General features: G+C 41.7%; 2 protein-coding genes across 3 annotated transcripts; one reads left to right on the forward strand and one right to left on the reverse strand.

Moving 5' to 3' along the window:
• The first annotated feature begins 855 nt into the window (after window positions 1-855).
• Window positions 856-13190, forward strand: si:ch211-11n16.2 (zinc finger FYVE domain-containing protein 1). Its single transcript, XM_047392413.1, has 12 exons — window positions 856-1240; window positions 1846-2127; window positions 5342-5564; window positions 5650-5867; window positions 6025-6131; window positions 7504-7612; window positions 7701-7798; window positions 7897-8014; window positions 8206-8376; window positions 10612-10804; window positions 10912-11010; window positions 11773-13190. Exons 1-12 carry the CDS (start codon window positions 1124-1126, stop codon window positions 12003-12005), a joined length of 1968 nt encoding a protein of 655 aa, XP_047248369.1. The 5' UTR covers window positions 856-1123; the 3' UTR covers window positions 12006-13190.
• A 10820-nt stretch (window positions 13191-24010) lies between these two features.
• On the reverse strand, window positions 24011-120429 carry numbl (NUMB like endocytic adaptor protein). 2 transcript variants are annotated; one of them, XM_047392474.1, is made up of 9 exons: window positions 119968-120429; window positions 48235-48385; window positions 43937-44011; window positions 42702-42776; window positions 35745-35885; window positions 32219-32426; window positions 31827-32096; window positions 28273-28455; window positions 24011-28193 (listed from the first exon to the last, which is right to left on the reverse strand). In XM_047392474.1, exons 2-9 carry the CDS (start codon window positions 48358-48360, stop codon window positions 27043-27045), a joined length of 2229 nt encoding a protein of 742 aa, XP_047248430.1. In that variant the 5' UTR covers window positions 48361-48385; window positions 119968-120429; the 3' UTR covers window positions 24011-27042. The 2 variants fall into 2 exon arrangements, with proteins under 2 accessions (XP_047248430.1, XP_047248429.1); XM_047392473.1 differs by lacking the exon at window positions 119968-120429 and adding an exon at window positions 71297-71607.
• Between the last annotated feature and the right edge of the window lie 2377 nt (window positions 120430-122806).

The raw sequence follows: 122806 nt of genomic DNA on the forward strand, positions 1-122806 counted from the left end.
TATCTATGAAGTCTGGCAAGAAGCATCCTAAATTATTAACTAATCAGTGATGATGGTTTGAGTCTAGGTCTGTAATTAATTCTTTCAGACTTGTGTCTGCACAGGATTAGCCCCAAGCAAAACCTTCTCCTAAACTTTTCATGACTCCGTACATATTCCTCCTCACATGAGACCTCTTTAACTTGTTTTCTGGCCGGATGATGAATGTGGACAATTTAATTTAATGTAACTTGCAAACCAATATTTTAATAATAATGGGTAATAATCAGGAAGGAAGGAAGGGAAAGTCATACAGAGCCCAGTGAAGTCTAACATATAGAGTTGATGTCAGATTTCCTCTCTTTCTATGTCATGTTAGAAGCAGTGGCGCCACTCTGAAGCCATTCAGTGACATGTGATATTTATAGATCAGTGCTAACAAATATTTAATGAACATTAGCAACCAGCTCTAACATGACAGCACATGCTCTACTAAAATAGTCTCTGATGGTTAAATGGAAACTTTGATTTTGCTTAGGTGGCTGTAATTGTGTGTTGGGGGGGAACGTTTATAGAATATACATGTTTGAGAATGTTATAGCAAATATATAGATATAAACTGCATTTTGTCTGCATTGCTAAGTGATCTATCTTTAAAAATATATGTCAGTTAGGAGTAAACATGTGGGCCACCTTTTCTAATTTCATGCGTTGCTATTGCTTGGTTTCTGTAGTTTTGTGAATGGCAAAGTTGGGTGTTATACTGTATTTGACCACACGGTGGTGCTCATGCAGCGTGCACAGATGCATCATCCGTCCACTCCCAGTGTGGCAAGTTGTTTTAGCATAAAACCAAACAGCACTCCTCAGAGCTCAATTCCATCCATCTATCTATTTTCTATACCCTCTCATGCCTGCACGATCGTGGAGATAAATTGTGTTCTGAGAAGCTGAAACTGTAATTCTCACTTAGAAGAACAGCGTGATGGAAGTATGCTTTCAACGTCCTACCCATTATATGATAGTTTCACTTGTCATACCTTACGGTGCTTGCGCCCCTGGGACTCTTGTGATTGACAGAGTCATGCTGAACTTTCGTTTTGCTTTCTGGCGTGTCCAATATGTTTTGAATATTTAAAGGACGATGTCAGAAATACTGATGAAGGAAATGGAGAGTCTATCGATCGGCCCAGCGAAGCCGGAGCAGCTGAGGGACGGGGCCCAGAGCTTCCTGCTGGTGGACGAACAAGAAAACCTGCAGGTAAAGTTAGCCGAGCTAATGCTAACTGTTAGCTGTTTGGCTAAAGAGGAGCTAACACTCCCGCTAATGTCGGCCCGTACCCCAAGTTACTGCACATAGAAATATGTTTTTATAGGTTTTAGAACACTCAACAATTCTTGTTAGATTTGGAAAGTTAGCTTGTTCTACCTTTTCGCTCTCTACAGCCATTTACTCAAACATGCAGCTACGTGAAGTCGGCTGTTTATCATGTGTAAGCCTTAGATAATGCTGTAGAATGAGATCTAAACAGCAGATGAAGGAGAGGCATGTTGACCTATCATTAGGGAAAGTACCTGGTGAATCATCTTGTGTTGTTGTTACAGATGATCAAAGTGCATCAGATAAGGACTTTTACTTATCTAAACACGTTCAAACTCAGCAGCACTTTGCTGATAAATATAGCTGCTCAGTCTCCATTACTGGACAAACTGGTTCCTTATTATGTTTTGTCTTAATGATCCAGTCTTGCTCACCCACACACAGTCTTATTAAGTAATCACGGGAGCCAGGGATCTCAAGCTGCAAATGAAATGATCAACGGTGCAGACACAGATTTCTGCTTAATCCCATCTCTCCTCCTCCAGGTACAAAATGAAGCTGAGTTTGTGGAGAGGCTCAGCTGCGTGGATGTCGCCGGAGTCAAGGTCCTCTCCATCTTTGGCAACACTGGCGATGGCAAGTCCCACACTCTCAACCACATCCTGTTTGGGGGCGAGAGTGTGTTCTACACCTCCAAGTCCCCCAGCTCCTGCACGGTGGGGGTGTGGGCCGCTTACAATCCCACTCTGAGCCTGATCGCTCTGGATACAGAGGGTCTGTTGGGAGCAGCAGCCAATCAAAACCAGAGAATGCGTCTCCTTCTGAAGGTAATTTAAGAGGTTACTAGTTGGGCTTGAGGGTTTAAATCAATAAACTGTTTCTGCCAAAGGTAATACACAAACATACAAACATCCTTGTTGCTTTGATGACAAAGCAAAACAAAAAAAAACCTGTGAGGCGAGGAGAGCATTGATGAGAGAAGCAGCTAAGAGACCCATAGTAACTCTGAAGAAGATACCGAGATTTTTCACTCCACAAATCTGACCTTTAAAAAAAATGGTGAGAAGAAATCCATAAGAAGTTTGCCCCTAACCATGTAGGGGGCGCTGCAGATATATGGAACTTGGTGCTCTGGTCAGCTGAGAACAGCTATATGTGGAGGAGAACTAACACTGCACATCATCTCCATGGTCAAACATGGTGGTGGCAGCATCATGTTGTGGGGATCCTTTTTTTTTTTGCAGGAGTAGTGAAGCTGCAGAGTTAGGGATTGTACCGAATTTGGTACTTTTATACGTACCTATTCACGTAAAATCAAACGGTTCCATGTTTTGGTAGCTAAACGCATCATTGTGACACTGAGGGAGTGGAAAAGTGGGCGATGTTTCCATGCCGGGCGGACATGAACACAGCATTGCACGTACAGGAGCATCATGACATCAGTAGCTGCTGGTACCGTCAACAAAGCATGGTCGATAGAAAGCGCTCGAAAGTATGGCTCCGCCTTTCAATATGCGATGCAGTATTTGTGATATGAAGTGTAAGACCATCAGCCTCACCGCTACAACTCCTGCATTCAGCACGCCAGCATCCGTTAGTGACTCGTCCTCTGCAGCCAGCAAATTTATTACCACATAAACACTCACAAAAGTACCAAAAACTGGTACCGTTGCGTACTGATACCGATTCCCGGGTACCGGGCATCGTTACCGTATCGATTCAAATGTGAAAGGCACCCATCCTTAGTCATAGTTAATGGAAATGCAGGGTGATCCCATATTTCGAGCCTCTAGAGTGAGGCCACTCCCTTGGAGCATAAGTAGTTGGTGGTAAGACCTCAGAATGGCATGAAGGATCACCTTTCAATAAAACAACATCATTCTGGAGAAGAAACTCACGTGGGCTTTCATTTATTCTCACAAAAGCTTACTGGGATAAGAAGACCAGTGGGTTTTTACTTTACCTATTGAAGGCGTGGACTTGACACGCAACTCAAGAAAAACCCACGGAGGTTTTTCAAGGAGACAAAATTTTCCTCTTTGTTTTTGTTCCAGTCGGCTGCTGACGGTCCGTCATATTTTTCTCCTTTTGCCAAAGGGGGAAGGCTGGCCGTCTTTGTGTTTGTTACGGACGCGTAACAAACTCCCCCGTCTCCCCCTGCTCCAGAGAAGTGGACACCAAGTCATCCCGTTTTGTTTTATTTCTATTAGAAATATCTTTGGTAGGATAGAGTAGGATTTTAGAGCGATTTAGAATTGCCACTTATAGTCCAATGTGTTCTACGTTGTATTTGCATGCAATGTCTTATTGAAACTTTGATTGCTGTTGGACTCCAAAAGGCGCCGCGCTTTGAAGCTGTGTGTGTCTCACTGTGTTTGAACACTTGAGCGCAGACTCAGGTGAACTTAAAGTTGGACTGTTAGAACCTCATGGCGGAAAACTCACGGTTCCATTGTCTTCACTCTTCGTGTTTTTCCACTGGTTGCCGCCTAAAAGTTTTATGACCCTTTGTGTTTCACTGAGCTCCAGCTTTGGGGGTTTTATGACTGCAGGCTGGTGGAGGCCAAGGGGCTGCCTATGTGATCGTACTGCTGTCTACTGGTTACATGTTCCACATTTCAAGTAAACCCAAAGCTTTACTTCTTTACCATTTTTGCCCATAAACTGCTGGTTTGACTTTCATACACACTCCATGTTGTTTTATCTAGTTTAGTTATTTTACCCCTTTTGTGTAGAATTTTTGCATACTTGATTAGGTGAAGATTATTGAATCAGAATAGCGAGGTGTATCAGGGCTGTTGATTTAATAAATATTCACGTAGATAAAGAGAAGCGTTTGTGTTTATTTTGAGCAAGAGTGATTTATCTAAGGTCAAAGTTCCCCCACCTACGGTGAAGCGGTTGATTAAACAGTGACATCTAGTGTGGTTTTGGTTAATAATTATCAGTTATTAATGATAATTAACTAATTGTAATTATTAAGGGCTATGAGCCCATAATCACAACACCAGAGGACATCTCTGATTTCTATTCGTAAGCAATGATTTTTGGTTAAGAAATTATTTTATTGAATCATCATTTTTAATTATAATTTTTGATAAATATTAATTAATCAATAATCATAATCCTTACACTTTGATATATTCTAGTCTCCTCTGACGTAATGTTGTCTGTAGGTTATATTTTTACAAAATCAACAGATTTATTTAGTCTATGTTGTTAAAGAAACTTCAGGTTCCAGGAAACGGTTTAGTGTTACATCCATATATTTATCTTTGTCTTTCCATATTTATCTGTTTCTCTCCATCTGTCTAGCTGTATTAATCTATGTCTTCATCTTTATCTATTGGTGCTGGATAACTATTAAAACTCTTATTCAGGATTAATATCACTGCTATGTGCAAAAATCAGCCATGAAAGTTGTGTTTTGTACTTTTAAAGTACTTCAATATGAACACAAGTGTAATAACATCTGGTTTGCAAACAGTTCAAACAAGATAAGATGCTCATTAATGGCAATATCCTAAAGTAAATACATGTTTATTGTGGTGTAATAGTTAATTGGATGTTTAAATAAGTGAATAAGGAACCATAGCAAATGAATATGAACAATTTACAGTCTCTGACATTCAGTTTGACTTGGTTTGTTCACTTCCTCCTGATGCACGTGTGTTTAACATGGAAGCGACAGAGCGGGAAACGCCACAACCTTACATCAAGACTTCAATAGGCGTGCTCCTCCGCCATAACTTGGAAACGATATAGTTCCTCTCCTGCCGCGGTAAATTGATAACACGTGAACACGTCCAGACGTTTGATAATTTACTACTAGAGGGGGCGGGAGGTCCTGTTGCCGGAGGGAACGCCCAGCTTGGACAACGGTAGCAGAAACGCTGTAGTTTGTTCTTTTTATTGATATTCCTTATTTGTCTTTTCTGATTCCTGAATTGCAATAAAGACGTGTCTTCCTGTTTCTTCAGTGACTGCCAAGCAAGCTGTTCCGTTACTAGGTGAACACACATGTTCTCTTGTGTTTGCCAGGTTTTGGCCGTGTCTGATATCGTAGTCTATCGCACACGGGCAGAGCGCCTCCATAACGACATGTTCCAGTTCCTGAGCAGTGCGTCGAGGGCCTACCTGAAGCACTTCACCCGAGAGCTGAAGGCCCTGTCCAGTCGGTGTGGCCTGGACGTCCCCCTGTCCTCTCTCGGGCCTTCGGTCATCGTCTTTCAGGAGACTACACACACACAGCTGCTGGGCCACGGTAAGAGGCTACTTAGCGAGTTGCTTTTGTAACTTTTGGTTCCAGTTCACTTTTTAAAGATCATCATCTTTCTTTCCTGATGTAGATTCGAAGGGGCCCGGTTATGCCGACACTCTCCTTCAGAAGCGCTTCCATGACCTGAGTTTGGGGACAGAGGCCTTCAGCTCGGTCCAGTACGTTGGCACCCAGACCATCACTCCCCCCACGGATTACAGCAAGCTGCTGGAGGCCGTCAGGCAGCAAGTGAATAACACTCACACACGCTCCGCCCGGCAGCCGGGGATCGTGTTTCATGCTCTGGAAGTGAGTGGTTTTAGCGAACTTTAACAGATAAATCAGAAAGTTTGCAGGTTTGAATTATTCCTCTGGGTAGTTTCTCCTCAATTTCTGTTTAAGCTTTCATCATATTTTTATTTCCACTTTTTCTACCTCTGAGATTTTTCCCCTTTATGTTTCCCAGGCTCTGAGTGAGCGTTTCTGTGGGGAGCTATCTGATAATAAGATGATGCTGTACTCCTTCTTCCCTGACGAGTACTTCACCTGCTCCTCTGTGTGCCTCAGCTGCAAGTAAGATGGTCTACAGCCGTAAACTTCACTGCTTTCTAGAGTTCACTGAAGTTCAAGGATAAACATTTCATTGGTTTTCAGTTATTTTATTATAAACCGGAGCAGATTTAGGCAAAGTTTCAGTAGTTTCTCAATGGGATTAGAATTTGGGGACTTTCCAGTCCTCAAATGTTTGGGTCCCTGAGACACTCGGTTCTTATTTTCACCTTTTGAATTTTTTCTCCATCATGCTGGAAAAAGTATCGTTTATCCCCAAATTCCTCCTGGACCTTTCGGCACAGGCGCCGTTGATGGGTGTTTAGATCCTGTTCTTTATCAATGTCAGTGTTTTTTTTTTATTTGGCAAAATTATGTGAGTCCACTCTCTTGAACGCGAGGAGACCTCTCACATGACCCCAAAACAGTCTCAAGAGGGCTACATTGAGGAAATGAATCTTCCTCCAGTCCTGTGCAGTCCAATCCTGGTCCTTTCTGCAGAGTGTCGGTTTGTCCATTAGCAGCAACGAGGTGGTTGGATGTCGACCCCAGGCCAGCATCCATAGGTCTCCGCCTCACCCAACAACCCATAACTGAGCAAGCTCTTCACTGGTGGCCATTCCTTATCTTAATCCTTATTAGGAGGTATTCCTGGCACTAACTGGAGGTTCTTGAGCTAGTTGAGCCTTTCGTCACAATCTTAGAACCTCTCTCCTGACATTTCTGGATGATTTGAGAAACCATTTTTTTGGGTGTACTCCTGCTAGAAGCAACATCATTGCTGATGAAGCTCTTTTGATTCAAAGCAATAATGACCACACGTTTCCTTGATGGTAACCATTAAGGACAATAGAAGAACGATTTCAGGCACCAGTCCATTTTGAAGCCACTGTTCTGCTCCGTTCCTGTGAGCTGACGATGGCAGCATTAAATGATGGCAGCAGGTCATTTTGTGGCGGGGCTAAAACACAATGCAACTAAGTTTTGTCAAATTGTATTAATGTTGCCATTCATTGCATTTAGTCTGGCTCCTCTCTGTAGCAACAAAGAATCAAAGCAAAGTGTCACTATGAAAACTTAAACTTAAACCTTTTGGCGACAAGACGTTTTCAGACGTGGAGAGTGAGTGTAAAGAAAGCGTGAAATCCCTTATTTTATTAGTTGTAGTTCTGACTCCAATAAATTAGAAATTGGATAAAGGTCAGCTGTAGGTATTGTCCACATGAAAGTTTTATTTATAAAAATCTCATAAATCCTGACAATTGTTCTTATGATTTTCCTTTTGGCTTCCCCTTGTAAAGCCTCATTAAACCATAATGTTGAGCCAAGTGGACAAAATAAAACATTTAAACAGAAATGCCCTTCTAATTTACTCTAAAGTTTTATCTATCTATAGCATCCGTTGTAAAAACGGCATGAATCATCTAAGAGACCGGGTCCCCCACATGGCAGATGGACTCTGCCAGTTTGCACATCAGTACAACAACAAGGTCCTCATCTGTAAAGTAAGTCCACAGCGATCGTCTGTTCTTCCAGTCTCTAGGAGGCCTAGTTTGTTTACCTGCTTTCTGTTTAACTTTATTATATCTCCAGCGGTGCTATGAAGGCGGCAGAGAGGTGATTGTTGTGCCCAAAACCTCAGCTTCCTCTGACAACCCGTGGTTTGGGCTGGCCAAGTACGCCTGGTCAGGGTAAGCAGATACACACACAGAGTCACACTACTTTCTCTGCTTTTCAGACAGTTAGTTTCTGATTATTTCTTCCTGTTTGCCTTCGTCTCTTAATTTAGATATGTGTTGGAGTGCGCTAGCTGTGGCGTAATCTACAGGAGCAGGCAGCACTGGATGGGCAACCAGGACCCTGAGAGTGGGGTGGCACGGTCCGAGGTCAAACACGTCTGGGAGGATGTGAGATAATGATCTTATCTGACAAATATTAAGGCATCCATAATTAAAACAATAGTAGAATTTCTCCAGTTTATGTTCACCATATTTTAATCTGTAATCAACAAAAAGGTGCCATAGAGCAGATTTAACAATCCAGACATATTTTGACATGGTGCTCTTCCTCAATGTCGGATTCCTGCGTCTTCTTTTAGTCCGACACCTTTCTGACCAACCACCGGAACGCAGCTCAGAGGGTCCTGGACGGGATGAACTATGTGATCCAGTCAGTGTCTGAGTATGGGACCGGCCCCACCAAAGCGGTCACAGCCTGGCTCACTGACCAGGTGGCTCCTCCATACTGGAGACCTAACGCAGAGATCACTGTGAGTATGAAGAACTAAAGCAGAGATAAAAGAGAAACACGGTTCTGGTCACATTTGTTGGCGCCCCTGGTAGAGATGTGTAACAAGCCTTAAAGTACATTTATTGTTTTTTGCTGTGGCATAAATTAAAATGTTTATTCAATGTAGAAAAATTGCACGTTGAGATCGTCTCTGCTACTAGATCCTTTCTTATGCTCTGCTTTCCTCAGCTCAGCCTGCAGAGTTTTATTTTCATTCGTCTGGTATAAAGAGTTCATGATTCCATGCACTCTAACAAGGTTCCCAGAGCATTTGGAAGAGAAACGAGCCCACAGCAACACGGGTCCTGTACCATACTTAGTTGGGATGATGCTGTGTCATGCTTGGTCTCATCAGACAAAACCATATGGTGCCAGTAAAGTCCCAGTGGAGTTTGATGGTTGGAAAGATAAGTCATTTTCTGGCATCATTCAGCCGGTTCACATGTAGATATCATGTAGCGCTCGTTATGGAGACTTGGTGACCACTCTTTGCTGCAGTTTTCTAACAGTGAAATTGGATTTTTAACCTTGCTTATTAACCTGCTCCCCAGGCAAGGGGATGACATAAATATTAGGGATGTTATGGTACACGTTTTTCTAAAGAACATATTTAGTACAGGCCAGTCAGTTCTGTACGCACGTGTACCGAACGAATACAGCCTGTTTTATACCTGATCACATGCAGAATGTTTATGTGGAGCTAAGTGCGCAATGCAACGTTTTGTAGCGCAGCTTTAAAAAGTGACACCAAGACAAAACAGAGCGGATTCCCAGCCATCGCTAACTCTGCTGTTTGAGAATGTTAAGGCTTCTCAGTGGAGAAAGGAATCAAAACTTTATGTCAGAGTACACATCTTTCAGCAGCAATAAGGTATGTCGCTCGCTCTGGACTGAACTGAATTCTTCTCCTGAAACAACGTCAGACTAAATGGAAACATCACAGAAACTGGAGAAAAATCAGCTGATGTCAAAATGGCCGTCTGTATAGCAGCCAATCACTTTAATCTCTGTACATGTATAAAATGCAAATCTTTGATCAGAGGAGATTTTGCCAACAGCTGCCATGCTGCATTCAGGTACAACTGTTACACTATTGAAATATCAAAACAACTCCATAGTGATTTAAACATGCTTTATTTTCAAACATGGGCTCAGTCTTGTTTAAGTTTCAGAACATAATGAAATCAAATTTTAGAAATTAAAAAAACTTTTTATTAGGGATGCACCGATATAAAAATTCAGGCCGATACCAATATCCCATATTAATATCACTGTTATGGCCCATAACCAATATTTACTGATATTATATATCATATACATCTTAATAGCCTTTCAACACCGTGAAAAAACGACGACACAGTTAAACATCCTACAGTCCTCACTGCATCACCATCGCTGTCACATGACCAAACAAATACCACATAGCCAACCCCTCCCCTTCCTCTCCAGAAACACACACAGCAACAAAATGGTAATAAATATCGGTTACTTATATAACACCGGCTGATACCGATATCTAACACCATGGCCAATATATCGTCCATCCCTAATTTCTATTACCACTGAATGTAGTAAAAAAATAACCATACCTTTTTATTTCTTTTTTCCTGATTGAAGCGTACCGAAAACATACCAAACCATGACCTTAAAACCCGAACATGTAATGAACCGTGATTTCCTGTGTACCGTTACACACAATAAATGTGGTTCTTTGTGCAGCCTTGTGATCAGGGGCTAAAATAAATCTGTATTATGTCATATGTCTTCACCAAGGAAACAGAAAGTCTAATTAGAAGGTTCCAGAATCTCTGATTACTATAAGAATGTCATTTATAAATTAAAAAAGTGCCTCGGTCATATTTATTTTAAGGAGATTGTTAGGAGGACCAACAAATGTGCCACCAGGAGTTTTGTTGAAAACAATTATTCTTTAATTATCCTTTCCTAATATTTATGTCATTCCTTAACATTCTTCCTGGAATGCATCCACAAACGTTGTTAGGATGTTTCTATGTTTTTCACTGTAAAGTTATGTTGCTGCAACAGATTCATTTCTTTTAAGGGTGTTTGCACATCTTTATTAGAGGTTGCCAACAAATGTGCTCAGCAATGTACGTCCTAAATGATGTGACCTGCAGCAAGTGTTGCTTTAATGGGTTATTTCACACTGATAATATCAATGCATGTCCGTCTATATCTTGCTCCTTTTCTTCAGGCCTGTTATGGGTGTCAGAAGGAGTTTGAGGAGGCAGAGAGGAAGCATCACTGTCGATCATGCGGCGAGGGTTTCTGTCACCCGTGCTCCAGCCACAGGATGCCGGTGCCTGAGAGGGGCTGGGGCAGCAGTCCTGTCCGAGTGTGTAAGACCTGCTACAGGCAGGGAGGACCTCCTGACACCAACAGCCAGGGTAAGAACCATGCAGCCTATCAGTGAGTCTTATACTGGAACTACAACTAGGTTACCTGATGATGACACCGTTTGTGATCCTTGGAATGTACTTTTGCTTTTCATTAGTGTGTAAAGTGGAGCCTCGTGGTCTGATAGCTCGCAGGGTGACGGAGGTGGCCCAGTCTACAGTGGATATGGTCACCACAGCTTTGGACTATCCGCGTTGTGAGTCCTGCTACCTCTTTCTCAATGCATAGTGTCTTAGGTGATATTAGAAGGGACTTGTACAACACTGGACAGGTCAGTAAATCTCATATCTTCATTTTATTTTGTGTGTGGGATTTAATGGGCAATCTGGTCTCTGTTAGCCCTGTTTTAGAAAGTTTTATATGATGCAGATGCACAATGTCTGGAGAACCAAAGATACACAATTAACAAAATAAGATTGGCAAAACTTTAACCTTTTATTTGTTAACCTGAAAGAATGTATCTCCAAATCACATGGGGGGCACAGACCAGGAATTCTGGGATATATGAATATTCACTTACAACCTGAGAGCTGCGGAAGCAGCCACTGTTGTTCCTCGGGATCTAGGTCGGTGACAATAGTCTGTTCCAGTAGAACAAAATGACCGTCAAGTGAATCAAGCCCAGTAACTTCTGCAGTGCTGAGGTATTCAAATACCGTGAATATTTTTCACATTTGTGATGAAAAAGTTCAATTTTGTCTTTGGTCTTTATCTAATTTACAAGTATCTACTATTTTGTGTTTGCGTCACATGAAATCCCACTGAAGTACATTGAAATTTGTGTTTTGTTGCTTGACAAAACATGAAAAAGTCCATAGACTGAACACGATCTCCATCTGCTGTTAAGTGGGACTAATCATGTCACAATTTGTCCAGGTCAGATACATTTTTGAATGAACAGAAATAATTCCAGCTGAAATCCATGAACGTTGAATTTGTTTTGCTATTCTCTCCTCAGCTTTTGTTAAGGACGTGGCTCGGCCAGACTACTGGGTCCCGGACCACAACATCACCCAGTGCCATCAGTGCTCGAAGACCTTCACTCCAGCCATGTCTAAGCACCACTGCAGGGCCTGTGGGCAGGGGGTATGCGGCCCATGCTCCACTCACATAAAACCAGTGCCCTCCCGTGGCTGGGACCACCCGGTCAGGGTGTGCGACGGCTGCTTCGCCCGCACCGACACTCTGTAACCGCCACCAGTCAGAAAAACGTTTCAGTTTTCCTCAGGTAGTCCCACTCAGCACCATAAATCCCAACACCGCCGCTCCAAGAAACAAAGAGGGATCGACCCAACAGCACCAAGAGACTAAACTGGAACCATCTTTCCTTTCATGGGCAGTAAAGGGGAACCATAGAGGCTTGGTATGAACACTGTGAGGGGTGTAAACTGTCAGCCCTGACATATCTACTTTGCTATATCTGCGTTTATTGTACAAACTGATTCTGGATCAGTTATGAGACGTAATTCCAGCCACAGATCACTTCTACTGCAGCCCCAACCATCAGTCAAACAGCTCCGAGGTGAACTGGATCAGAAACAAACTGGACGTTTTCCTTTTAACAGACTGTTTTTAAGATGTAAGACATTCATCTCCTCGGTTCTCATTAAGTCACAGCAGAACTTAAACTCTTAACATCTCTTTAGATTGTTGTTTTCACCCTTCCTGCAGCAGGCTGCTCAACCTTATCTGGAATTAAAAACTAGCTCAAATAACGTGAGAACAAGTCAAAGGGATGTTTAATTGTTTGATGGACATTTTTAAATTCCCTAAATCCACAGAAAGCGTTGTCTTGGTCTCTCGTTTGATTTATTTGCACAGACTAGGAGAGCAGAGATTGTGTGTTTTCTTTTATTATAAATGAAAATCTTTGAGTTAGAGAAATAGAGCTTGGGGTGTTGTGATTTAAAATGAATGATCTGCTACAGCATGTGCCTTCATGGGTATATTACTACTCAATTAAACATCATTTGTGCTTAGTTATGGAATTTCTTTTCACTTATAGCCTTGATCATCAAACACATTTACAGCTCTATTGGCTATATTGTGGAAGGTGATGAGAGTGAAATCAATATTTTAGCATATTTAGACATTCCAGTGGGTAAAAACACCCTGAGTACTAGGGTAGATTTACTTCTCCTCAGAAAGATGATGCAGCTGCACTAAACCAGTGAAGCAATCTCATGTAATCACATGTATAAATATAACATTGACATTACAAGTTTGATTGAAAACCTACAGCTTTTTGTGTCACATGTTCATGCTTTAGTTTTCTCTAGCGTGTAAAAATACAGTTTTTATTCAATTCTGGCAATTGAAACTCTTGACTTTGATTTTAAATAAAATGGCATCAACCAAATAAAGACAAGAAAAACATTTTCTCCTTAATTCGATTTACTTTATTTGTTTAGTGCCGATTCACTACACACGTCCTCTTTGGGGACTTGACAAGTGGATCCAGTTTAAATGCAGAAATATACAGTTAATTCAGTCCAATTACAGACTCCAAGTCAATGACATACATTCCAGTTCAATCCCATTACAATGTTGTCAATTTGGGTTTTTTATTCCAATTGATAAAAAAGTTTTCTTTCTAAAGGAAAAATTTGCTTCGAATCCATGATTTGCAGCAATTTCTCCCTCTGAATGATCATGTGGCCGGACATTTGGGAGATCAACTTTGCAGCAGTTTCTAATACTGAGCACGCATGTTGCAACAGTGGACCGGGAAACTCCTCTTTAACAGGAAAAATCCTCCAGCAGAACCTTCCTGCAGAATTTGCCGCAACCTACTGGGGGTTGGGTTTGAGAAAACACACAAAACTCCCCAAAAAACAAAACAAAGGTACTGATCCAAAAGTACTTTCTATGTTAAAGAAAAGTACACGTGACAAAAGCAATAGTTCCTTCAGTGGCTTCATTTATGAGAGAAACCCTGCTAAACACGTAAGCTCTGGGCCAGAAGTGAAATCAATGGATGCTATACCCGAGTACATCTAAATAGTCCCAGCAATAGCTCCTTCATTTGTGTTTTCTAGGGGAGAGACAGGATTAAACACAGACAGACTTGGTCAATGGTCATCTATAGAAAATTCAGTTCAAAAATACTGTCATGATCCCAGAGGGAAGTCAGATGTTATGCTTATGTCCAGATTAGTTGAATATAAAGTATGGCTCCCTGACACTGAATCACAGCTTGGCAGACTAATGCATTTCAAACCAGCTGATGCATAGATTATGTTTATATAACAACCATCTGACTATTTGATCAAGCGTCCTCTTCTGGTGATATTGTGTAACTGTATGTTCAAACGATCTATGGTCGTTATTGAGTCAGCTCAGTTAGTGACTCGTTTGGTTTGGTTTTGGCAGTAGGTTTGATTCACTTTGGATTAACAGTTGAAGAGCTGTCTTTACAAAATACACCACAAGGAAAGCTTTATCCCATTTGTGATTTAAAAAGTTTGATCGTTTTACATTGTTTGACCTGCATCTCTTCCTTTAATGCATCCAAGGTCTTGCAAAAGTAGTGTCGTTGAACCTTTCTCACATTTTTGTCACAGTATGGCCACAAACTTTAGCATATTTTATTGGCATTTTATATGATAGACTGAACACACATAGTGCATAGTTGCCTGGTTTTCAAAGCTTTTCAAAGATCACATTTGGAACTGTGGCATACATTTGTATTCAGCCCCCTTTAGTCTGATACCACTGAATACATCCAGTGCAACCACTGCCTTTTAGAGGTTTTAAGCAGCATTTGGGCATAAAACAAGATTAAAAAACAATCTACATTTCTTTTTTAATGTATGAGACAACTGTAAACCTACCAAGACACGGCTGTCAACCTAAACTGACAGGCCATGCATGGAGAGAGGTGCCTGTGGCTCTAAATGCATGATGTCAGAAATTTCAAAGGGTAGGAAAACGTATGGGAGAGTATGTTCTTTAAATACTCTGTGTGGGTTTGACTTTTACAATCAGAAACATCAGACTGGAGAAACTGCTGGCACTGATTGCTGCCATCGATTCAGTCAAACCACAATGTCTTCAACCCTCTGACCTTACAACATCATCTTTCAAAGTGTTTTTATGATGTTAGCGCTCTTACGTAGATGTTTGGGTGGGCTTGAAGCGGCTCCATTAAACTGATGCAGGAGGAAGACCTATTCTGAATCTGGGTTGTTGCTTCCATCATCAGTTTCTGTCATCAGTAACAATGAATATTTTTGGATCACCATTGTAAAAACAACATTAGACTTTTAGACTCTTTAGTAAAGGTTCAGTTTTGTCTCACCAGTGTTGTATGAGTTACTTCAGACAATCACTTGACAATTTATTTAGTAAAATCAGATTTTCAGGGCAAATTATGTTCACTAAAATATTGAATGTTTTGTGATCTCTCTGAATCAAATCTTTTTTTGATTCACCTCCTCAGCACATATCTGTAAAAACACACACAAAACTAGTTGTATAGTGACCTCTGATCCCGTCCAAATCAGTAGAAAATCTACCCAGGAGTTTGTGATGTTCTGCTGTTTCCCTCCAAACCACTGTGGAAAAATCCATCATGACACAGACCGTCAGCAATGACAAAACCACAGAACCTCCCTGGGTTTCTGCTGTCCTGGCGTCAGATCCTGCTGCCACTGCTCGGTTTATCATTATGTTACCCTTCACCACCAATGGCACTTGAGACCAAAAAGAGACATATAGATTTTATTGTTCCAATAAAGAACAGAAACTTTAAATGTATATATACAAATGACCAATTTAGATTTCAGAAAGCATCATCAAATTGAGATATTTTAAACTATAAATATATTTAATATCACTTTTACATAAATATAAAAGTGGTATTAAATAAACTTGTCTACGTTGTGGTTCCATTGATGCAGAAAATATTTCATTAACAAGTTTTATCTTTGGATTTCTACTACTACAATAACATATTGAAGTACATATAACTGAAACCGTATATTTACATACATTGTATTAAAATACTTTTTTTTTTTTAGCTCCGACATTAAATCAGAATTAGATACAAATTTATATACATATTTTACATCAATTGTTTGGTAGAATAGACTTTTAAACTTCACTCTGATGTTTTGGGTATTCTTCCACAAATGTCTACCAACAATTTGCTGAAATTGTGCCCCATTCCTCTTAACAGAACTGGTGTAACTGAGCAGAGTTTTGTGATGGCCACTCCGAAACATTGACATTATTGTCATCTAGCCACTTTATAACTAATCTGGTGGTATGAGAGTCATTGTCCATTGAAGACCTATTTGTGGTGAAACTAAAAGTTATTGGCTGATGTTTGAGATGTCGCTTCAATATTTCCACACAAAGTTCTTACCTCATGATGGGATCCAAATGTAATCATGGTCATTATGACTAAACTTACAACTTTTACTTTTAGCAAACCACCAGACATGTCTCCAAAAATTTAGTTTTTCCCGTGTTCATTTGCAAAATGTAAGCTATAATTTATGTTGCTTTGTGAGTAATGGCATCTTCCTTACTGAGTTTCCTATTTGGTCTATGTAGGACTTGTTTTAAGTTGGAAAATGACACTCCTATACCAGCTTTGTGCAGCGTCTTCTCACTTCTGTTTTTGGGTTGATTCACATATTTCTCATCCAAACACATCCATCTCTAGGACACAGAACCCGTCTCCTTCTGCACGGTTTGATGCCCGGACAAGCCAATGCATAGAATTGTTTGAACAGATGAATGTGGCCCCTTCAGGCATCTGGAGATCGTACCCAAGGATGAACCAGATGTGTGGAGGTCCACAGTTTTCTTCCATAGATCTTGGCTGATTTTTTTCATTTTTCTGTGATGTCACACAGGGAGGTTTTGCATAGAAATGCATCTACAGATATCCTTCAATTTAACTCAAATGCTTAGGATTGACCTATCAGAAGCTTCTAAAGTCCTGACTTCACCTCAAATTGTTTAAACTCTGAAGAAAGCGATAAAACAATCAAATTAATCACACAAAATGTGATGAAGCTAAATTAGCTCGGTTTGCAGTACCTTATCTCTACCCAAGAGGGCGCTCAATGAACAACAATGGTGCAACAACACCAGGAGTAAATTTTACATGAGACCACCTGCTCCTGACTGTTCAGTGTCTCAGCAGAAGGTTTACTATCAAGCTGTCCTAGCTGGAGGCCAGAAAATAGCTGTTTCTCTGCAGCCTAGTTATAGCCTTTATGCTTTCAGCAGACTGAACACCTGTTATATATATAAAAGCACATAACCTGGAGTGAAGTGGGCCAGATGTTTGTGTTATCGTCAACAGCTTTGGACAGCACAGGAAGCAGGGAGGGATGCTTTATACAATAATAATAATAATACATAATGCACAGCCCCGTTATAATATCAGGTTTTTAAGAATTAAAAAGAGACCATGATAAATCCTTGCTAAACATTTTTGTCCTGTGTTACTGTGACATGTAACCTGTCTCCAGTTCAAGTAAAAGACAAATCTGTTGTGGGAATCATGAAAAAAAAAAAAAAAAAAAAAACACAAAAGTGTAAATGCCTTAACAAAACCCCAGTTGCATCAGAAGAAAAGTTACCCCACAGCATACTGCTGCCACCACCATGTTTCACAGTGGAAATTTTATTAATGTGCAGCTCTGGTTTCATCAGACCATAACATGTTCTCCCACAAGGTCTTGGGAGATTGCAGCCGGATCTAAATGTTTTTTCCTGGAGGAAAGGGTGTCTAGACATATGGGAAATGCAGTAGATTTCTTTCACCCCAGAACTTGTTGGAAATCCTTGCAGCTCCTTTCATGTTCCTGTTGCCCTCTTGGTTGAGTTCCTTAGTTTCTAGCTTGCGTTGTCATCCATTGTGGAAAATGTCCAGTTTTTTGTCCCTGTCATAAGTTTTCACCAGTTATTGATCATATGTCTATGAACAATCAAATCATTATCATCAATTTGTCACTTCTTTGCAGACTAAAGGACGTGGAGGAGCAAATGTCAGGAAACCCCTTCTTAGACTGATGAATCTTTTTTCACCTTAAACAGAGTCCCTGCAAGGAATGTTGTGTGTGAACTAAAGAGGACTGAATGTTGAAATTTAATCTAAACGTGTTTCAACAAAGTATTAGTTTGATGAATACAATTATACAAGCAGGATATTGCAGCTTTTTATTTGAGATATTTTCCCTTCTAACAGACTGGTTTGATTTTCGGTTAAATTGGACCGAATAAATGTCACATCAGAAGTGGAAAAAGTTTTGAAATGATTTATCTTGGTTTCATTTTTAGGTTTGGGATTTTAACATTGTTGTAAAATGGGAAAAAAAAAAAAAAAAAAGAATGACTAACTCACATAGAAAATGTTACAAACAATGACTAAACACAACCTTTATTTTTAGGAACACTGATCTCCCTCTGGCTTGAAAGGTGCATGACAGCAGCCAGGAAACCCCCTTTGGGTTGTGTAGAATAGTAAATAGGTGATTTGCATCAGTCCTGGGAGGATTTCAGCAGGGCGAACAATAGGTGGCACACTCTGCCTCTTAGAGGCAGCTCAGCTGGATCCAGCCTCCTGTGAATTTCTTTGTAGGATCAGGCAGTTATTTTTAGGAATGTACTTAAATGTTTCCGTTTTATTCTTGTGTTTATATAGAAAGAGCATTGTCGGTGAATTTGAAACGTTAAGGCTGTGTGTGTGTGTGTGTGTGTGTGTGTGAGTGTGTATTCATTTTCAGCCCCCAATACTCTTGATACCCATCTAAATACCTTCAGAAATCACCAAACTATTAGTGTACTTTATGTACCCACTTTACCCTGAACTGAATTCACAGTGAAACATGGTGGTGCCTGAATCATGCTGTGGTGTTGGTTTTCTTCTGCAGGGATGTGGAAGAGGATCTACAGAAGAGTTGATGGAAAGATGGATGTAGCTAAATAGAAAAGCTCCAATAGAATAGTTTGGATCAGGGGTCGGTAACTCCAACCCTCAAATACCAAGTGTCCTGCAATTTATATTTATCTCTGTGATCCAACACACTTGGAATGAAATAAATGATTCACTATTAGGCGTCTGCAGAAGTTCATGACATGCTGAGGAGGTAATTCAGCGATTTGATTCAGATGTGCTGGAGCAAGAATACTTCTCAACGTTGCACGCCAATGGCTCTTGAGGGTGGCGTTGGAGACACCCTGAATTAGATTTAAAACATATGCATAAGAATGGCCTAGTCAAAGTCCATATTCAATTCAGAATCCTAGGTAATACTTGGGAATTAATGCTCTCCAACTGATCTAACTGAGCTTGGGCTTTTTTGCTCAAGGAATGGAAAGCATAAAGTCCCAATAAAATATACTGACAGCTGTGGTTTTAACACAACAAATGTGACGAGTACAAGGAGTACTGAATACTATTGCAAGGAGCCGTACATTAGAGCATGTTGTGCTGTAGCAGAACGCTGTGCACCAAACACTAGACAAGTTACTGCATCAATAGCTCGCACACGCAATTAATCAGTGTAATTACTTCCCTCAAGCTTGAAGGACTGCAAGGTCACATAGCTATGGTTTTATATGTTACTATTAGCCATGTGCCCACTGGAGTGGGGGTGTGTGTGTTTAGTAATACTGAAGAATTACCTGCAGATGTCACTACAAATGTATTTATATGCAGTGTGATTTATACAACATGAGTGTGTGTCTTTGAGGGATAACAGCAAATGAGTGTGTGTCTATCTGCACATAGCATGGTTGTGTTATCCTCTGCTTATCGGAAAATCTAACAACAGTCCATTAAGCAAAACCTCATTAAAGACTCTGTTCTTGTGCTGTTACCCTCACACAGGCAGATGCACCCGGCCACTGAAAGCAGTGAGGAGAGCTCTAAGTGGATGTGAGACAGAGTGACCTGCAGTCAGACCATTCCATTTAAAACGCAGCCATGCTGCACCAATTCACACACACTTTGTGTTCTGATCATTTTAAAAACAATCTGCTGTGAGTATTTACGCATGCCAATGCAATGTGGGCAACAAAAAGAACCTCCACTACCTCCCAACACACACTCACACTAATACAGTGTTTTCCCTGAAAATCCACAGGGATGATATTGTATTTTCAGCTGCTATAGCTGTCCTATACTGTGTGACTGTGAAGCTTTTCTTGTTGATACAAGCACTTTTTCCTAGGACATAAATCTATTACTGTGTCACCATGACAACCAGGCCTTTTCTTTTCCTTTAAAGGGCTCATACAGGGCATTGCATTAGCATTCACACCCATTGAACGTTTCCTTTTTGTCAGATTGCAACCACAAACTTGAATGTATTTTATTGGGATATATTGGTGGGCGCAGTTGGTAGCACTGCTGCCTTGAAGCAAGAAGGTCCTGGGTCTGGTTTCTACCAGCATCTTTGGTCATCTAAAGAAGAATTTTTTATGTCCATCCATCTCTGCAAAAAAAGCTCAGTCATACTGGATCAAGGACATTTGTGGACATCAACTCCAGCCTTTGATTCTCAATCTGGACTTTGACTGGACCATTCTAACACATCAATTTGCTTTGATCAAAACCATAAATTTAAGCTATGGCTTTAATATTTAAGACAGTCGTCCTGCTGGAATGTGAAACTCTGCCCCAGACTCAAGTCTTTTGCCATCCATGCCTGTCCCCATCTCCTCTGACAAGCATCCAGGTTCCTGCTAAAGAGAAGCACCCCACAGCATGATTCTAGTACCTCCAGTTGTTCAGGGTGACGTACAGTTATGGTTTTTCACCAAACAGAGATTTTTTATGCATGCTGAAATGTTAAATTTTGGTCTCACCTGACCAGAGCATCATCTTCCACATGTTTTCTGTGTCTGTAGATGGCTTGTGCCAAACCAGAAAAGTGGGGTTAAAATACATGAAAGCATGCTAAACAATAAATGCTTCTAAATAATTGCTGGATCTTTTGTTTAATAAAAGCTCCACATGAAAATGTTAACACGAAGATGAATGACTTCATCTTTACCACATTAATCATCATTCTGGTGTATTGCTGGTAATATTTGCCATAAAAACAGCCTGAGGCACAGATCTCTTCCAGTAAAACCTGTCAAACAAGTAACGTCAAGCTCATTTACAGATCTTTATTCCAAACAGAAGCATGATTCACTGTAAATGATTTTACTGAAAGCATTGTTGAATGAGTAGGAGGGTTAAAAAAATCCAGAACTCTGCAGCTTTTTCCTCCTTTACTCTTTGGCAGTTCACACTGATCAAACCCCTCTCTTTCACTGACCAGAGATCAGAGACCAGCGGCCCGCTGAGAGTTCCTGCAGTAGAAAAAGAAGAAAAGGGCGCTTGTCTGGTTTCAGTAGTGATCCAAGACGCTGCAGCAGCACCACTTAGCCGACGTCGACTAGAGGAGAGCCCAGATAAGACAACGGTGCATTCAGGGGTTAGTAGGGCTGGTTCAGACTGAACACATACCGGAAGGAGGTTATTGAGTTGTCGCTGACAGCTTCAACCTGTCATCACCCACAGTTTTCTTATAAACAACAGATGATTAATTGAGCTATGTTGTATGTATAAATATTTTTCTGATAATGCTTCTATAGCCACGCCATTTTTAGTACCATTTTCAGATATGCTCTGTAAAATTATATTTTAACTCTGGGATATTTTCAGTTTATTTCAATGGCATATCTTGCTTCTTTTTTGTCTACTTACAGCTCACCCCCTTCTTTTTAAAAATAACTGTGTGCTGTTGTCTGTTGTAATTTGGCTAGTTGCCCACAAGGGCTTGCCCAGGGTGCCGTTCATGCAAGAGCCACCACTGGATTCAAGTGAACACGTCTCATTTCATCATTACTTACTATTATTGCTTGTAAACAACATCGGTTCTAGTTTAATTCCAGCTTCCTTCCCTGGGCAAGGCACTTCACCCTACGTTGCCTACGGATCTACATATCGCTGTACAAATATGTGTGTTTGTGAATGCAAAGGCATACTGCAGGTCCCATTCAGACACAAATTCTTGCCTTACACCAACCACCCCCTATCTTCAGATCCCCTGCCTGCACTAAGGATCTCAGAGGAAGATGTAAATAGGATTCATCGCCTGAAAACAAGGAAGGCCTCAGGACCTGATAATGTCTCCTCATCATGCCTGAGAACCTGAACCGACCAACTCTGCACTGAGATCTTCAACAAGTCACTGGGGCTGTGTGAGGTTCCCTCCTGCTTCCAAAGCTCCACCATCATCCCAGTACCCAAGAAAATCATCATCCTAGGATTAAATGACTACAGGCCTGTTGCCTGGCGTCTGTGGTCATGAAATCTTTTGAGCGACTTGTGTCTGGACCCCCTGCAGTTTGCCTACCCGGCAAACAGGTCGGCAGATGACGCAGTCAACTTGGGACTACACTCCATTCTGCAACACCAAAGTCCTGGCCTCCACCTGTCAGTGGATCACCAGCTTCCTGAAAAACCGGCAGCAGCAGGTGAGGCTGGGGAGCATCTTCTCATGCACAAGAACCATCAGCACCGGTGCCCCCCAGGGGTGTGTTCTCTCCCCACTCCTCTTCTCCCTCTACACAAATGACTGCACCTCACCGGACCCGTGAAACTCCTGAAGTTTGCAGATGACACCACTGTTATTGGACTGAGACTGAGACAGGAGGTGGATCAGCTGATACACTGGTGTGGTCAGAACCACCTGGAACTTAACCCACTCAATACCGTGGGGATGATGGTGGACCTTTGGAGAACGTCACCTCGACATACCTCCCTCACCATCCTCAACAATACTGTGTCTGCTTTGGACCACTTCCGGTTCCTAGAAACCACCATTTCATGGTCCTCACACATAGACACTGTTCAAAAGAAGGCCCAGCAGAGACTCTACTTCCTGAGGCAACTCAAGAAGTTCAACCTTCCACAGTAGCTGCTGGTCATCTTCTACACTGCCATCATACAGTCTGTCCTGTCTTCATCCATCTCAGTGTGGTTTGGCTCATCCACAAAACAGGACAGGTCCAGACTGCAACGAATAATCAGGACTGCAGAGAGAATAATCAGAGCTGATCTTCCCTCCATCCAGGACTTATACAGGTCTAGGGTCATGAAAAAGACACCTAAAATCTCTGCACACCCCACACAACCTCTACACAAACTGTTTAGGGTTTTACCTTCAGGTGGCGCTACAGAACGCTTTCTGCTAAAACCACCCGCCACAGGACTGTTTCTTCCCCCAGGTTGTTTCTCTGATGAATACTTGATAGTCAAAGCTTCAGAACAGCACCATGTATACTCGGACTGATCTCACATTATATTCTATTGTAAAGTCAATTATGTATATATGTACATTAAAAATATATTCTTTATTATTGAGAGCAAAGTGTACCGGAGTAAAATTCCTTGTTTGTCTGTACATACTTGGCAATAAAGCTGATTCTGACGTGGTTCTAGTGTAAAGAGGTTTGAGCGGTCAGTACAACTAGAAAAGTGTTACATAAATGCAGTCCACTTACTGTGTAACATTATCCTACCCGTCATTTTAAAGGATAAACACAGAACTTTTTTAAATTTGTCAATCACAGCAATGCAACACTTTGTATAAATGATTTTCAGCTTCTTCATCCTTAAAATACGCCATAATAAAGTACGATCATCACTAATTTCTCACAAGCTGTTTAGTTTCAGTTGTTTTCAGAAAGATTATAGGCCAGTGCAGTAATGTGACAAACATCTGTCTGTTTTAATGTAAGGCTGAAATATTGCAGAACTGTTTGCTTACAGGACGGCGTGAACCCTTCTTCGTTTTTACTGCTGAACTTCTCAGCCCGTTGCTCTTCTTTTAACTAAGTCTAAATTATTCTAAATACCTGCTAATAACCTGCCATTTCCTGCCCAACCTCTTTCACTGGTATTATAAGTAGCTCCTTCTTCCCTTTGACTTAACTTTTCCAAACTTAGGGTTCGGGTCCCGTTATGGGTCATGAAAGACTATGTGGGGGGCTTGAGACTATCCCTAGAATTTAAAGTTGACTGTTTGTAGCATATTCAGCAATAACTGTGACAAGAGTAAAAAAAAAACACATAAACCAGGAACAAAAAGAGAACAAAAGCAGGACTGGGAATAGCATAAAATAAAAAATAAAAAGACAAATAAATAATGTGTGGGTCATCAAAGCATAAGCAGGAGTAATATTATATTACTTTATTTATCTTTTGTACAATGTAATTATAATACAAATATGTTGGTTTAAATACAAAAACTTCTGTAAATAAAGATTAAAAATAAACTCCACTGTTCGCTTTGTTACCATCACTAAGCTAAGGTTTTACAATCAAGTTGATGAGGTCATTTAGTTTGCTTTGACGCAGAACACAATTAGCCTACATTTATAATTTGGAGGGCGTGTGAACGAGAGTCAAGGGCAAAAATGTTCTCCGAATGGACTAAACGCATCTACTTTATTGACCAATCAATTAATCAATCAATCAATCAATCAATCAGACTCTTATAGTAAAGAAAGGAAGGTAGATAAAGCAGTTTGGAAGAAATATTGATTTAAACTGAAAAGCTTGAAGTCTGGGTGGGGATAAAGTGGTACAAATTAGGCCTGCTGACAATAGATTTGGGCAATGGGAAATGTCCAGCCACCAGCTGCAGAAAAAGAAACATTAAGTTCATTAAAACAACAAGCAGGTGATGTTAAAAGTGGCGGTCCATAACTATGGAGCGTCTCTGATCAAATCATAGTTTATAGAACAGAGACACCAGCTGCAGAAAGCCCTTTGATTATAAACATTTCTGCTTTTTTAATATTGGACCTTGTCAGAAACACTCAAAGCCTTACTGACATGGCCGAAGTTCTGACTGCATCACGAGTTGCACAAAGTTTGAAAAAAACTAAATCATGGTTAGGACACTGCAGTCAGATAGTAGACATTTTCTTTAACACTGATCAGAGATGTTGTTTTAAAGTGTTTAAAGCTGCAAAGTGTATTTGCTTCAGTCATCTGAAACAAAAAGACACCAGACCCACGGCTTGTGATGTGGACCTAATGAACCAGGGATGCCCAACTCCGGTCCTCCAGAGCTACTATCCTGTAACTATTGGATTCATCCCTGATCCCCAGGCCTCAGCAGAGCTGAAGGCCATGCTGATGAGGGAATTCAGCCATTTGATTCAGGTGTGTTGAAGCAGTGATGCATAAAAAGTTGCAGGACAGAAGCTCTTAAGGACTAGACCTGGGCATCCCTGCTCTAAACCAAATCTGTCTCTCACTTTTACATCCCATTCATCTTGTTTTATCTACGTTTCTTCCAATAGACTTCCTTCTCATTATTCCTCCGTTCTCCATCCCTCCCTCAATCTCTCACATACAGCTCGTCCTCCTAAAACCAACATGTGCGTCTGCCTTCAACTTCCACCTGTGTCTATGTGTCAACTGAAACCGTGGTTTACATTCACTCAGCAGGGTTATTTCATTCCTCATGTATGAGTCCCACGGTTTTGACTCCACACTTCACCCTGAAATCTGTTCAAAAACGCCTTGCAAAAGTATTTATACCCTTTTCAACTTTTCCACATTGTGTTTCATTACAGCCACAAACATCATTGTGTTTTATTGGAATTTTATGTGATATGCCTAAGCAAAGTTGTGCATATTTGTGAAGTGGAAGGGGCTGAGGTTAAACGTCCAGCAGCACAACCCTGAATATATAGCCAGAGCTACAATGGAATGGTTCAGATCAAAGCAAGTTTGTGTGTTATGGGTCATGGGATCTGGTTGGGGGGGTTGGTTTGGAAATACATATCAAACCACTCTTTTCAGAGTTTTGGTTGTAAACTATTTGAAATTCCCTCTTCAGTCGTGAACAACTTTGTTTTGGTCTAACACACAAATAACCTTGATGCTTGTGGTTGTATCATGACAAAATATGAAAAGGTTCATGGGGTATGAATACTTTTGCAAGGCAATGTAAGTGTAGCTCTACCATGGTACTTACAGAGGTGAATACGCGATCATTATTGTACAACATGAGAGTATACCCTGTGTCAGGGGACATATGAGGATTTGTGAAATCTGGAATGTAGTGAATTGTTTCTACATAGTTGCACAGTGTTGAGGAGGAGGGTCATTTTTTTTCCACTGAGTTATTAAAGTTCCTTGGGTTTGTTTGGTGAAGACAGACTGTTTGTGTGCTATACTGTATGTGCTGGTTATCCTGAAGTGGTGTTTCATGCCTTTGTTGTTAGGCGATTATAAAAGTAACAAGCTACACATCCGAGTGACGCCATACTGACTCATCAGGCCTCAGCAGCAGTGAGGTGGAAGAAACATGCGGCTATATACACCGGTCTGACTTGTCCCAGAACACAGCTGTAGTGGAAGTTGCGGCTATTTGGTTCCTGTTATACAATTAGGATTCCCACAGTCCTTTTGTTTCTCTGCTGATAACTCTGCTGTTAAATATCATGTGGGGATAAAAAAAAAAAAAACATGCTTCTGAAACTCTGCTTCAACGTAAGGATTTGTAAGGTACATATAACATGTTGAAGTCAAAAGACAATAAATAAAATAATTTTGGCCATAAATCTCTACTATTGGTAAGTCGGTCATTTGGACTCGTCCTTTCAGGCATCCAGATTTTCACATCGGCGGGATCCTTGGATCGCTTCCACCCTTCTCCACAATGTTGCCAGATACCATAAAATCTCCACAATAAAAGACACAAAAAATGAATAGTTAAACATCCAAAAATATATTTTTAGGTTGGAATGCATCCAAGGGGAGTCCTCTTTTTAAAAAAAGAAACCACTTAGCAGTGTCCTCCCTGTAGTGCTTTCAGAAGGAGGAACATGCAGTATATCCAGGGACTTGCAGCAGGGAAAGTAAAACCAGAGTGGAGAAGTGATAGCAGGAAGCAGAAGGTGGTAACGGGCAGACTAAATGAATTACGTTTGTGAAGTTTAGAGAGCTGGAAACCTGATTCTGTCAGACTGCTGCCCAGCAAACTGCTGAGTTCTTATAAATCTCACATGGAATCATAAAGAAAGAAATTAAGATCATTGTAGCACTGACCCCAAGGCTGGCGCAGGCTGGATGCTAGGCCATCTGAAAGAACCTGCCTCCCATTTAAGCAAAAACCGTGGAAAAGGTTCCTAATTTCCTCTGGCTTTAACACCAGAGCAAGATCAACAGCTTTAAGAGCCAGAATCTGACTCAGAGCTCAATCTCAAAGGTCTTTTGCAGACTGTTGGAAAATGGGTTAGCTGTGGCAGCCGGTGACTTGTTCCCTGTCGGTTGTGTCGCTGCTTTTGTCTCCAGTGCAGCCCACTTGGCCTCAAATCGGTCATCATCTTGGGAGCTGCTAGACCCCGGTGCAGTTAACTGGCTGCCCTCTGGAGGCCAGCTGCCACCGCTGCCACCATTTCCACCACTGCTCAAGGTCCCATTCTGGAGGTTCACTGCAGCTGCGCTGCTGTGGACTGGGAGGCCATTAATGGCTGATGACAGAGGTGGAGTGGAGGAAAATGTAGCTGTGGTAAAGCCTGAGGTGTGCACTGCTGCACCGGCTGGCCCTGGATAGGAGTGGTGATGCCCAACTGTTCCCAATGGCCCCGCTTTGGACCCTCCTGCAGCCAAGCCCGTGGTCGGACCTGTGCCCGATGAGCCTGTGGCTGTGCAAAAGGCATTGGCCACCATTTGCGATGGTGTGATGCCCACCACCGGCACGCTGGCGTTAGGGTAGGTCATACTACTGGCCAGACCAGGCATGTAGGTCTGCATGGGAATGAAGGCAGGCTGGACTGGCTGGCTGGCAAACATCCCAACTGGGGCTGGAGTGGCATCAAAAGCAAGGGGAAATGGTTGCATTGCACTTGGAAGGGAGCCGGGGGGCCCGGCCAGAGAGCTCTGCATCATGGGGGCTCCAGACATGCTCGGGCCCGACATAGTTGGGATGGACATGGATGGGAGAGACATCGGGGGGCCTGACACTGGAGGCCCTGGTATTAGAGGAACAGATGATATTGACATAGGTGGGAGAGGCATTTGGGCTTGACAGGGAAGAGCAGAGGAACCAGAGATAAGAGGTTTGGATAGAGTGCTGAAGGGCATCGGGAGAGTAGATACTGGGGCAGAAGACAAGGTCGCCTGTGTGGAGATATGATGACTGGCTACGGAAGGGGGCCCAAGGATAGTGGGTATGATGGGGCCAGGGGGAGGTGTCTGTTGGGCTTTGACAGCCTTAGATACCTCCTCCAGCCATCTCTCAGCCTCTGAGGGGGTGCGTTTGTGGCCGCTCTGTAGTGCTGCAGAAACTGGAGGTGGAGAGTGGAGAGAAGGTTCTGGCTGCACCCAGGACAAGGTGGCTGGAAACAAAAATAAAAACAGCTTTAGAAAGTGGTAACACTCCATCTATATCTATCAGTCTGTGTCATTCCTTTTTACCCTGGACATGTGCAGGTGGTGGTGGAGGCAAAACAGGGGGCACAGTGCAGGTCTGAGGGCAATTTGCAGACATGGATGGGTTGGAGAAGAGCTCGTCTGATGGCTTGACGAAGGATGTGTTGATCTGGCAACACAGTGCATTTATACTACTGTCACCCTCACATGGTAACCCCATGTCCATCTCTGGTACCAGCAGGAAAGGAATACATAGAAGGAAGAAGACAGAGAGCACAGAAGGAAAAACAACCCGTAGATGGGTCAAGAAGAAGATTGAGAAGTGAGACAAACAGGAGGAGAAAATGAAAATGTAATCAGTTGAATAGCTGATCAACTTTACATTGGAATGAAATAAACTATGTTCAAGATTCAATAATGGTTGCTTACCGATGCAAACGATGTCAAAAGAACAAGGTTTTCGAGGTCAAAAGAAACAGGTTTATCATAAACCTTGAAGTATTATGTATATTTCACAGTTTGCTTGTAACTGATCTTTTACAGACAAAAGTTACAAGGTATTTATACCCTCTGAACTTTTTCCCATTTTGTCACATCACAACCAAAAACCTTAATGCATTTTATTGTGATTTAAAGTAGTGCATAATTGTCAAGTGGAAGGAAAAGAAAATATGGTTTTCGAAATCTTCGCCAATAAGACTTGATTCAGTGCTTTTTAGAGTCTCCATTGGATGTGACTACAGCTACAAGTCTTACATCTCTACCAGCGTTCCACATCTAGAGACTACAATTTTTGCACATTCTTTTTTAAAAATAAAATAGCTCAAGGCACGTGTAAACATCAGTTTGTAAATCTGGACAAAGATTCCTATTTGGATTTGGCTTGGCCTTTCAGTTGTCCATTCTAACACATTTTTGCTGTGAATTTGCTTTGATCTGAATGAATCTATTGTAGCTCTGCATAGTTTTCACCCCAGTTTCAAATCTTGTGCAGTCTTTAACCGGTTTTAATCCAGAATGACCCTATATTTAGCTCCATCCATAAACTCTGACCAGCTTCCCTATTCCTGATGAAGACAAAGCATTTACACAGCATAATACTTTCACGGTGAGGATGTTATTTTTCCAACACATATAGGCCCGAAACCTCCCTTTTGATCTCATCTAAGGAGAGCATCTTCTTTCAAGGCTGATGGGAAATTGCAAACAGGACTTCTTGCAATTGTCAGTTTTCCTGGCATTTTTCTATAAAGGACAGATTTGTGGAGAGCCTGACAAGTATTTGCCCTATCAACAGATTCCCCTACCTGAACTGTGGATCTCTGAAGCTTCTCCAGAGTCACCATGAGCCTCTTTTTTAGGCTTTTTCTGTTATTAATCTTCACCCTGCCCAGCCTGGTGGACAGCCATGTCTTAGGTAGGACTGCCTTTGTGTCACACTCTTTCCACTTTTAGATGATGGATGGAACAATGCTCTGTAAGATGTTTTAAAAGCTTGGCAAATAGTTGCATGGGTTTTTTGCAGAAAAAAGAGCACATTACTAATGCAGACAGCACTTTTAGATTTTTACTTGTAAAAACACTGGAAAACATTTTCCTTCCACTTTATAGTTGTGCACTACTTTGTGTGTGGTTGCAATGTGACAAAATGTAAACATTTTAAGAGGTATGAATAGTTTTGCATGCTTATATTCTGTGTCTTTGTCCTTACCAATGGGATGTTAAACTGTGTTTAAACCAAGCATAAAATCTGTGACCTAGTCTGCATCCTGCACAGTTCAGATTCTATTTAAAACTTCACACATATCAGCGGTGAATAAATGTGGAGCTTGTTTGTTTGTTATACCCATGGCAATAGTAGGTTTGTGAGTTGGTAGATGTTTTTCTAAATTGGCTAACTGGGTTAGCTGATTGACCATAAAGACCAATACGTGCTTTGTTTCGAACATCACTAGGGAGCAAAAAACCAATTTAATTGGCTTTTACCATTTAAGTGAGTACATAAGTGCATGAGAGCACTTTGAAGGTAATGTAAGATTGAAATTGCATTAGATCTACCCCCACTGTATGCATATACACCCAGCAACCCAACCCAAAAATTTAACTGTAGACCTGCAGAAAGACCCAAAGAAAATATAAATATATTATCCAGGATTTCTGTGTGTGTGTGTGTGTGTTAACATGATTACTCTAACCTATTCAGATAAGGGTTAACAAAGATACTGTGGAGACAAATGGAAACTGTAATAATGCTCCTACTAACAATCGTGACTAAGCAGGGATTCAGGGTCTTCCTGCGTATTTAGTGTTTGTGTTACAAGCCAGGAGCAATGCTTCATCATTTTAGTGGAGGGGTAAAAATACAAAATCTATAAAAAAAACTTTTTGGGTTAAGTGAGATCTAAATAAAAATAAATTGTGAGCCATCTTGTTATTGAATGAGACAAATTTCATTCAGTATAATGCTACCATAAAAGCATTTTTAGCGCCTGTCTTTCAAGCTATTTTCTTTGTAGACTGCTCCTTTTTATTCTGCAGGCCACATGTTATTGATAACAAAGGTCAGAAGAAGAGCTTACAAGTTGTCCTGCTAGAGCATTATTACCTCATTTTTTCTGAAACGGGGTAAGATTTTGATCTTCTGATTCCAACCAGCAGATAAAAAGCAGATAAATATAAAAACCAATAACAAAAAGCTTGAAACTTAAAGCTCCTATTTCTCAAGTACTGTAAAAGTAGCACGATACTAGGTTAAAGCAGTTTTCAAACACACAAATAAAACCGCACCCACCCCATAACAGAGATATATGGAGAAAATAATCCTTTATAATAACAAAAAGGTTATTTATGTGCAAAATAATTTGAACCCTCAAATGTAGTCAAACTGGATAATCAACACAAATGGTAAAGAAATTGGGTTCTTTGCCATAAAAAGCAGTAAATCATCAGCATAAAGTGAAACCTTATGTTTGATGTGACCTTTGTGGGGCTTGATAACAATATACAATTGCAACAGACTAACATGGCAACCATGTTGTGTTCCTAATTTATGATAGAAAGATTTTCATTTTAATTATTGGTAAGATGAATACTTAATCTGTGGAATAAACTTTTTGATCAGATTTCAATCAAAATCAAATCTTTCCATTGCAGCAAATAGATACATTCCAAATAGTCAAAGCTCCACAAATATCCACATCGATATTTTGCTGGTGGTTACGTCTAAATAAAAAATTAATGGTTTCAGGTACACAATGGTAGGAAGACTAAAATCTAATTAACATATTTGCAAAATACTATCATGAAATGTATCTGTTTTGCAACCCACTCTACATAAAAAATGTCTGGATATTAAAGTTACTGAGCTGAAATAATATTTCTTGTTTAATTAAATACTGTTTAGTTTTGAGGAATAATATAATAAAGACACACGCCCAAATACTGAACTATTGTGAATAGTTAGAAGCTTAGCCTAAAGCAAATCAGTTTTCAAGTTATGGATCTTCTGTTACCAGCCAAGGTCACTGAGGTTAGAGTGTCAGCAGGTGTCTAGAATGGTCAAAATTTGTGAACCAATCTACAAAAATGTCTCAACTCACCAGCGTTCTTGGGTTCAAAGTCTGTCTTGCGTTGTAGAGTAGAAGGCAGGTCGTTTAGGCGGAGCGACAGCTGTCTCTTAAAAGGAGAGTTCTTCTGGCTGAGAGCTGGAAATCCCCTAAATGAGCCTTGGCGCACCAGCTGTTCAATGGGCGCGTGGCGGCGAGGGATAGCATGGGCTCCACCCGGTTCTGGATGCTCTATTGGGGATGCCGTCCCCTCGGGTGGAGAGGCGGAGCCAGGAGGAAGAGTAGGGATGACAGAGGGCTGATCTGAAGAAAACAATGACCAAAACAATGATGTATGATACCCAAAAATGCATTCCTGGAATATTTAAAGGCTTTTTTCCTTTGAATTTAATGGTCAGTTGGGAGCCTTCGGAAAACTCTCCTACCTTTCTTTTTATCCTGCAGCTTCTCATCTCGCTCACTGCTGCTGCCCTGCTGGCTGGAAGATGAATTGATGCGGAAGGAGCCCTCACGCACAAATGAAGTGCGACTGGCATCAAAAGAAGCCGTCACGCCACACTCCTTCTCTCTGCGCTGCTTTCTCTCCAGACAGGCAGCAAAGGCACAGCCGACTGCATGGCTCAGTCTCTCACCCTGGTATGAAAAAGTTTTTTTTTTTAAATACATTTTTTAAACACACCAGGCAGGAAGGAATTCCTCTATAGTCATGAGCAATAATTCACACTGTTTCTTGCATGACTTTATCAGTCTCTCAAAGTGTTTTGGAGGAATTCTGGTCCACTCTTGTTCACAGCATTGTTTCAATTCTTTGAGTTTTTTACACAATTTCTCTTGCAAAGCTCTTTTAATGTTGGAACCCAACTTATAATCATGTTGAAATCCGAAAGTTGACTCGCTTCTTGCAACAACTTGATTTGTCTCTTTTAAAGCCACTCTGTCCTAGATGTGCTGCTGTGTTTGGAATCATTGCTCTGTTTCATGACTAAATTATAGCCAAGCCAAGGTTGACAGACAGGGGATCCTCATGTTTCTCACTGTGATACTTTGGTATACAGTAGAGTTCACTCAGGTCCTGTAGCTGCAAAATCAGCAACCTTCCACCACCATGCATGGCAGCTCCTATGAAGTTTTTGTGCGTATATGCTTTGATTTGCTGGTGGTGGTGCTGTGCATTATGACTAAAGAATTCTACTTACGTCTCCCAAGTCCAATGGACATTGTTCTGGTTTTGTGGTTCATTCAAATTAAACTTTGCAACCCAAAGCCATTTATTCTGTCCTTTTAAACAGAGGCCGCTTTCCCTTGGCAACTCTTTACAAATAGGTCACAGATGTTTATTTTTATTTTATTGTAATAAAATTAATTATATTGCATGTTCAGAATCTGAGGTTTATTTTAGTGTTTAGACACAATATGAGCCGAGAAAGATTTATTTCGCCAACTCTCTCAATTAAAAAATATATAATTAAAAAAAAGGTTAAAATGCAAAAAAAGATATTAGAAAGTGTGCAGAAAAAATCTGAAATTTGAAAATGGGAAATTTAAAACCAAACCTGTTTGTGAATATTTAGTGTATGAAGGCCTGCTCCACCACTTACATAACTCATGTGTCACAAATCTCATCACAATTTGCTGAAATCTATTTTTAAAAGGTAGCTAATACCTAAAGCTCTCAGATAAGGGGTGTAATTTAAAAAAGTAAAACAATTAGAGGAAGGGAAAAAGTATTGGAAAAGGTTAACAGTATCAAAGTGTTGCTGTCTTGCTTCCCTAGCTTGACAGTTTCAGGCATCAGAAAATACATAGCTGTTATTTGTTTGGGGATTAGTTTAGATATAAAGGACTGGATCACATTCCCATATGTGTTTTTAATTGAGGTAATTAGGTTTAGGCTGTAAATCTGTCATATTGTAATCATGAATAAACGCCACTTCAAAAAAACCAATTCCTTTACATTTTCTCCACAAAAATGAAGGGCATCTCTCTGTCTCTGCAGCTTTGCAGTACAGAAAAAAGCAGTGACAGAGACAGGGACAGTTTAGTTGAAGATGAACGGATAGAGATATAAAAGCAATATGTGATGGAAACTGAGACAGAGAGAGATAACCGAGATAACCACAAGCCTCTGGTTAATCCCCTTTTTTAATCCTGCAGGTGTGTGCTTTGTCCTTCTCTGAACAGATTATTAATCCAGCAAAGAATTTAAAGCTCGTAAAAAAAAAAAAAACACAAAGAAACACTGATTCTCAATAGTAATTTCAATTACCTTAGCATTGTCTTTGTGCAGTTTAAAAACAATTGTACTTTGAGATCTTTGTGCTACAGAGTGATCAGGGGCTTTTTATAGCAACATTTATACATGGAAGCCCAAGTCCAGTCCTCAGGAGCTACTATCCTGCAACCTTTAGATGCATCCCTTCTCCAACACAGCAGAATCAGCATGTCATTTAGCAATGCAGAGGCCTGGTACCGAGCCATTCAGCCATTTGAGTCAGGTGTGTTGGAGAAGGGATGCATCTAAAAGTAGTGGTAGTGGTAGCAGTAGCTCTCAGGGTCTGACGTTGGGACATCCCTAATTTAAAACATCCATGTATTACAATCAATCCAATTTGCACTTTAAAGAACTAACTCCAGAAATGTTGATGCTAAGCAGGGGAAGCAGTAAGATGTAGCAGTATTAAAACAACCTATTTCTGCTCAATGTGAAGTCTGTAGCTGCTGTCAGCACGTGGCTTTGTCTGGAAAAGTTTAAGCTTCTGCTTTGAGCCAGAGAAACAAAAACAAAGGCGAGTGCTTTTAATCTGACAAACAACATAGAAACATTTTGTAAGCAATAGTGCTAAAGACACTAAAGATGGCATATGCTTCATAGCTAACAGTCGGTGTTAAAATAAAGGTCTTTTAATTAGACTAGACTGCATTTGATCATCTCTGGTTTCAAATGTCAAAGACTAAGACGGGTCAAACAAGAACAGGATGATTCTACACTGAATAGAGATTCTCTAAAGCAAAGTTCTGGTTTTATAAAGACTTGTTTCTATTGGTGAAAACAAAAAAGTTGAATTTTCTAATTTTTACTTATTAGTACCCCCTTAAAGTTAATTTCAACTATGCAACCTGGAACAGTTGAAGAATTTCCTCTGTGAATTCCAAAATAGTACCAGATGGTGAGTGTTAACTCCTCCCCCTGCAGCAGTGTCCTGTGATTTTCAGCAATAAAACTATAACTGATGATTCTGTCAAAGCAATGACATATGCAGAGTCACTACAAAAACCATGGAAAGGTGTAGCTGTAACAAATTTTAAAGGGATTTCACTGATGCAGACTTCTGTGTTCTCTCACTTTTCGAGAAAGATGAGAGGAGAGTGTTCCAGAGTTCCAGAGTCTTTTAGCCATTATCTTGTGATCATTTCACAGTGTTTACAGAGTGAAACTGAATTATAATCCCTTCAAAGTTAGAGGTAGCCTGTAACATTCACAGATAGAGAGACGTGTCTCTCAGGCTTCTTAATATGTTGAAAAACATGTTAAAAACAAACTATTTGGAATATGGTCTCCCTCCACCAAACTACATCCAAAGGTTCCTGGTAAATAAAAAAGTCCTACCTTCCTACCAGAGCCTTTTTCTTGGGTGAATCTTTCCCGTAGCATTTTTTTTTTACCCTGAACAGGATTATTCTACACTGATTACAGCTTTTTAAAGCATAGCTTTTGTTTATTGAGAACCTTTATTTGTAAAACCAAAGGTGAACAAAAACTATTGCTACAAATCTCGTCTCATCTCGAACATTGCTGTATCGTCTCGTCGTGTGAGCTGGGTGTATTGTTACAACCCGAGTTCTACCATTGATTTTAATTTACACTTTAGAAATTACTGTAGTTTAAAATATTGATGCTACAGACCGGAAACATTTTCTGAAGAGTATATCTGAGGTTTGCTGCAGCCTCACCGAGTCTTTCAGAGCCATGAAGCAGTGGCACATCCACCTTCTGGTGGTTCCATCTCTGCAGATGTAGGAGAAGGCCTTGTCATAGTTCCGGTCAGGAGCACAGAAGGAAACCTTCTCAATGGTCTGGTCCACAATGAGGTCCTGACAGAGAAAATCAGACAAAGACAGGAGAGAGGCAGCAGGGATAAGACAGGACGTTCGACAGTAGAATCCAGTCAGGAGACACTGTTTCATTTATTTATTTAAGGCCTAAATAAAGAGAAACAGAACATCCTGGGCCAAACTTGACCATAGACTGCTCCCAATTACTTGACACACTGCTTTAGGTCCTCGTTTAACTCCATGAAGCCCCCTCCTCTCATTTCAGCATATTTACAAACCCGCTGATAACAGAAAAGACGGCTAACAACCAACCAGTGACACTGACCCTCTTTGAATCTCTGAATCGTCTCCACTGCTTGCCCTTCTCTCAGTGAAAGGGTTATTCAGCCGCTCTCAGTGTCTACAGTCACTATAGATGAAGCTAAGAGAGGGAGGGGGGCCCCCCCACCTTTCTATGTGTATATTAAGGGGCCCCTGGCTCAGCGCTTTGATTCGCACTCAAACACAGAAAGAGAGACAAGAGGTGAAGGGGAGAAGAAAGGGAGCAGGGTTCACACATTCATCCACACACTTGCTTCCTCTCTTTCAGAGCCGGCGAAAAAAACAAGACGGGTAGAGGACAAGGAGAGAAAAAAGGAAAGAGGGCTGGAAAGGAGAAGAAAAAGGAGGGATGTGGAGAGAAAGAAGTGAAAGAATAAGGCTCCATTCAATATTGGCCAATTAGAGAATCAAAGGAGATGTTGGTACCAAGGTGAAAGGCTGGGCAAAGACCAGTGTTTGTGTGTGTGTGTGTGTTCTTGTACTTGTTGCTGAGTGAGAACCATTTTTCGTATTTTTATTGCAAAGTGAGGACATTTTGACAAAGTGAGGACATTTTCCTGGTCCTCACTTTTTCAAATTCCGTTCTTGGGACAAGGGTTAGGTGTAGGACTAGGGTATGAATTGAGTTATTGTTAGGGTTAGGGTTAGGTATTAACTGGTTAGAGTTAGGGTTAGTGTTAGGGTCAGGGTTAGGCACTAAAAATCAAGGAAAATGAATGGAAGTCAATGGAAGTAACCGAAAAGTCCTCATAAAGATAGTAAAACACGGATGTGTGTGTGTGTGTGTGTGTGTGTGTGTGTGTGTGTGTGTGTGTGTGTCTTTCTCACTGTGGGTTTTTATGTACCACCACTGATAATGTATGTTCTAAAGAATCATACTATAAGACTAATAAATGATGGTGGTGGGAGGCCAGACCCTCTCATCAGAGAAAGGAAGAAACAGCACTGCAGTACAGTTCATGACTCAGACTGTGTATCTAGAAACAACTCTGTGCTCGAAGCCCAAAAAGCTGCTGAACGAGCTAAAAAAACCAATGATGTTTCTGTTTCTTTCTATTGATTCGCTGGGAATTTGCAGCAGAACTGTTGCGAGGTATACACATGAAGAAATAAGCCTTTATATTATGTGGGAAAAGGCTCTTAAAAATGATGGTGTGGGTTTTAATAAAAGAGTTGGGGTTGATTTATAGAAAGCTGAGGAAAGATGATGAAGAGGCACCGAAACTTCATAAATACTTCATAAATACTTCCTAAATAAATAAAATACTTCACTTCATAAATAAAAACACATTTTTAAAGCAATAACATTCTTCTCCAACTCTGGTTCACTACCTACTAAATGTTGAATTTATTAAAATTAGATCCAGGAAAAAAATTAAAACTGAAACAGGCTTCAGTTATCATTTATACGCCAAATATATGAACCATTTATGTGCTTTTGTTTAGAATCTCGTAAAGAACAGAGGAGGATTCAGTTGTTGTGGAAAAGATTTAAAGCATGTTTTGATGAAAACTGAAAACGAGATTTGTGTTTTGACCCACATTTTCACACATTGACAGTGGTGAGCTACATTGTAGCCACAGCTCCCCTGGGGCAGACTGACAGAAGTGAGGCAGCCATACAATCGGCGCCACCGAGCCCTCTATCCAACATCAGTAGGCAAGGAGGGTAGAGTGTCTTGCAAAAGACAAAACGACTGAGACAGACAGAGTGGGGGTTTGAACCGGCAACCCACCGGTTACTGGATGAACCACTGTCACCACCATCACCCCCATTTCATCAATGGATTATATTCCAGTAAATAATTTAGAATTTAATTCGATTTTTGTTACTTATAAAGATGCCTGCGGTTTTCTTAGAGGTCTGCGCTGCCAATTCCGATGATTGATTTTCCATCCAAAACACTGATGTCAGGTTTGTCCTGTCGAGTAAATTAAACACCTAATTAATAAAGAAAGAAAATATGTTTGTCGATGTGTTTACAGACTGAAACGTGCCACTGTTTTCAGTTTCTGTGCATTTTAAAACAGGAGAAAGAATATTTTTAGTATTTGACCCAATGATCACCGGTTTTATTTTTCAAGGAAGTATCGTCTGATTTCAATCAATGGCTGATTGATCAGTGCATCACTATTGATGCAGCATTGGCTAACATTTTCATCGCTTTATGGAAAAACAGCAAACATATCCAAATCATATCTAATTACATACAACCCAATACTATCCAATTGATTTCTGTCCAGTTTAGCCTAATTAAGTCAAATAATAATCCAGCTGCGGTTGACCGAAATTGAGATGCACTTACATACAGTCCAACTAAATATAGTGGCATCCAGGTATATTCCAGACAGTAAGATTCAAGTCCAGCTACACAGTCATTCCCATTCAGTCCATGTTATCTATAAGGTTCAATTCACTCGAATTCATTAGTTATAATCCAATCCAACTAACATCTTATTTAGCATATTAGTAAGTATTAAATTCCCTGTTGTGATAAAAGTTTTCCTGCTGAGAAAGCAGACAGTTTGCATCGAATCAAGATAATCATTAGATCTGTTGGGGGATGTTTGTGATCTCCAACTTTTGCACTAGATGGCAGTAACTCTTACACACTGTTCCTTTAATATGGGTAAGAAGGTGAACTGTTTAAAATGTACCTTAACCTTATTCCAACAGTTAGCCTGGTCAAAAAAATGGAAATATTATGAAAACAATGCAAAATGTAATCCTCTGGTATTTCATATATTTTTTATGATCTTCACCTCAGTTTTCAGTACACACAGTTTTAAATTACACAGTTGTTACAGACTATATACTTCACTACAGTCCCCATCTTTGTGGAAACATTTAATAGCCTCTGCCGACATACACCGATACAGATCAAGTTCAGAAGTGATGAGCTATACGGCTGAAAAAGAGAAAAGAGGAGGGAGATTGAACCAAAGGAGAAAAGTGTGATGATGGAGTAGGAGAATTGAGGCCAACGTGTGTGGTGTTGAAAAACAAAAAGTGAAGAAACAGACGCGGCTCCAAAAGACTTTGTCTTTTCATTCTCCTCTGCCTTTTATTGTACTATCTGTACCCGCTGCTGGCGACCTCCCTCACTAAAAGACACCCCCCACCTTCCTATCTGGCACCTTTAGCAAACATTTATGGCACATGTTCTTACACTGCACACAGACACACAAACACTCACATTGGCTTGGATCATTCTGAGGTAAATATTAAAAAAACATAATCAAACTGGGATAGATTAAATCTTCGCTGGAGGCTTGAAGATACATTGCTTTGTAAGTATTCATAACACTGAGCTATTGTCACTGTACGGCCACAAACTTCCCAGTATTTCACTGGGATTTTAGGAGATCAACCAGCACAAATAGTAACAATAGTAATAACAAAGTAGTGCTTAATTGTGAAGATGGAAAAAATGAGATAATTTCAATTGCTTTTTACAAACAAAAAATCTAGCAAAAAATAGGTTTGCAGTTGTATTCAGAGACATCTGAGTCAATAACGTTTAAAACCACATTTCCTGTAAGTACAGCTGCTTAATGGAGAAGAGACCTGACCTTGTATAGGCAGGCCAGAAACAAGCTGACCAGAACATCTAAGAGGACCTAGAGCGAGAAGCTAAAAAAACAGCTTCTCAGCTAACGAGCCAGCTTCAGTTTCGATTGGTTAGCAAAACTTCACTGCCTACAGGAGCCTGTCCATTCTCCTTAACAACATCTGTTGCAGGTTTGAAAAGCAGCCGTCCACGCCTCACACCAACTTGTCCACATGACATTCAAACACCCCCTCCTCTCCTCAGAGCCCCTGCTGGGACTTAAGATTCAAGATTCAAGTGTCTTTATTGTCATTATGTCACCGTAATAAAATTTTGCTGAGACTCGGCTCCAAAGATACAAATGTATTGCACAGACATAAATTAAAAACACTTACAAATTGTAAGAAGGACCTGACAATTTTTCATGCCTGAGACCCTGCACTGACCAACTGGCCCCTATCTTCATTCAGATCTTCAACAAGTCTCTGGAGCTCTATGAGGTTCCCTTGTGCTTCAAACGTTCCACCATCATCCTTATCTCCAAGAAATGCAGAGTCACCAAGTTAAATGACTGCAGACCTGTCGCCTTGACATCTGTGCTCATTAAATCACTTCCAGCTTTTAGGAACCACCCTGTCGGGACCTGAGCTGGTCCTCACACATAGACATGGTTTGGAAGAAGGCCCAGCAGAGACTGTACTTCCTGTGGCAACTCAACAAGTACAGCCTACCACAGGAGCTGCTGGTCATCTTCTACACTGGCATCATTTAGTCTGTGTTATGCACATGCATGTACACACGTGGACAAAATTGTTGTTACCCCTCGGTTAATGATAGAAAAACCCACAATGGTCACGGAAATAGCTTGAATCTGACAAAGGTAATAATGAATAAAAATTCTATGAAAATAAACAAATAAAAGTCAGACGTTGCTTTTCAAACATGCTTCAACAGAATTATTTTAAAAAATAAACTCATGAAACAGGCCTGGACATAAATGATGGTACCCTTAACTTAATATTTTGTTGCACAACCTTTTGAGGCAATCACTGCAATCAAACGATTCCTATATCTGTCAATGAGACTTCAGCACCTCTCAGCAAGTATTTTGGCCCACTCCTCATGAGCAAACTGCTCCAGTTGTCTCAGGTTTGAAGGGTGCCTTTTCCAGACGGCATGTTTCAGCTCCTTCCAAAGATTCTCAATAGGATTTAGGTCAGGGCTCATAGAAGGCCACTTCAGAATAGTCCAATGTTTTCTCTTAGCCATTCTTGGTGTTTTTAGCTGTGTGTTTTGGGTCATTATCCTGTTGTAAGACCCATGACCTGTGACTGAGACCAAGCTTTCTGACACTGGGCAGCACATTTCTCTCTAGAATCCCTTGATAGTCTTGAGATTTCATTATACCCTGTACAGATTCAAGACACCCTGTGCCAAATGCAGCAAAGCAGCCCCAGAACATAACAGAGCCTCCTCCATGTTTCACAGTAGGGACAGTGTTCTTTTCTTCATATGCTTCATTTTTCCGTCTGTGAACATAGAGCTGATGTGCCTTGCCAAAACGTAAAATTTTTGTCTCATCTGTCCATAGGACATTCTCCCAGAAGCTTTTTGGCTTGTCAACATGTAGTTTGGCAAACTCCAGTATGGATTTTTTGTGATTTGTTTTCAACAATGGTGTTCTCCTTGGTCGTCTCCCATTAAGTCCACTTTGCCTCAAACAATGTCGGATGGTGCAATCTGACACTGATGTTCCTTGAGCTTGAACTTCACTTTTAAAATCTTTAGATGTTTTTCTGGGCTCTTTTGTTACCGTTCGTATTATCCGTCTCTTTGTTTTGTCATCAATTTTCCTCCTGCGGCCACGTCCAGGGAGGTTGGCTACAGTCCAATGGATCTTAAATTTCTGAATAATATGTGCAACTGTAGTCACAGGAACATGAAGCTGCTTGGAGATGGTCTTATAACCTTTACCTTTAACATGCTTGTTTATCATTTTCTTTCTAATCTCCTGAGACAACTCTGTCCTTGGGTTCCTCTGGTCCATGTTGAGTGTGGTACACACCATGTCACCAAACAGCACAGTGACTACCTGTAGCCCTATATATAGGTCCACTGACTGATTATAAGAATCTAGACACCTGTGATGATAATTAATGGACACACCCTGATTTAACATCTCCCTTTGGTCACATTATTTTCAGGGGTACCATCAATTTTGTCCAGGCCTGTTTCATGAGTTTATTTTTTAAAATAATTCTGTTGAAACAGTGTCTGACTTTCATTTGTTCATTTTCATAGACTTTTTATTCATTGTTACCTTTGTCAGATTCAAGGTATTTCTGTGACCATTGTGGGTTTTTCTTTCATTAACCGAGGGGTACCGACAATTTTGTCCACGTGTGTATGTGTGGTTTGGCTCATCCACAAAACAGAACATGTTCAAACTGCAACAAACAATTAGGTCTGCTGAGAGGATCATCAGGGCTTCTCTCCATCCCGGACTTCTTCGGCTCAGAAAAAGGGCAGCTAACATCTCTGCAGATCCCACACATCCTAGACACAAACTGTTTAGATTTTTACCTTCAAGTCAGCGCTACAGAGCACTATTTGCAAAAACCAGCTGCCATGGAGACAGTTTCTTCCCCCATGCGGTTTCTCTGACAAACACTTGATAGTCAAAGTGCCCAGATCAGTACCACATATATTTGTGGAATTCAACCATATATTTATTTTCTGTAAAAACACTGTATATGTACATACAGTATTTTTATGTTCCTTTTATATTTCTGAAGAAAAAAAACAGGCCGAATCAAAACTCTTTATTGAGAGCAAATGGAGCAAACCCAAATTCCTTGTTTGTCTGCACAAACTTGGCAGGGTTAATTCTCCACCAATAAACTTCAGATGCAAAGAAAAAAAGGAAAGACAAAGGAGGTTGGAACAAGAAGATTCAGGCCAGAGATAAAAATGTTTTTCTTACCTTGGTTTTGTCATCAACCACCCTGAGTCCATCAGCTGAAACCCACAGTACTGCTTTTACTGTCTTTTTACCACTCTGCAAAGACAAAGAATGGATGAGAAACATTAAAAATGTCATTTGATGGTGACAACGTAGCACAATAAATATACATTCTTCACAAGTTCATCCAACCGGCTGATTTTTAACATGTTTGCAAGCAAACAAGCATCTAAAGGCACTTTTATCCCTAACCGTCCAGATGCCAAATTATGATTACATCCTTACAGTAGATGAGGTGGTGCAGATGTTAGAGCAGATTCAAGGCACTCTAGCTGGTTTCTCCAGAGTATGACACCAGGCAGCAATCATAACAGCCTCAGGCAATCATAACAGCCTCAGCAGGGGTCATAGTATAACTACATGTGCTAACATAGCACAAGTCAATGCATATGACCATGAAAGTATGCAAGCAAGAGATTGAGTAAGACAGAGTTGTGTTAGTGAGGGATATGAAGAGCTGGAGAACAGCAGGGAAATGGCTTTGCACCTCCATTTCTGTGTGCGCGCACACGTGTGTGTGTGTGTGTGTGTGTGTGTGTGTGTGTGTGTGTGTGTGTGTGTGTGTGTAAAAGCTTGGAGTGGGAGAGCACTGACGGAAAGGAGAACTGGAGGTGGAATGGACATTTAAAAGGAAAAGAGGAATCCGAATGACGGAAAACAGAACATGTGTGACTCCCGTTTCCTACAAAGTGTTCCTCTGAGTTCTTTGGTTACGGAGCAAAGACATGTATGGATTTTGAACAAAGTGACTCCTGTTGTACGCTGCCTTTCCACTCTGAGCCCACAGCTGTCTGTGTCACCGTGTTCACACGCTCCCTGGTTGAGTCCAACCTTCCAGGGGGAAGGAGGGGTGGTGATGTGATAGTTCACTTTCCAGCATTGGACTTTATAAAAGCAAACACAAATAAGTATGGACTCAGACCCACCACGGAGAGTCAAAGCAGTATAGCAAAACAAACAACAAGAATGGAAAACACTGAACCAGGTTACAGCCACATTTTTCAAGTTTTAAGGGTAAAACGAGCCAACACTGTGTAGAACTGTTTTTAACAGCAATTGCAGCTGCAAGCTTTTTTTGTGTGACTCTACCAATTTGTCTTTACAAAATAGCTCAAGTTAAGTCAGATTGTTTGGAGAGCATCTGTCAGCATAAATCTTTACGTTCTACCACAGATTCTCAAATGGATTATACTTACAACTTTCAGCTTTTTTACAGCCTCCTCACAAACATGCATCCCTCTCGACTCCTCCACCTCGACCAGCCCCAGGTACTGCAGCAAAAACACAGAAACATTAATAGAAAATTAATAGATAGACCTGAGTGGATCTCTGCTGTTCTGCAGAGCACTTCATCACATGAAAAAGCTCTGGATGACTGAGATATGTCAGAACTATGCAACAAAAAAGCTACTGAAACCTGATTACTCCCAATCAGTATTTCATTGCTTTGAAATTGTCAGACAAGCAGCAAATCTGCACTCACGATGGGTTTTCAGCTGTATGAGGGTGCTGAAAATGAGAACAGGATGAGAGAGTGAGAGGAGGACTGAAGTCAGTTATAGCATCTCTCCCTCTTTTGTTGTCTCTCCAGTTCTCTGCTCTGTGGTGTATTCAGTGCCCATGGGGGCGCAATTAAAGTTCTCGCAGCTTCGCTGGAGTCAGAAGCCAAGCGTAAAAGGAAGATGGGTTTTCACACATCTGAGGACAGAGTTTGAAGAAATCTGGTTCCCGAACTGAAGTACTGCTGAAAACAACATGCAGCCAAGTTGAGGAGTCTTCTGGGCAACTTTTCTATCTTCGTTTCGTTGATTTCTTTCTGTCTTTTTTTAGTAAGTGATGAAAAATACATGCCTTTAGATAGTTTCTGTGGTGAGTCACAGTTGGAAGGTTTGTTTCAAACCATAGGGGGTATGGGGTCACAGGTTGAGAGCGACTCGTTACAAGAATCAAACCTGCCATTTTAAAAAGCTTGCAAAAACAACTGAACAGATTCCGAGCTTTTAGGAAAATGGCAACACCATGGTCCATCAACAAGGTGGAAAAATGCAGAGGGAGCTAGACAGAGTGACCCGAAACCAGAAAATGACCTCCATTGTTGCATTGTGCTTGGGTCACATTAAAATAACGTCATGCTACTTTTTGGGCCACCTTGCTATAATCACCCCGCCCACATTGAGGTGGTACTCATTGTAATGGAAAACGAGGTGGAGACAATGTGATGGTGTGATTTGACATCTCCCTTACTGGAAAAACAAGGCTTGTTTTTTTTGGAGTGAATTTTCAATGCAGAAAGATATCAAGATGGGATTCTGCACCCAGTTCTAATCTCATATCGCTACACATAGGGATCCAACTATATCCTCCAAGACGCCAATGCTCTTCCCCACAGAAGGGGGCTTATCGGAGACTACTTCCAGAAATTGGGAATAGAGACAATGCCTGGAGTCCCACTTCAACCCCATTGAACACATGTGGAGTCAGCTTGGGTGTGCAATTTTTGGCAGAGTGAACAATACAACCATATTGGTCAATTCACGATAAATGCTGGCTTGTTACCTGCTTGTTAACCTGCTTGTTAAATGACCAGTATCTGTTATTTCCTATATAACCCCAACCATGTAAACCATGGAATGAACAGCCTTTCAAACAGTCTGATTTATAAGTACTGTTACAACAAAGAAATAATCAACTGAACATGAAATGTCAGCTCAGACTTTGCTCTTTAACTTCTCTGTATTTTCATTTCTCCCTTTGATGCACAGTGTAGTCCCCAACCCTCTTTAAAATTAACTCTCTTATCTGGTCCGATCTCTCCCTCTGTTTGCCATTTCAAATCTCACGATGTGTTTCCATCCCTTCAGTGTGCCTATATCAATCTCCCTGTCATTTCCGATGGTCTCAGTAATCTGTAACCCCACCTTGCTGTCAAAGCTCCCTCTCTGCCCTTCATCTTTTACTGTAACTATCTCCTCAGTTCGTCTACAAATCAGCTCTCATACGGCGCATGCTCACACTGAGGGAGGTTAGTTATAAAATCTGCCCTTCAATAATCCTACTGTTGGCATCTACTGCGATCGAGGTATTTACCTGCAGAGCTAACGAATAAGGCTGTAAGTATATACACACTATGCACACACATATATATATAGTTAAAGACCCCTGTCCTACATCAATGAAATGAAAAGCAGATCACATACGCAACAATCTGATGTGGGTATAAGCCTCTGGTACAGTCATACCGCCTCATTTTCCTTATCTTGTTTGCATCCAATACAGTCAATTTAAATTTGCTGCTGTTTTTAAAGTACATGAAATAATCAGAGAATAATCAGAGTCTTTGGCTAAACAGCTCAAATACATTATATAAAGGATGTGATTAATTAACTTACAATTCTAAATTAGCACGTCTACCTTCCCTCATCTGTTCCAGTGTTAGTGGAAGTTAGGAACAACCTCTAGGAACCTCTGCACAGAAATATGCATGTCTAGGATCTGATTCTGGATTAGCTTTTGAAGGCCATCTGTACAGAATGTTCTGGGCACAAAAAAGATGACTGATGCAAATTATAGTACAAATGAGGGGGAAAAACTGGAACAAAAACATAACATGACGAAAGTGGAAAGAGAGTTCACGTTAGGATACACAGAAAATAAAGTCAGATTCAGAGTCATAGACGAAGCGTCGCACCGTTTGAAACAAACTCAGATGCAATTTTAGTGAAGATTCAGCCAGTAGGTGTTAGTTTCTCACCCCAGACCTCTTCAAATGTACATTACATATATACTATAAAAGTGACATTAATACAATGACAAAAGCTCAAATCCTTTTAATAATTTTTTTAAATGTTTTATCTGAAAACATCGACATTTACTTTTGTCTTTATAACGTTATCTTTCCCAGCAATCCATACATGTGGGGTTTTGGTTGAAAATGTGAAACACACAATTGGGAAACCATGCACCACCATCTGCTGATGACTGGGCTTTTCTGAGTTTTTAAAAAATGATCTGCATTAAAAACAACCCAATATCCGGATGTGTAAAGGCTACATCGGCAAACCTGAAACACTGACGATTTCCCCTAAAGGCACAATTACCACAGGAAAGTTGATCGGTGCACTTATTAGAAAGAGTTTAGGCTGCAGATTCCTGGAGCAATCAATACGTATACAATACCTATTAAATAATATTTAAGGTTGCTGGAAGCTGGTGCCTACAGTCAAAGGGCAAGATGCAGGGTACACCCTGGACAGGCTGCTAGTCAGTCACAGTGTAACACAGAGACATACAGTACAAACACACCTAACACATTTACAGCTAAGGGAACTTTAAAGTGGCCAATTGACCAAACTTACATGTCTTTGGACAGTAGTAGAAAGCCGAACCCTCAGAGACCCAAGGCAACACGAGAAAAACTCCACTCTGATGGGGGCCGGCTGAGGTTGGAACCTACAGTGAGACCCGATCTGAGGCAAGAGCTAAAAACTGCCTCAAGGTGCACCCCAAAGTAATACCTCAATGTTTTGTTATTTAGAAATTACCATAACACACAGCTTTAACCCAAACACACAAAGGTTGGGCCGTTTTAACCCAACTGGGTCAAAAACTATGACCCAGTTTGTTGGGTTAGAGAAGAAACTAGGAGTCTCATGATTCTTCACAAATTCCCATTTTTGAACTTTACAACAACCTGATCAGACTTCACTGAAAGTCTTCCACGGGATGAATTAGGAAATGGTAAGATGCTTAATGATGCAGTATAATGTTGCTAATGTTACTGGGTTATGTTACTGTGGCCTCAGTTCACACTAGTTTGTTTGCTTAAGACAATATCAGCCTGGTACCTGGGAAGCCGCTAGAGCAAGCTAGTGCTGCCTGGTATTAAATAATGTTATCCTTATTTAAATGTGTGCTATTGAAAGTCTTTTTAGACATTACGATGATGTTGTTTTTATTTTTTGTTTAATAGATCTTAGCGTACTTGTTAGCATTGTTGCCTGCTAACCTGTACAGGGAGTCCCCTGCCTGTCACCCATTAACCCCTGGAGATAGGTACTAACCCTACCTGCCCTCCCATTTTTAAACTGATATTGTAGAAGGGTAGATCATACATTTTAACTCAAATATAATTTGGTTAGTAATTCAGGTTAGGGCTAATTCTTTTTTTACCCACTATTATGTTTTGGGTTTAAACACTAATCCAGTATGCTGTGCCAAACCCACAACCCAAACCTGCTGTGGTAAATAAACCAAGGGCTGGCTCTGTAGATATTTGAACCAATTTAAGACTCTGGGAACCCTATTTCTCATTTGTGTTAAGGGCAAAATATATCATATATTGCATATTAAAGAACAAAAGAGTGTAAAATATGAAAAAATATATACATTTTAAATCTTCCTTCTTTATAGTAGCGAAGACTTTTTTTTAAACCATAAATAACTATCTGTTCCCTAACAGGATTCCGGTTTTTTGCAAATATCTACAAAAACCTACCCGAACAGCAAAGTTACATTTGCCCTTGCGTACAGCCTCCTCGTCAGCCTGCCACTGATGCGGTCTGCTGGCCTCTGGCACATAGGTGGGCTTCTTCCTCCTCAGACTCTGACGAAGCTTGTTCATCTCCGGGGTCACGTGCTCCCTGGAACTGCAGACACATGAAGCACACCCTGGATTAGCTGTACAGCACAGCACAGTGGTAATAGATTATCTCTACTTTGGAGAAAAAAGTTAAATTATAGTCAGATGACTACTTTCTATGGATAAAAACAAACATTAAAACAAAAATAGCGTCAGTTCACTCTCAGTTTAAACATTAAGCTCATTAACTGCGATTTACGTGCAGAAGCGGCACAATATAAAGAGAGCTCTGCACACTGATGTATCGTACAACATGAAAGGACCGAAGTGGGATGAACCTCATCGATTAGCTCCAGCTCGTTATGGGGTAACCTTCTCTAATGATGCAGTCAGTAAATCAACAACATAAACACTTTCCACCGTGGTGCTCTGTTGAGACGTCATCCAGGCTGGAAAAAGTCCCACGGGTAACAGACGTAGGCCTGGCTTTCATCTAACTTAAAAAAAAACATCAAGAGCGCTGATCAGCAGATGAGCCCCCTCACACACATACATACACATGTGAAAGTACGTTTCATCCCCTTGCTGAACAATCCTTTTTCCGCACCCTAATTAAACCATTCAGCCCGCTGGCCTGCTCAGCTATGCTAATTCCCCCCCACAATGAAACAACACCATCAAAACATGACCTGTTTCAAAGTAATAATTACCGTTTTCATTCTCCCAAAGTCACATCCCCCTCTGCTAAAAAATCTAGAGTCCAAAAACAACGTCTGTCTTACATGCGCCTGCTATTCTCAGTGAGGCTGTATCAGCTGGATCTCGTTTGTTGTTAGTCGAGAGTCTGTGTTCTTCTCTCATTGTGTGCAAATAGACTTTTTTTACCTTATTTTATTGGACTTGGAGATTTGTCATTACACAGCAAGTTGATTTACTAGAGTTATTGACCTTAATGCCAACATACAGGAAGAAGATTCAGAAACAAAGCAAAGTACCCCTTAGTACCATCGCACATTTAACAGTGGATCGCACACAAAATGTATGTATACCAGAAATATGAGACAATGGCAACAGGTGATCCAATTAAGCTATAATGAACAGGTGGTCAATAAGGAGCTAGAAATCAGAGATAAACCAGAAATAGGCTGGTGACTGGAATTCGGATGAGTTTCAACTTAATCGGCCCTGACTGGTATCTGGAAACTAAAAATCAGATTTCCTAAGCTATTTGTTCAAAATGACAGACAGAAGCAGCACCCACATTACTGTAAATGAGGACCCAATGTCTCTATCCATAGCCTGCTCCATCCTGCAATCACTCGTGAACAAGACATGATAGTTGATCTCCCATGTCTGAGAAGAGACTAAACCTCGACCCTGATGTTGTCTCCATCAGAGAACCATGACCCCAGACCCAGAGAAACTGACTCTCATCCTGGCTGCCTTACAGTTAGCTGTGAACTACTCCAGTACACACTGAAGTTAATGCAATGGAGATGCCAACAGAACCGAATTATCTGCAAAAAGCAAAGAATAGACCCTGAGGCTCCCAAACCAGACATCATCCTCTTTATGATTACACCTTGAGATCCTTCCCATGAACACCACAAACAGAAACAGATACAAGGGTTAGTCTCAATTGAGCCCTTACACTTGGAAATAAACACAACTTGGACCAGATAGTCCATAAATGCACCGCAGGCACCCCAGGGTCCAGCAGCACTCCCTACAACATCCCCAAGGGATCGTGGTCATAATCTTTAACGAGATCCACAAAAGACACGTGAAATGGTCAGCCATACTCTTATGACTCCTTCAGCAACTCCTCAAGGGTCAAGGACAGTGTAAGGGTGATGTGCGACAAGAATCACATAAACGCAACTCAACAAAACTACCCAAACAGCTACTAGCCATAACTACCCACCGCACATAATGAAACCAAGACAATATTCAAGGCATGAGAAGTGTTGGGTTCTAAGGACAAAATAATTGTCGAGTTCCTCAATGGTACACGTGATATTTCCCAATATTTATTTGGTTAACTAGCTAATTCTGACCAGTCATATTATTTTCTTACCATTGGGTTGCTCCATTAATCTGCATTCTGGCCTTTATCGATGGTGAACATGGCACAATCATCTTACACCGAGGGCGAGTCCGATTCATATTTAAACCCTTGATCTGTACTCTGTTATACACCCAATAGGGTTTACATGCAAATATATATATACACATACACATCACTTCTCATAATCACCGCTACGCTGCTGGTAATGTGTCTTATGCACATGCTCAGATGTGTGAGTAATGCAGAATATTCAAATTCAGCAGCTCAAGTGGCTTTACTCATTCCTGGCATGTAGGGCATGGGTCCGCTGCCAAGAAGAGGCGTGAACACACGCATCTACGCATAAACACGAGCAGAGCCTCTCTGTGGCTCGCCATGCACCCATGTGCCAGTCATTCCTGGGCAGAGTGCCATCTGACTGGCACCTGGCAGACACCAGCGCTGCTGCAGCAGGTGTGAATGAGTGTGTGTCAGGGCGTATGAGCAAAGTGACACATTTAGCCCCTCATGGGGTGTCAGATAGAATGTAATTGTGCTAGAGGTTGAAAGGGTTTGATAGGAAGGACCATAGTGCCCAATACCGCCTTTATATGGATTGAGACAGGAAGCAGAGGAGAAGCAAGTAAATAGGAATGATCTCTGCTGTCAAGCTATTGGGAAAAAATAAAGGTGTGCAAATAAAATGATGACAATTAAAGGTTAAGACAGATATAGATAATACATATGTAATATATCAATAAATTATCTGAAAATATTTCTAAAATAGATATTTGTTTTCGAATTTTGAAAGAGAACTACAACTACACTGCATCTTCTATGGCAATCAAAACCTCTCCAAAGCTCACGTTGAGTTAAGAGGTGGCGATTATGTCAACGTTTGCAACAATCAACATTGCCAGAAATCAGAGGAAGATCCTGAGTGTGGCCATAGCAAGGCTAAGCTAAAGGTTCCTCAAAAGGGTTGATACTTATGTTATTTAAAATACTGTTTACCTTTTCTTCTCAACCATTTACATCTTTAGCCTTCGTCCTGACTGTTTAACGAAAACAGTCAGGACGATATGAGACAGATGTGAAACAAAGACCATAAAAATGGCGGTTTTAGATCTTGATCACTAAGATCTATATTAGTAGTGAGTATACAGGACAATGAAAGTCCATCTTAATATGTTATAAGAAAGCAACGTTTTATTACATACCACCATTATTGTAGATATGGATATGGCAATGATAGTATGAGATTTGATATATTGTGCAGCTCTACTTTCTAGATGTGCAAAGATGATAGAGATATATCCTAAAAAACAGCCAGATCATTGCAGCAAAGGGTTCTTCAAAGTATTGACCCAAGGAGGCTGGATATAAAGTTCTCTATAAAACCCACAATCACACACTTATAAGATATATGCCATTGCTTAAAATCTGATCCAATTACATTTTAATGTGTAGTGAGATTTACAATAATTTTGAATTCAGATTTAGGTTGCAGGCATTTACTCTTTCCGGTGAAATACAGATTAAAGCCCTGGTGCAACAATGTAAAATGTATTACAGTCTGATTCTGAATACTTTATAGTGAAGTGAGACATGAGGGTGGGGTGAGCAAAGGCCTTATTCAGCTGTGACCTCACTCTGCAGAACATCTGCAGAAGTAAAAAACAGACCAGAGTGAGACAGAGGGGGTGGGCTGGCTGGCAGACAGGGTGGCTAGGACGCATAACATCAAAATAAATCTATAAATCAGCAGCACAAATGAGCTGAAGCTTCGCAAACCAGCGCTACAAATCTTAACTACTCCAATGCAGACGACACAAACAGGAGGCACAGAGCCAAAAAGCACATACTTGTCCCACATCCAGTGTTTGACTTGCAGCCATCTGGGCTTTACTGTTGCTCTGGAGTCTGGAGATGGCAGCAGGCACTACTTATGCCCATGTCATGTTGTACGGTAAAGAGTCGAATAAGTTCGCTCAGAAATACCCAGCCTCCTCTCCCCTTCCAGAACCGGTCGACCTTGCTCATATTCTTCTTTGCTGGGGTTTGAGTCCCACGTCTCCTATTTGTCCTCTCGTTGTCCAAAGCAGACCAAATTTAGCCTGAAGCTGAAAATCTTCTGATGGGAATGTAGGGAAATGGGTTTCACAAGAATGAACTCAGTGTGAGAAGCTCGCCCACGTGCACAGACGCATAAAACGGAAAAGAAAAACATTTGAACATTTTGTCCCAGCTTGTCAAACACCTGAATTGTTGCTAACGTGTGAGTTCAAAAACATCTGTTTAGAAGTCAATCTAAGAACTTTTCTGACACCTCTGTGCTCACACCGTACAAGCTCGGGTTAAACAGCCTGCGCGTCTGGCTGCAGTCCGTGCTGGCCAGATGTGAGCTTGATTGATATTTCTGGCTCTCCGCCTTCGTTTCGCACTCACAATAACCCTCCCCGATCCAGATGTTCTGCGTTTAGCAGCAGCTCCGAGATTTAAATGGGACACATCCTCACAACCAGTAAACACACAACACAAGGAGAAAGGGAAAAGGAGGTGGAATAAGGGGTGAGTTTCCTGCACGCACACACACACACTGAAAATCTACTGAATGAGTCAGTGACACCTCACATTTCGGCAACCCATCTGTCTCTGAGGCTCCAGAAGGAAGAGGCGGGAGGACAGACTGAGGTGGAGCAAGTGTCCAGGAGTCTGTGGTAACAGTTTCAAATGAGTCATCACCACCGAGCTGACCACTCCATGCAGCCACCTGTTTCCACTCTCTCACACTACTTCGAATCAAGTTGTTTCTTTTAGGCAGCGCAGCAGAGGAGCTGTGATTTCCCAGAAGGTGACTCAGAGTCACAACTACTGTAGAGAAAAAACACTGAGGATTAGTATTAAAACAGTAAACCAAAAATGTTGTGCTTTAGGCTTTCTTTTCTTTTCTTTCTGAAGACATCATTGCCTTAAATGCAACATTCTACAATGAGAAGAAATATTTAAAAGAGGAAAACCTTTAAAACTGTTTTCAATCTTCCTGAAATCACAGATTCACCCCAGAGTCAGACCTCGCATCGCACACACAGGTTGCGTGACAACCCAAGAGCTCCATCTCAGACTTTACAAGCCTCTTGTTAAATGTTAAAGTCCATCGCAGTACAATTAGGAACAGGCTGAATAAGTGTGGCCTGTTTGAAAGACCATCTGCTCTCTACAAATAATATGGCAGCAGGACTCACGCTTGCAAAGGTGCACCTGAATGAACGAGAAGACATCTGGAGCAATGTTCTTCAGACAGATGACACAAACATGGAGATGTTTGGAACAAAAACACCTCATACAAAATATGTGTTAGAATTTCCTAAAAAACTGCATGTCAACATAAAAAATTTAAATGTTACCATGATCATTTATGTAGATTACAAAATAACACTTCTTCAATATTATTAAGCACTGAAAATCTGGGAGAAATTATATTGCTCAATTTACATCGAAACCAAAGAAAAACGCAGATCCAAAATCACAACAAAATTCAGATTTTATTTAAAGATGCTGTCAAGTAGGGGTGGGCGATGTGGAATTTTTTTATTTTATTGTGATATTTTGTGGTATTTATTGTGATGAAGATAAAAACAAACTTCTTTGCAGTCTTGTTAGGTAACTGTATCGCTGTAACAAAGCAATCATATCCCCACAAACGCAAACACTGCTCTTAAAAATCAGCCATTTCTAAACAGGGTTCTTCAGGTAACCGTCTGATTTTTATTACTAAAATCACACTGTAACTGCTTTTAATGATAGTTTTGAATGTATTAATGGATTCATGGAACAAACACTGGTGAAAATAGTGAAGAAAAATCTGACAACATAGAGTTTTTATTATAAGTCCAAATTCTTATCATGATAAGAAATGCTTCATGATAACATTAAACAATACGATAAATGCCTACTACATCTGTCATGAAATGCTGAGCAAAAAATGTTCCATCTAATCAGTGGTTACAATGAAAGTCTGGTGGTTGACTTCTACTAGTTATTTTATTCAGTCAGAAATTCAGTTTCTTACTGTAGACTATGATCTTTTTAGACAGAGAATATCTGCATTGACGCAAAAGATGGTTGCAGTCTGTTTCAAATGAAACCTTGAGAGTTAAGTCCAGAATTTAAGATCTTAATTTTATTTTCAGTTTTTGATTAAATCTGGATCTTACAAAAACTAATGAAGAATATACTTGCATCCTAAATCATCAGATTTTTAGTATATAGATAGAGTTAAAAACATTAACAGACTTCTAGGCTGGATATAAAATTCTGCTAGCCTTTGGGTAAATCAAACACAGTTTTGTTTGACCAAAACCTCAGCAATAAGCCCAGGCTATGATCATATGATTGAGTGATAGTCTGGGTATGCTTACGTTGTGTTAGTCTCAGACGTTCTTAAAACTGCAACCCACAATATTATTAGAAAATCTTATTTTTTTCAAGGATACGAAACAGCCGGCAGCTTACTCACCAATCAAGCAGCTGTAGCAAAAACAGCAGCCACTGGCTTGCTGGTTGAACATAAGTACACTTGGTTTTAAGAATGGTAGTGGAGGGGTGATGATTTTGGTTTGTTTTGTAGCCACAGGACCTGGGCAACTTGTAGTCATTGGACTCCATGAACTCTTCAGTAAACCAAACATCTCTAAAGACAAATGCACAGCAATCTGTACAACCCCTAAAGTTTCAAAAGAATCACTGAAAATGAAAATAAAGTGTTGCAATGGCCTAGTTAAAGTCCATATGTGACTGAAATGCTGTGATTGGACCTTAAAGCTGTGCAGAAGCAAATCTCTTCAAATCTGAATGAAAAGAAGTAACATTGTAAAGAAGAGTAGACCAACATTCCTAAGCAATGATGTGAGAGACCGATTACATCACATGAAAGACAATTACTGACAGTTCCTACCTCTTAATGTTGCTTGACAAACTACTGGATCATAGCGTGTACCTAATTCTTCCAAAGATTGTCGTAATCAAGAGCAAATATCAACATATACGATCTAATGTCATTTTAAAAAGACTAAAATATATTTTTTTACTATATTACCAAGTTACCAGGTGATCCTGTGGGTCCAGTGGGTTTCATGACAGAGTATCACAGTAAGAGTTATGTTAGAAGCTTCGGGCGCTTTATGACATGGAGCTCTTAGGAGTATTAGGACTGAATCATTAAAGCTGTTCCTGGGCAGTTCATTTCACTGTGGAAAGTCAGATAACACTCAGAAAAGCCCTGACTTGGAGGGGAAATGGAGGGGAAGGTGCTTTGTCACCAACTCTGTTTAGGTAGTTAGAATTACTACAGTTACCTTTATTTGCTAGAATTGTTGAGAATGTTTTGATCATTTTCTCCAAATTCAAAAGTGTTCATACACAAACAATAGTAAGCCTTTGAAGAACCTGAGAAAGCACAGATGACAACGTAAGATGATGGCTTTGTAGGCTTCTGGTAGTTTTATTCAGAACACATTAGTCAAAGGAGGAAACAGTCAAAACACTGTTTCCTTGTAAAATAATCTAAAGAAATCAAATGAGATATCAGGAAAAGAACTATAGACCTCCAAAGGTGTGCTTCATCCTTGTGTAAAAGATGCCTGAATGTGTGAATCTGTCGTTCGTCATCGTCGTCTTCCGCGTATTGGGGACCGGGTTGCGGGGGCAGCACACTCAGCAGAGACGCCCAGACGTCCCTCTCCCCAGACACCTCCTCCAGCTCCTCCGGGGGGAGCCCAAGGCGTTCCCAGGCCAGCCGAGAGACATAGTCCCTCCAACGTGTCCCGGGCCGTCCCCTGGGCCTCCTCCCGGTGGGATGTGCCTGGAACATCTCCCGAGGAAGAGGTCCAGGAGGCATTCGGTATAGATGCCCGAGCCACCTCAACTGGCTCCTCTCGATGTGGAGGAGCAGCGGAGGAGCAGCGGTTCTACTCCGAGCCCCTCCCGGATGGCCGAGCTCCTCACCCTATCTCTAAGGGAGTGCCCGGCCACCCTACGGAAGAAGCTCATTTCAGCCGCTTGTATCCGGGATCTCGTTCTTTCGGTCATGACCCAAAGTTCACGGCCATAGGTGAGGGTAGGAATGTAGACCGACCGGTAGATTGAGAGCTTTGCTATTCGGCTCAGCTCTCTCTTCACCACAACGGACCGGCACAGTGCCCCCATTACTGCGGCAGCCGCACCGATCCGTCTGTCGATCTCCTACTCCATTTTTCCCCACTCGTGAACAACACCCCGAGATACTTAAACTCCTCCACTTGAGGCAGGAACTCCCCTCCAACTTGAAGATGACAGGCCACCCTTTTCCGGTCGAGAACCGTGGCCTCGGACTTGGAGGAGCTGATCTTCATCCCAGCCGCTTCACACTCGGCTGCGAACCGCCACAGCGCATGCTGTAGGTCTTGGCTAGAGGGGGCCAGCAGGACCACGTCATCTGCAAAAAGAAGAAACGAATTCCTCTGGTCCCCAAACCAGACCCCCTCCGGCCCTTGGCTGCGTCTAGAAATCCTGTCCATAAAAGTTATGAACAGGACCGGTGACAAAGGGCAGGCCTGTCGGAGTCCAACATGCACCGGGAACAGGTCCGACTTAGTGCCGGCAATGCGGACCAAACTCCTGCTCTGCTCGTACAGGGACCGGATGGCCCCTAATAAAGGGCCCCCGATTCCATACTCCTGGTGCACCCCCCACAGGGCATCACAAGGGACACAGTCGAAAGCCTTCTCCAGGTCCACAAAACAAATGTGAACCGGTTGGGCAAACTCCCATGAACCCTTGAGCACCCTGTAGAGGGTATAGAGCTGGTCCAGTGTTCCACGGCCGGGACGAAAACCACACTGCTCCTCCTGAAGCCGAGGTTCGACTATCGGCCGGACTCTCCTCTCCAATACCCTGGCGTAGGCCTTACCAGGGAGGCTGAGGAGTGTGATCCCCCTGTAGTTGGAACACACCCTCCGGTCCCCTTTCTTATGAAGGGGGACCACCACGCCAGTCCAGAGGAACTGTCCCCAACCGCCACGCAATGTTGAAGAGGCGTGTCAACCATGACAGCCCAACAACATCCAGAGATTTGAGGTACTCAGGGCGGATCTCATCCACCCCCGAAGCCTTGCCACCGCGGAGCTTTTTAACCACCTCGGTGACTTCAGCCTGGGTGATGAAAGAGTCCAACCCCGAGTCCCCAGCCTCTGTTTCCACCACGGAATGCATGATGGCAGGATTGAGGAGATCCTCCAAGTACTCCTTCCACCGCCCGATAATGTCCTCAGTCGAGGTCAGCAGCCTCCCACCCCCACTATAAACAGTGTTGGCGAAGCACTGCTTCCCCCTCCTGAGGCGCCAGACGGTTTGCCAGAATTGCTTCGAGGCCAACCCGTAGTCCTTCTCCATGGCCTCACCGAACACCTCCCAGGCCCGAGTTTTTGCCTCTGCCACAGCCCGGGCCGCAGCACGCTTGGCCTCACGGTACCCGCCAGCCTGCCTCAGGAGTCCCACAAGCCAACCACAGCCGATAGGACTCCTTCTTCAGCTTGACAGCATCCCTTACTGCCGGTGTCCGCCACCGGGTTCTGGGATTGCCGCCGCAACAGGCACCGCAGACCTTACGGCCGCAGCTACGGGCAGCAGCATCGACAATAGATGCGGAGAACATGGTCGACTCGGATTCTATGTCTCCAACATCCCACGGGATCTGGTCAAAGCTCTCCCGGAGGTGGGAGTTGAATACATCCCTGGCCGAGGGCTCCGCCAGGCGTTCCCAGCAGACCCTCACTATGCGCTTGGGCCTGCCAAGTCTGTCCGGCTTTCTCCTCCTCCAGCGGATCCACCTCACCACCAGGTGGTGATCAGTGGACAGCTCAGCCCCTCACTTCACCCGAGTGTCCATAACATGCGGCCGAAGGTCTGATGATACGACAACAAAGTCGATCATCGACCTCCTGCCTAGGGTGTCCTGGTGCCAAGTGCACTGATGGGCACCCTTTTGTTTGAACATGGTGTTCATTATGGACAATCCATGACTAGCACAGAAGTCCAATAACAAAACACCGCTCCGATTCAGATCGGGGAGGCCATTCCTGCCGATCACGCCTCTCCAGGTGTCACTGTCGTTTCCCACGTGGCCGTTGAAGTCCCCCAGCAGAATAATGGAGTCCCCAGGAGGGGCACTATCCAGCACCCCCGACAGGGACACTAAGAAGGCCGGGTACTCCGCACTACCGCTCTGCCCATAGGCCGAGACGACAGTCAGTGACCTATCCCCAACCCGAAGGCGCAGGGATACGACCCTCTCATCCACTGGGGTAAACCCCAACACGAGACGGCTGAGCTGGGGGGCAACAAGCAAACCCACACCAGCCCATCTCAAGGAGATGGGTTCCAGAGCCCACGCTGTGCGTGGAAGCGAGCCCGACTATTTCTAGTCGATATCTCTCGACCTCCCACACAAGCTCAGGCTTTTTCCCCCCCACCGAGGTGACATTCCACGTCCCTAGAGCCAGCCTAAGCATCCGGGGATTGGGCCAATGAGGTCTCCACCTTCGTCCGCCACCCAATCCTCTTTGCACCGGTCCCTCACGGTTCCCCCTGCAGGTGGTGGGCCCACTGGGGGATGTGTGTGAATCTGATCAAATAAATCTGTTCAAGTGTAAACACCAAGGGAATGCCCAGCCATCAGGAAGGAGATGGTCTTTGGGTCCTAGAGATGAATGTCTAGATCCAAAATGTGTGTACCAACCCCAGAAAAAAAGCAAAAGACCTTTTGAAGATGCTCCAAAATTTGACTCCAAAAGCAACATAAAAATAGCCAGATTAGATATTACAAATGCACTCAGAACCTAATTTCTGGAGTCATGTCCTGTGGCCTGATGTAACTAATATTCAAGTAATATTCAGTGGTATTCAACTATAATATCTATCTATCTGAGGGACGCTGGCAAACCTCGGAGCACCATCCCAACTAAGAAGTACGGGAGTGGCAGCGTCATGTTGTGGAGGTGTTTTGATGCATGAGGGACTGGTAAAAATAGTAAATGGCCTGAACTTGTATAGCGCTTTATGAAGTCCCCAGAGACCCCAGAGCGCTTTATGCTACAACCAGTCATCCACCCATTCATACACACATTCACACACTGACAGTGGTGAGCTACAATGTATCCACAGCTGCCTTGGGGGAGACTGACAGAAGTGAGGCTGTTAAACAATCGGCGCCACAGGGCCCTCTGACCACCATCAGTGGTACACATCACAAAATAGATGACATCATGAGGAAAGTCCTTTATGTGGAAACATTGGAGAAAATTTTCAAAACATCACGTTAAAGCTTTGGTGCAAATGGATCTTCCAAGTATAGTTACTATGTTTTGTAGAGGCCAACACAAAGTCCTGACGTCAGTTCCCTAGAACATTTGAAGGCAGAGCTTAAAATGCGTGTCAGCAAGGTGGCCTACAAACCTGAGTCAGTTATACCAGTTTATTCCCAAGGAATGGGCCAAAATTCCAGCAAACTACTGTGAGAAGCTTGAGAGCAAACAGTCATCCAGTATAAAAGGCCATTTTCTAATTTTCACCTTTCTGCCATTTAGCAAAAAGAAATTATTTTGATTTCCTAACTGACCTAAAATCAGAAAAGGTTTTGTTTGATTTATTGTCTGACAGCTAGAAAAAAAGGTTATGTCTTTTCTCATGCAGTGTATTAAAATGTCTGGTTTTATCTGTATACATATCATCAAAATAAACATCAATTTGTATATGATAAAAAATTGGGACCCTCAGTGCAGAGTGTATATGAATATATGTAGGCTCGCGCCAACGCCTGACCCAGTTTCTGGGCCCTGCAGACTTCAGCTGACACCGTGTGACCCACATAAGGACACTGGCACCGACATCCAAAAACTCACTGCATTTCGTCTACCCTCCCACACAGACAGAAAACTACAAGTCGTCTGTATATGTGTGTCCATGTGTGTGATTAGAAAATAGAAGAGTGAAACATAGCAGAGGTAAAAGAGCGGCCTTTAGTGTTTAGGCTACAGAGTGACCCAGAACAGGATGGCCTTATTTGTTGCAGAGGTTTATGAGGCAGTGTAAGAGTTTAGATGAATGGGCGACATTAGAGCACAAGAGGCAGGTAAAAATGGTTGAACAATTGAGCTTTTCCAGGTAATTCTCATTACAGCTGCATCAATAGGTTCATTCCACAGAAATACTTACAATCAAACAGAAAACAGACTGAGGCTGCCAGCAAAGCCGCTCTATCAGCACATACAACGCAGCAGAGAGCTGTAAACAGTACAGTGTGTAGGTGGCCTATGAAGCCTACTTATCTGGAAGTGGGGAGGCTGCATCAGCAATGGTTCTTTTGTTAAGGCTGTGCAGAGCATTAAACAGCAGCAGCTGCAGCAGATCCATGTGTTTGGCTCCAAGCCTGACACTCACTGTTACTACTGTTACTGTACTCCAGGTCAGTACCTCTCGTTGCACCAAACAGTACATCCTTCAGTGCTCTTTTGTACTTAAATTTGTACATAAATTATTGATAATATCAGAATGTTGTGTGCAGTATTCACACTTTAAAAAAATTTCCTGGGCGTTTTGTATAGCAGATCAGTCAAGTTTTCTGAAGGTATGTCCCGGCAGGATTTCTTCTACCTGATACCGATTCGATTCAAGGATATGCATTTGCCCATTAATTAATCAAGGTAACCGTGTTAAAATAACACTCTAGGTTTCATCAGTATTATATGGTACACTTTAATGAAACTGCATAGAATTGAACTCATTTTAATTCAATTCAATTCAGTTTTATTTATATAGCACCAATTCACAACACATGTTGTCTCAAGGTACTTTACAAAGTCAATTCAATCGAATCATACAGATTTGAAGTCAATTACATACATTCTTATTAATCCTAATTATCAAACAGTGCAGTCAGATTCAATTTATTATTCAAATTGGTTAAAAGGTTTTTCTATCTAAGGAAACCAAGCAGATTGCATCGACTCAGTGACTTGCAGCATTCTCTCCTCCTGGATGACCATGTAGCGACAGTGAAGAGGAAAACTCCCTTACAGATTTCTTCTCTATTGCTTTTTTTCTGGTGAACTTAGATGTTTCAGATCATCACTCATTTTATCATCATTAAGGGTAAAAAAGCTGTGTAAAAAAGTAAAAAATCTTGATTATCATTTTTGTTAAGCCAAGTTCAATTTCACAAGTCACACCCAGACCTGATTATTGCCAGACGTGTAGAATCAAGAAATCCCTAAAATGAACCTGTCTGACAACATGAGTAGGTCAAAAGATCTTGAAAAGCATCTAAGAAAATTCAAGAAAAGATGAGAAACAAAGTCCTTCACATCTATCTGATGTCTTTTTCTGTCTGTAAAAGGGTTACAAGGCCATTTAGAAGGCTTTGGGGATTTGGGACTCCAGTGAACCAGAGTAAACGCTATTATCCACAAATGGAGAAAACATGGATCAGTGGTAAAGCTTCCCATGAGTGGTCTGCCTACCCAAATTACTCCAAGAGTGCAGTGATGACTCATCCAGGAGGTCACAGAAAACCCAGAACAACATCTGTAGGTTATGATTCAAAAAAGAGAGACCAGGCAAAATGGTATCCAATGGGAAAGATCCAAGACACAAACAAAACACTGTGGACCAAAAATAACACAAAAAACAATTTGTGTTATTTTGTTATATTTGTGTAATTGATATAACCATAAATTGCATTTAGAAAAATAAAATAAAATGGTCTTCATAAAAAAATTTTCACTAAAGAGAATGTCCAGTAATCAGTTTGTGACCTTAAGCTCAATTGCACTTAGCAGCAGGACAATGATCTGAGGCGCACTGGTAAGTTCACCTATGAATGGCTGCAAAGAAGAAGGTTTTAGAGTTGCCTAGTCAAGGTCTGGACTTCAATCCCAGCAGGATTCTGTCATGCTCGAAAACCCCTATGTGACTGAATTAAAACAACTCTGTAAAGAAGATTGGACCCAAATTCCTTCAGAGCGATGTAAATAACTCATTGCCAGTTACTTTAAACACTGGATGGAAGCTGTTAATTCCAAGGGTGACAAAGCTAACTTTTGGATTGTCAGAGGGGGCAATTACGTTTTCACAGATCTCTCCAAACCAGGTTGTTTTGGATTTCTCTTAATAAATAAAGTCACTATTTGATATTTATACTGTATTTACTCAGGTTAGGGTTTAATGATTTGAAACATTTAAGTGGGAGCAAATACTCGCAGCTCTGTCGATGTGAAACAAACACAGCCACAGTCTTCAACAAATTCCCACCATGCTCCTGCTGTTGGTGTTTTCACACACAGCAGTTTGCTGAAGTGCTAGGCTACATAACATCTTTTACTGCTGTTCCAGTTGATTGTCTGCACGTAAAATGTGCAGAGGGATCTGCTCTACAGCTTTATGAACTTAGCACTTTCATTTGAATGACATAAAATCTAACGAGTAGCCTTTCAGCTGCTTTCTCTGCACAGCTATCTTTCCTACACGGACATTTGCCTGGATAGCACATCAGACAGAACAGGCCATTCTGATCCTGGGTCCAATACATTTTATTTCTATTGTCTAGGTGTTGCTCTTTTTTTAATGCAGTGTATAGGTTCTAAATTTTCATTGGGGGCTGCGTCACTGTATCTTTGTGGTGTCACCAGTTACCAAATGGAGACTGTCAGATCCACATAACCAAATCTGTCTTTTTTGCAGCCTGCCGAAGCAACCTGATCTATCAGAGGAGTTTCTGAGCAAGGCGAAGCATTACAGGAAACCAATTCTAAAATAATAACAGTACGTCTGTGTGCACCAATGTGTGTGAATGGGAGAGACAGCATGTGAGCTGCTGGTCATCTTGCATACTGTGACTGCCTGGCCCACTGAAACTCAGGCCATGTTGGAGAGTGTGAATTCAAAGCATGATCGCAACGAAGGGGGAATGAAGCATGAAAAAGAAGCCGTTATGCCGATGATGGTGGATGAAGAGGAGACTCAATCAACTGACCTCGGATAAGCAGTTGTTATTTACAAGCTAATGAACTTTTTTCTGCAGTAAGAACCCAGAGGGACTCATTTATACTGAGATCAGCTTTGCTTTTAAAAATTCAACATCGCAGATTTTTAATTATGCACTGTGCTTACAGCAGATTATTATTAACTAAAGTATTCAGCCTAGAAACTGTGGTATATGTTTAACATTGTTGTTTATTCATTTAGAAATTGACTGATGGGGTGCTTGGCAATTGTCTCTGAACATGTGCACTTCTGTTTACTGAAGCCGTTAGAGTCTCAGCTCTTAGAGATTAAAATGCTGAGAAAATTATTACTGTATCATAAACAGAAATGACACAAAACCTAAAAACAAAAAAAGGTGGATAGAATAAAGGCCAATGGTTTTCAAAATCAATATAATGCTATGCATATAATTAGATTCTGAAGCTCACTTCAGGAAAAGGAAAAAGACATACTGACTAAAGAAATAACATCTGATGTTGTTCTGGAAGCAACAAATTGCCCCATCAGGTCAGGGCCTGACGTTCTCGTACTCGTCTCGTACTCGTCGTCTTTCGCTTGATCCGGGACCGTGTCGCGGGGGCAGCAGACTCAGCAGAGACGCCCAGATGTCCCTCTCCCCAGACACCTCCTCCAGCTCCTCCGGGGGGATCCCAAGGCGTTCCCAGGCCAGCTGAGAGACATAGTCCCTCCAGCGTGTCCTGGGCCGTCCCCTGGACCTCCTCCCGGTGGGACGTGCCTGGAACACCTCCCGAGGAAGGCGTCCAGGAGGCATCCGATATAGATGCCCGAGCCACCTCAAACGGCTCCTCTCGATGTGGAGGAGCAGCAGCTCTACTCCGAGCTCCTCCCGGATGGCCGAGCTCCTCACCCTATCTCTAAGGGAGAGCCCGCCAACCTACGGAGGAAGCTCATTTCAGCCGCTTGTATCCGGGATCTCCTTCTTTCGGTCATGACCCAAAGTTCATGGCCCGACATTCTCTGTTAATAAAAATAAAATAAACAATTTTTGTCTGTGTGATTACCTCAGCTCTGCATCCGTTGTGTGTGGGGCTGAAAAAAACAACTGTAAGCCGAAGCCAAAACAGGCATAAATTTCTCCCATCAATTACCGGACAGGTTTGTGTCTGCATGTGGAGTTCAATCAACTTCATGAAATAAGTGCAGAAATATTAAGCACAAAGCAGGCACAAAACTACTGCAAAAGCAGAGGAGATTTCACTGCTTGTGAATTTCCCACTCTGTTTTCACAGCACATACAGTAGGGCTTCATATGTTATATCTTCCTTTTGTTTTTTTGTTTTCTGGGAAGATAAGGCAGTTGCTGAATTTAAAACCAGCTCTGCGTTTGTTTCAGAGCAGTAAGAAAACACTTGATGGGATTTAATTAGGTTTTTGTTACAGAGGGCTTGGAAAAGTTAAAAAATGTATTATGTATTGATGTCAGATGACTCTTTTCTAAAGTCAAAAGCTTTGGAAAATCAATTACAAAATATTACATTAGTAATAAAAAAGACTATTTTTGTATATAAAATAGAACAGCAAAAGCTGTGGAAAAAAGCTAAAAAAAAAAACTTTAGACTAATTATCAGTCAGGCCTCTGGGAACGACTGGATCTAGAAATCTCTGCCGGTTTTCAGTCAACTCCATCTCTGTCAAATAGGATTAACTGACATCCTCTTCCTCCTAATATTTGTGAACAGACACACTACACTGCTCAAACACACACGTGCACGTTTCCAAAATATATTCCACCATACTTCATAGTCCTTTTCTACTTCTCGTCTGAAAATATATATGAAAAGTGCATTGCAGGGATGACAAAGCAACAGCTAAAGCAGGGAACCAAATGTAGGGGAGTGACTGATGCTCCAGGTCCTCCAGCTAAGTGAGGCGGTCGGTCTGGTAAATCTGGGAGTCCGAGAAAACATCCTGCAATTAAAAAGATCTGCTTCCTCGTCTCCCACTGCAAACAGGATTTAACTGGAAATGTTAAATTGCATTATGGAAGACCTACAGCGAGATGCAGCAAGGAGCAGAGTGGACATTCACGTGAGTACCAATGTTTGCTCTGCCTCCATCGCACCGGAGTACAGCTATAAAGATGCCATATGGTTTTATTTTCACTGTTTCAGTTCACAACAGTCATGAGGGCGATTACGGCTCACTACCCAGGGCGCTACAGCCGACAGGGAACCACAACCACTTCAATGAAAATAACTCTTCAGACATTTGCAGCCCTAAGAAGTTATTTTCACGTCCAGTCATGGGCGAATACGCCATGGGTGACTAATGTTGGTTTGTTGCTTTCAACTCAGTGCTATATTGTAAGGACATTTCCTAGCCTTGTTATTTTAGTTAATCATCTCTAGTTCACTTTTTAAAAGATCAGGAAAACATGGAATTGCCTTACTATTGCTAAATATTATGATATCCGTTACAAGTTACCCATATTTTCTAAAGTGTCCCCCCCACTGACTGAAAGCTTCAGCATCTAGGTCACAAAGGATATGCATTATAAGGATGCACAGTATTGTGGAGGTTTGTCATCAGCAGTTTAGTTTTTGCAATATATGTCTTGCAAGTGAATGTTTGGATTGCCATAAATGTTGGCCAATATATTCTAAGTGTTATGAACTTGCATTTTACATATTAATGTAATGTTTAGCCAGTTGGACAACGTCTCACAGCAGCAGATGCTCTGAGTGGACACAAATGCCATTGCCAAAAATGCTAAAGGTCAGTCAAGGTCAATCCTAAAGGAGTGCAGGAAGCATAGTTGAGAAATAGAGGAAGAAGAAAATAGGCATATATAGCAGCTGACATCAACATCGCATATGTTACCATTATTATCACCATTGCAAGATTTTCTAATATTGAGCAGCCCTAATGCATCAAGTGTGGGAATTAAGGGCCATGAAAGTCTATCCAAACAGGCCAATTGTAGTATTCCTATTCATTCACTTAAAAACACACACATATGCATGAAATAATACCTGTGTGCTTGTGGCTGTATGCTAGTGTGTTCATCTGAAACGGTTCCTAGATGCCAAATTGAGGGAGATTAACGTAACAATATCCAAATCCCCTCTGCCCTTGGACAGCAGGCAAAGAGGCTACAGACCAGGCATGCTTTCTGGTCCCTTTGTTGCTTTGTCCACACTTGTTTGTCGATTTAGATAAATAAATTCCTGTCTGCATCAGCGTGAAGTGAAGCAGCCCAGTTAATATGCTCCAGCACGATATTGTCATGTTCCCTCTTTGTATTCCCCGCTATCATTGTAAACCAGACCCCCCTTCCTCCAAAGGCCAGTTTATCTCATGCATTACATCTCAAAAGTGTGCTTCAAACTTCCAGTTCCAGGGATGGAGATCATCCTCTTAGATCAAGGAAAGTATACAATGACTAGGCTTTATTCCGTGATACAGACGTCATCACATTCTGCACTCCTAACGTAACAGTTCAACCCAATAAAAGAAATCAAAACACAAATATTCCCAAAATGAGGGGTCCTTTGTTGCAGCTGTAATGCATTAGAGTCTTGACAACTCCACCCTCGTGATTTATTTGAATGGATTTACCTCACACTCCCCTGTCAGAGAAGACTGCCAAGCGAACCGCCTTGACTCTGCTGGCTTCATTTGAAAAGGTTCGGAGAATAGCGAACACTTCTGCACTCACACTGCCTTTGTGTTCTTTTTAGTTCATTTTGTTTGCCTTCTCCAAAGTCTTGAATCATTTAAGGGACCAAATAAAACCCTCGGTCAATTATAGTCTCATGCTTCCTTTGCTGACAAAAGAAGGAAATTGATATTTCCTCCACAATAACTCCTCTTCACATTGATTTCATTCGACACACAATGCATTGCTCTTGTTTAGAGCAGAAGTTCCTACGATCCAGCTTTCACTGTCGCACCCTTTGTCTTAGTCTCTATCGTGCTGTTTTTCATTTGTCCTCATTTCACCCATCACACCGGCCTCTGTTGCTTGCACTGTTCTCATTTCTCAAGGTCCTTCTCTTCCCTTCTTGTAACACGCCTGGGATCTGGCCTCCTCAGCAATCCAATCATGAGGGCAGGCAGGGAGTGAAAATCAGCAAGAAAAAAATTAAGTAGTGACTAAATTGGAATGTATGTACCTGACTTTTGTGAAGTGCCTTGAGACAACATGTGTTGTGAATTGGCGCTATATAAATAAAACTGAATTGAATTGAACTAAATGTAAAGGGGAACGTAAGTGAATCTGCTCAAAAAAAAAGGACTATTACGAAAGTTTATAAACTTTTGTCATTTTGTTTCATGTATACGGTGAGATACTGTTATCCAAAATGGTGTTTTCCTCCAAGAAGGACTTGGGGGAAAGCATAGGTGAAACTTTGGAATACTTGGGGCACACCTATAACACTGAGTTCAGAATTCTGTTAGCTTAGGATCTTTGCTTGTTAATATTATTAATGCTAAAGGTTTTGAGATTTCCCATAGCAGCAGTATCCAGTGTCAGTCCTCAGTGGCCATTATCCTGCATGTTTTAGAAGCTTTCCTGGTTCAATACGCTTTAAGCCAATAAATGGTTCCCTCCCAGGTCTCTGACTCAACATTCTGAAGAGGTAATTCAACTATTTAAACCCACTGTGTTGGAGCCGGAACTGGATACCTTGTTTCACAGCAGGGGTGGGCTTCTCTGGTCCTTGATTGGCCAGTGTCCTGCATGTTTTAGATGGTTTTGTGCTTCAACACATCAGATTTAAATGACTGTTATTAACTGACTCCTGAAAGGCCCTCTTATAGGGTGAGGGGGTAATTCAGCCATTTGAATCTGCCATGTTGGAGCATCTAGAACATCCAGTAGACTGGGTCTAACCAGAATTGCTGGAATTACCTCTTGTGCACTGGGCTAAGCACTGGAGAACACTAAAAATATCTCAATAAACTGGCATAAAGAACCCCAATTCCAATGAAGATGGGACGTTGTGTAAAAATAAAAAAAACCAGAATACAACAAATTGAAATCCTCTTCAACCTATATGCAGTTTATTACGCTACTGCTAATATCAAACGATTTAGAGAATCTGGAGAAATCTCGTAAGCAGCAAGGTCAAAACTCAACATTGATTGCCTGTGACCTTAGATACCTCAGGAGGTGCTGCATTAAAAAAACAACATCATTCTGTAACGGATATTATCAAGCGGGCTCTGAATCACTTCAGAAAACCATTGTCTGTTAACACAGTTTTTGCTAAACTAAAACTAGCTGCCTACTTTTAAGGCTAGGCTTAAAACTTTCCTTTTTGATAAAGCTTATAGTTAGACTAGCTTAGGTTATCCTGAGGTATCTCGGTAGTTATGCTTCTATAGGCATAGGCTGCTGGAGGGCATGATGAGAATTTTCCTTCACTCTGCTACATTCTCCTACTATTCTCCAATTTTGCATTATTTGCTGTTCTTTCAACGTTTAACTTTATGTTCTCTCTCTGTTTTTTTCTCTTCCCAGAAGCTACACCTGGCCTGGCTCTGTGTTTGGCTGTGGCACCTTCCTGGAAGGGGGCATCAGCTGAGCTACTGCTGCCAACAATTTAATTCTCACCTTAAACAGATTGGCCCTGTCTTTCAGTGTTTAACCCTGTCTCTCCTAGACACAGCTACTGGCTGAGGTTCTACTATGACTAACTGTACATGCTCTCTTTCATACTCTAGACTTGAAAACTGGCTCAGAGTTATTCTGTTTAGCTGTTTTTTTCTCCTAGATGAAGCCACTGAAGGAGCTACTACTGCCTTTAGCATTTTACTTTTCTTTCACATAGAAAGTACTCATGAGTCAGTGCTTCTGTGTCTTTTGTGTCTCTGCTCTGTCTTCTCAAACTGCCAGTTAGTCGTAGCAGATGGCCGCTCACACTGAGCCTGGTTCTACTGGAGGTTTCTTACTTTTCAAGGGGCATTATCCTTTCCACTGTTGCTACATGCTCATCTAGGAGGAGTGAATGCAGCAAGTCACTCACCTGATGCAATCTGCTGGGTTTCCTTAAATAGAAAACTAATTAACCAATTTAAATAATAAACTGATTGCATTGTTTGATAACTAGGATCAATTGGAATGCATGTACCTGACTTGGAATCTGTCTGTATGATTGGATTGAATTGACTTTGTAAAGTGCTTTGAGACGATATGTGTTGTAAATTGGCGCTATATAAATAAACTGAATTGAACTGAATTTAATTTTTCTATGTTTTACACGATGTCAAAACTTATTAGAATTTGGGTTGTACAATGGATAAAGGGAATGTCATGACAGGCCAGACAAATGGTAAGTCTTTATTGATTCCCTGAGGCAAACCCTTGAGGTGGCAGACAGGGCAGTAGTCTTGATCCCTGTCAATCTGACTGTGTTTCACAGTCAGATTGTGGTGTACACATGGCTGCCAGTGTTATAGACTTGCCTTTATCCTTGTCATTGTTGTTTTGCTGACATGGTTTTTGTTCAATGATAGGGTGTTGCTTGTGTTGATGTAATCTCTAGAATTAATCACATTGAACCCATTTATGAACTTCCTCTTTATACCCAAATATGAAAGCCACATATGTGCAGCAACAGCCTCACAGCTAAGAACATAAGAACAAAATTGCCAAACCAGGTAACATCTTGTCACCAAAGCATACCTCGCCCTTATGCATAGTGCAATTATCCCAGCACACGAGTCAACATACAAAACAGGTCTGCAACATGAAGGTTACATATACATCATATATTTCACAGCAGAGAATGCATTGTATTTTTTCATATTTGAATCCATGTGAAAAGTGTTTATTGACTGCTGTGTATAGACCTCCATCGAGCGGCAGTACATGCTCTGCTTTACCGCCCAATCGCCCGCAAGGCCTTGTCTGTACATCATCTTATATCGTTTGTACTAGTCTTCAAAGATCTGCAAAGGTAAGCCAGTCTTTTATGACAATGTGACCATCTGCACCAACAACATACCTGAGTGGAGTGATAAAACTCAAAATGTGTCTCTATCTGTCTTTAGAACAGACAGCTAACATTTTAGAGCAGAAACACCAGCGAGTTGAACGCTGTGATGCAGTTTACCCAAAAAGAGTATGAATAAAAGTATAAAAGTTCCTGGGCATCAGCAGCTTTCTGCTTGTGGACACAGAAACCACGTCCAAGCTGTGACAACTCAAGTCTTTTAATTTTCCCCTTACAATTAAGATTGCATCATCCTTTCCTCACTTAACGACTAAGATTTTGGTCAAACATTTGAATGCCAGCGTGTAACACATGAGCACTTTATATTCACGGATGCACACAGGGAACGTGCAGCCATGACCTCTGAGCAAAAAACAAAAGGAAAACATATTGGGTGTTGGAATCAATTTAGCAGGTTTAATCTCCTCCATATGGACATGGGATCTAATGCATCAGCTAAGGCTATAAGCTGCCGTGAGCCCTGTGGATACAGGCTAGACCTATTATCAGTTTGGCAGCAACTCAAAATGTCACAGGGGCTGGCACCTCAACAAAAACAGCCACACGAACAAAGAAAGAGAGAAATTACTATTGCAAAAGCTGCGGGTCCTATGTTAACTTTCATAGAGGCTGCAGGTTACAGCCTTTTACTGGATTAGGGTCAAGGTTATGGATGCAAAACAAGATGAGGCTGAAAAGAAATAGACCAGGCTGCAACTGTAAGCAGCTGACCAAGTTAGAAACATAAATCAGTGCATGTGCACAATCATACAAACCTGCACATGCCTTCACAGCTGCACTTATAGTAAACATGCAAGAGTATGTTTGGCTATAAGATGTCAGCAGCTGTGTACACGCACTGTTCACACCCCTTTCTCTAAATCTGACTTACCTGAGTTCAGTGGCCTCGCCCATCTCGCTGTGAGAAATCATCAAACACAAGATCAATAGCAGATCTGGAACGATGAAGAGATGAAGAGCCAACCGAGATAGAGAGGAAGCACTCTCTCAGACTAGCAGCCAGAGCAATAACAGCACTGGGGAAGGATGAGAGAGGAGAGCGACGAGAGAACATGTGATGATATTGTGAGAGAGAGAGAGAGAGAGACCCACACCTCTTCTTAAGGGATTAACTTTGTGAAAAAGAAAGTCCTGACACACACAGACTCACACAATAGGAGGTGCACCCAAACACATTCAAGCTGTCCGCGGGTTGACATGGATGAGTGTTTGTTTTACAGGCACACACACACAGATACTGTACGCACATGAACACATGCTCGCAGCTGCTCTAAAAATAAATACAGATCAATGCTTGACAATCCCAATCCTGGGAGCGGGGAAAGATGGGAGTGGGAGGATTGAGAAAGGAGAGAGAAAGAGAGAGCAGACAAAGATAGGGGAGGGGTGATTAAACAAGTCATGGTGGGAGGTGACAGTTTTCTTTGCTCTCTATTTGCAGTGGACACACTGGTCAAGAGTGGATTGGGGAAGAGGGTGAGAACTGAGGCTGGAAGCAGGGGAATAGACGGAGGGTGTTCTTAGTGTGAGAATTGAAGCTTGATTGGCTAATATAGCATGTATAACCAGGGCTACATGGTATTCCTCTGGTGTTGGATGCTAAAGGTAAAGGTCACAGCTGTGCAGCAGGCAGGGCTCCTAACAGATGAAGCTGTGGTGTATGAAACCAACAGACCATGCCAGGACAAACAGATGGCTGAGTTAGGAACGTTTGTCATGTTTGAGGTCCGGATTGTCTAGCCAGGAAAAGGTTTGCTGGCAGAGCTAGAGAAACCTATCGAGCATCTTAAAATGTCAGAGCCTCTTCTGATGATTCAGGTGAGACGCTGAAATAGGAACTGGCATGCACAGCTGTAATCCATCTGGTCTTCACAAGGGTTTACAGTTCCAAGACGTTTGTGGGTCAATAGCTTTGATTTATAAACTATTACAGTACGATCATGCACTCAAAACAATTTATGAAACAGGTTCCACATAATCGCATTTTGTTAAATGAAAGGAAAAGAGATGATGTAAACTTACTTACTTGATGCCATGTTTACTAGAATAAATCAATTTAACCCAACAAACCCTTTTTTATGTGTTAACTGGAATGGAAAATGATAAATGGTTTTCCAAATTTCTTACAAATCAAAACCTAAAAAGTGTGGCATGCATTTGTACTGTAGCCATCCGTATTGAACCAGTACTTAGAACCACCTTTGGCTGCAGTTACAGCCAGATGTCTCTACCTGATCTACACACTGAACCTTTTGCCCCTTTGTCTTTGCTCCAGCTCAGTCAAACTGAATAAAAACAAATCTTTCAACAGCTAATTTCTAGTCTTGCCACATATTATCAACAATGGACTTTGACTAGGTCATTCTAACACATAAATATGCTTAACATTTTGCTTAATGCCATTCTGCTTCTTATGAACCCCATATGTGGAAATTTAAAAGAAGCAACCCCTATCAGCTTAACTACTGGAGGTTGTTCTCTCCTGTCTGTTTCAATCATCTTCATTCAGTTCACCTGCACCTAGCAATCTGTCTCCTCGTTTCACCTTGTTCTTGTTCTATATATACACATCTGATCTGTTCATTCCTTGCGGAAACATTTTGGATCACAGTCTCTGTTCATGTCTTGTCCTTTTGATCATGCCAAGCCTGTTTTGCCAGCCTGCCCTTGTCTGTTTTGGCCGTCACCCTCTGTAGTAAGTTTTGTTAATTAAATCATTTCACTTACCGTCATGCTGCCTGCTTGTCTGCATTCCGGGGTCCTCCGTTACACAAACCATGACAGAATGTTTCCACCTAACATGGACCTCGCAGACGGAGGACCAGGGATCGCTGGGTTCAGCAGCAGACGGAGGAGGCGATGAGACATCTGCCGGGCGATCTGGAGGTTCTGCCCTGTCCAGTACTGCTGGAGCAGATGGAGAGTAAGGCAGTTCAGCGCCGTTCTCCGCCTGCTCCCCTGGTTGCGCACCCTGATCCGGCAGCAAAGCCGACATTTTTCTCCCGCCGCAAGACACGCCGGTGTGGAGCAACTTCCTGTTGTTTGACCGGCAAGGTGATGGGTCCCATGCCCGCTGACGTGAGGGCTGCAGCGAGTATTCCTGCATCTTCATCCGCCACAGGACCGTCACCCAGGCTGGCTGCAGCTCACTCCATGCCATCATCGCTCGCTCCAGCCCGGGTTTCTGCAGCAACACTAGATGAGTTGGAGGAGCGGTTGAGGTTTTTTTGCTCGCCAGATTAAACACTTCAAGAGGATCAGTCTTTTGCATCACTTTCCTGAGCTTAATGAGAAGATCCGAGAAATGGAGGAGAACTAGAGGACTGCCGTAAGGCAGTTTTACTGTTGCCCACCTTCATTCATCTCTGATCCTCTGCATGCTGCTGCAGAGCAGCCCACGCCAGGTCCCCAGAGCGCTGCTACTGCAGAGCAGCCCACGCCAGGTCTGCAGAGCGTTGCTGCTGCAGAGCAGCCCACGCCAGGTCTCCAGAGCGCTGCTGCTGCAGAGCAGCCCACGCCAGGTCTCCAAGGCTCTGCTACTGCAGCTCTGCCCACCCCATGTCTGCAGAACAAAGCAGCAGCTCAGTCCACATCATGTCTCAAGAGCACTACCATTGTGCCACCCAAGTCTGCCTCAACTTCCTCCACACACCACAGAGGACGTTGGAAGAGGGACGCCTCTGCTCAAGCCACTGAGGGTCTGGCCAACGCTTCATCCCCTGCTCAAGCCCCTGAGGGTCTGGCCGACGCCTCAGCCCCCTGCTCAAGCCACTGAGGGTCTGGCCGACGCCTCAGCCCCTGCTCAAGCCACTGAGGGTCTGGCCGACGCCTCAGCCCCTGCTCAAGCCACTGAGGGTCCAAGCGACACCTCAGCCCCTGCCCCTGGTCTGAAGACCTTCCAAGGGTTCAGTGAGAGACTGGTCCTCGTCCTGGTTCCTGAACCCTGTGATGAAGGGTTCGAGGACGAACCGCCATCTGACCCTGTTCCTAAACGGTTCAAGGAGAGATTAGTCGATTAGTCGATTCAAGATGGCGCCGACGATGGCAGCCTCGGAGCTTCGCTCTCTCTTTGTTTTTGTATTTTGTGTGTTTTTATGTTTTTCGAGCCACGGTTCTGTGGTGTCGGGCCACAATCCTGTGGTCTCATTCAGTAGAGAGGAACTTCTCAACATCAGAGAGTCCTCTCTTGGGTTTTTTTCACCATCTTTCATTGATCTGAGGTTCACTGAGCTTCTGGCAAGCGGAGCTGCGGCTCTATAAGGGATTCTGCGCCGAAAACGGCGGAGGGGAAAGCGTGCTGGCGCGCTGGTAAAGCTCCGCAAAAGAGGACTTCGCACACCACTGCCTTCAATCCACCTGGCAAATGTCCGCTCTCTCAACAACAAGATGGACGAGCTGCTTCTTCTCACCGGTAAAAACACGGACCTCCGCGGATCAGCGGTTCTCTGCTTTACCGAGATATGGCTGAGTGAAAACATCCTGGACCGCGCACTGCTGTTGCCGGATTTCCAGCTGTTCAGAACGGATCGCAGCGCGGAGCTATTGGGGAAGAAGCGAGGAGGCGGAATCTGCTTTTATATAAATGAAAGTTGGTGCAGAGATGTAAAAGTGCTGGGAAAAACATGTAGTCATTTTCCATAATCTGTAAGCCGTTTTATTCACCGAGAGAGTTTTCCTTGTTTATAATAATCGGCTCATATTTTCCACCGCATGGCTGCACTTCTGCCGCGGAAAAACATCTTGCTGAGCTGATTACAGACCTGGAGAAAAAATACACGGACTCTTTCATCATAATACTGGGAGATTTTAACAGCGCAAACTTCTCAAATGAACTCCCCAAATACAGACAGCATATTAAGTGTCCCACCAGAGACAAAAACACACTGGACCATTGTTACACAGCTTTAAAGGACTCATATCATGCTGTTACCAGGGCTGCTATGGGTTTTTCGGATCATTATCTAATCCACCTCATCCCAACCTACAGACAGAGACTAAGAGCTTCCAAACCCAAGGTTCACACTGTTAAGAAGTGGACTGAGGAATCAAAGCAGATGCTACAGGCCTGCTTTGAATGCACAGACTGGACTGTTTTTGAAACCTCAGCCACTGACTTAAACCAACTAACTGATGTGGTGACATCATACATCAGTTTCTGTGAGGACATGTGTGTGCAGACCAAGACCTTCTGCACCTTTGGGAACAATAAGCCATGGTTTACTCCACACCTCAGGAATCTGCGCAGGGAAAAGGAAGAAGCTCACAGCAGTGGAGATTGGGCGCGGTACAGGCAGGCCAGGAACAGACTAACAAAAGAGATCAAAGCAGCTAAGAGAAGCTACAGTGAGAAGCTTAAGAACAGCCTTTCTACTAGTGACACTTCAGCTGTATGGACTGGTCTGAGAAACCTGACTGCCTACAAGAGCCCCTCCACCCATCCTGAACAGAGTCGTCTCCTGGCCAACCGTCTGCAGACATGACAAGAAGCCATTCACACCTCAACTCATCCCCTCTACATCCCATTCAGGAACAAATTCCTCCCATAAAGCAACCAACCCCCCACCATCAGATCCTCTGCCTGCACTAAAGATCTCAGAGGAAGAGGTAAACAGGCTCTTTCAGCGCATGAAAACAAAGAAAGCTGGAGGACCTGATAACGTCTCCCCATCATGTCTGAAAGCCTGCGCACATCAACTTGCTCCGATCTTCACAAGGATCTTCAACAAGTCACTGGAGAAATGTGAGGTCTCCTCCTGCCTCAAACGATCTACCATCATCCTGGTTCCCAAGAAACCCACCATCGTAGGATTAAATGACTACAGGCCTGTAGCCCTGACGTCTGTGATCATGAAATCCTTAGAGCGGCTGGTGTTGAAGCACCTGAAAGACATCACAGGCCACCTGCTGGACCCCCTGCAATTTGCTTACCGAGCAAACAGGTCGGCAGATGATGCTGTTAACTTAGGTCTACACTTCATCCTGCAACACCTCGACCACCCAGGGACGTACACCAGGATCCTGTTTGTAGACTTCAGCTCGGCCTTCAACACTATCATACCAGACATCCTCCACCAGAAGCTCACACAGCTCAACGTCCCAGCCTCCACCTGTCAGTGGATCAACAGCTTTCTGACAGACCGACAGCAGCAGGTGAGACTGGGGAGCATCTTCTCCCGATCCAGATCAATAAGTACTGGTGCCCCCCAGGGGTGTGTTCTATCCCCACTCCTCTTCTCTCTGTACACAAATGACTGCACCTCATCGGACCCGTCCGTGAAACTCCTTAAGTTTGCAGACGACATTGGACTGATCCAGGACGGTGATGAGTCTGCATACAGACAGCAGGTGGATCGGCTGGTACACTGGTGCGGTCAGAACTACCTTGAACTGAACCCACTCAAGACTGTGGAAATGGTGGTGGACTTTCGGAGAACACCACCCCCATACACCCCCCTCACCATCCTCAACAACACTGTATCGGCTGTGGACCACTTCAGGTTCTTAGGAACCACCATCTCTGAGGACCTGAGATGGTCTTCGCACATAGACACTGTTCAAAAGAAGGCTCAGCAGAGTCTGTACTTCCTGAGACAACTCAAGAAGTTCAACCTTCCACAGGAGCTGTTGGTCATCTTCTACACTGCCATCATTCAGTCTGTCCTGTCTTCATCCATCTCAGTGTGGTTTGGCTCATCCACAAAACAGGACAGGTGCAGACTGCAACGAATAATCAGGAATGCAGAAAGAATAATCAGGGCTGACCTTCCCTCTATCCAGGGCTTATACAGGTCTAGGGTCAGGGAAAGGACTGCCAAAATCTCTGCAGACCCCACACACCCTGCACATAAACTGTTTAGAGTTTTACCTTCAGGCCGCCGCTACAGAGCACTGTTTACTAAAACCAGCCACCACAAAGACAGTTTCTTCCCCCAGGCTGTTTCTCTGATGAACATTCAATAGAGTACAGAACAACAGCATACAGATGTTGCAAATGCACCTTTTCTATTAGATATGTGTATATTGTACATTGTAAATTGTAAATTTGTATATTCTGTAATGCAAAAACAGAACAAAAGAGCAAAGTGTACCGGAGTCAAATTCCTTGTTTGTATGCACGAACTTGGCAATAAAGCTGATTCTCATTCTGATTTTTATTATGGCCTCTGATTAAGGGTTCGAGGACGAACCGCCCCCGGACCCTGTTCCTGAGCGGTTCGAGAAGAAACTCGCCCTCATCTCGACCTCTGAACCTGGAGATGAGGGGTTCGGGGACAAACCGCAGCCTGGTCCTGAGCGGTTCAAATAGCGATTCGTCCTTGTTCTGGCCTCCAAGGGTTTGCCAGGCTCTGTTCCTGTCTCCAAGGGTCTCGCAGGCTTTGTTCCTGTCTCCGAGGGATCGCCAGGCTCTGCTTCAGGCTCTGAGGGATCGCCATGCACCGTGAAGGCCAAGCCTGACTCCAAGCCTCCGGAGTTCCACCGAGTTCCTGGGGGGTCCTCTATGCTCCATGGTTGAGTTCAGTCACCGCAGGTTTCCAGACCAACCTGCAGGTTCCCGCCAACGCTGGGCTTCACGGTCTCTACGTCTTTGCTGGCCTCCTTGCCTTCGCCTTCGCTGCCGTCGTCGGCCGCCACGGTCTCCGCGTCTCTGCCGGTCTCCAGGTCCTCGTCCTCGCCTTCATCACTACTGCTGGTCTTCGCCGACGTCGCCGGCTGCCCTGGTTCTTGAACACTGGGTTCTTGATCCCGGCTGAACTTTGTGCCTGCGTGGGCGACGTCCTGGTTGCCCGCCTGAAGTTTGTGCCTGCGCAGGGCAACGTCCTGGTCGCCCACCTGAACTTTGTGTTTTTGTTTTTGTTCTATATATACACATCTGTTCTGTTCATTCCTCGCGGAAACATTTTGGATCACCGTCTCTGTTCATGTCTTGTCCTTTTGATCATGCCAAGCCTGTTTTCCCAGCCTGCCCATGTCTGTTTTTGCCGTCACCCACTGTAGTAAGTTTTGTTAATTAAATCATTTCATTTACCGTCATGCTGCCTGCTCATCTGCATTCCAGAGTCCTCCGCAACACAAGCCTTGACACATATCTTAATCATGCTTATCTACTCATATAAAACCTTAGAACACTGCTGTTCCAAGAAAGAGGAGTAATTTGTGAGGCTTTTGAGGATTTTAGACATTATATCTGATTACCTTATTTTTAAATTAACATTTCCTTTATTGATCACATTTTTTTATATATATATAAACAAAACCTCGCCTCTGCTAGTATAAGTGTCCTTCATTTAAATTTAAGTTTCTGGTTCCTGACTGGGTAAACAATAAAAGGCACCTGCTGAGGTTATAAAGGGATTTGATTTGACTCCCTCCTGGACTCACACCGTAGGTCCCCAGCGGGAACAAAGGGGGACCATCTGTAAAGGATATTAGAGAGGATTGGGAGACAGTCCGAGAGTTCTGGGATAGGCTGTCTCTCCTTAATAAACAGCCACAGAGGCCTCCCTTGCTAGAGTTATGGTAATTCTGGCTCCGATTTATAAAGGGTTCCCTATCCTCACTTTTTAGGTATATTTTCTTATTTCTAGGGGTCTAAGAATTAGAGTGGCCTTCTGTTTTGTATAAAAAAAAAACACCCACTCTAGTAAGCTTGATTAGGATTAATGGTCAGCTAACGTATGTAGAACCTCGGCAGTAGGATAAGTGGGCATCAACTGCAGGGTCTTTTAGAATTAACTGATTAACCATAGTGTTCACTGGTAAAATTCAACACTGAGGAAAGGCTGAGGGTCTAATAGGGTCAAAGTTTGCAGTGTGATTTAATACTCCTACTACAAGGTGAACATCCATTCCAGTTTCAAGTCTTTTGTAGCTTCTAACACCTTTTCTACTGGGACTCCTGTTACTTCCTTCTTTCCAACCAGCTTGCCTGTCCCTGTGAAAATAAAAACCATACCCTCTGCATGGTAATGTCTGTCACCACCTTAACACAGTGGAGAAACTGGTGGATCCCGGTCAGTTAGTGATCACCTTCCGCTCGGTGGCTGTGCACTGGCGCAACATCCGGAAAATGAACTCCTTCAAATACCTGGGAGTTCACATTGATAATGACCTCAGCTGGCCAACACAAGTGATCAGTGTTTGTGCTTGGATCTATCAGCATCTCCATTTTCTCCACAGACTCAGGTTGTTTGGTGTTTGCTCAGATATTCTGATGATTTTTTACAGAGACAGCAGAAAGGATGGGTACGACAGTACTCAAGAACTGTTTGAACAGACCATGCTCAGACAGGCAGACAGTATTTTAGCAGATCCCTCTTATGTTCTGCACTCTGAATGTGTCCTACTAAACTCAGGACGAAAGTAAAGTTCTTCTATGTAAGCATAACTGGTACAAGCTTTCATTCCTTCTTTTATCAGATAAAGTCATTAATGAACACAGAGGACGAGGTGAATTTTTCTGGAAGAAGGCAAAGTTACTGAGATAACTAATTCCTCATTAGCAAGTTTAGTTGTCTAACAATGTATTTAAATACTGGAGGAGCCTAGTTCTCGTTTATAGTTGTATGGGTTCCTTTTGTGTGCTCTAATCATGACAAGATTGCACTGTTTTAAGTGAATTAACCTTGTATTGTGTGTTTTAACCTACAAACCTTGTTTATGATGTGCTTTTTATTGATTTGATTTGGTGCTTATTTATGTATTAATTATCTGTGTGATGGATTAATTATCTATGTTTCCCCAAACGTAGTGTTTTACATGTGGGTAAAAAGTTCAATTTTGGCCTCATCTGACTAAAGCTGTCTCCTCACTGACATCAGGGTCTAAGGCCTAAAGTTAAGATGAAATTACGTTATGAGAGATTGGTTATGCTGGATTTTATTTAAGGGTATTAGGGGCTGAATACAAAGACTCTGATTTTTATTTATAAAAAGTGTTAAAAATAGTGTATCATTATGTCCCACATCACAATTATGCACTCTTTGGGTTGGTCTATAACATTAAATCCCAATGAAAGACACTGAAGTTTGTGCCTGTGAGGTGTGCCTGTGAACTAACAACCTAAAATCAAATCATCATCTAACCCTGCCTTCTGCATAAATCTACATTTTCAAAACTTCTACCACAACTCCAAGGAAGACACACACACGCAACAAGCATGTGGTAGTAATTGTAGATAAAGATGTGCTTATTTTCATGTTGGGGCAGTGGTTTATTTAAAACCACTAAGATGTTTTATTTATCGTTCAAACATGTTTTATAACCCTGCAGTCTTTACTTAAGACAATATTGACTCAGCATCAGCAATGTATATCAGATGTCTTACAGGTCCAAATGTGCTCAGCTACCTCTAATATAAAAAAGTTAGTTTTTTTTTTTAGTAAGGTGCATGTTATAGATCAGCAGAAATAGATAAAAACTGCAGGTAGATGGCTACAGAATGTCATAGTTCCACAGTTTATCTTGCAACGGCCCCCGCTCTTCATCACTCCATAAAATGTGCTGCAAAGGGTTTTGCCAGCTGATGAGATGATTTGCTGCCTATTGTTTGGTACCTCTGTGCCTCATATGAAGAGCTGCGGGGAAGAGTGATGCCTTAATAAGACTTCAGGGGTTGACTTCCAATTCAATTCAACTGAATTCAGTTTATTTACATAGTGCCAATTCACAACACATGTCATCTCAAGGCACTTCACAAAAGTCAGGTACATACATTCCAATTAAACATACATTCCAATTAATTTAACTGTGGGGGGGGACTTAAATACCAAATACTGGAAACATGGAAGGAAAAGGACTGGGTTTTAATAGAAGTAAGGAGGCGACGCAAGAACTGAGGTACCAAAAGGAGGGAGTTAACTGTTTTAACTGGAGGAGAAAGAGACTGACTCAGAAGGGTATAGACTTACATCATTGAACTGGAAAGACTAACTGGAAAAGGAAGGCTTTAAATGTAAGAACTAGGGATAAGAAGGAAGGTTTAATCAGAATCAGAAACAGCTTTATTGCCAAGTTTGTACGGACAAACAAGCAATTTGACTCCGGTACACTTTGCTCTCAGTGAGGATCTTTTTTTATTTGTATATATAACAGTGGAAATAAAGAAAATCTTTTTAAATGTACATATATACACAATTGGCTTTACAATAGAACATAATGTGAGATGAGTCCAAGTATGCATGGTGCTGTTCTGGAACTCTGACTGTCAAGTGTTCATCAGGGGAACAGCCTGGGGGAAGAAACAGTCTCTGTGGTGGCTGATTTTAGCAGACAGCGCTCTGTAGCGCCAACCTGAAACTAAAAGCCTAAACAGTTTATGTGCAGCGTGAGTGGGGTCTGCAAAGATTTTAGCAGTCCTTTCCCTGACCCTAGACCTGTATAAGCCCTGGATAGAGGGAAGGTCAGCCCTGATTATTCTCTCTGCATTCCTGATTATTCGTTGCAGTCTGGACCTGTCCTGTTTTGTGGATGAGCCAAACCACACTGAGATGGATGAAGACAGGACAGACTGAATGATGACAGTGTAGAAGATGACCAGCAGCTACTGTGGAAGGTTGAACTTCCTGAGTTGCCTCGGGAAGTACATTCTCTGTACTTTTCCGAGTTTAATGGAAAATAGAATAGTCTAAATCCAGATTTTAAGTCTTGTACATATTCACACACTGCAGATGGAAAAGGATCAAGTCATGCATTCAGTTACCCTATCAGCTGGACTACCTGCTGGTGCATGTTTTCCAGCATCCACATACATAAAATCAGAAAACAAATGATACATTTAAGCCATGCTCTGATTTCAGGGATGGTGTGACCTGTATGCAACACAATATGGACATGTTGAAATGTCTTCCAAGCTAAGAGAGAGCTTAGACTGAAGTTGCGACTTAAACACAACAACTAGTGTTTAAAATCCATGTTGCCCACCTTTTCGACACACGTTCCCCAGCTTCCATGATGCCATCACATCCCCTAAGCTGTTTACACTTCAACACCCAGAGCCAGAAAATCAACGAGGGATGAGATCTAGAGGGATAAAAACGTCCTTGTTGTGCTCTGGTCCTGTTTAAGGGTCCGCTATTTGTAGCGAACTGGCAACAATGAGCACAGTCTTTCCATATGTGCGTTGTCAGACGTTTTCCTTTCAGCATTTAATGTCACTTCTGCTAAAAGAAGTGACATGCTGACAGAGCTATCATTGCTGTGATTCTGACATACTTAAATGCTCCCCCAATGGGGGAAATGTGTGTCACTGTTTCTCGTGCTAAACCAGACCACACGTAAGTTTATGTAGATACTCTGTGGCAAGTAGGATTTATATAAGGGCAAAAATAATCACATATAACCCTTTCATCCGGTTTGCACATGACTTTATTAGTGGGAATGACGGTCGGAAACTCAGAAATAACTACTAGGTTGTTCTAACCACAACCATGTGGACGTTATTCCAGAGGGAAGAAAACTTAGCTATTATCACTATCAATAGCCATCATCACAAAACACTTCAAGGGGGGTTTAAAATAGGTTACTGGCCTGGTGGCTGTGCTAGTCTTGAGTAGGTCTGGGGTGGGCTCAGGATTCCTGGGGCTTGTCGCCCCTGGGCTGGGGTCCTGGCAGGGTCTGGGGGGCTTGGGTTCTGGTGGGTATGTTGCCTGGGTTTTGGGCCGATGCATGCGCATGACCTGGCCCGGGGGCCTTCGGTGCATTGGTGGGCTTAAGGACCTCCTAAACTGGTGGGGAGGTACCATCTCACTGTAGGTGCTCTCTCCTTAAAGGAGTGCATTCTGCTGGCGGGGCAGATGGTCTGTGGGAGGGGTTGGGGCAAAGTCAACCTGGGTGTCTAATGTCTTATGTGTTTTGGGAGTTGTTCGAATGTTGGGGTGGGTGTAGGTTTTCTTCCGGGGTTGGGGTGGGTGATTGGCCTTGGGTGGGGATAGGCATCGTTTGGATCTGGGCAGTTCTGGTTCAGATTCTGGTTCCTTGTCTTGGTTCCGGTTCCTGACGGTTGTCGGTTTCGATTCTGGAGGAGGGGTGAGAGGCGTCTGCATGGTTTGGGCGGGCGGGCTGGTCGGAGTTGTTCTTGGGGTGGAGTGGTCTTGGCTTCTCGGGGGGTTTTGGTTTTCTTGCGGGGCTACTTCTGGCTGGTGTAAGAGTGTTGGGCATGTGTTCTTGGGTTTAGATGCTGTGGGTCTTCTTTTTGCGGGGGTGCACTTCCGTCGGGGGGGCTTGGTTTTTGGGAGGCTGCTGGGGCAGTGTGGGCTTAGAGCACGGCTTTGTGCTGGTTCTCATTTGTCTTCTCTCGGGGGGCTGCGGTTGTCCCGGCGGTGGTCCTCCTGGGGTTCCTGTGCTCCGGGGGGCCCTTGGATGCCTGTGACTCAGATCCCCTCTGTGTCTGTCTCGGGTTCAGGCGGGCAGGTCTGTGTCTCCTCACATTCACTATTGCATATTTTTATGGAGAAACCTTATATATATAAGCGCACTTACAGGTCCTTCTCAAAATTGTAGCATATTGTGATAAAGCTCATTATTTTCCATAATGTAATGATGAAAATTTAACATTCATATATTTTAGATTCATTGCACACTAACTGAAATATTTCAGGTCTTTTATTGTCTTAATACGGATGATTTTGGCATACAGCTCATGAAAACCCAAAATTCCTATCTCACAAAAATTAGCATATTTCAGCCGACCAATAAAAGAAAAGTGTTTTTAATACAAAAAACGTCAACCTTCAAATAATCATGTACAGTTATGCACTCAATACTTGGTCGGGAATCCTTTTGCAGAAATGACTGCTTCAATGCGGCGTGGCATGGAGGCAATCAGCCTGTGGCACTGCTGAGGTCTTATGGATGCCCAGGATGCTTCGATAGCGGCCTTTAGCTCATCCAGAGTGTTGGGTCTTGAGTCTCTCAACGTTCTCTTCACAATATCCCACAGATTCTCTATGGGGTTCAGGTCAGGAGAGTTGGCAGGCCAATTGAGCACAGTGATACCATGGTCAGTAAACCATTTACCAGTGGTTTTGGCACTGTGAGCAGGTGCCAGGTCGTGCTGAAAAATGAAATCTTCATCTCCATAAATCTTTTCATCAGATGGAAGCATGAAGTGCTCCAAAATATCCTGATAGCTAGCTGCATTGACCCTGCCCTTGATAAAACACAGTGGACCAACACCAGCAGCTGACACGGCACCCCAGACCATCACTGACTGTGGGTACTTGACACTGGACTTCTGGCATTTCCTTCTCCCCAGTCTTCCTCCAGACTCTGGCACCTTGATTTCTGAATGACATGCAGAATTTGCTTTCATCCGAAAAAAGTACTTAGGACCACTGAGCAACAGTCCAGTGCTGCTTCTCTGTAGCCCAGGTCAGGCGCTTCTGTTGCTGTTTCTGGTTCAAAAGTGGCTTGACCTGGGGAATGCGGCACCTGTAGCCCATTTCCTGCACACGCCTGTGCACGGTGGCTCTGGATGTTTCTACTCCAGACTCAGTCCACTGCTTCCGCAGGTCCCCCAAGGTCTGGAATCGGCCCTTCTCCACAATCTTCCTCAGGGTCCGGTCACCTCTTTTCATTGTGCAGCGTTTTCTGCCACACTTTTTCCTTCCCACAGACTTCCCACTGAGGTGCCTTAATACAGCACTCTGGGAACAGCCTATTCATTCAGAAATTTCTTTCTGTGTCTTACCCTCTTGCTTGAGGGTGTCAATAGTGGCCTTCTGGACAGCAGTCAGGTCGGCAGTCTTACCCATGATTGGGGTTTTGAGTGATGAACCAGGCTGGGAGTTTTAAAGGCCTCAGGAATCTTTTGCAGGTGTTTAGAGTTAACTCGTTGATTCAGATGATTAGGTTCATAGCTCGTTTAGAGACCCTTTTAATGATATGCTAATTTTGTGAGATAGGAATTTTGGGTTTTTATGAGCTGTATGCCAAAATCATCCGTTTTAAGAGAATAAAAGACCTGAAATATTTCAGTTAGTGTGCAATGAATCTAAAATATATGAATGTTAAATTTTCATCATTACATTATGGAAAATAATGAGCTTTATCACAATATGCTACAATTTTGAGAAGGACCTGTACACTTATACCAACAGGTGTTTGGATTCAGGTGCTAACAGATACACAGATGTTCTAAATTGAGCTGCAGTTACCACCAAATACATGTTGCATTCATTAGTACCATGCACTTTTTGGTAACATTGCTGTTATACATGCGTTTCTGCAGGTATAGAAGCAGTCTTCTAAGGTGTTATCTTGTATTCTCTTGATCCTTCTTTCTCTTCTCTATTCTTTTCTCCTTCTCTTCCTTTTTCCCTTTTTGTGAAACTTGTGAAACTAAAATCTATTGGGCTTCTTCTTGGCACTCAGACAACAATTCTGAGTGCTACTCTGCCGGACAGGACATGTTAAAATGAAAGAATATGTCCTTTTGCTAGCTTCATGTGTTTTGTGAAAGACTGGAGGTGGCAAGGCGGGCCCTGTTGCACCCTGACTCCCCTGAAGTAACAGCCCTGTATCAGCTAACTGGTGAAAGGATAACCCATCAATACATCAGATGAGTTGTACTGAAGTGCCCCAAGAAGTTTTTTTTGTAGAAATAGACTTGAAAAAGAACAATAAAGAAAACCATCCTCCAGTGACATCCTCCAAAGACTGAATCTTTTAGGAGTTTTCTGTCATGTGTAAAACTCAATGTGTGTCAATTCTGCAGAGCTCTACTACAAACCTCATTTGGTTCCACAATGCACGCTTGATTTTTGATAGCCAATGTGTGCCAGCTTGATTTGTGATTTAGAAACTGACCAGCGGCAGCTAAGAGACGGTTTCGTATTTGTAGATTTATACAAATGTTTTGTAAAAGAGGTCAGTAAGGTTATTATAATCAAATCAGGGGAAGCACAGAGATGTAAGAAGCTATTCAACGGGAAACCTTAAAGGGAAAAGGAACAATCTGCCACAAGATGTCAATTCACACCCTTTATCTGGATGTTTTCTCTAATTGGCGAAGGATTGAACTGACCTGGAGCCAACTCCAGCAGATAACAGGAAGGCTAAATGTATTACATCAAAATTAGTCTGTTTTATTTTTCAGAGCTTCTTAAGTTTCATCCTCTGTCTATCATGAAACATGCAGGATTCGGAAATTTTGGCAGCTTTAGTGAAAGCTAAGGTAATAATAATTCTCAAGGAAATACACAGATACTACTAATCATGCTAATCATGCTTAGGATGCTTAAAGAGACTTTAAAATGTAACTCCAAATAAGTTTGGTCTTTATTTTAAGGAAGTGAACCCCGGTTTAACAGTGACTGCTCTCTCACACGCACAGTTTGACATCTCTTCTGGTCCTAATACAAATATTGAACAACCACTTCAGGCTAGAAGCCTGGAAAGTAATACTTTTAATGCTGTTAAATATAAAGAAAAGAATATAAAGAAAAATCAGAATCTGCTAAAGTCGGTATTGGCAAGTCAGAACTTTATGAAAAACTGCGATCAGATTTCAGCTTCAAATCTCGGGTTGGTGCATCCCTAATGATTCATGTAAGATTTAGCCCACATAAAAACTCTCAGATGTGTTACATTCAGAGACTTCCTCTAATAGTTCCTATTTTAAGGTAACACAAGTTGAATAACCAACATTAAAAGTAAAGCTAAGGTTCATTAGTTTCTTTGATTTTGAACTCCCTCCAATAACTACTCTTTATGCTAATTATCTTGATCAAAATTAACTCGTCCTCCTCCGCCTCTTCTCTTTTCTTTTGGACTCTTTCAGCAGCGAGATGCACAGACTGAGGAGGGAGGAGGGTGAGCGTGAAAGGGATCTAAAAATAAGTGGAAGACAAAACCACAGTAGAAAACAAAGACACTTTGAGTCACTTGAGAAAGTACAGCACATTCACCTCTGCAAGGCTTCAGCTGTTCTGGGGCGTTAAACGTGTGTGTTTAAGTCTGTAAGCATGCATCTGTTGGTGCACATTTATCTGTCTGAGAGAATAGAGGTGTCCCCCGGACAGACGCTAATATAAGCCTATTAAAGCTGCAGTGCAGTTATGAAACATGATGATCTCACCAGCCAGGTGGTAACAGACACAAAGTGAGTCCTCTCACACATGGTTAAAGTTAAAGCAGAAACACGTTCTCTGTGTTTGTGTCTGTGGATGCGTTAAATCTGACACACTGTGCTCCTATTAGGCTCAACGACAATAACAGTTTGTTATTTTTACCCAGCCACATCTAAGCGTAAATTAGCCCCTGCTCACAAAGAACACACAGTCTCGGTTAATTATCTGTACAACAACAAACAATAAATCTGTGCACATGAGCGACCCTCCAATTTCCCACACGCAAACAGGACCTAGTGATCAATTTCAGCCAACTTTCCCTTTATCTGCTCAGAGATGAAAACCCACATTTTAGGGTCCTTAAACTCATCAACAACCAGATGCACTTTGTTTCACTCTAGTGAATTTTAGTTAAAGGGTGGGGACATATAGCAGAGAGTGCATATATCCTGTATAATTCAACTGTAAACCAAACACATCTATTAGATTTGCGACACGATTTATGCAACAGCCAAAGTTACAGATAGGTGACAAAGAATCAACAATAATGTTATTGTACAAAGGTGTTAGCCAGGAGAGAGGATGTAGGCAGAAAACCTTTTCTTCCAAAGAAAACCTCAAGCTCAGGCTAAAATCTTCAAAAACCTTTTTAGAGAACATGTTACAGTATGATGAAACCAAAACTGACCTTTGGGCCGCAATTTCAAAAGGAAGAAGCAGCTCAGGGCTGTTAGGGTTAGAACACCATCCCCACAATGAAACATGGAGGTGGCAGTACTATGGGCTGCAGATATTTTTCTTCTGATGGTACTGATGTTTTTGTAAAGGTAAATAAAGTTCTGAAAATTTCAAAATACTAGCTACCAACCCTGAGACATAGTGTCTCTTTTTGAATTGGGTTTCAATCACTAAAAGTCTGATCAGTGCATCTCTGCATTTTGCCTTTAATTGAAGAGCTATTGTTTTGATGATGCTTACATGGACACATTTCAAAGCTGCAGGCAAACTTGTTACGACTTTCTTAAAACAAACACCGACTGAGGCATTAGCACAATGGAAAGATCAGATCTGCTTCCAAAGATCTCCAGCTGTGAGCTGGCTGCTTTTCCACTTCACTTATGAACAGGGATAGACCCAAAACCATAAGATCACGTTTACACAATCAGTAAACACTGCTTTGTTTTCCTGTTGTTACAGAGACCAGGCCGAGGGCAGAATGTAGAAATCCAACCACTTTACTGTGACATCATTTCCTACAGCAAACCGAATGGTTCAAGAATGCTCTCTGAACGTCAGTATGTGTGTATGCATGTGTCGAGCAACATGAAATTACTGCTCTGTAATTCAGCGACGTTAAACAGAGATTATGGAAAGAACAGAGCACAGATAATTTTGTTCAGCAAACAGCAAAAGCTCTGTTCAGGGAGGTTGGCTGTTACTCACATTTGGACAATTTTTGGACAAAAAAGAATTCCTGGTGGTGTCCTTTGAACAGACAGAAAGAAAACTGGCACATTATCGCCCTCTGTGGGTTGCAATGAAAACTGTAGACCTTTAAGGGGAACTCTGTGATCCTATTGACCCAAAAATAAAATGAGTATGAGCATATGGAAAAAAAAAAACAACACACAGCCCTATTATGTTTGCAAAAAAAAATAACAATAACATCACAGTCCTCATGCTGGGCACCAGCAATGTAAAAAAATGGATTCTGCAAAAACACAGGGGTACATTGTCTTTCAAGGTATTTATACACCTTCAGCTTTTTTTACATTTTGTCACAGTACAGCCACAAACCTTAATGAGTTGTATTGATCTATTATGTGATAGATCAACACAATGTAGAGCATAATTGCAAAGTGGAAGGAAAAGGAGGCTGAGTTAATCTGTTAACTGCTACCCCTAGATAAAACCCACTGTAACCAACTGCTTCCAGCATTTAACTACTTAGTAAACAAAGTTTACCTGAGTGTAATTTAATGTCAGGATTGTTACAACACCTCAAAGGTTTGTTAGAGAGCATCATGAAGACAATGTAATACAGGAGACAACTCAGGAAGAAAGCTGTGAGGAGTTAAGTTACACCAGTATATCCCAAGCTCTGAACATCTCACAGAGCTCTGTTCAAGTATGGCTGACCTCCAAACCTACCAAGACAAGGTAATCCAACTAAAATGACAAGTGAGCTAGTCAGAGAAGCAGCTAGGAGGGTTATGGTAGCTCTGGAGGAGCTGCAGAAATCCACAGCTCAGGTGGCATAATCTTTTCGACAGCTATTAGTAACATATTATACACATCTGTTCTTTATGGAGGAGTGGCAAGAAGAAGAGGGTGCAAATTATCTGTACAACAAAACTAGCACTGCACATAACCCTGAACACACCATCAACACTGTATATGGTGGTGGCAGCATTATGCTGTGGGGATAATTTTCTTCAGTAGGGCTATATCCAGGTCAATATGTGAAAAAAACTATTAGAGGCTTCAAAAAACTTGATAATATAAAGAATGGTTTGGATCAAAGCATGGTCATGTCTTAAAATGGCCCAGTAAAAGTCCAGACCTAATTTCATTTGAGAATCTGTGGCAAGGCATGAACATTTCTGTTCACAGAGGTTCTCCATCCAATCTGACTGACCTTAAGCTTTTTTGTCTTTTTCAAAGTTTGTGGCTTTAACATGATGACATGTGGAAAAGGTTCAAGGTGTAGGAATGCTTTTGCAAGTCAACAAAGGCCGATTCATATTGATTAGCTAAAACAGTTCTAAATTGCCTTTTTTATCCTGTTACAAGCCACCCAGATTGACAAGCTGTCTAAAAGCAAGGCCAGGTCCACTGCTGTATCCTGACAGGCTACTCTGTCCATTCCTACCTCTAGTAAATACTGCTCCCTTCCTTCTCTCCCTCTGTCTCTCCCCCTACTGTGACTCTGCATCATCATATGTCTCCATTAGTCTCAGTAAACTCCCTCTACAGACCATCACACAGCCTATAGTTAAAGACAGGCAATGTGACTAGAACAGACACACACACGCAACAGAAGCTGGTTTATGTTAAATTGTCAAGATTTCACACAGAGAGGACTTTTAAAAGCTTTAAGGTGTTTATTCGTATTCACTTTGTTATGCAAAAATAATGGGGAGCTAAACAAGCAGCAGCAGCAGCTCTCACATCCTGTTCCCCACCAGCATGGCACCCTAACTCCATCACGCTACAGTGCTCACACACGCATGCAAAGACCACGTGAAGACTCGGCTGCTGCACGGCAACCAGACGTCATAGCAACCAACGTTTTCTTTTTCCTTTTTTTGCAGGCTGAAAGAGGAGAATGGGAGGAAGATATCTGGGAGGAAAAAACAAAACCGGGAGAGAAGAGAGGACTAACGAAGCAGCATGATTAAACAAACACGAATGTTTATGGTGCCGAGATCCGATAACATAATTAAAACCGTGGGTGCAAGAAAACCTCCATTTTCACTGATCACAATAAGGTTAAAAGAGGGAGGCAGGAGACAGAGCAGTCGTTCTTCTAATCATCTGCTGACATATCGATGTATAGTGCATAATAGACTTGAAAAGGTTCTACAACCCACTTTGTAATTACACTGAAAAAGAATTAAGGAAATAAGTGATTTATTTCACAACCTGCGTACCCCACCACTCTATTCCTGCAAGTCCACTGCTCACTCTTTCAGTTTTAATTCCCAGCCATAAATTCAATGACCTCTTAAAACCACACTGAAATGAAAAAAGGTGAACTCGTGATTGGTCCATATTTCCACACACGCATTTCACACATCAACTATACTAACATAGCTGTTCCTGTGAAAGAATATAGCCTGCAGCGCTTTATAGTGCCTTGACGTAATAAGTTAAGAATTAAGAATATTTTTCACATTTTGGTACATTACATTTGGTACACCAAAAAAGTCAGAAACATCCTATGTGTATTTAAATACATCCCCGTTACTCTGATACCCCCTGAATAAAATCGTGAGCAACTAACTGCATTCAGAAGTAACCAAATTAGAAAATCAAGTCTACTTGTGTGTCATTTAGTCTCAGTATAAATCCAGCAGTACTGTGAAGGCCTCAGAGGTTTGTTGGAGAACATTAGAGAACAAAAAGCATCATGAAGACCAAGGAACACAGCAGACAGGTCAGGGGAAAGGTTTAAAGCAACGTTAGATTATAAAACTATATCCCAAGCTTTGAACATCTCATTAAGCACTTTTCAAACAATATGAAAATGGAAAGAGTATTATGGCACAACTGCAAACCTACCAAGACATGGCTCTCCACTTAAACAGGATAGGTAAGGATAATTGTAGTCGGTGAAGCAGCCAGGAGGCCAATGGTAACACTGGAGGAGCTGCAGAGATCCACAGCTCAGATGGGAGCATCTACTGATAGTACAACTAGTAGTTTACCATTCAGCATGGGGCTAAGCTATTTTGCCTGGGGTGAGTCTGTATCCAAAAGATGTAGAAACCTACCCCATAAAACTTGCACATGTAATTACAGCAAAAGGCGGTTCTATAAAGTATTTTGTTGTCTTGGGGGGTCCACCATGCTCATCTGTATGAGATTTTTATGTGTAAAATATTATTTAAAACAAGTTCCAAGTGGTATCAATATTTTTTGCAAGGCACTGTAGCAGCAAACCAAAAATATATCTTGTTACTTACGCTTTGTAAGTGTATCTATCCTATAAATTTAACTATCTAATGTTTTCTTAATAAAAAACGCCTCATATTGTTTGGTTTTACTCTGACGGTGTACTGTTTTGTTTCTCTGTAGAGAGCACACACAATGGTGGATGGTGCTCTTGTGATTCATAGAGAGGGAAAGTCAAAGGCTTTGTTGCCTGTGTAGCAGCGCCCCTGATGGATAAACGGAGTATTACCGTCATGGTAACAGACGAGCTGTCTGTGTGCATGCAGCTGATCTCCATGATCCTGGTCACTTTGGCCCACATCTCACCCCTGACCTCTAATCCAGACAGAGAGAGCTTTTATTTCCCTTTTCCTTCTTTTTTAATCCATTTTTCAGACTAACTTTCTAAAAGGTGCCTTGAGTGCAGTAAACATTCACTTGCTGTCACTAACATATCATGCAGAATCGCATTCCATGTGTTGACTGTCATTACAATGTAGTCATGCAGTCATGCATATTCATCCTTGTAAAGCAAAAACCCAAAAAGTCTAAAATCAATAGAGCTCTCTGACTTCCTGTCTGACAAGTTGCTTGTTCCTGAAACCTTTTGAAAACAACTCCATGTTCATATATGGGTATATCTTGAAAACAAGGCTTGCCACAGAATATTGCTTTTAGGCAAATATTAATTCTAAATGGTTTTAAGTAGTTTTGTGCTGTTTTTACATTGTCCCTTATTGCAAAATAAATTTTTACAGCAGGTCGGAGGCTTGATCTGCATAAATAAATATGTTTCTATAATCCATTTGTCTGTAAATCCATTTGTTAGTCCCTTTTTCATGAGTGACATCAACCATCTGTCTGCCTGTCCTCAAAAGTGTCTTCTGAGAATCAGTCTTGCAGTATTTTCTAAGCCATAAGGAGACTGTGGCATCTTCTCCAGTTCTTCTACATCTCAACGATCCCTACTACAACATATGGTGACGCAGAATATTTCTAGCGAGAAGGAATAAAGAAAATATCACGGGTCTAGAACTGTTTTCATTAATAGCAAAAAGCACCTGAGGAGAAAGCTGGCTGCTTTGCTGCCTTTTGGGAGTTTTGGTTTCTGTGGAGAGGCGAGACAGGATGACCTTCACAGGGTGGTCGTGTCTTATCGACCGGCACTAAAAGCCAGGGCAAACACATGGAAGAGGAAAAGGTTTTAAAATTCCAGCCATGGATTGTGGTGGCGCTGTAGCACTCACCCGCTATGTACCGCTGAGGGGGGTCAATACACTTACCGACCAGAATATATGGGCTCATACATAAGGGAAGCTGAAATATGATGAGGCCGTCTCCTGCTTGAGCTTTGTAAGATGAAAGGAGAAGAATTTGGCTCTTTAAAAAAAAGAAATCAGCGCATGGATGGATTACGCTTTAAAACACTAGAGAAAAGTGCGTGAACAAGTTTCCAAAATGGAAAATAGCCTACAGACTGATGGAGAGTAAAGGGTAGACACATGGTGGAAAAGTAGGAAAGAAAACAAATACAGAAGTTACAGACAAATGAAAGACGGAAATTAGGAAGGAATAAGACTGAACTACAATAGGAAACAGATCAACCTTTACATCATGGCTAATATTTCAATGACAACCATTCAAAAGGTGGTACCAAAACGGTAAGGCTAAGGCCATAAGGTTTGTGTCTGTCTGAAGCGATTCTGCTGCAGCAGACGTATCGAGCTTGAACAATGTACTGTCTGAAAGCTTTAAGCATGCAGAGCTTGAATGCAAGGCAGATTAAATATAATTGCCCAGGAAATATGTCATTAAGTAGTTTATTTTTATTTTTATATAGCACAAACTGATTTTGCAACGACAGTTACAAATCAATGTATTGTGCAATTGTAGGAAGGGAAGACTTCCACTAGGCAAACAAAACAACTGTAAGATCAGCTCATATTTCCTCTAAGTGATAGCATCGTATTATGATTTCTAGAGAGACGTGGGGGCATTCAATTCTGAGAGCATTGGTTTTCCTGCAGAAAAGAAGGAAGTTAAGACAGATTGTGAAAGGTAAACACAGGCGAGATGAAGACTGTGGCTCAAAGATCAGCCTGGAGAAGGAGGCAGAGGACAAAGACAAGTGGATTGGTGTTTAGGTCTGTTGCTAGAAAATAGCCTCTCAACAATGGCCACTTTGACACAGAGCTGAGGAGCACATGAAAGGAAAAAAGGAAGAGAAGATGAGTTAGGGCATTTTTTCAGTCACTACATCCTACTTGAAAGCTAAACAATATCCCTTTAGGAGCAAAGGGAAACCACCTCAACTGGCACCGGGCGCCCTGGTAAAGTGTGGCTAAACAAAAGGGGGGAATTCTTTTAGAAAGTGAGGAGCATGGCTACACAAGTGCTCAGTTACCCCCCTCCTGCCAATGCAGATCGCAGACAGGCCCCACAGATGGCCAGTGCGTCTCGTCTTTTCACCGTCACCACCACTAAGAATAATGGCCAGTGGTGGCTCCTCCTACCCCTCCTCCTGCGCTCCCTTTCTCTTTTGTCAGCACGTGTGTCCGTCAAATGGAAGCGTGTGTCTGGGACAATGGCAGCCAGACAAAGAGCCCGCCTATCCCCCATCAGGATGCTGAATAGGGGGGGCACGTGGGCCTTGTCATCGAGGGAACAATGGTGCTGGGAGAGGGAGGGCGTGGCACCCGAGCACCAAGGGTGAGGTGAAGCCTGGGTGGCCCTGAGGTCATGTTCCAGCTTGAAGGGTTTCAGTCATTTTAACACAGGGGACAAATATAAAAGCAGAAAAGCTGAAAATGAAGCATGTGAGTATTCTGCTAAATTTTTAGGATTTTAATAAAATGCTTTTTCTTTTGCAACAAAATTATCAGTAAAGCTTCCATTTCATGACTGGAATGTCATACAGGACGTTTCATGTGTCAAAACATTAACTGTGCATTGTTCATGATACATGAGCACCTACTGCAAACTTCTTAGCTAATGAGAAATTTTAACACCATGCAGGTTCGTCTTGTGTGTTGATGAGATTGTGCAGCTTGTAAGATTTTTGTACCAAGCTGTTGTTTTGCAATGCAGTATTTCAATATTAGTGCCATTACAAGACAAGCACTGTCCTAATTCATTTCGAAATAACATTAATTCTGTCTGAGATAATTCCTCCATTAGAGTCACATCCCCTTTTATTTTGCTATGGTCACATGCGAGAGATGAGTACTACAGCATCTACCACATGTATGCTGACGACATACAACTTTATATCTCTGTGTCACCGCATGGTCCTTGTCCTCTATACTCTGTCCCATAATATCAATGAGTGGTTAGGCCAGATAAAACAGAAACAGTTGTTTTTCTTCCCAAAAATGCAAATATCAAACCAGCACTCAACTAGACTCAATGGGGCCAAAGACCGCAGAGCATGCAAAGAACCTGTGGGTAGTTATGGACACAGATCTAAAGTTTGACAGACACATGAAATCTGCTACTAAATCAGCTATCTTTTGAAACCATTAGCAGAATAAAGGTTTATTGTTGAAACAGAACTCAGCAAAACTGGTGCATCCCTTTATTTTCATATTGCTTGATGTTTTGACACTTTAATTTCTGTTGGCAACTTATTCCATAATTTTACACCACATGCTGACACACAAAAGCGTTTCCTCATTGTTCATGGGCTTGTGACTTGGCGCTATGTAAATAAAACTGAATTGAAAACATTGAATTGAATCCTGCGCAGGCTCCCTGTTTATCAAAGACTAGATTTCTGCTATAGGTTTATACATTTTAGAGGTGTCTGTCAAGTATGGAGCATGTAGACCCCTCAGATCATTAGAGACCTCATTTTTCCCAGGCCCAAATTTAAACAAGGTGAGGCAGAGTTTAGTTTCTATGCTTCTTAGCTCTGGAACAAACTACCTGAAAACCTGCGAGGGGCAGGAACTGCAGGTTTCTTTAAATCTGGACTAAAAACTTGTTTTTTAAAGCAGCTTCTAATGAAATGATCTGACAAAGGAACCGTTTAAACATTTATTTTTTTAATGCCATTCATATCAGGGTTTGACCTTCTTTCTCTTCTATGCAAAGCTTTTATGCTAATGCTGTTATTTTCTTTCTGTCTTTCTTTTTGATGTCCTGTAAAGAATTTTCTTTTATGGTGCTATATAAATAAACTTGCCTTGACTTACTAAAGGACTGATTGCTTAAGTCAATTGATCAATTACGTGGTCCAAGTGTGTTTTTGTCTTAAATCCTACGGCTAGCTGGTTGATACATTGCATCCTAAAACAGCAAAACCAACTTACCCTCTCATACAGCGTTGTTACTGCCTCACTTGAGTTCACTTTCATCACCTCTTGAGAAAACAGACACGTCTGAATCCAGGCTTGTGTTTCATGAATGGGTCAAACAGTGGTTTAAATGACACTTTATCATTTGGATTTGATTAGTACTTTTAGAACCAAGTAAACACAAAGTGTTCGGATTCCCTTTCTTAGAAAACAATTGCATAATGGCAAGATAAATTAAGATCTGAAGCAATTACTTGCATCAGCAGGCTAACGTTAGCTCAAAGCAAAACTAGTAACAGCGATTCCCTCTACTGTTAGGTAGAGCCATGAGCGTAAGGATCTTTTTTTCTTATTTGACACATTTGCTTTTTCACACTTACATCTAATCATTCTGTGTACTTGATTGCACAATTAACCTGTTTGACACAAGAATAAAAATTCATCAGAATTCATCACCTACTTTGAAATATCAGATTTTAGCCCCACAGAGTTTTCTTGCCACCCTTCATGATTGTCTAAATAGTAGCTAATGGTGCCTCCAAATCAGGGTTGCAGCGGTATAAGCTGCTAGGTGACCCACTATATAATTTGGAACAGTTTAGTACTTTGGTTTAACCCTAAATATGCAAAATTTATTTACATTGATATTCTTAGAAAATGTGTATCCTACATGCAAAACTAAGATTTGAACCATTTATGTAAATCTGTATTCTAACCCTGGATTTCCACTGTTTTTACGTCATGCACTTCGCATGCATGTGCTCCAGTCCTTATATAATCTGTAATCCGCTCTGCTGCGAACCCCAGAGGTGCTCCAGGCTGCTCGCGAAATGCCAGATCACACAATAAAAGTCAGTGATAAATGGCGAAATCAAACCAAAACAATTAAAATTAAACAATTAAACAATTAAACATAAAACAATTGTTAAAACTGCTTTGATGTAATAGGCTTCTGAATAAAATCCGTGTTTTCTTTATATTATGTATGTATATTATGCATGACCATAGATAATTAATTTAGAGACCACATGCAAAAATACAAAAATATATGTGTAGATTTATCAATATAGTGAGGCCTTCCAGAAAATCTAATCTGTCTTTAATGAATTATTTTGAAAATATGGATGTTGTGCTCGTTCAGGTTCCTGTTGGTGCAGTGTGATCTGTCTAGATTGACTTCGAATTTGCTCCAGGTCAAAAATTCGGGTCCAATTTTGGCGAATGGCCCTGCTTCCACTCTCATTGACTAGCAGATATTTTGTTGAACTGCTGTTTGGATAGTGTTCTCAAGCTCGCAAGCTTTAGTTTTTTTCTTAAAAAATGTAAAGGTGATCATTGTGGCCAGACACTTTCACTAGACCACAGGACATGTCCCAAAAGATGTAGGTCTTTGTCCCTGTGTGCATTTGCAAACTGTAATATTTGTATGTTGGTTTTGTATTTATGGTTTCTTCCTCATCCTCTCATCTCCTAAGGTTGAACCAGACTCGTGAATGTCCAAAATTCCCCTTCTGATATCTTGACTGATTTTTGTTTTTTCCAGGATGTCACACAGGGAAGCAGCTGCCTTAAAATACATCCACATATGTGCCTCCATTTAAGTCAAATGCTGTGAAATAGCCGAAAGGTACGATGCATCACACGGGCTTTCTGAAATTGTTTAAAGGCAGAGTATTTAGACTTCTAAATTTGAAGAAAGTGATAAATAGCAATTACCAAATAGAATTTTTAACATGCTAACTGAAAAGATCTAGTCAAAGTCAGTGGGAAAAACTATGCGCTTTATTTGATTTAATTTTTTTACGGTGTAGTACGAGATGTAAACGATTTATCGTTCAACCCTGATACGGACGCAGATGTTGAGATGAATGGGATGGTCCCTGAACTGCACCTGATACAGATGGAGGCTGTTTGGCATATAATAAACCTGATGCTAGATAGACCCAGCTGCTTGCTCTACAGCCTGAGGGGCCTGTTTTCTCCAACGGGGGACCCATGGATACATCACACCTCCTGGGACACCTTTGATGTGTCTCATAGGATTAAGTCCCGGACGGAAGGGGCATCTCAAGGTGCCCGTGTTTATGTGTACACTCATAAGAACACGCATGCTTGTTGGTAAGTGTAGCTCCATTTTGTGGGGGTCAGAGCGCATTGTGGCACAGCGCGGAACAACGAATGCTTGGGACAGCTGGGCTAAGTCTGTAAGGGGAAACACCAACGGGAGATCTAGGGGGGGAGGAAACGTTAGAAAGGGGCAGACACGTACATCCAGGCAGGCAGGCTGTTGACGGACTCTTTTGAAGCAGCAGCTGGTTAGAGAGAGGGTCTTACCAGCTGTGCCTCCGCTGACCTCTCCTCACAGCTTCCACCTCCTCTTCCTCCCCAAATTCTGCTTCCCCTCCCCCCTGCAGGACAGATTCCTCACAGAATGGAGGCAGAAATACGCACACGTGCGACCATCTGTGAGGAGTAGGACAGTTGTCTCCCTAATTGCTCCATAACAGGGTGTCTTTGCAGAGAAAAGCCCCAGAGATAAGCATTGCTATTCTCAAGCACACGTCTGGACAAGTGTCCTTTGACATCAGAGGCAGCCACCACTATGACTCCAAAGATATACAGTGCCTTGAAAAAGTATTTACATCCCTTGAACTCTCTTCACGTTTTGTCAAGCCACAACCACATACTTCAGTGTATTCTATTAAGACATTAAGTGTGATGTGCAATTGCTTCCTGCCCTGTTGACTCTAAAACAATCCAGACGAATCAGTCACCTTTAGAAGTTATCTAATTCCCACAGAGCTCTGTTCACTCCATCAACTGAAAATATAAAGAGTAAAGTACAACTGCCAAACCTTTAGCAGTGAATACTTTACCCGTGCACTTTAAGTACAAAATGTCTGCCTAACAAAATTTTTCTTGTTGAAATCATGTTGAAAACCCTCCATATACTTACATTATCATCCAGAAAATGCCCCATGGATTATTAGTAAAAAACTAAAATTAATATACTGTCATGCAACAATCAGGGACAAAAGATCATGTTCAGCTGAAGTCATATGGTTTTTAATTCTTGTTGGTTTAAAAAAACTTAAATATGGCTACTCTGTGAAATGCATCATCATCATCATCATCTTTAAAAAGCAGGCCGTTATCCTGACAGTTTGTCTCATATTTTCCCTTTTGGAAAAGAGGCTGACTCATGCATCTCACTGCCTCCCAGTCCTTGCTGCTTTCTTCTTTAAGATCATCTGGCCTGACAGCAGATCAGCACCAATAAGCACTGATTTACACAAAAACAGGAAAGTTGCCTCGGCTCTGATGCGGGCAGCATCGCTTCAGAAGAGCTCGTTCAGAGCGTCACTAAATCAAGCGCGTCCACAGAGTAATTGATTCAAGCTCTGTTCTTGTTTTTTGTATTTGGTAGCTGGCAGGATCGAATCTACTGTATCTCAAGAGAATGACAGGAAACAGAGAACGGAGAGAGAGATGTTTGCTGTGGAGAGAAAAATAAACATTAAAAAGGCTACATGAGATTGATACTCAGGGAGCAAAGAAGTAGGAGGCATCTAATGTTTTTGGTGTCTCTTTATTTTAAACCAGCTCCCAGACATCTGTTCTTTAATTGACCTTTTTTGAAAGGACACTTACAGGGGTTGGACAATGAAACTGAAACACCTGTCATTTTAGTGTGGGAGGTTTCATGGCTAAATTGGACCAGCCTGGTAGCCAGTCTTCATTGATTGCACATTGCACCAGTAAGATCAGAGTGTGAAGGTTCAATTAGCAGGGTAAGAGCACAGTTTTGCTCAAAATTTTGAAATGCATACAACATTATGGGTGACATACCAGAGTTCAGAAGAGGACAAATTGTTGGTGCACGTCTTGCTGGCGCATCTGTGACCAAGACAGCAAGTCTTTGTGATGTATCAAGAGCCACGATATCCAGGGTAATGTCAGCATACCACCAAGAAGGACGAACCACATCCAACAGGATTAACTCTGGACGCAAGAGGAAGCTGTCTGAAAGGGATGTTCGGGTGCTAACCCGGATTGTATCCAAAAAACATAAAACCACGGCTGCCCAAATCACGGCAGAATTAAATGTGCACCTCAACTCTCCTGTTTCCACCAGAACTGTCCGTCAGGAGCTCCACAGGGTCAATATACACGGCCGGGCTGCTATAGCCAAACCTTTGGTCATTCATACCAATGCCAAACGTTGGTTTCAATGGTGCAAGGAGCGCAAATCTTGGGCTGTGGACAATGTGAAACATGTATTGTTCTCTGATGAGTCCACCTTTACTGTTTTCCACACATCTGGGAGAGTTACGGTGTGGAGAAGCCCCAAAGAAGCATACCACCCAGACTGTTGCATGCCCAGAGTGAAGCATGGGGGTGGATCAGTGATGGTTTGGGCTGCCATATCATGGTATTCCCTTGGCCCAATACTTGTGCTAGATGGGCGCGTCACTGCCAAGGACTACCGAACCATTCTTGAAGACCATGTGCATCCAATGGTTCAAACATTGTATCCTGAAGGTGGTGCTGTGTATCAGGATGACAATGCACCAATACACACAGCAAGACAGGTGAAAGATTGGTTTGATGAACATGAAAGTGAAGTTGAACATCTCCCATGGCCTGCACAGCCACCAGATCTAAATATTATTGAGCCATTTTGGGGTGTTTTGGAGGAGCGAGTCAGGAAACATTTTCCTCCACCAGTATCACGTAGTGACCTGGCCACTATCCTGCAAGACAAATGGCTTAAAATCCCTCTGACAACTGTGCAGGACTTGTATATATCATTCCCAAGACAAATTCACGCTGTATTGGCCGCAAAAGGAGGCCCTACACCATACTAATAAATTATTGTGGTCTAAAACCAGGTGTTTCAGTTTCATTGTCCAACCCCTGTACTGGCAGCAGACAAGGAATAGAAACAACCCACCAAAAAAGTATTTGATCAAATAATTCACAAGCAAAGCTGTTTTCATAACAATATTCAGAACTAGAAACAAAACAATGCCACTGTCACCATACGCATGATTCAAATATTGCACAACTGCAGCCTGCAACATTTCCTTCCAGCTAAGCCCAGACGATGAGGCCAATTAGAAGAGCAGGGAAGTCCCTGAAGTAATGTATGTAGGCCTGCTGACAAATTGCCAAAGATGTGTGTTTATGTGGGACACGACTGCTTGTGGTAGGATGCTGAGAAAAGGATGGGCCTTTTAGAGCTGTACTTCCTGGATAGGAATGCATTGCTAGAACCTTTGCATTTTTTTTATACCTAAGTACTCTTTAAACGTCTACTGTATTTCTTACACGAGAGCAATATCATCTATTTCCTTCTACTGGAAGGGTTAACAGTGTAAATATTAGATGGGGACAGATTGTATTAGATAACACAGACCTACATAGAGGCTAAAAAAGATCCACAAACAGGAAGATTTATGACTTAGGGAAGCACAGATGGCAATGAGGTGCGTGCTGCAGAATGCTTTGTGTTTAGGTGGCCTAAATTGTACTATCGATGCTTCTTTATGCTGTTTCTCAATAAAAATCAGTTTTTGTCTGCTAATGTTAAACTTGTGTTATTTAAAGAAAGTTCTTTAAACTAAGATTCTGAAGGCTCTCCTTCGTCTTCACTGAGTTTACCTTCTGGCTTCAGATGATTTATTTTTCCTTACTTTTATCTTGGTCTCATTATTATTTGAGCTTCTACAGCAAAGTTATTCTATAAATACAATAAAGTATTTATACCCTGTGAACAATTTTAGGATTTTGTCACATTACAACAAAATAATTAAATGTGATTTAGCAGAAAATTTGATGACAGACGCCCCCACACTACAGCATGCACATTTCTCTGTGCAAAATAGCACAAGCTCAGTAAGATTAGTTGGAGAGCATCTGAGAACATCAATTTTCAAGTATTGCCAAAGACTCTGAGTTGGATTAGTCTGGACTTTGACTGGGCCATTCTAACACATGAGCAGGCTTTGATCTGACCTATTCCACTGTAGCTCTGGCTTTATATTTGTTTTGCTGAAAAGCATTCATCCTCCCTTCAACTCGATCAGGTTCCCTGTCCCTGCGGGAAAAAAAGGATCCCCTCAGCATGATGCTGCCACCTCAGTGCTTCACACTGGGGATGTCAGTTAAGGTGTGCAGCCAAGACTTGCCATATTTGTGGTTGTGCCGTACGTTTTAAATGTTTGGACAATTTAGTGAACTGTGCTCTTTGAGATGTTCAAAAGTTTTAGTATTGAGACCAAACCCTGCTTTAAACTTCTCTACTACTTCCTTCTTGATCCAAGTAAAACACATTGAAGCTTGTGGTTGTTACTTAATACCATATGCTACTCTGCTACTGTCAATGTTTGCCTGTTTTTTATCTTGTTTTCATGTTAAGAGTTAACAGTACCTTACAGAACATTGTTAACATGGTTTTAAAGAACTTAAATAATTAGGATAATCATACACGGTGGCAGAAGCCAACAACAATACAGGACTCAAGGCAAAAAGAAAACTTTGTACCTAATAAAAATAATGTTGCTGGTTTTCTTCTTTTTAGCAGGTTAAGCAAAGCAGAAAAACAGATCTGTCCACAGCAGAATTTGTCCTGAATCCTAGTTTTAAAAGGAATAAGTGTTGAGCCCCACAGAGTGCTATATAATAGGGTTGTGAAAGAGTGTACGCAATGCATGTTGAGCATTTTTCTCGCGGGGCCTCTGAATATCTTTTTTCACAAAACATGGGAGTGCGCACATCCTAATCACACAGCTACATTATTCAAAAAGGTAAAATGGGGATAAGGCGGTGGGACACAGTGTGGCTGAGGAGCTATTGTGGGGCACAACTACACAGACAGCATGCATAAACAGCCCTGCATTTCACAGGCAGCCGAGGTGCATGCAGCTGCTCTGTGGGCTAGAGATCTGTCCATCAAAACAAGTCTCCAGGGAACAGGATGGGCAAGAAAAAGAAACCAGCATCTCAAGCTTTTGTTCTTACCAGTGCTCACTACCAGCCATCATTCAAGATAGAGATGCATAATGCAGGCTGTGCACCTTGCAGCAGAATCTCCATTCACAGAACGAAAGCTACCACAGCTTCCATGGAGCCTGTGTCCTGAATCCATGTGAGGGTGCATGGAGTGCATAAGAGCTGGAGTGCATAGGCAGAATAAAAATATAGACTTCACAGCTGGTCTGCAGCTGAGTAAAGGGGTTAAAATGAGGGTAAGATTTTCTTGTAGTTCTCCAGAATGTATGGCCTGAGTAATAACACGCTCCCCGTGTGGAGCACAGTCAGCATCATGGGATGGATGGCATATAAACACCCTCACACAGACCAGAGTTGAGAGTCTGGACTGTCTCGGCCTGCTCTCAAGCAGCCATCTGGAGATGTGGACAGTCCAGAGAAGAACCCGGTCAGGCTGTAGTTCCACCCTGCAGCCATTTATATCTGGTCTCAAAAGACCCTAAAAATGGCCACAGAGATCCTCCTGCTTTCTCCCCCTCTAGGCAGTCAGTACACCTCTGTTATATTATTATTTTTTTAACGGGAAGACAGGGTAAAGGAAACCCTCTTGTCCAGACGGGACGTTCTTCTCTGGATACACAATGGATTATTGGCAGCAGTGGAAGATTGTGTGCCTGACTACGATGTCGTTTGAGGACATAGAAAATGTGTACATATTTGGACTTTTGGTAACAGGATTTCTGCTTTTTGGAGTTGGTGGTTACCTGGCTTATCAAGTGATTCGCAAAACATGGGCGGCTGTTCAAAGCATTCCAACGCTGCCTGCGATGTTGGATGGAGTCTGTAGAGCGATCAACACTCAGACTGGAATGTTAAGAGAGCAGAATCGCAAGCTCGACACGATTCTTGAACAGAATCGCAGCCTGGCAGCGGTTGGACTCAGAGGTTAAAGGATATAATCTTGGAGAAGTTGTACACTCGAGATCTGCGGAAAGTACCAGAAATTTGGCTATTTGGATTCGAAATTGAGACATACCAGTAAAACTCTTAAGGGAGTTGGAAATTCACAACTTCCTGAACCACAACATTTATTGTTTTTCTAAATCTGGCGCCCCAATGTGGCCTTGCCAACTTCTGCTAACTGGCTTTCGACAAAATATGTCCTGGATGTTATATAAACACGACGCTCTTCCCCAGCACTCGCCTACCAGTTGTGTGCTGATAGGACTAAGAGGCCGATTGATAAAACTTCCACCTCTCTTCTCAAGGACAATGGCGCTTCTATCAGTGTTGACAGTCTAATTCTTGCAAACAAACTCAGACTTATATATATATTCGCACCCTCAAGATTCTACCGTACCCTTGCTAAATCTTTACTTATGTGTGTGTTGCTTACCCTTGCTGAGGTTTTTTGTACTATTTCAGACTCTATTCTGCTATGAATAGAGTCTGAAAATTTATTTATTTTTCCTCCTATCTTACTTTACCTAAATGTGTGATTTCATTACTTTTCATAGATTTTTAGTTTTATCAGAAGGATTACCAGCAAAAACCAAATATTATTAGTAATTTGGACTTTAGCTGCTCTTAAACCAATGACCCAGCTTTCTTAATTATACTACAATGAACTGTTATTACTTAGTTCAACTTCAGTACCAGTAAAAGCAATATATTATTAGCACCTGAAAATGTGGATTAAAGCTGTTTTGTACCAGTGACTCAGCTTCCCTAGTTAGAATTTAGTGGAATGATGAGACTATCAATATTATCATCTTCTTTTAGCAAAAGATGCTTTATTATTAAGAGTGGCTTGGAACCAATTTGTACCAGTAAACGTGGAAGGATTATTAATTATTATTACTCCCAAGGATTATAAGTGTCATTTGATTTGTTCTTCTGTGTCTGTATCTGTGTTTATTTTCTTTGTGATTGTATTGTAATTGTTCTTCCTCATGTACAGCGCTTTGAATGTCTTGTTACTGAAAAGCGCTATATAAATAAACTTACCTTACCTACCTTACCTATTCTCAAAGGCTGATATTAACCAATGGATGCTAGATGAAAGAAAACAGATAAGTGGCCAACTTCAGCTGCAAAATTGCAGACAAGCGGGTCCTGCAGAGGATAGTGGGGGCAGTTTTTTTTTTTGTCAAAAACTGCATCACTTCCTGCCTCAAATTGCAAAACGTTAAATCCTATCCATTTGTGTTTTGTTATTATCTCTTTAATGATTTTTGTCACTGTTACAGCTCACTGAGAAAGTCACAGTAGGAGAACCTTGAATAAAAGCATCATGGTTTTTTTCAGTACGGACGCAACAATTTTAAACAAAAATGCATATCAAGACCTGGGTTCTTTTGTTCAAAACAGAAAAGCAACATTTTTTCTTACTGCTGCTGAAATATTTTTTAACTTCATGATAATTATAATTGTGGTAATTTTGCTTTTGATATCACAGAATATGCTTGCAAAATTAGGTAACAGCTTTCTCTACAGCCTTGCTCTTTAGAGAGTGATGCTCATATGCTGATATTAGTGTCAAGCTCACCATTCGGTCCAGATTTGTTTTAACTGTAAGTTAGGGAAAAGTGTTGTAGGTTTCTTGCAGCCAGCTGATCGACAGTGTGTAGCAGCAGGTGGCAAACGGGGAGCAGAGATATACCTGTATGCCCCTCCCAGCCGGAGGAAATTTGAAAAGAACCTTGGTACTGGTAACCACCCATGCCTTATATTATACAACGAAATGACATAAAATCATCTGAATTTCAACTGCAGTACAACTAATCAAATCAAAGTGTTCCCATTACATTAGAGCATTTCCACACCGGCAGCGGGTCCTGTTCACATTCAACAACATTTCTCGGGGATCCCAGACTAGAACAGATACAGCCCATTGGAAAACATACTTAATACTGATCTTACGTTAAGGCTTGTTGAGGGCAAGACCTCAAACATTAACATATGACACGATGAAATGATAATAAGAATGATAAATGATGGAACGGTATCAGATGTGTTTGGTTTACCTTTCCAAATGAGACTTATTGCGAGAAGACGTTCTTGCAGAAAGAGGAATATTTTCTGAGTGAAGAGCATGATTGTGATTATTATGCCAACAGGTAGAAGGAGGGGTTTATGCAGAATAACTGGAACTACTTCCAGTGGTGCCATGAGCCTCTTTTTACTGGTATTTTCAGCAACGTGAGAAACTTAAATCAGCAGAAACACAAGCAGAATGTTTTATTTCTCTTACAGTAGATAACAACATTCAACTATTCATATTTCTTGTGCAGTTCACTGATTGTGATCAAATATTTTAGTTACCATCAACAGTTTTGATGAAAAAATCTTCAGTCCTCATGTCTCTGTGTTAAGTGATACATAACATTGCCTTCCATTAATTATCTTGGCAAGCAGTTTTTCTTGGGGCAAATGCATAAAACATCTTGTAAATTTATGACTAAACCTACAAAGTGGCTAACGGCACAACTTTGTATACAAATTATGTTCATTCAATTCATAAAACATTAAAAACATTAAAACACGGTTTTAATGTGTGTGTAAGTAGCAAATACCTATAGCCTGGTATCTCATAACTTGTAAAACCAGAGTATGGTTTTATAGCTACATGTAGCATCACCAGGCAAAAAGACAAAGAAAAAGCAACAACTTATAGTCACCTTTTGAAGCAAGCAAGGTATAACCTGTTATGCTGCATTATAGCATAGAGCATAGTTAGACATAAAAGGAACATTTTCTGAGTTGAGCAGATTTTGTTATTTAGGGTAGTTAGATGGTTCCCCTTTTCAGTCTTTGCACTGAGCTAAGCTAAGGAACTAAGAGGCAGCTGTCCAGTAAATACAACGTAGACATCGACCTGGTTTCAGTATCAGTTTGAAAACGTCTGGTTTAGAAAATTTTCTGTCATACCGTTACTATGGTTTACATTTATTTTAATGAGAATACATGTAAATTGCATGAGAAACTGGAGACTGGAGACATAGTACTTCCCCTCCCCCAGCTATTGCTGAACACTGCAGATAAGCTGGCTGGAAGAAGGCTACAACAGTTTTACCCTGATCACAAGAAGGACAAATTCAGCTGTGTGGAAAACAGGGACAGTCATAGTGTGGAAAATAAAGAGAACATTGTTTTAAAGCTAAGGTTCACAAGCTACAAGGGTGCATGTTTGTTGAGGCCTACCCCAGCAGATAGCCTGACTAATTCAGCAACTAAAATCATAGTGCTACATTCTTAGTGTTACTCGATAAAGAGAAGCACACATGCACATGTACAAAAGGTACATAATTATATTCAATAGCCATTTAAGTACCGCTAAATTTAGCAAGTGTTTATTTTATATTTTTGTTTGAGTGAAGTACTGCAATCAAAATTACAAGGTAATAGGGTCATTGACGCATGTCAGCTGTTTTCTATACTGATGAGCTATTCTCTGGATGACTTCTGGCCACTGCATGTCAATGTCAGCTGTTGACAGGGTGACGAACCATGTGGGAATTCCAAGGTTGTTGCACCAGGGTCTGACAATGATAAAGAATCCTTCCAAAGAATCCTGGATCCAGATGGCCTGGAGCATCACCACCTAAATCTGATCATCTGTTCCTTGTCCTAATACGCACCTTGTCTGAAAATGTTATCAAACTCTGTTGCAAACAGACGGATGGACAAACCATCACTGAAAACAACATAACCTCTTTGTCAGAGGTAAAAATATGTCCTTGGAAAAATCTATTCAAATACCGCAATAATGTAAACCTGCGGTATTCACACACACACCCATACAAATAATCCAAAAGGTTGAAGACCGTATGGACACAGGTCCATATTCCATCCATGTGGTCTAGATCCTGGTATATAAATACCTAAGAATCTCATATGAATATCATATATTTCATATTTAGAGTCCAATGTACGCCATCACTTGTGACTATCTAAACATTCTGAGGAGGGATTTAAAAGCTCAGATCTAATTGATGGGATCTGTTCAACTTGTAGACATGCCCGTTGATTAATTTATTTGAAGGACAGTGAATTAATTGGCAATTTTGCCATTAGCTTTTTTTTTATGAATATGTCACTTTCATCTGTAACCTTATTCCAAACAGCTTTATCATCTCAGTGTAGTACTATATGGTGATGATATGGTAACAGATGAAGGTGTTATAATTTCAATTTTCATACATATGAAAGTGAATAGTGGCCTTCACATTGGAAAGTCATTGTACAATTTTGATAATGTCTGCATAGCATTTAATCTGGTCCTGTAGTCCCTTTGTCTCTATCTGCTCTCAGCTTTCTAGTCCATTCTTCCCAGGATTCTTGAGTGCCTAACATAATACATTACTGGCTTTTAGGACCATAAAGGCCTGGTTTTAACTGCCAACTGATTTACTGCCATTCTGGGTGGCAAGCTTACCACAGTGAATGCCTAAATTCCTACCGGACTTTTTGAGCTTACCAGGAGGACCGACTACTCATCTTCCTACAGTTCAGACAGACAAAGGCCTGTCTGTTCCTCTGGGAGCCGGCAGGGACTGAGACTACCACTTCCTCTGACTAAAGAAGGCAGAGGGAAAGTAGGGGATGTGAGCTGTGGGAATGAGAGCGAGTAAAAATCATAAGGAAGAAAGATGGAAGGCAGAAAAGAAGACGTAAAAACAGAGAACTGTATGAATGGGGGAAATATTAGATATGGAGCAGAATTAGATAAAGGTCTGTAGGCTGTGCACTGACAATAAGCATGGGTGAGATATTAACACAGAGTTTGTCTCAGCTTCCTTTTAAAACTTGAAACAGTCCACTCTAAATGCTAACACCCTCAACAAGCTCCGTCTCCTACAAGCTAATTTCTTTCATTCTCGAGGGCATTTTACCGCAACTAGCCTGCTAAACGAGACACCTCTTTCTCCTCTGCCTTGCCCTCCTTTCATCCCTCTGTTCATCTCACCAGCACTTACAATGGCTCCTCACCTCTTTCCTCTTGGTCTGCAGCCTCATCCATCTGCTCCTGTAAATAGCTGCTGTCATGTGAAAAGCAGTTTGCAAGACTTAGATTCTCCAGGCTTCGTTTTCCAGATCTCTCTCCTCCAGTGTTTTATGCAAAGCAGGAACTGGCAGAGAGCTTTACTGTTGACAGACTAAATGACAGCATCAGCCCATTCTTACATGTTCTTGTATGCTGCAGTTATACAAAATACCCCAAAACAACAGTATTAGGATGTTAATAAGACTTAAAAAACTGCTGTTGTTAACATTTTTAAGTACTTTCAAAGAGTTTATACCTTTTTGCAGATTTTAGCTTGTTTATTAGTGTTGCTTGGTAGCTAGCCTGCAGTGTACTGCTGGACAGAAATGTTGCTTACAACTTGCCAACTGTAGTTGTCAAACAGAGGTACTTTAATAATAACTGCTTTCCACACCGGGCTGTTTTTGTTTTTTTACAACCTGATATTTCATCAATTTTTTCTGTTTGAGTTACCAAGGGAAAAGCATTTGGCCAGCTGACCAGCAAAAGGTGGGGGAGGGGCAGCGCAGCATATTTCTATGCTTCATACAGGCGCAGGAAACTCTGGTCATGCACTTAGAATCGGAATGGCTGGAAATTTTCAGGTGTTTTGACACTCGAACCTTTTAAAAAGCTTGAAAGCTATTCATTAATACTGGTTACTGTTTGCTACTTTCAGCCTAAAATAAACCGTTTACATATAGTTATAGAATGCTATTGTTGAAAGACAAAAGTGTCTGTCAAAAATGTAAACAATAGAGTAGACAGCAAGCTTTGTTTAGCTTAGCACTACTGAAACCGGGGCAGTACCTAACTGACTAGGAAGAACTTCTAAAAACTTCAAGTACTGGAGGCCAATCGTGTTATGGCACACAGGACTTTAAATGATTAAGGGTTGGAAACCCCTAAAAATATAATTTTCATTCAGGTCTTTACCTTGTTTTTGTCAAATATAAAAGTGCTTAAATATATTTCAGCCTGGTTGTGACGGCCATGTTCGATTTCCCAGTTTTGGGATACTATGAGACCTTTCTGAACTGAATATACAGCAGATATGACTTCAGCAACCCCAACCCCCCACCACTCACTTGCTACAATGCTATAAAGTAGCAGGTATTATCCATTACTGCTGACTGTATAAACTGTATTTCTAATAATACTGATGGTATGCAAGCCTAAAACTGACAACAAAAAGACCAGTAAAACCTGGACAGGAATATTCTGCAGGGATGGTTTTTACCATCAGTATTGTGAAAATCCTGTCTTGTCTCATGCTTGTGAGCCCAGCATCGTGTCCCATCCCACCTCATGGGTTGGATGTATTGTCACATCATTGGTCTAAATCTACAAAGATTTACTGTATGTTATTGGCCTTCTTTACATAATTCATCTCAAATGACAAATACTACATTTTATTATAGTAAAACCTGATTTTTCTAATGTTGGCTTTTTGCAAGAAATTTCTCCTTTTGTCCATGAGACATTTTTAAACATGTATTTGTCTTACATGTAATATAAGGATTATGGGCCTTAGGGATCTTATGCATCTTAGTCCTGCATTGTTCATGATAATGACAGCAACAGCTGTGACTGTTAGCCACATCTGGTGTGCAGATGGCCTCCGCAGACCGAAAGATATATGAAAACATAAAAGGAGAGAAGAATGTGGGACCATATAGCCATTGTAAGCAATGATCCAAGTGGAAAATCTGTATCCAGCAAAAAATTGAAAGGAAAAGTAAGGAAAAAAAACAGGGAAGTAAAATGTGATTTAAGGTGGACAAAGGGCAAGCTGAAGATTACAGGAAAAACGAAGAAGGCAGCAACAGAAGAAGAGGTGAACTGATGTGGGCAGAGAGAGAGAAAGAGATGAAGGTGGAGGAGTCATGTGGAGTCAGATGCTCCTAATCAGCTGGGCCGCTGTCAGAGCTCCTCTCTATGGCAACCATGACTCATGGCACCAGTGAGCAGGCAGAGATGTTTCATAAATGGAAAGCAGTGCTGGCACATTTCTTATGGCATTGCTCTATGCTGAACAGGGGAGATGTACCAGGAGCTGAGCAGTGGATCTCATGGAAAGGAGCACACAGGGGAGTGGCCTATTTATTAACCCCGTCAGTCATCTGTACACATGTTTAAAAAGACATCTGGTTTGACTCCAATGAGGAAATCTAGCAAGGAAATTACTCCTAACAGAGTCAATAAATAATATTCCCCTGAAAACTGTATCAGCAAAACTAGTTTTCTTTAAAGTTTGATTCCAATTTTGACTGATTCTGATTTTATTCTAAGCACTATAAGAAATAAAAGAGAAAACATGTGCTGGAGGTTTTTTAATAGATGGAGTTGTTTTGAATCCAACAAAAAATGAAGGAATTGCAAAGCATCAAACACCCATCCCTAACCTTACTGTAAGCTTTGTTGAACAAAACAAATGTTCATAATAGTACAAGCTGTTTGTTGATATGTTATTAGATGGCAAGAGTTCTTAGTTTCACATAAAATTTGTGAACTTTGATACAATTGTGGTCTTTCACATAATATTCTATTAAATAAGTGCAGTTGCTATTTTAATTCCACAATTTGGCTTATAAAAATTACTTATAAAAATTTTCTTACTAGACTTTTGCTTAAGAAAACTTTTCTTGATTGTTATTTGATTATTTTCTCTAAAAATCAAAGAAGAATTAAAACCCATTAAACAAAAATGAGTTATAACAGAACCTCTGCTGCTAGTAAAGGTAGAGCCTACTCTTCAGACAGTCCAACTAGTTTTATACTGAAGTGGATATAATCCAGCATTAATAACCTAAAACCAATCCTAAAATGCACAGGGAGCCTAAAACGGGATGGAATTACTTTGTCTGCAATTACTCATGTAAACCCATCAAGCTTTCTACATGTTTTAAAGTTTCCATCGACAGTTTATTGTTTCCTTATTTTGTCATAATTTTGTAACTGAATCATGCGACATCACTGCACAGACATAGCTGCGATATTTAGAGTGGCTCGTTCTTCTTATCGAGGTTGAACTTTTGAACTCTCACAAATTAGAGACACACACATCACTTCAGAAACAGAAAGCTTTCTGTACTCTGGAAGATTTACCTTGACTTCTGTCTGCTGCTAAAAATCTCTCTCCCTCTGAATCACTGATATTAAGCAGTAGAGAAGCAATCATTGTACCGGATCTCATACTTTCTTCCTCTGTAATCTAACAGCAAGCCTCCCTAGCACACATACTAGTCTCCATATGTGGGCAGTGGATCTTCTAATGAAGCTGCACACTGGTTCCTCTGATGTAAAACAGTCCAAACAGCCTTTTATGCTTATTTTTACAGTCTTGGTTTATAGCCACCATCCTAATTATGTAATTACGTGTTTTTTTTAAACCTGGTAGATTTAATAGAATAGAAATAAATTTGTCACTTTACAGTGTTTAAATCATCGTGTAGTTAAACATAAGTAACGAAAACAGATAATAGCTACAATCAAACTTCAAATCCTGAAAACTCACCTAATAAAATGTAATCATGCCAGGTGAAGTCTTGATAATAGACTGCAAACAAACTGAATGTATAAAATGTTTACATCTGGTGTATGTTTGAAGAAGCTTTTAAAAGATTTAGCTCATCCTGAGCATCAGATTTCAGTTTAGCATAAAGACAGAAAAAAAGCTACAACTCACACACTGTTATCAATAAAAATCAACCCAAAGCAAGTCTAACTGAAAGAAAACTACCGGAGAAAAATGGTTGAGGATTTCAGAGGTGTTTTTCCTCGTAAAAACAATAAAGCTGTCTTTGGCTCTATGCTAGCGTAGCTAGCTACATTAGCTAGCTGATGTAGATAGCTACATCAGCTAGGTGATGTGGCCAGATTCCCGTTACGTTTCTGGGGCATGTATGTCAGTTTCCAATAAGTAGGTTCAGTTCTCCATCAGTCCACTTTGGAGATTTGTTTTACCTCGATTTACCATCTCAGTGGTGACAAGGTAAATATGGGTGATCGCCTAGCTTCGGTTATTTCAGTTCCAACCATTTTAACCTTTTTAATTATTGCTCTGACTATGGATACGGGCAAATAGGGGTTAGTCGCTGTATTTGCAGCCATTTCCTAAATTATGAAGATTAGCATATGTTGGTAGCACTTTTGCCTTGCAGCAAGAAGGTCATCGGTTCAATTCCTGGCCAGGGGGTCTTTCTGCATGGAGTTCGCATGTTCTCTCTGTGCATGCGTAGGTTCTCTCCGGGTACTCCGGCTTCCTCCCACAGTCCAAAAATAGACTGTTAGGTTAATCGGTCTCTCTAAATTGCCCCCATGTGTAAATGAGTGCATGATTGTTTGTCCTGTGTGTCTCTGTGTTGCCCTGCGATGGACTGGCGACCTGTCCATTGTATACCCCTCCTCCTGCCCATAGAATGCTGGAGATAGGCACCAGATCCTCCACGACTCAATATGGAAGAAGTGGGTATAGAAGATGGATGGATGAATGGCTTCTTCTTTTGTTTTTCCCATTTTTAAGAGTGGCCAAGAAGAATGGACCAAAGTCAGACATCACATCGTCTTTATAGCTTAGAAAAGAGAAGGTCATGAACTATATAAAAGTCCCCAAAAGCCCTCCGTGTTGCCTGGTTTTCAGTTCTACACTGCCGGAGTTGTGTGTGACAACGGGACAGAAATCAAGCTGGAACAAAATATGTCAATAAAATTAACATTTGATTTCTCGGTTTCTCGAACACACCCTCACGATGAGATTGTTCATCATAGTACTGCAGTGGTATTTTCATCAATTAGACAGGCTACAACAGGTCATGATGAAAAAAATAAATAAATCAATACATACAGAGAACTGAAAAATGCAACCAATTTCCAGTTTCCTTGTTATTTCCAGTGAAGCAAAGACAAAAACTGCTGATCGTCCAAGCGCGCCCGTCTTCCCCCTCTGCACACATGCACGGTCTATCACACGGAGCCAACACAAATTGTTGCCTTCACACATGACTGTTCACCAGACAGACATCCAAATCCATCGCTCTAATCATTTTCAGTCTGAACAAACACAAGACACACAGGTAAGTGCCTGTAAAATGTGCAGAAGTAGGAATCTAAACCAAAATAATACATCTGTCTTCATACTGGGTCCATACCATTAATGTGTGCACTAATGGAAGTATAGGAGGAGAGAGTTGTTGCATTTAACTAGCCTGCAGAAATCAGATAACTCTACTCAGCACATACTGAAGGCACTCAGGCATTAGACAGCAGAGCATGTGTGAGTGTGTTCGACTGAGGAGGAATTAGGATGGAGGATGGATGTAAAACCAAGAAAACATGCATCTTCATGGTCAGATGTTTTGTCCAGATGAACGACGAGGAAAACCAGCGAGCAAAACCTGCTGGCTGGTTTACACGTTTCACTCTTTGTTTGGTTTTTCCTCATTTCTCTTATTTTCTTCTATTCCCTCTGCTCCTTTTTAGCTAGAATGAGATCATCACAGTGTTTGATAAACATAAGTTAAATCAACACGCTTTGTGTGGAAAAACATATTTTATTAAAACAGGTATCTTTTATTAGGAGCAGTTTTAATGTTATTTATAACATTTAATGTTATTTATAACATTTATTGGTCATTTGATGTTGTTACATTAATTGGTATTAGTTAGTAAGGCTATCTCCAGTTGGATAATTAACAGACATGTTGCTTGTAGCCTAAGTGTGTGGTGATAAGCCTTCAGTTTTCACTGACTGAAAATTGACCGGAGATATTTCCAAAACTGCCGAAGTTTGTCTTTCTTGTAAATGAAGGGAAAGCATAGTAGCCCTGTTTCAGTCAGCCAACTGGCAGTCTCTACCAGCAAGCCAGGAAGAGGCGACTTTGGTCACTCCAGCACTTCTGTGGCATCTTATTAAGCAGACCTTAAAACAGTACAAATGCTATGAGAAACCTGGGATGGCATACTGGTAACCTGCACCCATCCCTACTCTCAGCAGTCGTCACTGAGCGTCTCCTCTACCTCAAATCATCTCTTTCCATCCAACTTCATTCTAACATCCTTTCTGGAATTCTGATCTTCTTACTAGTTTCAGTGAGTCCACTTATTTCTGTTAATCATTATGACTCAGCTAATTAAACACTAAATTCATTTTCTAAGAATATTTGGATAATAGATCAAATATAAGTTATTTTTAGCACAGAAATGTGATGTCCACTCATGGCCAAGATTGACTGACCTGGCAGTTGTCTAGCAACTCTGTGAACACCCCTTACACGGAGGGTAACACGACTCAGGAGGAGTACTGAGAGGATTGTGAAGCAAGTGCTTGGAGGATATTCACAAGGCATGGACTGAGGGTGAAATCACTGCTTTAGGAGCTCTCACACACAGACAGATCAATGCAAGTCGCAGCCCATGCTCACTTTTAAACTCAGAGTCTGGAGGAAGAGGCAGAGGCACAGAAACCAAATAGTTTTAGGTCAAGTGTAAAGTTTTTACAGTCAGTAATGACCATGGTATCACTGACCTGACCTAAACCCTTCAGAGAACCTATGGAGCATTGTCAAGAGGAAGATGAGAGACACCAGAGCCAATAAAGCAGATGAGATGAAGACCAGTATTAAAGCAACCTGGGCTTCCTGAACACTTGAACAGAACCACAGACTGATTGCCTCCATGCCACAACGCATAGATGCAATAATTCATGCAAAAAGAGCCCCAACCAAGTATTGAGTGCACATACTGTACAATACACAGACATACTTTTCATTTCTCCATTAAAACTTATTCTGTTTATTAGACTTATGCAATATTTATGTTTTCTGAGAAACTGAATTTTAGGGTTTTATTATGTGTAAGCCATAATGATTAAAGTTATCAGATATAAATGTATGGAATATAAGAAATCAGCGTGTGTAATGAATCTCTATAATTGCACCTGAATTACAGAGATACATTAATAAGTTTTAAATATAAATTTTAATATTCTGAGATGCGCCTGTACAGATGAAGCCTACACAGGAGCACAGCGGCAGCAGTACGCTCTAAATCCTCTAAAACAAGATCTGTCACTGTGAAGCGCTGCCATTATTTAGAAAAATATCTCAGACATATCTTATAACTTCTGTCAGAATGTTTTATGCTTGCAGTCTTTCACCTTCAAGTCTCAGCAGTTTGAGCTTTAAAGAAACAACAGGTTTCAGAAACGTTGCAAACCAGTCATAAAGCCACCCAGCACTGTCTGCAAACCGGGAAAGAACTTGACCTACAGTTTATTACAAGACTCCAGAGGTCGGTGCTGGCAGCCCAGAGAAAGCACACAGTGTGGAGACAGTAGCCGGGCCGGGGCTGGAAACAGAGCTGGCTGTTCAGCAGACCCACCCTGACCAACACCAAGAGGTGGGGGGAGGAGGAGGGGGGCTTCCTCTCCACCAGATGGCTCCTTGATTGGCTGGCTGAATGACCTTTGATCCCCGCTGTATTGTGGTTTAAGCAACCCCCCCCCCCCCGGGTAGGTGGGTGGCTGGGTGTGTGTGTGTGTGCAATGAAAGACAGTCAAGTTTTAATGTAGCAATCAGAGCAGTGGTGGAAGGGAAATGGTCTTAGGCGAAATGGAATGTGTAGATGTGTGTGTGTGTGTGCGTGCGTGCGTGTGTGTGTGTGTGTGTGTGTGTGTGAGAATGGGGGCGGTAATTATATTTTGCTTTTGATGGCTGAGTTTCAGAAGTGATTAGTTACATAGCAGCTAATTTATATCTCCCAACATCTACCGGCATCTCCAGCTGAACAGAGGATGGAGACCCCGACTCTGGATCCACAGGGTTCTTCAAGCCTGATAGTTCGAAACGAAGGCCAGGCTTCATCTAGCCTGAGCTGGAATGTACACGAGTGTACCAGAACCTCATGGTTGGTCTAAACATGTCTGTCTCCTTCTTAGTGTTGGTTCACCAGGATCACATTGGGAGGCAATGGATCAGCGACAAAAACAGTTTAACTTGTGAAGAGCAGAGAGCAAAAATGATGATGGAGTGACTTAATATGGCTGCAGGTTGTTGCAACACCAGATAGGAAAAGGTCCCGCTGTTAATAATGATTGTCTCAAACCTTCTTGCAATATATGCAAGATTGCTTGAACACAATCGGTGCCTGCCGATTAAATGAAATATTGGCATCAAACCCAGACAAACATTGACCAGCAGCTGGGTTCGACATATCAGCACTTTATAAAGTAAGAAGGTACAGAAAGTCTATTGATATGGAAGGTTTTGTTCAAAAAGGTATAATTAATATGAGCATAGCATATTTTACATGTTCAGATCTACATCAGTGGAGCATTACATTTTATTTCTTCATCTGCCAGTACCAAATTTTACAAATCTGTGACAATGATTTCCCCTTAGCACTGGGGTACTAGTTTTTTTATTTGCAGTCATTTTGATTTGAATCAGAGGACACAATCTGTCACCATCTATAAGAGGAAACAATATAAGAGTAAATTAGAGTGGTCAGTTAACCCAACATGCATATGAAGAATCTGCCATATTCATCAAGATAACCCCAGTCAGGATTCAAACCCAGGACCATCTTGCTGCATTGCAACACTGCTAACAACTATTCCACCACGCAGCCCAAATAATTTACAATGAAATTAAATTACACATGAGATTTGAGCTTTTAATTCCCAATATTTAACTACTATGAGAAATAAATTGAAATTCAGTGCTTCAGTACAAGGGTACAAATGGCTACAAGTTGGTGGAAAAGGGGGTGCAAAGTGGGAAAATATCTGTTTCTAAAGCTGGAACAAACACAGAGGTGTTAGCTCAAATCCTCCAGTGGAAAACAGCATCATGTCTTCCCCTATTCAAACTCTTGAATGAGCATGAGCTTCCATTGTAGACCAAACATAGACTCCCAGTGCCTATTAATCATGTTTCATTCCTAGATACAATACAGCAGGTGTATCCGTCTTCTTTCAGTCCTATAAATCTCTGAGGTTTTCCAGATATGTTCAGTTTGGACTGCATGTGAGAAATCAACTGCAACCAATTACAAAGTTCTGTTCTGCACTTCTTGGAAGAAATAGCCACCACCTCTGTGGAAATGAATGGAAATGAGTTCGCATATGTCAAGTATCTTTTCCAGTCTGCCATAAAGAGCCCACAGCATATTTTTCGCATCATGTCCTTCTTCTTGCGTACCTTTCTTGGGACCACTCCACAGAAATGTCGGTCGTGAGAGTCTGCCTTTGAGCAGCTGCTGAGAAAGTTCAGGTACACTACCCAGACATTTAATGGTTCAGAAGTAAAAATGGACGCAGACAAATGCCAGCCTTAGACTAGATCTCATTTAAAACTAAACTTATCCTCCTGCCAATAGCCTCCTTTGGTTTAGAGCTCTAGAACCTAGTCACCCAGCTCCAAAAAACCTCAAAACTTTCTATCCTCCATCCCAACATGAGGCTAGAGATCAACTACAAACCTTCCATCTGGGTTTTATTTAGGTCTTCAAACACATAGAGGCTGGGACACCTTTTCTGTTAATACACCTCATGTGACTCTGACCTCACTTTGCGCCCTTCAGTCAGGACAGACCCCCCACCACCACCAATCCAACCCTCCCTTAGCAGCATGACTGGCTGTCTGAGGAATGCCTTGTCATGGAACAGATGGAGACCCTTAGACAATAAAGCTGCATGCATTTACAACGCCCTGTATACCAACACATGTGCCAATTGTCTAAGCGTGTGCATGTCTTTATGTGTGTGTGTGTTCTTAAAAGCAACCTCCCCAAATTCAGAAAGTCACACTGGATGTAGGTTTACCCTCCTGTGAGTGATGAGGAGGCCAAATCTTTTTTTTTTTCCAACAGAAAACAGAAAATCAACACTGAATAGGATGTGATTTGACCCCAAACATCATGATGTTTTAAGGGGAGTCAATATGAAATCATGGAGACAGATATAGCCAGCTGGTGACGTTTGAAGCCCAAGGTGCCTTGCTTCCGGGAAAAAATGCTTCACAATCGACCTCGAGCTCCTGTGTGACTTTCCAGCTAATGATGTCATCCACGCGACAATAATGACGCCATAAACCCAGTATCACGGCAGGACTGCTGGAGCAGGGCTCATTAGGGAAGCTGTGTGTTTCTATAACCGCGCTGTAAAGTTGCAGCATTTGATGGTCCATCTTTTGCAGGTAGTTGTGTGGAAGGGAAGATCGCTGTCTCTTTGCAAAGCACTTTTGCTCCTTGATTGTGGACCAGGGCTGTATGCAATTACAGGAAAGGCTGGAGCCACATTTCATTCATTTTACACTATATGACCCATATGGGGAGATGCGAATAAAACGCGTAGCAGCACTGGTTGAAATGCATAATGACTTCTACACTCAATAACACACCGCTACAAATCTTATTCGGATCGTTATTTGTTGATTATAAAAACATCACCGGGTTGAAACCTTGGGAATATCAGGGATGGATGCCACACTGAATCCCATGAACTCACCCAAGAGATCGACGGATGATCGGCTCCCCTCTGCTCCTCCTCTGAGTAAATCCAGGACCCCGGACAATGAAATACTAAAGTCAATCGAGGAATCTGGGATAGGGAATTTCACAAAATCGTCTTCATCCAGACTAGGAAGGCGGTGTGTGGAAGCGACGGAAAGCCGCAAACCGATGCAAACACGCCTTTCAATAATAATAAAAGACAGCAAAAGGTTCACAGCAGCGATTCTCTCCAACTCCTGCGACCAAAAGCTGAATTATTAGAAGAAATAACCAAGAATGTGTATTTTCGGAGGGGGTTCGTTGGGAATTTTGTGCGGCTGTAGTAATCTCGGATGCTTTGGTTGTTGACTGTGCACTTACTGGGCCGCTTCCCCCGGCTCCACCCGCTAACCCAGCCTTCCCATTGCGCCCATTGGCACAGGCGGCCGGACATGCAAATCCAAGCTTCCCATTGATGTTTTCCAAAAAAAAAAAAAAAAAAGAAAAAGAAAGGGGGATGTCGGTCGGTTTCAGCTTCTTAACTGCGCCATCGTGCGGCAGAGTATGTGCCACTGCAGGGAAACCTCGTTCCAAAAGGGGCCCTTCACACTTTCACAGTAATATACTGTATTAAAGTGTTACGGTGCTTAATAATATGTTTATAATAATTAGCATTTTTTGATAGTCTAACACAATGTTAAAACTAATAAAACAGTGTACCCTTTTCAAACTTGAAAAAATCTGAAAAGTGTGGCGTGCATATGGATTCAGCTCCATTTATTTAATACACCCTAACAAAATCCAGTGCAACCAATTGACATTAAAAGTCACCCAATTATTGAAAAGAGTGCCCATGTGAGAACATTACTGAAAAGCAAGATGATAAAGACCAAGGAACACAGCAGACAGGTCAGGGAGAAACTTGTAGAGAAGTTTAAATCAGAGTTAGGCCATAAAACACTATCAATGGCTTTTAACACATTTAGGAGCATTGTTCACTCCATCGTCTAAAAATGGAAAGGGTATGGAATAACAGCAACCCTCCCAAGACAATGAGCCGGCTGGGCAACATGAGTGTTAATAAGAGAAGCATCCATGAGGCCCATGGTAACTCTGGAAGAGCTACAGAGATCCACAGATCGAGTGGGACAATCAGTTGACACAACTATTAGTTGTGATCAAATCTGGCATTAATAGAAGATTGGCAAGAAGAAACCTATAACTGAAATAAAGCTATTAGAAGTTCCATTTAAAGATAGCAACCAGCCACCTGTAGCTTACAGCACACAAGTGGAAAATGTGCTGTAATGAGGCCTATATGCATAACATCACATCACTGCACATCACCGTCCAAAATGATGAAGCATGGTGGTGGCAGCATCATGCTGTGAGGATACACAGGGACAGGGAAGTTGGTCACAGTTGATGGGAAAATGGAAATAATTACAGGGAAACTCTTCCACTTCACAGTTTACATTATAATTTGCTTGATTGTTTGCAAAAGGTTTGTTTGAAGACACCCTTAGTCAAATAACATTTGGAGCTATACTGCCTGTGAGAAGTCAAGCCGTCCTCTTCACCCACCACCAATTTGGGTACCCAAACTGCAGCTTAGTTTGCTTATGTCATTTTTTACTGAGTTTGTATGCACATCTTAAAATAGCAAAATAGGGATTTCTATTTAATCTTAGCCCAAATGCTCTGAAGAACAAAATACTCAATTGTGAAAAAATGTTTTATTGTTTTTACAGCTGCAGATGGTCAAGAGAAAGCTGATTCTAAGGATTTTGCATGTGAAAGTTATGTTCAGTAAGTGATCAAATCAAATGGCAGGGCGACTGGTCGCTTTGACAGTAGTCCACAGTAAATTCTACCTTTTAGTTCCCAGAGTTTTTCTTCACATTCCTCAATGGTCTTCTTTGTGCAATGTCTTAAACTTCATCAGTAAACTGGTTTTTGGTATAGCTCCCTTCACAACCTTCCAGTTAGAGCCCCAATAAAAGTCTCTGAGACAAAATTATACAAAAAAGAACCGTTTCTGCTCCAGTGAAGCCAGGCCAGCCTCTCACACACAGACGAATGGTCCAACTTTCCATCGAGGGAAACTACATGAAAAGAATGTGCTTTTTCCTTCCCCTCCCCAGTATGCACTGCACTGTAACTGCGGCTGATTCCCACAGCTCAGAAAAATAAACTGTGGTTTTGCTGCAGTTTAAGAGCAAGACGCAGTGTTGCAACAGCAGCAGATGTTGCACACACAACATAGCTTAGCTCAATGGAGCGAGGTTTACAGCAAACACTAATAAGATACAGTTAAAGGATGCATTCTTCTCTAATCGGCTTGCATTATTCCACAGCTCAGTTTCACTGCATTGAAAAAACAAACTGTTACAACTGAATCAATAAAATGTTAACACATTTTACCTGGGTAGATTCAAATCAATAATTTTGAGTGGAAAAATGGGAGTTTAACACCTAAAAGGCATCTAAAGAAATTCATGGACTCCAATCAATCTTTCAAATGTACTGACTTGGCAAAATTTAAAATGTAGTTATTAGAAATATTCAGTATGCCCTCAAGGCTGCATGGTGCAGCAGTATCATTGTTGCCTTTCAGTGGGTTGGTACTGAGTTCAAATCCCAGCCTGGGGTCTTTCATGGAGTTTGCATGTTCTCCTTGTGCATGAGTGGGTTCTGGTCTCTCTAAATTACCCTTAGGTATGAAAGCATGTGTGCATGGGTACTTGTCCTTTGATGGACTGGTGACCTGTCCAGGGTGTACACTGCTCTTGCCCAGTAATTGATGGAGATATGCACCAGCTCCTGCATGGATGAGTGTGTATAGACAATTTTTC

The sequence above is a fragment of the Girardinichthys multiradiatus genome, chromosome 18, assembly GCF_021462225.1.
Source record: "Girardinichthys multiradiatus isolate DD_20200921_A chromosome 18, DD_fGirMul_XY1, whole genome shotgun sequence".
Taxonomy (NCBI): Eukaryota; Metazoa; Chordata; class Actinopteri; order Cyprinodontiformes; family Goodeidae; genus Girardinichthys; species Girardinichthys multiradiatus.

What these genes read in the sequence shown, in the direction of transcription:
- si:ch211-11n16.2 (XM_047392413.1), top strand. Translation starts at nt 1,124, where the DNA reads ATGTCAGAAATACTGATGAAGGAAATGGAGAGTCTATCGATCGGCCCA. An exon ending in TCCTGACACCAACAGCCAGG is followed by an intron (nt 10,805 to 10,911) that starts GTAAGAACCATG and finishes GCTTTTCATTAG; the next exon opens with TGTGTAAAGTGGAGCCTCGT. An exon ending in AGCTTTGGACTATCCGCGTT is followed by an intron (nt 11,011 to 11,772) that starts GTGAGTCCTGCT and finishes TTCTCTCCTCAG; the next exon opens with CTTTTGTTAAGGACGTGGCT.
- numbl (XM_047392473.1), bottom strand. Translation starts at nt 71,337, where the DNA reads ATGATTTCTCACAGCGAGATGGGCGAGGCCACTGAACTCAG. An exon ending in GGCGAGGCCACTGAACTCAG is followed by an intron (nt 48,386 to 71,296) that starts GTAAGTCAGATT and finishes ATGTGTCTGCAG; the next exon opens with TTCCAGGGAGCACGTGACCC. An exon ending in GCTGCAGGATAAAAAGAAAG is followed by an intron (nt 32,097 to 32,218) that starts GTAGGAGAGTTT and finishes TGTTTTCTTCAG; the next exon opens with ATCAGCCCTCTGTCATCCCT.